This window comes from Aythya ferina (genome assembly GCF_964211825.1).
Source record: "Aythya ferina genome assembly, chromosome: Z".
In the NCBI taxonomy this organism is placed as follows: domain Eukaryota; kingdom Metazoa; phylum Chordata; class Aves; order Anseriformes; family Anatidae; genus Aythya; species Aythya ferina.
Genome location: NC_140299.1, coordinates 40,167,078 through 40,311,256, shown reverse-complemented (window position 1 = coordinate 40,311,256; position 144,179 = coordinate 40,167,078). Strand labels below are relative to the sequence as shown.

The 144,179-nt window shown below is 41.5% G+C and overlaps 3 protein-coding genes across 4 annotated transcripts in view; 2 read left to right on the top strand and 1 right to left on the bottom strand.

The window, feature by feature from the left end:
• Positions 1 to 42,401, top strand: part of MAMDC2 (MAM domain containing 2) — a 64,039-nt gene extending 21,638 nt beyond the window's left edge. The window contains exons 3-14 of one of the 2 annotated variants that reach the window (XM_084504748.1): positions 10,872 to 11,137; positions 12,007 to 12,091; positions 13,029 to 13,166; positions 16,939 to 17,195; positions 20,637 to 20,730; positions 22,250 to 22,396; positions 23,712 to 23,977; positions 35,169 to 35,262; positions 36,770 to 36,922; positions 40,506 to 40,765; positions 41,897 to 41,981; positions 42,329 to 42,401. In XM_084504748.1, coding sequence (XP_084360874.1) covers positions 10,872 to 11,137; positions 12,007 to 12,091; positions 13,029 to 13,166; positions 16,939 to 17,195; positions 20,637 to 20,730; positions 22,250 to 22,396; positions 23,712 to 23,977; positions 35,169 to 35,262; positions 36,770 to 36,922; positions 40,506 to 40,765; positions 41,897 to 41,981; positions 42,329 to 42,390 — 1,907 coding nt within the window. In that variant the 3' untranslated portion in view covers positions 42,391 to 42,401. Of the gene's footprint in view, positions 1 to 10,871; positions 11,138 to 12,006; positions 12,092 to 13,028; positions 13,167 to 16,938; positions 17,196 to 20,636; positions 20,731 to 22,249; positions 22,397 to 23,711; positions 23,978 to 35,168; positions 35,263 to 36,769; positions 36,923 to 40,505; positions 40,766 to 41,896; positions 41,982 to 42,328 lie in introns of those variants that run through there. The other variant, XM_084504749.1, reaches the window with a different exon arrangement.
• Positions 42,402 to 48,578: 6,177 nt separating this feature from the next.
• Positions 48,579 to 90,289, top strand: SMC5 (structural maintenance of chromosomes 5). Its single transcript, XM_084504318.1, has 24 exons — positions 48,579 to 48,762; positions 49,906 to 50,047; positions 51,004 to 51,056; positions 52,568 to 52,730; positions 54,005 to 54,139; positions 55,137 to 55,277; positions 57,012 to 57,173; positions 61,165 to 61,236; positions 62,146 to 62,401; positions 63,360 to 63,514; positions 64,655 to 64,768; positions 66,190 to 66,284; positions 66,487 to 66,619; positions 68,738 to 68,911; positions 69,022 to 69,191; positions 71,603 to 71,726; positions 74,738 to 74,860; positions 80,503 to 80,628; positions 81,305 to 81,400; positions 81,791 to 81,895; positions 82,100 to 82,219; positions 85,923 to 86,102; positions 86,189 to 86,284; positions 89,123 to 90,289. The coding sequence occupies exons 1-24, from the start codon at positions 48,623 to 48,625 to the stop codon at positions 89,261 to 89,263; spliced, it is 3,216 nt and encodes a 1,071-aa protein (XP_084360444.1). The 5' UTR covers positions 48,579 to 48,622; the 3' UTR covers positions 89,264 to 90,289.
• KLF9 (KLF transcription factor 9) lies at positions 89,161 to 113,692 on the bottom strand. The gene is made up of 2 exons (XM_084504319.1): positions 112,730 to 113,692; positions 89,161 to 101,366 (listed from the first exon to the last, which is right to left on the bottom strand). Exons 1-2 carry the CDS (start codon positions 113,316 to 113,318, stop codon positions 101,137 to 101,139), a joined length of 819 nt encoding a protein of 272 aa, XP_084360445.1. The 5' UTR covers positions 113,319 to 113,692; the 3' UTR covers positions 89,161 to 101,136.
• Between the last annotated feature and the right edge of the window lie 30,487 nt (positions 113,693 to 144,179).

Here is a 144,179-nt window from a genome sequence, read left to right as displayed (position 1 = left end):
CTGCTAAGTTGAGCACGGGCTCATCTGTTGATACAGTTGATACCATAACCAGCTCAGCAAGTCTTCCAAACTAAAAAGTGGCTGAGACTGTGAGGGTACAGGCAGAAGTATCTAAATAAGCTCGTTTTGCACTTAATTCTTTATCAAGTGTCCATCTGTGACCACAGTCAGGTTCCACCAGGGTGGGTGGATGCAGGGTTGGATCTGTGGGAGCCAGTCACAGTTCTTTTATTATATTTTGAGCAATAAATCAGGTGCACACTTGCAAGAGAACTGTTCCCTGTGACTGGTGCTCAGTGTCTGGTGAGGTTTGGCAGCCTAGGTGCACCAAGGTAGGGTCACCTGAAAGGTGTTTTATGGATCACCTCAACTTCACTAATCTGTGTGACCACCCTAGGATACTTAAGGTGTCATGTAGGTAGAATGAGGCCAATTAGCTTTAATTGTCTGCTAGGGGAAAATAAAACTCTAACAAGGACCCATAAACTCCAATACTTTGGAAAGTTTTGCCAAACTTTTTTGTTGTGAAATAAGATTCAGTGAGGATATCCTGAAGGAAATGGTGTTGTGAACTGGCAGGACCAGCATGATATTTTTTTTTCTAATGACCAGTATATCTCTCATGTGTTATTTCTGTGTTACAGCTCAGATGACATATGCTAAATACCCTTGTAAACAATTGCCTCGGAATAATTAATACTGGCTATTCATGGAATGAAGTTGCAGTAAGAGTGTGCTAAAATTCACCAAAAGTTTCAGCATTTCATTTCCAAAGTCATCTCTACAGAAAGAAAGGGAAATATTTGGGGCCTCTGTCAAGAATAAAGCCTGAAAGCCTGAGCATCTGTGATGACAGGTGCCCCTGGGCAGCTGGAGGAGCGTGAGAAGGGACTGGTGGAAAGAATTCACACTTGGTCATCACCAAGACAGAGGAAGCACAGGGGCCACCATGACATGACAAATGTGTGAGTGGAGGGGGTCAGACAGATGGCAGAGTCCTCTGCGTGTTTTGGGTGATGACTGGTGGCCTGAGTGGACTTCAGATATCAAGGGATTCACTCAGTTGGATGCTGTCCCAATGAAGAATTTGATTAACTGTTTTAATTAAAATAGAAACCCCAAGAAACAACAAATGTAGCAGACCTTTTTTGGCTAGGGTCAGTAATTAGATACCTTGTGGAAAGCAAAACACTGGCTCTGTTCCTAAATCTCCTAAATTTCTGAACATTCATTGGCATACATTTCTTCCTGTTCCCTCAGACTGGAGTTTGCACAAGGAAGTGTCTTTTGATTTTGGTACCAAGTGATGCTTATGAATGTGTTTCTGGAAAATCCAAATGTCTCACTGGGAGCCAAAGTTCTCTGACTGAGTCTCCTTCTAGTGGCACTGGAGACTGAAACCACAGAGGCAAAAGGGATGTAGTCATAGGGCACCAGCCCCTGCCACAGAGGACCGCACCATCCTGCAAAATGTTCTGGGGTCTTCTGAATTTTGAGACCAGCAGGGAATTTATAAATGTACAATTGTTTACAATCCCTGTAAAATTTGGAAAGTCATCCTAGGGTTCATAAATACATCCGAGTTTCGCGAAAAAAAAAACATGGCAAGCTTTCAGTCATGCATTTTGATGTGCAGTGTTTCATATTTTTAAAGCTATTCCCTTAACAAAAAGGAATAGAGAGTAATAATTGAGGAGGAAAAAAACAGACATGCAAACAAACAAACGAACAAAAACCAAAACAAGCAAACAAACAAACAAAAACAAACAAACAAAACAAAAAAAACAACAAACCAAACCAACCAAACAAAACAAACAAACAAACAAAAAACAACAAAAACAACAACAACAACAACAACAACAACAACAACAAAAACAACAAAAAAACAAACACACAACCAAAACCAACCAAAGATTGCAGCAGCACTGACAGGTTGAATTCCAGTCTTCCTGGGCTGTTAAATCCAACTTTAGCTTAATTTTCCCAGTTTTAACAGTTTCAGGGTACTCAGCCAGAAAACATTACTCGAGTTCTTGGAAAGGAGCTCCCTTGCAGGAGCAGGATTGTGACCAGAACCCCCATGCTCTATATTTGAATGAAAAATACATTGTTAAACATCTCTGAACATAGGGGATTTGATACCCAAAGAACGTAATTGTACAGCAGGTTATATTTAAAGTTCAAATGGCAAATATGCGTTTCAGGATTAACTGTGCAACTACTTTCCATTTATGTAAAATGTGCGTGTGCTCTAGGGATCACAGTTATCTAACCTGAAGCTATTTTGATAATCCCTTGAAAACTCTCGTTCTCTGATTTTGTGGATTTTGGCTCAGTCAGTCTGTACACATTCACAAACATCCTCAATTGCAACCAGCTGACTGCCAGACAAGATTCGTGTACAGGACTGTAGGAGTAGAGGCATCCCTGGTAAACTGAAGCCACAGATATTGATCTTTGAAGTGGATAACTGTTGGATGCAGTTTTGCAGAGCTTCAGGAAGTATTAGCAGTGGTCCTGGTGTTTGTTATGTTCAAGATCAATAGATATGTTCCTTGGCTGCAGGTTTTGTGGTTGCAGATGCTGAATCTTCACTGTTACATGCTCCTGGTCCAGGATGAGTCTTGCTGAGACAGAAAATGAGTCACTGTGGCTGCTTTCTCACTTAGAGTGGATTACTCGAGAGTAGCCATTGAGTAAACATGGCAGCAACTAAGGGACTGCCAACAATAAACAAGTCAGGAGCCAGTGACTGTCAGCAGCTTTTCAAAAGTGATGGTGTAGCGAGGCTGGCTTGATTGGGCACCCTTCTTCCGGGTTACTGTTAGCACCCATCAGGATCTGATTAGCATACCTTTAGGCAGTTCGTGTAGCCAGCTATTTCAAGGCCTGGATCTAGACACAAACCTGGTCTGTTAGTAGTACCGTTTGTGTTTTTTGATGTGAGAGCAGTGATCACTCCACCAGGAGTCTGCCAATTGTCCTAATGATCCTGGAATACACAAGAACTATAAAAACACTAAGCTTGCAAAAAGCAGGAAACTGAACTCACAGGAGTTCAACTTTTGAAGCCAGTGAAACCAAACAAATATCTCAAATATTTCAACACTAAATAATATTTCAGTCTTTGCAAAAGCAAGGGCCTGGGTGAACATCAGAGTAAATGTAATTTGTCTAGGCCAAGCACATTTACAACTTTTACTGGAGGGACAATGCTGTGGGCAAAGGTTACATTTTATTAGTTGATCTGATGTAGCTGGGAGAAACAGACAAGTACTTAGGCAGATGAGCAATTTTTTGGGGTAATGTAGTAGGCCAAGTGATTTGGCAGATGCTGAGAGAGCAGATCCGTGCAGTAGAAAAGCTTTGCTTTTATAATCTCTTACTGAGCGCACCCCTGTGGTTTGCAGACGCACTCCAGGAGGCTGCCGGATGGTTTTTTTCTTTCCCTAGGGGTGGTGATGTGATGTGGCCTGGCCCAGGACCCCACTGCTCGCCCTGACCCCACAATATCCAAGCCAGCCTGCTCTGCTCTCTGACAGGCCCCAGCCCCGAGGCTTGCTTGTCCTCTCTCTTCCTGGGCCACGGCTGTCATCCCATTGCTTGCTCTGTGGCCTATGAGCCAACAGCTTGGTCAGGGGTGCAAATCTGATGGCTTTTCCTTCAAAAAAGAGCCACTGCAGCGTGGACTGGGGGTCAGTCAGCTGGCTGTAGGCACGCCGAGGTGTAATGTGGCCAGTGCAGAACAGAGGGGGCAGAGCTAGTGACACGCCTTGGGCACACCCCAGTGCATCCATGGCACACATCAACAATGTAAATAAGCAGCATAACTCAAGGGAATACTGTAGGAGCAAGATTTCATTCCTCTTTTTCTGAGGAAAGGCAGCCCTGCGCTACACTCTGCCAGAAGAAACAGCTGGGCTGAAGGAGCAGTTGCAGCACTTTCCTCTGTGTTTGATCCTGGGGAAACATGATGGATGAAAGGGGCAGAACTCATAGCGAGGGAGGTGAGCGCTGTCAGCAAATACATGCCTGATGATTTCTGCTTTACCTGGTTCTTGTCTTTGATATTCCCTATGGAACAATGGAAACTGATTTAGGGTGCCAAAGAATAAAAGAAAGGCTTTTCTAAAATAATTCTTTACAGTTCAGAAATTCACAGCGGAGTATCTTGTACCTAAATCTTACTTGTGTTCTGCTCAAGTGTACCGGCTAATAAGAATCACACAGCATTTTTGAAAGAGCTCTTGCAAGTAAAAGCAGAGATAATAGACTACAATCTGGGACCCTTTATGTCAGCAGTTAAAGAAGTGTCAAAATGATATAATGAACAGTGTGAAAGGGAGATGTGAGTGGTTTGAACAATTGCTCATTGGAATTGGTGGATTGTTCACAAGCCTACAAGGCTGTGTTTGGAACAAGCAGAAAGAATACTTGAAAAGTGCATAAGCATCTGTGAGGTCACTGTGAGAGAAAACAAGCCCACATGGTTGTGCTTGGAACAAACAGAAAATCTGGTGTAATTGGTACATGATGTCAGGATCTTGGGACTCAAAGAGGGAGGGTGAGGAGACAACCCATCTGTGGCCAAAAACTCTTGCAGTTAAAGCATCCCCAGTGAGACTACTGTAGTGGAGCAACTGCTCTAAATTAAAAACAGAAAACAGCAGCACAAGCTGAACCCCTGCCAGGAGCTTGTAGCCATGCTGATGGATCAAGATGAGAAGGCATTGCCAGTATGGTAGTAGTTGTGACCAGATGCCAAACGCACAGAGGGCTTCAGGGCTATTGTACTACTCTGACCTTTATTGACAGGCTCACTAACAGCTGCCTTTGTGCACTTTCTGGAGAAGCAAAGGACAGTGCAGGAGAAGGGGCTGGTAGTCATGCCCTTTCTCCCTTTCCAAGCTCTCTGCATGGAAACAGTATCAGTAACAAGCCTTTGGAAACTTCTTTCCCCTGGTTTGAAAACCCATTGCTCTGACTGCTTTGGCATCCTTGACCACCAAAGATTCCAATAATCAGTTTCTCTTCTCAGAGACAGATTCAGTCTATAAAGCAGAGTGAGCTTGTGTGTGAAGAGAGCTGCTGGGGGCAGCTCCTGCTGCCAGGGCTCCTGCTGTCAGGGTTGTTGGTGCAGTGGAGGAAGGTGTGTGGCTGCTGGGAAGAGCTACCTGTCTGCTTATCATCCAGGGCTGTGGTTTCCTACAAAATGATCTTGTTTTGTGTAAATGTTACTTGCTTTTGCAAAAGTTGCCTGGAAACCCCATTGTTCCTCCTGAAGTGGAATAGTACAGAGGTAAATTTAAGGGGGTCCTCCTCAGGTGCCCTCCCTGATGGGCAACAAGAGGGATGCCAGTGGCCAGGCAGGACCACAAGCTTTTGCTGCAGGAAAGTGGCAGCCTTAGGCCTAAGGTGCCCCTATGGACACACAAGAGGGAAACCCTGTGACAGCAGCTGTGCATGAGTACAGCCAATGTTGTCCAGTTTTGTGGTGAGTGCTGGACATCAGTCCCTGCAGACAGCAAACACAGACCACCTCCTGCATCTCTTTCCCTCAGCTGTTTTCACAGAGCTGCTTTTAAGAAACCACAGATGAGACAAGGAGGTTTAAAGACCAAAAAGTTTTTTCCTACAGCAATAGGTCCCAGTGGAACAGTGCATTTCTTCTGATGCGAATCTAACAGCTTACCAGAAATGAACTCCACTGTGGCTTAGCAAGAATGGAAATAATGATTATGTTCTGCTTTGTCAAGTAACTTTAATCATAGATGTTTCAGACATTTTGGGACTGAACCTATACCTTTGTGAACATGGGCTGGCCTTTGCTGCTCAGCCCAGTGCACACTGTGTGAGCTTTTGTCCACCTGTGCCAGAAACTGCTGCTGCGAATCCTCTGGGGACCAAGAAGAATTGGTCAAACACTGTCCCTGCCGCTGCTAGGGACATGAGGCAGATGGACAGACCTCCTCTTCTTTCTTTACCTTCTCCTCCTCCTCCCCTGGCCAGGCATCGATGGTGAGCAGTGCTGCTTTCTGCAGCAGCCTGTGTTGAACTGATGCTGACACTGCCCAGAGATGCTGGTCACACGTGAGGCCTTGCTCACAGGAGACTGCCATAGGGTAACACCCTGACCAAGGCTTTTGTGTGGTTGATCAGTCTGAAAGTTTCTTTGACTTTTTTTTTCATAGGATTGTAGCAAGAAAAGTTTTTCCTCCTATTGAAAGGTGACTTTATCATGCCATTTTTTGCTTTCCCAAGACACTACCTAAAAAAACTTGAAAAGCTCCTCTCTTCCACTTTTCTCCAAAGAGCCTTACCAAAATGCATGGTAACTCTTCCTGGGAAGAGGAAAGGTTTTCTCCAGAAAATCTCAGCTTTTCATGGGTTAAACAAATTAAACAGTGATCCACATGCTTCTGTTTTTCAAAACAACTGCCAGGTCAGCAAAAAATGCCCATGTTAGTTGAAAAGTTTCCTTTATATTGACAAGGAATTGACCCAAAAGCAGTGTGTTGAGTCTGAGGCTTTTGTATCCAATATCCACAACCCTTCTCCTTTTCAGCCAAAATTTCATTCAAATATATGGGAGAATTTATGTGTTCTTACCTCAAAGTCTCATCTAAACACAATCTGCACCCAAGGATAGCCTCCAATTAAAAACTTAATTTGCAAAATGATCATTAATATGTTTTTATGATTAATATTTTAAACCAATTTTTCCTGGTGATATAGTAAGGAATAATAGGTCATAAAAACCTGTCTGTTTTCCTTTTTTTTTTTTTTTTTTTTTTTTTTTTCTTGGAGTAGAATATAAAAAAAACAGCAACAATAAACAAACAAACAAAACACCCTAAAGGCACTCCCCAAAATCCAGACACTGGTATTCCAAAGAAGTATCAGTTTTTGTTGTAAGAATCCCTGGTAATATTCTTTTCTGTTTCCATAGGGAAAGTACAGAGGAAATCCAAACATAACTGGCATTTCTTGCAAATTTTGTCTATAAATAAATGTCTAATCAAATGTAAATTTCCAGACTTTTTCTGCTTCATATTTCCTTAATAATGTTTCTCTTGGAACTTGCTGTTTATATACATTTTTCTTGTAAAGCTTCACTGTTGCTGAACTGAGCAAACAGCTGTGTCAGACATAAGCCCCATGAAGGGTGTAAAATTTCTGTGGTTATGCTTCTAAATGTGAAAAGCTAGTTGGTAATTTTAGCTCCGCCCCTTCCTTTTTTTTTTTTTTAGGTTTCTTAACGGGATTTGGTTTAGTTTATTAGCCAGTTTCTGGCTTTGTGCCTTGTTTGTGTTATTTACAGGGAGAGCAATCACTGTCATTTCCTTACTGAACTGGGGGAAAAAGTAGTATTGCTGGTCTCACACCAAACCCCCACAAACCATTGATATAATTGCTGCTGACTGATGTAGAGATGGCCATTTAGTAAGTAAATTAAAAAAAAAAAAAAAAAAAAAGGTTAAATATAGATTAGGAAAATCTGAGTGAATGATTCATAGAGTTACAATATAACCAACTGTAATTGAGAGACTTTGTAAGGAACTACTTATTACAGCATCAAGATCAGAGACTTGCACACAGAAGGATTTTAAAGGTCTCATTTTGCAAGTCTTACAGATGCGATGCGTAGTCACACTGATTTGCAGTATTGGGTCCTAAGCCCCCCTGGAGCTCAATATTTTGATTGGACAAGCAGAAATGTAAAATGAGCACATTCTTGGTCCTGTACAGAGTTTGATACAGCTGTCAGGCAGAAAGCAGACAAGTTACACAGTAGGTAAGCAGTCATTACAGAAACCTGGGTTGGAAAGTGCACTACTTGCCAGCTGGAACAGTGAGTGCATCACCAGAGAAATACATCCAAGAGTCCCCTTTCTCCCAACTCTTCTCTTAGCTGTACATGTTTGCCATCACCAGGTAATTGCTAACTGCCAGTAGTTAAATGTAGGTAGCCATCCCTGTCTGTTGTCACCTGTAAAATAGCTTGTAAGTTCTCTTCACCATAACAACAACAACAACAACAACAACAACAACAAAAGGCCATTCCATAAACTAGGAAAGCAAGAGCAGCTTGCCTGTATTTACAAAACTAATTATACTGATTAGGGCTGTATCTACCCCCTAAGCAAGTCATTGCCAGAAATTGCAAGAAATAATATGTTTGTGTTTCTGCGTCATCAGACTTTTCCCAGCATTTTGTGACTTTCTGTGGTTTGGAAAAGTAGCCCTCTTCTGACAACTCCTGAGTGAATTCTATAAATTAGGTGACTGTAGGTGATTGGAGGGAGGAGGATTTTGAGGGAAAACAAAAACAAATCCATTATGACATGCTGCAAATGAAGCTGCATGTTGCATTTTTAATGAGAGATTTCTGGGTACATCAGTGTGCATTCATCCAGTTCTCCATAGACTGCTAAATATCCTTCTGTTACTCCCACAGACAAGTGTGGAAAGTTATCTGCTTCTTTACTCCAAGGAGCCCTCTCTTTGCATTGATTTGCTCTCACAATCGCTCTGTGTCAGTTCTTGAGGTCTGCATTGTGGGACCTTCCCTTCTGCAGCAGCAGCACATCGTAGCTATTATTGAAACACAATTTAGTTTAAAGGGCACTTAGTCAATGGCAGCATTCATTTGTACGAAGTTTACCATTAGCATTTTCTGTGCTTGATTCTGCAAAGTGCCAGGCTCTCTGATCCTCATTAGCAAAGCATTTTAACATACAGATAAAACTCTCTATCAGTGGTCCCATTGATTTCAGTGGAGCCAATCACACTCTGATCCTTCCAGAACAGGCTAAAAGGATTAGTAAATTGGGGGTGAGAGCACTTTTTCTGGAGACTTTGATGAATAAGTCAAATTAATCTTAAAAACGAAAAGAACCAAGAGATTCTGATTAAAAAGAGTTCATGATCTTTACTTTCGTATCAGTGGGGATTCAGACCAATCCTGACTGGAAAGTTTAAGAGGTTTTCTTTCTTTTTTAAATGAGTACTTCTGTAGAAGAACATTAGTCTACTTATAATTAAGCCTTAAAGCCAGGCAGCCATTTGAACCTCACAGCTGGTAATTTGAGGTATTCATGGGAATATTTTTCTATGTCAACATTAATTTATTTCTGAAAAAGAAAGAAGAAAAAAAAAAAAAGGTGAATATTATAAGAATGTTCTGTTTCCTGTGGGTTTTCTCATGATGTCTAGAAAAAAATAGGGTTGAATTCTAAACTGAAATTGCCAGGCATGGATTCTGAATTACAGGTTTCTTTGCAGGCAAAATGATCCAAATTCATGCTAGCTTAAAAACACAGATTTTGTGTCTGAACTGGATAATTCCACTTAAATCAATGTAAAACAAGTGTCGTGTGAGAAGCATTTGACTTCTGGTAGAGCCTTAGTAATCTCCCTGTATCACCCACCCTCATGAAAAAACATGCACGCCCTGGACTAGATCATGCCAGCAAATAAATACAAATAAATCTCTTGTGGACTAAGTTGGTAGCTGTGTGCAGGTGGATGTTTTATACACTCGCATTGCAGTTAGTGGCAGATGAAGTATATGGAAGGCACATTAGGTGCCTATTTCTAAATATGTACTTTATTTTTTTTTCTTTGATGTGCTGTTGCAATAATGGGTTACTTGCACTTGACCAGTGATTTTGTGTTTTCCTTCAAGAGACTAAAACCAGGCACAGCAGATATAAGAAGAAATTCTGGTAAGAGGCAAAAATAAACATTCCATTCCCTAAAAAGGGAAAGAAAATGCAGCTTTTCTGTGTCCACACAGCCCCTTATACTGCTTAGGGCTACATTTATCCCATAAGTAAGTAGCAATCATTTATCTTACATCTGCTAAACAAAAATGCACAGTACAAATGTGTTAGATTGTTTCCTATGCAGTGTCCCCAAGTAAGAGAGGGAGCAGATAAAGTGGGATATTGTAGCATACACTGCTTAAGGAACCAGGGATCATCAGAGCTCCTGCCATCATCATGCACTGGGCAGAGGATTTTGGGAACTGCATAGACCAAATCTGTGCTTGTTGTTTGTTTTGTGGGGTGGTGACTGTCCATGCTTATGATTTTTTTTCACAATAGAGAAAATACTTGTGAATCTGAGAGGCAATAGCAGAGCTTCTAGTAAGAAACCTCAAGGTAGTTTTGTTGAGCTGAAGAGTTCAGGTGGGAATTCAGAGAGGAGAGTGTGCCTTAAAGGCAAACAATGTATACAACATCACTCTAATTCCTGCTGTGTCCAAGTTAAGCAAATGCTTACACATGTGTAGGACCTAAGAATGGGCTCTGTGGTCAAGTAGAATAAAATTGAAGAAATATATGCCTTGAGGAGAGAAAAGAGTGTAGGGTGATGCCCTGCTGTGTGAAGGACTGATGTGACAGTCCTCAAGAGCTCTTGCAACTCCAGCTTTCTATGACTACTGTATGCCATTGCACACTCTCGATCTTGGTTTTGATGTGTTAATGAACTCTCTAAGAACAGGCATCCATTCTACTGTGATTTATTTATCATTGTCAACTTTTCCTACATAATGTTTCTTTGGTATGTTTTTGCATCTTCATGTCTTTTTAGCCTTTCATCACTTCCTTTCATTTGTTTTTATAGAGGAGCTGATGTTTTAGTCCCTGCTCTTAAAATATCCATCTGGAAATTAATTTTGAAATAGTTCCATTGACATCGCTGATACATTTAAATATAACTTTACATTGAGCACTATTTCTGAATCAGTATAGTTGTACCTGCTGGTATTGCTGCTTAAGAGAGTCTAATCAAATGATTTGTCTACAGCTACCTGTTTTGGAGGGCAATTCTTAAATAAAAATTCTGATGTGTTTTGTTCCTAGGACATTACATTTCCGTGGACACATCTTATGAGGGTGAGAAAGCAGTACTTTTCAGTCCTGACCTATATTCTGAAGAGTGGAGCTGCATCAGACTGATTTATCAGATAGCAACTACTTCAGGGACTTCATCTGATCACGCCAGGCTCAACCTGTATCTGAGGCAAGAAGGAGAGAGCTTTGATCGTTTGATGTGGTCAGCCAAGGAGCCTTCAGATAGCTGGCTCATAGCTAGTTTAGATTTAACAAACAGCACAAAGAAGTACAAGGTAAGCCCAATTTTGGAAGACACCACAAGCTTTCATTATGGTATCGTATAATCAGTATGCATTATGGTGTATGGACTAATTTACAAGCATTTCCACTCTTGGCCTTACTCTTCCTATTCTGACTCCATGGAATATGTGGTCTTCGGTATGCACTTCCTGGACAGAAGAGAAATGCACTCCATACTGATGGGATGCTGAGTGCTTGTTCTAAAATCTCTGGGTTAAAACTGATGCAGGCTAGCAGCATGTGAATCACTTGTCCCCTTCTATCCATAAAGTCGGTGAGTAATGCTGTTTTGAGTCAGGCAGTTAATACTCTTCGAAGCAAAGGCATCTGTCTCACTGGAAATCACAGCGGACTGAAACCAAGCAGCAAAGATACCTCACTTCTTGGCAGGCTGACATAGCTGCAGTTGTCTCATGGGAGATACATGACCTGCCAGGTCTTAGTTCTGCAGATGTGCTCTCATTGCTGTCCTCTGCACCCTTCTGGAAGAAACAAGGATCAAAAGGTTAGGGCAGAGTATTTCTACCCAAATCCTCTTATGATGCATTTCTCACAGTAACTTCCTGTATAGCCAAAGATGAGGAATATAAAGCTATCTATTTGCAGTGAATGATATGAAGTGCAAGCTATTTTGACCTTGTCTCATTGTCCTTCAGTGTGCCTTTTTTTCCTCAGAGAAGGGCATTAACTGTCTTTAATACATTCTGCCAAGCCTTTCATCAAAAGTACTTCTGCTGACTGTAAGGGTGTTGAGGTCCCTACATATGTTCTGTTAGTTCACCTGTTTAGCCAGTTTAAGTGTTTAGGTTGATAATGGCCATTCTGACACCCTAAAATCTACAATTTGATTTATATTGTGCAGATTGTACTAGAAGGTGAAATGGGACAAGATAAATCTGCCAGTATAGCCATCTTTGAAATTAAAATAACTCCTGGGTATTGCATTGGTAAGTAATGTCTGCTCAGCTCTCATATTCTCTGCATAGCACAAAATGCCTCATTGGCTGCTTTAAAACCAAGTTAAAGATTCTGTTTTATGAAAAAGGCAAGGGGTATTCTCTTAATGAAAACTTGACGGTTGCATTTGATACAGATATTTCATTGTTTTTAATTTAAGACAGTGCACATTAAAATGCGTATGTATGTACCTACCTCTCTAGTATATATAGACATTTCATATAAATTCATGTGGAATTTCAGTAACCCGTTCTGTTCTTAAGCTACTTATTGTTTGAACAGGACCAAGTGTTATATTTTCACAAAAATAGATGTCTGCAAACATTAAGCATAAGAGCTGCAACATTATGTCTGCTGTCTGCTGCCTCATGTTTCCTTACAGAGGCACCTTTAAGGCTACAGAGTGTCAATATTTACACTGATTTTATTTCCTCATGACATTTGCCAAAAACTGCTAAGTCAGTGGCTCAGATGCTGGGACACCTTCCCATTTCTGGGAAGCTCTGGTGGAGTCCAACCAAACAGTTAAAATTCTTTGGCTCTGCAAAAGAAACAAAATAGCTTTATCACCACTAGGAAATCCTGTTGTACTTCCAGGCATCCCTGTCTTGCAAGTGGGTGTTCTGCTCTTCTATATAGAAGGTGTTATCTTGTAAATCTATTGTATTTGGTTCTAAATTACAGCAGATGTATATTACCAAATAATGAACAGAGAGATTGGACTAATCAGGACAGAAATGAGGATAGCAGTGATCAGGAACTGTGTCTTAGCTTGCTTTTGTTTGTTATGAGCTGTTAAGCAATGTGTCCATTTTTATAAATGTAGTGTTCTTTGTGCTACTGTATGTAAAACAAGCCCACTGCTTGGCCTTTCTTTTAGTTTCCGTAATGAAAATGTGTGCATTGAACTGGTGTTTGCAATTGCAGAATGTGACTTTGAAGAAAATCATCTTTGTGGCTTTGTGAACCGCTGGAACCCCAATGTGAACTGGTTTGTTGGTGGAGGAAACATTCGCAATTCCCAGTCCATCCTTCCCAAAGACCACACACTTAACAGTGAATTGGGTAAGCAGAAAATATAAAACAGAAATATAGTGGATTCATATAAGACTCTTATATTGTTTATGTATACTTATATGCTATTTCTTTTATCCTGGCATTAGGTGGGGGAAGAATGACTCATGTGTAAATAGAGATCAGAAAGAGATGGGGAGAACTTGCAGAAGGCCACACAAAATTTCCCATACGCATTATAATAAGGTTGCTATGCCTTTCTCTCTGCTTCAAAATAAGGAGAAGGAGCTGGATGCTGAATGCCCTGAAGTCTATAGGACTCTATTCATCCCAGGATACTGAGAGATCTGCCTGAGGTCATTGTGAGACCTCTCCCAATTATTTTTGTAATGGTCTTGGGAGTCTAGAGAGATCCCAGTCTGCTGAAAGCTGGCAGTTGTGCCAGTTTTCAAGAAGGGTAAGAAAGAAGACCTGATAATTACTGGTCTGTCAGTGTCACTTCAGTGCCTGTTAAAATGATGGAGAAGATTATTCAGGGAGTTACTGAAAATCACTTGAAAGACAGTATAGTCATTGCACAATATGGATTCATGAGGGGAAAGTGCTTTTTAGCAAACATAATTTTCTTTTATGATGAGGTTACCCATCTAGCTGACCAGGGGAAGCCAGTAAGTGTCATATTTTGGATTTCAGCAAAGATTTCAGTACTGTTTCTCACACTAAGCTTCTGGACCAAATGTCCAGCATACAGCTAGACAAATACATAATGTGATGGGTGAAAAATTGGCTGACGGGTCAGGCTGAAAGGGTTATAGTGAATGGGGCTACACCAGGCTGGCAACTAATCACTAGTGGGGTTCCCCGGGGCTCCATTTTAGGGCCAGTTCTCTTCAATGTTTTCATAAATAATCTGGATGCATAACTCAAATGCATACTAGGTAAGTTTACAGATGACACTAAACTAGGAGGAGCTGTTGATTCCTTCTAGGGTAGTAAGGAATTGCAGAGAGATCTTGACAGACCAGTGGTAATCAACAACTGTATGTAGATTAACAAGACCAAGTGCTGAATTGTACACCTGGGATGAGGCAACCCTGGCTATACATATGGACTGAGACTGACTGGGGAATGGGAGGATGGAGAGCAGCCCCACGGAAAGGGATCTGGGAGTTCTGGTTGGGAGCAGTGTGCCCTGGCAGCCAAAAGGGCCAGCCATTGCATCGGGCATGGCACTGCCAGCTGGGTGAGGGAAGGGATTGTCCTGCTCTGCTCTGAGCTGGTGCAGCCTCACCTCAAGGGCTGTGTACAGTTTTAGGTGACACAATATGAGAAGAACATAAAGCTATTAGAGAGTGTCCAAAGGAGGGCTACAAAGATGTTGAATCTTTGTTTAGAGGGGAAGACGTATGAGGCACAGCTGAGGCTCCTTGGTTTGTTCAGAGCAGGCTGAGGGGAGGCCTCATGGCGGCCTGCAGCTCCCTCATGAGGGGAGCGGAGGGGCAGGCGCTGAGCTCTGCTCTCTGGGGACAGCGACAGGACCCGAGGGAATGGCATGGAGCTGGGACAGGGGAGGGTCAGGCTGGGGGTTAGGGAAAGGGTCTGCACCCAGAGGGGGTTCGGGCACTGGGACAGGCTGCCCAGGGCAGTGGTCATGTCACTGAGCCTGCTGGAGTTCAAGAAGTGTTTGGACAACACTCTTTGACATATGGTCTGATTTTTGCATGGCTCTCTGTGGAGACAGCAGTTGGACTTGATGAACCTCGTGGGTCCCTTCCCACTTAGGATGTTTTGTGATAAAATTTTGTATGGTGCAGGGAAGGTGGCTTCTAAAAGTATGGCCCACAGTGTGTCAAAAACTTGTACCACTGGCCTGTGCATCTGGCAGGGATTTTCTTCTCAGTGGCCATTGGAAGTGAGTAGGAAAGCTAAGGGATTGAAACATGTTTGGGGAATTTCATGTTAAATTGCACGGGATTTAGGAGTGGTGTTTCTTTCGGTCAAATGGGGTGCTGTTAATGCTGTCCAGCACTCTGTAAAGGCTTAAAGTTTTTTTTAGCACTGTCCCTATGTGAAATACTTGCTCTGGCCACCTTACTGACACAACACTTAAAATCATCATGGAGAAAGTCTGGTGGATATCTTAGTCTTTGATGTAGTGTTTGTTGTATGAAATGCCACAGCAGATGACACTTGGGAGATCTGGCTTTCTGCAACACAATGTGCATCTCAGACAATGTGGAGTTTTTGATGGTGCAAGGAACTGCATCATGAAAAGTGGGGTTGGTACTCTTTCCTTAACTCATGCCGCTGTGCCTTTTAATTTTATTTCACAATTGTGTGAGTTGAGTACAGAGTGTCAGCCTAGCCCTGCATAACCCCAAGTCACTTAAATACTGGTAAAATTTTGATGGAAGTTGAACTTGCCACAGCTTCGAGCTCTGTAGACAATGGTTCTACACATTAGAAAGTGCTAAATGAGAGCAAAAGCTGGCAGCTGGCAGTGATTTTTTTTCTTGTAGCCACACTATTTCTTGTTCACACCAAGGCCTCACTGATGACCATTGTCTGAGAAGACTCCAAGAAACAAAAATTCACAGGAGAGCTTTCATTTTGCAAGAAGTGTGTTATGAAGATACAGCAACCATTTGTAAGGAAAACTTTAACTGATATATGAAAACTGCAGAAGAAAATGAAGCCCAGAACTTCTCAGGCCAGTTTCACTGAAGTGTCACCAGTCCCTTACAGTGGCCAAGCTGGAGAAGACCCACAGCCACAGCAACCCTTTTCCCTTTTTCCACTGGAGTGAAGTGAGAAGTGACAACTCCAGGACTGGGAACACTATTAGATAATTGGCTGTAGTTGTGTAGATAGAAGCAGATACAAACCTAAGAGCAGAGTTTGCAGTGTCCCAGCTGATGCATCCTGCCGATTTAGCATTTCACTCTCCTATGAGTTTTCTTCTTGTGAAGAACCATTTTTCCATTGATCAACAGGCACTGTTTGATCCTGTATTCTTGACAGTAGAAAAGGAAAAACTACAGATGCACAGCTTATTCATGAACACGCACATATCCTTACATCAAGATAGCTCTCCCAAAATCACAGTCTCTTCCCTTTGAAAATCCTGCCTAGTACATCATATTGGCTGTTCAGGGGAAGGGTTTTTACCCATCTGTATTGCGTGTTTCTGTTAATGAATTTCTCTTAAAAGTATTTTTAGTGATTTTGAGAAAAAACAAACAAACAAACAAACAAACAAACAAAAAAAGAAAACACAACAATCTATACAGTAAATATAAAAGATTTTGAAACCAAATTTTAGGTAGATCAAACAGCTTTATACAGGTAGTGAAATGTACAGAATTACAAGATGTTTTCCAACTCATTTGTTACATTAAATAAATGATGTGCTGTATAAAATATGTGAGGAAACACATAGTGCATATTCTTGTTCATTTACTTAGTTTACCTCAACACTTGGATAAACTAAACCCCATACCAAGCTGTTGAGGGGCAGAGAATTTGCTCAGTTGTAACATTTTTTATCCATTTATGAATGAATCTCAAAATTCAGAGAGTTTATTACTTTCTTTGTTGTAAAGGTTTTGATTAAAGACTTAAGAAAGAGATGAGCTGTTTTGCCTGTGGTATCAGCTGAACAACTTTGGGCTGTACGTAGAAGGAAAGGAGAAAAGAATTATTTGAACTACTTGTTTTCCAAGTCACAGAAATACATAACTTGTCCCTGCCCACCTCTTGCAACTTGTTTTAAGTGGTGTCCATTAAAGGGTGTCCTCATGCCACGTTTCTTTTACACTTTTAGGTCACTACATGTATGTGGACTCTGTTTATGTCAAACATTTTCAGGAAGTGGCGCAGCTAATCTCACCAAAGACCACAGCCCCAATGTCTGGTTGCTTATCGTTTTATTATCAACTTAAGCAGGAGAGCAGCATTGTTTTTACCCTTTACTTGAGAGATACGAATGGCTTTTATGAAGAGATCTGGAAAACAGACAGTGCCTTGTCTGCAGGCTGGGAGTTAGCGGAGGTTGACTTTAGCGCACCGTACCCAATGGAGGTAAAACAATCATTCCTATCCAGTCCAGCTATGAATTACAGGTTTCATCAGACATCACTGCTGACTCAGGCCAAGTTGGGAACATTCCAGTGGCCTTCCAATATCTGAAAGATGTTAATAATGATGCTCCTGATCTGTCTCTTCCTTTGTTGTTTCTTTTGTCCACTGTATAAAGGTCAAGGAAAAATCACTTTTCATGCTGCTTTTTGTTTTTCAGTAAAGATGAAGTCAGGTGGTGAATTGCTTGAAGCGACTGTCATGGGAGGTTGTAGAGTCCTACTAACGTGAAATCTTTTTGTTCCTAGCAACTAATGTCATTGCCCTTTCAGTCCCATATTTCTGTGAATTGATAATTCATTTTTTAAGATGCTGACTATAATAAAATTATGCATGCCTCACGCCGTAGAAGAAAAACTTTAAAAAATGTTCTAAATATCTGTCTTATATAATCTGTTTTTGCTTTTATGAGACGGAGTCCAAACTTGGGTCTAAATAGTACAGCAGCCCTTAGATGTGAAAGCTATCTCTCTATGGTAGCTATAATTAACGACCAAATTACAGAAAAAAGTAGATTTTTTTATTCCCTAATGTTTACTGAAAAACAAATACCTTAGAAGACTGGAATAAACAGTTTGTATGTGTGTGTATACATATTATATATAGTATATATACATATATAAATATCTAAGATGTTTGGAATAAACAGTGGGCTATATATGCATATATGTACTTACAAATAATATATATACATATTATACACATTATACATATGTATCTATATATATAGCACAGATATTCCTATATCTGTATATGCTATAGATATATAGATATATAATACTAAGATTACAGAGAAACCAGATTTAAATGTATTTGCGTTAACTCTACATAGTTTATTCACCATTCAGTGTAAACCTACAGATTTTCAGAAAATATTAGGAGTAAAACTAATTTTCATTAAATGTTACATACTTGGTTCATACACAGTAATGTCAGTGACCAAGTCATCTGTTGAAACTGTCAGACTTCAAATGGTAAGGGAAACCAGATGAGATCTGATAGCAAAGTACACGTCAACCCAGGACAATAGGAACAGAAGATGTATAACATTTGCTGATATCATGGTCATAATTTTAAAACACTATATTTGAAACTAAGTACAAGTTATAAAAAAAAAAAAAAAAGGTCAGAAAAGATTAAAAGGGTCAGAAAATTGGAATGATTAAACAATGAAGTGAAGAGAGTTAGAAAATTAAAAAAATAAAAAACATTCCACAAAAAACAGGAGTTGTGTGCAAATGGGAAAAACAGAAGAGACCACATGATCTGGCGGGTAGAAAAGAATGTGTGGGAATGTCATTCTGCATCAGTGACATTAATTACAAAGCCTTTAGCAACATTGGAATTTGAAGATATGTTTAAGTCTCTGGCGGTCCAATCAAGGTGAAATAGAGGAAGTGTATGAATACTTAACCACAGCAGAAAAAACAAATGCATCTTTTGCATGTGTGTCCTGTGAAGGAATTCCCACACTGCAGTCTTCCTTTAGAATCTTAATGTGTCAGTGCATGTGTATGTAAAAAAACAAACAAACAAACAAACAAACAAAAAAAGGCAGAGCAGCTTTCCTGGGCTCATTTGCCCTTCAGAGCTGCCTCCCTGCCTCCCATGGCATCCCACCTATCAGTACCTGAATGAGCCAAAATCTGCTCTGCTGAAGCCCAGGGCCTGGCCCTGCTACTTGCCTTCCTCTCTCCCTGCCTCCTCTCACATACCTGACTCCACTATTTTGTGGCCACTACAGCATCACTGGCCGTAAATTGGTTAATGATCACTTAGACCTTGGAGTTACTGTGGTTAGTTTTATGAAAACATTACCTCAGTTCTTACTGGCCACCTGGAATGCTGGAAATTGTTTAACAGGAATATACAGCAAACCATGGGATGTCATACCACTAAATGAATGAATGCTCATGGTATCCCTGCCTTCAGGAGAATTCACAACTCCAGTCCTTTCAGTTAGCAATGAATATCCTCAAAATTACAAGAGGGAGATGGGGATAATCAATTTACATTAATAAAGTAAGAGTTCTTAGCCTCCAAAAAACATGACTAAAGTAGAATATGTTAGAAATTTATAAAAATCATGACACAGGAAAGTTTGACTGTTCACTGTTTCTCATAATTCGGATTAGTTTCAAAAATAAACCAAAAGGGAGATTTTTCATACGTAGCATATCTAAACTGTAGAAATCAATGCCACAACATACTATAGATACCATTCCTGTGACCTGTTCAAAAGCTGATTAGACAAATATGTGGAAGAAAAGAAACCATTGGGAATGCAGTGTGACAGAAGAAGTGGAAGCTTGTCATCATAAACAGTTGTTCTGTAGGTGACCTCTGCTCAAAACAAGATAGTGGGAAAACTGTGTGTTTATTCTGTTCCAGGAATTTTTATGTAATCCATCATTCTCATTATTTTAGATATAATTTTACAGAAATAAGATTAAACTTTGCATATAATTTTTTCAGTTGCTTCATGAGGATCCTTCTCTTTTTTCATCTGGTTCAAGGAAATGTTTCAGGTTTCTCACACAGCTCTTCTAGTTTGGCTCCCATCTGTAGGCAACACATCACAGACATTGCTATCACTAGAGAAGATCTCAATCTGGAAGCATTTGTCCATATATCCTTGTTTTGTCCCTGGGGTTGTCTTGTGATTCAGGCTTTTTCTCAAAGTTTTCCTGTATCTCAGTGCTTTGATACTTCAGATAATTTTTAGCACACTTCCTGAAGAGTTATGGACTGTCCTCCACTTACTAGAGGAAATAATTTCCTTTGGGAGTGGCAAAGTACACACAGTGTTTGATTTTCTCGTAAACAAAATACAGGGATAGCTTTTCTGGTTCTTAACTGATTTTTTAAAAAGGAAAACTTCCTTTCCTGCTGATTCCAAGGCATGGGTTTCAATGTCTGAGGATGTTTAGTGAAAAGTTAACGTGACAACAACAATTCATGCAGGATAATCCATGCAGTTTTGTTCTAGCTCTTGATTAAGATAGATGCTAGATACAGTCATAATGAGGCAGCATTGGAGTTATGGCCAATAAAAGGTGATAACCCTGAGTATTATCTTGGTATGGTATAATTGGAGGAGCCTGACTGCATCTTTAAAATTGATGGTTCATAAAGCAGCAGAAAAGCTCTGTTCTCCTTGATTTTTCCTTGACCTTAAATGGACAAAGATCTGGTTCAAGGGTCAGACTTGGACTTATATCATGAATCAGTGATACAATTCAATTTGTCCCAACACCTGTAATGCTATCTGAGGTACATGAAGTCTGTCTGGGAGATCTGGTCAGAATTCTGTAATAAGAAGGTGTGTAACAAAATTATTGTTGTGTAGATGGTAAATGAATAACAAATGATTATTATTTCCAGGTAGTATTTGAAGTTGCTTTCAATAGTGCCAAGGGAGGTTATGTTGCCCTTGATGACATTTCCTTCTCTCCGTCTTACTGCAGCAATCAGACAGGTATGAGTTCTTATTGCTATTTACCATCCTTATTTTCTCCCTTTGCTCTGTCCCTTTGACCTGCCTGTGTCAGTACGTGCAATATTTTGTAGTGATGTGAAGATGCTGCCTTCTTAGCTGAGCAACACCATTGGGCTTCTTGTCCTACTAGTGACAAAATAGCAGTGTAAGGCAGATAAAGACTAAAGCCATTCACTTGATCAGTTGATCTAGAAACCAATCCCTAGTGCTTCCTTTCCAGTTACCTTGCCTCAGGGATCTGCATCCACTGTGCTGGACTGAATGCTCCAATTGCATCTCCCCAGTGCTAAAACAAATTACCATATGCAGACCTGCACCAGAAAGAGAGAGGGATTTCCCAAGGTATGAGGAAGCAGATGTCCTGGGCTTTCCACATTTGCCAATGTAGGGAATATCTTCCACCATGCCACATGTCCCGAGGTGTTCTTGAGAACCAAAGCAGGAGCCTTGCCTTCCTGTCTCCATTGTTCCAGGTGGTATTATTTGTCTCAGATAGAGACAATACCTGCCACTTATTTCTCTGTAGGCAGAGAAAAATACCAGTGCATAGATCTGGCTTATTTGAGGACAAAAGAGAAAACTAAAAAAGAGGCATTTCTCAAAATTTTTCTTGTCCTGAAGCCTCTATCCCTGTCCTTGCATGAAAATCCTGCTTAGCCTCTGTGCACAAGGGTCATTTGTGCTGTTGTAAACTGATGCTGACTCCTGGCCTAGCCAAAAATCACATGGTCACTTTGGGTTGTCCCTTCCTTCACACAGTGTCTGCAGCAAGTGACTGATGAAGTTTTTAAAGTCAAGATATTTTACTTAAAAAACACCCTTTCACCACAGGTCAGGAGAGAGCTGTCAGTAGGATTGAAGGTTAGATAAACTTTTAATAAACTGTGCTATAAATGATGCAGTTTTCCTTGTTGCAGTGCTAAAATGAGTCTATAGCCATAAGGCGGTACACAAAAGCTATTTGACTTACAGACTCAGAGTATGTATATGCACACACATAATCCATTACTGCAAAAGGCTTTTGAGAGGTGCTGTTTTTTAAAAAAATACTGAATTCTTATACTAGAAAGCTATCCCCTTGGAAACTGAAATGAAAATATGACAGCCACACGCACACACACACTCATTTAGTCCAAATATATTCTGAGTGAAGGAGAAGGATCAAAAGAATTACTTCAATGTCTTCATGCATTATGTCCTGAAGGAGGAATCTTCTTTTAAAGTTTGTAGCTTATTTGTTTTTTATAGGGACAGAGAGGGAAGTTTTTTTTTCCCCTCCAGTAGCAATATAAGAAAATAACATCCACTTGTGATAGAAAAATGATAGCTTGATGTTAGTGTGACTTTGCATCATGTATGTGTAACATCTTTATATGTTCTTGTCTTCTGTAATGCAAAGAAATATGAAACAGAGTATACTTTGGCACACTTGTGCTTCAAATGCCTGTACTTGTCATACTGCACTTTTCCTAACAGAACATATGCATTTATCTTTTAGGAATATCCTTCAATCCTGCAGAGGCAAGCTGCAATTTTGAAGAAGATCTGTGTAATTTTTACCAGGATCACAAGGATGGCCCAGGATGGAGCAGAGTGAAAGTGAAGCGTAATGTGTATAGAGTAGGAGATCACACTACTGGGTTCGGTAAATCAAATTTTTTCCCTAGAAGAACCAATCTGCATAAAGCTTAACCTGTTGCATAAATTTTTACTCAGTTAAATAACATCATTGTCATGCTGGTTAGATTGCCTCACTATAAAACCCTGCAGTGAGAAATCAGGGCAGGCTGCTGATCCCTAGCTGGGACTCAGACTGTACCTGCATGTGCAGGGGCAGTGTCACATGTGGAATGGCCACACAGGGACATAAATAGTGTCACCAGGCGGCACTGATCTGCAGTCACTAAGGACATGACTCCATGTCCTGGTTTCAGTTAGGACAGAGTTAATTTTCCTCCTAGTAGCTGGTAGGGTGCTCTGTTTTGGATTAGGATGAGAAGATAACTGCTGATAACATGCTGATGTTTTAATTGTTGCGGAGCAGTGCTTACACCAAGCCAAGGACGTTTCAGCTTCTCACTCTGTCTTGCCAACAGGCAGGCTGGGGGTACAGCAAGAGCTGGGAGGGGACAGACCCAGAGCAGCTGACCCAAACTGGCCAAAGGGGTATTCCATACCATCTGGGGTCATGCTGAACAATATATAGGGGTGGCTAGCTGGAGTGGGAGGGCCGGACTGCTCAGGATTAGGCTGGGCATCGGTCAGCGTGTGGTGAGCAATTGCATTGTGCATCATTTGTTTGTACACATTATTATTATTATTATTATTATTATTATTATTATTATTATTACACTCCACAAAAAACATGCAAGCAAATATGATAGTGGCTCAATGAATTGCTTTTCATATAGAGGAGAGCTGGGGCTCCTAACTCTTCCAGGCATAGGACTGTTGGCATTTTAAGGGAAAACTGTCAAATTTTGCGTAGTGAAACCACATAGTAAAAGGCCTGCTAATAAGCTCTGAAAATCTCTTTTGCACTGACGTAGTGCTTCTCACACATCCCCTTATGTAGAGTATTTGTGGTTATTAATCGTGTGTGTTAAAGCCTGATCTCTTTCATACTCGTTGCAGGGAATAATGTGCTTGGTGCCCCATTCTTCATTCTTTGTTCTCAGAGCAGTACCTTTGAAATAGTGAGGGATCCAGCAGGCCAGAGAATATTTCCACGTGTATTTGAAAAGTACTTATTTCTAGTAACTTAGCTGTGTGCCAGTTTAATTTGAAATAACAGGGATGTTTTTAGAAAAAAAAATCTTACTTCCTTTCAGTATCTGTTTCCTGCCAGTAGGATTTGCTTTTACAACCAAAGTCTGCTGCAGTAATGGAAGCTGCTTTAATAGCAAATAAGCTGTGCTAATTGTCTATTAGAAATACTCAATAACTGCAATGTCTTGCAGGTTATTACTTGCTGGCAAACACGAAGTTTACATCACAGCCTGGGTACATTGGACGTCTGTACGGCCCAACCCTGCCAGGAAACCTGCAGTTTTGCCTACGTTTTTATTATGCCTTGTATGGTTTTTTCAAAATGAGCGGCACCCTCACTGTTTATATTTTTGAGGAGAATCACGTGGTTCAAGAGAAAATCTGGTCTGTGCTGGACTCTCCAAAGGGAGTTTGGACTCAAGCTGAAATCTCCTTCAAAAAGCCTATGCCTTGCAAGGTAAGAGCCAGCTCTTCACATCTGCAGAGTTACAGATGGAGGTTTTCCTTGCCTCTTCCTTTCAGGGAGCTCTCTTATCCAGTGAATAATCCTGTGAATCATACCTCCAAAGTGAAATAAAGGTCCCTGGGCAGTAGAGCAGGTAGGTGCCTTCTTTGCAGTCTAGCTCCCAAGTGAGCCCCAGTAAAGCGGCTTTGCATGGGGCACAGGGCGGTGCCCTGAAGCACAGGCACAGTATTCAGAGACTTCATTGGAGGACATGGAACAACAGCTGGTTGTATGTTGGTTTCTCAGTGCTATGTTTATATATTTCTGTGTTTATTTCCTGTGTGATTCCAATTACCTTAGTGAATTTCAGATTGTAATTATTTAAAAAATTCAGTGACAGTCAAAGTTCTGGTCAAAATGGGGAGTTGGTCCTACAGTAAGCTACTAGGTTAACATATAAAAACAGAAGTCAGTCTAATTTAGAGCAGTAGACTTGAAACATTTGCAGAGTCTGGTTGGAGAGGTCATTTTAATAGCTCACCAAGTTAGTAATGATATATTTTATATCAGCTCCTGAATAAGTCTTCAAACTACTGTTGTTCCACATCTCCACTCTTCTTACAAAGACTTGCTTTTCTCAGGTGACTTGCTCAAATTTGCATAGGAGCTACTTTGGCAGTTATCCCAATATCTGTAATGTTTTTTTACTATCTTTGAGTCATCAGAAGAGGACCAGATAGATCGCTACCTGAGAACACTGAGATAAATACAGCTTTATTATTATTATTATTATTGTTGTTGTTATTATTATTATTATTATTATTATTATTATTATTATTATTATTATTATTATTATCTGCTTGAAGCACAGGAAGTTCTGGCTCAATATGAGGGGGCACTTCTTTACTGTGAGGGTGACAGAGCACTGGAACAGGTTGCCCAGAGAGGTTGTGGAGTCTCCTTCACTGGAGATATTCAAAACCCACCTGGATGTCATCCTATGCGATGTACTCCAGGTGATCCTGCTCAGCAGGGCATTTGGACTAGGTGATTTTCAGAGGTCCTTTCCAACCCTGCCCATTCTGTGATTAGTACCTCTTCAAATAAAAGTATTTCTAAATTATAGATAAGAATCTTAAGCATTTTTCCTCACAATAAAGTAATTTTTGAAACAACAGGAATTACTTAGTTTAACTCCTTGGGAAAAACAAACAAACAAACAAACAACTTTTTGTCTGGAAGTAAATGCCCTGTAAAAAAGAAAACTTGCTAGAATGTGTTAAAAAGGAAGTTTACACTGAAAGTTTCAATCCTAATTGTTGGATAGTTTTCTCTAGACATCTGTTAAATAATAATAAAAAATTCTTATGTCTATATTTTTTACACATAAAACTTAAATTCATTTCTAATGCCCTTTCAACTCATACAGAAAGAAGCGATTTCTGAATTTTATTACTGCCAAGAAAGTGAGCAATAGAAAACTCTCTTAGTATCAACCCAAAATATTTGCAGAAAAATACATTTTTCTTTTCCTTAAAACATGAAACGATACTGGTCAAAAAGGTGAGTTTATAATATACTTTCGCCATCTCCTGTTTCCATATATTTTTATTACTTCTAAAAAGGCTCAGTAGCTTGAGCAGTGTAACACTGTGTGAGTAGTGATGACAGCTCAACATAACTGCTTACAAATGGTTTATAGCCGCGGAGGTGGCAGGTTTTTTTTTTAGTATCTGACATTTGCATGGAAAAGTTCTTTCAGTGTGGATTTATGAAGAACTATTTTTATGTTTTCCTAGAAATTAGTGTATCTAAAAAACTTGCAAAGAAGCTTGCCTAGGATGGAAAGCTTGTAAAACTTTTCTTGAAATTCAGCTTTCATGTCTGTAGCCACTAGCCTGCCTGTGGGCAGTAATAGATGGGGAGAGTGGTACAGGAGAGAAGAAGTCAAAGGAATATACTCTCTGCTTCTGAGCCTAAAGGTCTGCTGGAGGGGCTTTACGAACCCCATGCTCTGCAGAAGGGGGTTAAGTTGGCATCTGACAATTCTCAAAAACCTTCAGTGGTTTCATAGAATCACAGAATGGCTTGGGTAGGAAGGGACCTTAAATTCATCCAGTTCCAAGTCCCCTGCCATGGGCAGGGACACTTCCCACCGGACCAGGTTCCTCAAAGCCCCAGCTTGGCTTTGAACACCTCCAGGGATGGGGCACCCCCTACTTCTCTGGGTAACCTGCTCCAGTGCCTAACCAACTTTTGAGTGAAAAGTTTCCTCCTAACCTCTAATCAAAATCTCCCCTCTTTTAGTTTAAAACCATTCCCCTTTGTCCTATTATTTATCTGCCTGAGGAAGAAGTTACCTTCCTTTTTTTTATAAGCCCCCTTTAAGTAGTGAACAGCTGCAATGAGGTCTCCCTGGAGTCTGCTCTTCTTCAGGCTGAGCATCCCCAGCTCTCTCAGCCTTTCTTCACAGGAGAGGTGCTCCAGCCTTCTGATCAACTTTGTGGCCCTCCTCTGGGCCCACTCTAACAGCCCCATATCTTTCTGTGAAGGAGCATGCTGTGGCATTATATAAACATTCACTTAGTTATCTGTAAGGATATCTGCCAAGGACCTAATGAAATAGCTGGCAAGGGATAGTCATTTGCCATCTTCAGTGTAGGCAGCTGGTGGAAGTGCATTTGCCTGACTGTAAGGAGTGGTGTGAGACAGCAGCTCAGGGATTACACTGCAGGTTCTGGGGGGAGAGATTGTGAATCCAAGACCCTTATCTGCTCAGTGAAACTTGGTATCTCTTGTCTTGTCTCCTCTAACCTGTACTCGTGTCTCTTGGTGCCTTGTGGGGGCATCTTTGTCTTTTCTGTCCTGCCCTGTAGGCACCAACACCCCACTCATATTCCCCATTTTACTTCTGGCTCCGCAGCTCCAGTCGGTCCCTCAGATCCTGTCCATGTCCCACTCTCCACTGTCCCTGCCTGTACAAGTTCTTACAAATTTTAGGTTTTCTAAAAGTAATGAATTGACAAAAAGCACAATTCTGGTACAAAGACCAAACCCAGAAACATCTCATTGTCCTACTCCAGTCTCAGAGTGACCAAGCTTTTCAAAGAATTTTTAAAATAGGGGCAAAATAATGCCTTTTTTCCTAGCCCTGTTCTTGGAAACGATGGAACTGTTTTGGCTTAAATCTTCCAAAACAAGCTTAAAGCAAGCACCCAGAATGGAAAGTCTGAGCTAAAATAATTGCAACTTGGCAATGTTATAAACAAGTGAAAATGCAGTCTTTTAATGGAGCGAGGTGTTCCTAAAATAAGGTGGAGCTACAACTTTTTCTCTGGGAGGCTGATGTGACTATCACATTGTTTTCTGAGGTGCATCACATCTGGATGTAAATGATACGAAGCTGTAGGCGTGCACAGTAGTTTGGCTGATCAAGTTCTTGGTTACTGGTGACTTGTAGGTTGGCTCAGTGTCTGTGGAAAGAGCAAACAGTCTCCTGGCTGCTCCTTAATGGTCCGCTAGGTCAGCGAGGCAGACGTTATGTTCCTTTGGCTGGAGAGTCCTGGAGGTCATAAAGATTTTGCAGCCAGAAGACAATTTTTCTAAAATACCTGAATATGTATGTCTTTCATCATTCTTCTCACTATGAATATTACACTCAGAGCTTTGAAAACAATACTTTAAAATCCATCTGATAAGTTTTAATTTTGATATATATTTTTTTTGTGTGTGTGTGTCAGGCTAGTAAAAAGTCTCAGACTTTCACCCTTTGGTTCATGTAATAGTTTTTGCAAGTTCTTTTGGAATTAGCTAACTTCAGTCTGGCACAGAGTTTTGGCTTGAGTTCTTTGAGCAGGAAATTTGAAGCTGGCCAACAGGCTTTTATTTTACACTTTCAAAATACCACATTGAAAAGGTTAGGTGGGTATGATCCAACTAAGTAAGTCATAAACATTTATATTTATATATACTTTTATATAATTATACATATATGTTTGCATATGTATATATGTAAATAATGCAAATATATGTTTTATATGAAGCTAGTGAAAAGGCAGGAAATTTAAATTCCAATTTTTCCCTTTGCATTTGAGACACTCTGTTTATACAGCTATAGTCCTTTGCATAAAAAGTATTTTATACTCTCTATACCCAGCAAATAAATGTGAGACAATTAATATAAAATAAGATTTTCCTATCATTTATTAAAATAAATGAAACCCTCCATGTCTTATTGTATAAATATCTTGAAGTGCAGTATAAAAATCTGACTCTGAAATATGTAGATTCTTTCCATCTCACTGAATGAACTGAATCTAATCTTCCAGGTTAATACCTGGCAGGGAAAGGTCAGTGCTAACTGAAAGACCAATTTGCTTATGCCATGTGTAGCTTGGAGATGCTCACGTGCACCATAGAGCATGAATTTTATTTTTAATATTGTGTGTGTGTGTGCTTGTGTGCATAAGCAACCATGGAAAGATTTTGCTTCTATGAAACTACAGAATAAATCTCTAATGCCTAGATTAAAATAAAGATTTGAGTGCAGTTTGGTCTGCTCACATCAGTTCTGTTTATTTCTGTTGGATTGATTCACCATTCTCATCCCCTGATTTTACAAAGCAAAAATCTCATGTTGTTTATCCTCCATTCATACAGATTTGTATGATGCCACTGTAGTGTCTGAATACCACCCAAAGAGTTAAGATAGAAATCCTCAAGAGGGTAGCTGGCATCATAACCCATCTACCTTACTTTCCTCAGACCAGTTGTGGCAGCATTTCCTGGGGTTTTATTCTTTCTATTTTTCCTCCTCTTTAGTGTGTTTTTCTTTAATGTCATTTTTTTTTCTCATCCTCTTTCTATGAGTTCATCTGTTTGTTTTCACCCCTTTCCAATAACTAATTTTAGTTACAGTTGTGAGAAAGTGAAATTGACTGAGTGTTACACTTCAATATTTATTTATTTTTTTAAACAAACAAAAGGAAGGACTTTTTCAGGAACAGCTAGACAATGAAGTCTCTTGCCACAGGATGCTATAGAGGCTAATAGTATACATGCATTTCAGAAGGGATTGGGCAAATTCATGGAAAATAGACATTGCAGTGACCAGTAAACACATTGGTATATGTGTGACCTCCAGTTCAGCAAATTCTTCAGATCTCTAGGAGGTGAACATGTTACAGTAGGAGACAAATTCCTTTATGGTTGATTTGTTTCTTGTACTGTTTTCCCTAAACATCCATTATCAACCCACTCTCCACCATCCTTGGGCTTGACATGAGTGTTTTTGGACCTTGTTCTCACTTTTTCCCTGTGAAAATGCTCAGTGAAATGAGTAGTCTTTTAAAATCTGTAGTAATTAAATTAATTAATTCTGAGATTTATTTTTACTACTGATAAAAGCATGCCTCCTACTTGTCCACAGAAGTCACTGGTAAATGACTAATGTTGTCTTGAATACCATAAAAACCTGTATCACCATAGCCAAGTCAACAGTATGGGAGGATACAGTTTTCCAGCTAGGTACCAGGTGAAGGAGGGCTGACATCCTAGTCCTCACCTGCTCCTCTTAAAATCTCTCACTTGTGTCAAATAACGGTTGATTATTTTGTTTGAATCAGCTGCATTTTATATTTTGACCCTTCTCTGTCACCTTCTCTTGTTTTAGACATACCTTCTGTGATGTCTAAAACAAGAAACGTCTTAAAGAACAGTCACTGGAAATAACAATATTAGGGTCTGTAAACAGTAGCATTAGTACTTACAAAATATGTACCCCGCTGTCTGTGGTGTTTGATATACAGTTACGGAAATGGTATATTGGAAAGAACTGTAAAACTTACTCAGAAAATATTAGAAAGTTCTTCTTCAGTGGCGTGCAACTTCACAGTAGCTAAGCAAGGGAATACGTTGCATTAAATATTACACAATTAAGTTTGGTACTTAATTGATATTCTTTTTTTTTTTTTTCTTTTCTATTTTTGTTCTGGGTAATTAATATTGTGATATTACTGTGCCACGCTATCAGAAAAGACTCTTCAGCCTAAAAGCAAGAACCTTTGCCTCTAACAGAAAGAGCCAAGGAACCAATTTCATTGAAATAGAGCAATAATAGGACATTACTGGAAATCTAGGAAGGATCTGGAGGACAGTGCATGATATCAGTGTCCTGTATACATCACCATGCAGGCAGTATTCTCTACTAGGCAATGCAATCCATTGAATATACATGTAGCAATAACTACGATAAATATTGAAGCCTGTGGCATCACCTTGTTCTCTTAGTATGTTTCTCTTTCATTGTTTGTTTCTGTAACCCATTTGGCCTTGGACAGGAAAGGTTTTCAAAAAAGTTTGTCTTAAATATGTATCTAACTGCCAGAATGAGTTTTGAGTCTAGGCAGATATACAGTGCATAGATTAAACATAATACTCAGTAGGATAAAATCGGGTAAACTAATTTGCTGCAGAGGCATAGCCTGCTGTTCAGACACCAGATTTGGCTGTTGTCCCTATTTCTTTCTTTTTTCTTTCTTTTTTTTTTTTTTAATTATTATTATTATTAGATGTTCCTCCTCTTTAATTGAGCAACAGCTATACTTTCTGGGATAGACAAGCAGGAAAGAAAATGCACTGGACCCATAGGGATGTAGGGACATCTTCTATCCTTTTCTCCTGTTTTCTGTTTTCAATCCAAATACCCTCAAGCTGCTGTTTACAAACTTCCCTATTCCTCTCTCTGTACTCCTTATGTCCTACTCCTCTCTCCTTCAAAAGCAGATGCACACTGATACACACTTCATATGCATACCTTCAACTCACATCAACTCGTAGAGATGCAGAGGTAAGGATGAGAAGTCCATTCCACTTGACTTGATGTCTGAGCCACAACCCAAAAGCAGCTCATAGGAGAAGTGAAATCTACCAGTTCTCATTTGGTGCTACTCATTACTGGTATATATAATCTTGGATAAATGATAAGACCTGCTCATTGTTATTTTTGAGGCTGCAGGTCAGGAACATTGATTAAGCACTGGAAAATAAACAAATCAGCCTCCAGAAATCAGGGTAATGATATGGAAGGAGACTAATGCCCTGGCAATATCTGTTTGTTGAAAAAGAGACATGAGAGAAAAATACATTTATTTTTCAGTATTCAGGCAGTCTCAGTAGAACTGCCTGCATTTGACAATGTTTTTAATTTAGCCTCCAAGATAGCATGCTAGTCCAGAAAGATTTGTTACCTAGTTTGAAACAATTAGCATATTGTTCGTTTGGCATGGTTTGTGAAAAAAAGTGTGAGCTGAGAACAAAGATCCTGCTGTTTTCTTCTCCAAGGCATGAGATAACTTCATAAAAATTTCTTTTGGAACAATTGACCCAGGAAATATTTTCATTCAAAACAAGAGCAAATGTAAAGCACCATGAGACACTAGGGCTGTTGAGAATGTAGGAAGGATTGAGTTCTGACATAGGGTGAAAAAGACTGGCTGAGTGCAATCCAAACTGATGGAATTTTGGTAGGTAAAGTTCAAGTACCCCAAAATAGTCATTTAAGACAAAAAATGGGACATTCAGGACAAAAGAAGAGTGAATAGATGACCTGTGAAGAAAAATATCTTCTACCCCATTGCTTAAAAATAAATCAAGAACATAACAAAATAAGCCAAGAGGAAAATGAACAATTATAGTATATAATGCTATAGCTCATATTGGAAATTCTGCATACTCGAGCACTGCCTCCCGCACCCTGTGCAATTATAAAGTCTGCTCATGGCAATATGTCACCCAGTACCACAAAAAGCAGGCAGAGAATCAGTAATGCTAAAGCTGCAGATGACAAGACTGAACGAGTTTACAAATGTCACAGAAACAGGTCGATCCTTTGTACAAAGCATACTTGTTCAGTGGCCTTTGTCAGACCATCTTATATGGTTGTGATGCTTTTAAAATGGTGTGCTTTCTGCAGGATCCAATGGGTAGTTGCATACCTTGTATGGAACAAATTATTGCAATTTAAGAATAAAGAACTTGATTCTGGTCCCAGTGATGTCAATTGGAAAACATTGCTTAGAACATGATTCCACAGTGCGGAAATGTTGTTTCGCAAACGAGAACTGACCTCACCCTTGCATGTGTGGTTTTCTGAATATTCTTGGTTTTAGAACTGTAATATGTCTTTAGTTTATTACAAATGTTCACCAGAATGCATTTATTAAAAATATAGTGAATGACGTCCACTCAACGTCAGTATTTATTGTATTCTTTATTCAAAGAAATGCTACCACTTTTTTAAAAAAGTGCATCTGTTTCTTGAGAATGGCCTTACAAATTAGGAAAAAATTTTTGCCCTGTTAAACCTTACGACTGAGAGAGCAGCTCTACAGACAAAACATCTAAGACCACTCTTAGGCTACTATACACTGAGCACCTCTGTGTGTTATGAAGAGGCAACTGACAAGTCCATACCTCTAACATTTTGCAAGATTGATAATCCCTGCTACCAGGATTGGTATGTAAAATGGTTTGGAATGAATGGTTTGGATGATTGGAATGTAAAATGGCTTTGAAAAGTGCTCCATGCTGGGCAGTATAACCCACACATTCTTAAAAGGCTGTTATATAAGCAGATAGATAAATAAATATAACTAAGCAAAACAGTCTAGAAAATTACTGTATGATGACTACATTGAAGATGTTACTTACACTGGTAATAGAGGATATAACAGATAATGCATTAAGTACTCTTAAAAATCTTTTTCTATCAGCATGAAACTGTCAATCAGCATTCAACCTCAAATATGTACCCAAGATATTTACAGTTGTTCCAAAATATTAAATTTTAGAAGTGACATTTACCTGTCACTAGTCACTAGCTCAGACCTCATCACAAAAGAATTGTTTTCAAAAGCTCCACACAAATTATGGTCATAACCTGAATGGATTGACAGTTGTTTGCAGTAGTTAGGCAGAGAAAACTGTCAGCAGTATTTTCACAAAATAGACCTTATTGTGTCTTGTGTAATTCGAACAGCTCTGTGTCAACCTTGGGAGAACAGCAGCTAGGAATCTTACGGTTTCAGTGGTTTCTTTGTATTTTATTTTGCCATCCTGGGAGTGACTTGGATTTTCCATGGCAGAATTAATGTGTAGTCAAATAAAACATCTTGGGATCTGTTCTTAATGTTCTTAAAAGCTAGATAAACACTGTGAATGATGCTTAGCATTTTCAGTCTCCTGCCTTATGACATTGTGGTCTTGTGTCAATTCTGAAGAATCAGTAGTTTCACCTTTGCCTTGTTGTTCTTTGCTTGCACTTTGCCTGGGCCATTCCTGTTGGCCATCACGCTGCACTACTCCATGAAATTTATGTTTTCATAGATAAAACTTCCTGGTTGTAAGGATGGGTTGGCTGAGGATGCTTAACTTTTAATGGTGTTTCATTGGGGAGGTAAAAAAATATAAAATTAAATTTAAAAAATCCTTTAGAAGCTGGCAAACGTTGTGCCGATTTTCAAGAAGGGTTAGAAAGAAGACCCTAGCAATTACAGGCCTGTCAGTCTCACTTCAGTGCCTGGTAAAATCATGGAGAAGATGGTTCTCGAACTTATTGAGGTGCACCTGGGGGACAAAGCAGTCATTGGTCCCAGCCAGCATGGGTTTGTGAAGGGTAGGTCCTGCCTAACTAACCTGATTTGCTTTTATGATAAGATCACCCATTTGGTGGACCAAGGGAAACCAGCTGATGTGATTTTTTTTGGACTTCAGCAAGGCTTTTGACACGGTTTCCCATAGGATCCTACTGGACAAAATGTCCACCATACAGCTAAATAAAAACATCATACGATGGGTGAGCAATTGGCTAACGGGCAGGGCCCAAAGGGTTATGGTAAATGGGGCTGTGTCAGGCTGGCGGGCGGTCACCAGTGGGGTCTCTCAAGGCTCCATTTTAGGGCCGGTACTTTTCAATATTTTTATAAACGATCTGGATGTAGGAATAGAAGGTATTTTGAGCAAGTTTGCTGATGACACCAAACTTGGAGGAGTTGTGGACTCGAATGAGGGTGTAAAGGCCTTGCAGAGGGATCTGGACAGGTTGGAGAGCTGGGCGATCACCAACCGCATGAAGTTCAATAAGAGCAAGTGCCAGGTCCTGCACCTGGGACGGGGAAACCCTGGCTGCACGTACAGACTGGGCGATGAGACGCTGGAGAGCAGCCTAGAAGAGAGGGATCTGGGGGTCGTGATAGACAGCAAGTTGAATATGAGCCAGCAGTGTGCCCTGGCAGCCAGGAGGGCCAACCGTGTCCTGGGGTGCATCAAGCACAACATCGCTAGTAGGTCAAGGGAGGTGATTGTCCCGCTCTCCTCTGCGCTGGTGCGGCCTCACCTCGAGTACTGTGTGCAGTTCTGGGCACCACAGTATAAAAAGGACATGAAACTGTTGGAAAGTGTCCAGAGGAGGGCTATGAAGATGGTGAAAGGCCTTGAGGGGAAGACGTACGAGGAACGGCTGAGGTCACTGGGCCTGTTCAGCCTGGAGAAGAGGAGGCTGAGGGGAGACCTCATCACAGTCTACAACTTCCTCGTAAGGGGTTGTCAAGAGGCAGGAGACCTTTTCTCCATTAACACTAGTGACAGGACCCGCGGGAACGGGGTTAAGCTGAGGCAGGGGAAATTTAGGCTTGACATCAGGAGGGGGTTCTTCACAGAGAGGGTGGTTGCACACTGGAACAGGCTCCCCAGGGAAGTGGTCACTGCACCGAGCCTGTCTGAATTTAAGAAGAGATTGGACTGTGCAGTTAGTCACATGGTCTGAACTTTTGGGTAGACCTGTGCGGTGTCAAGAGTTGGACTTGATGATCCTTAAGGGTCCCTTCCAACTCAGGATATTCTATGATTCTATGATCCTTTGACATGCACTAAAAATGCACTCTCCTAGTAAAATGGCAGCTACATACAGATACATCATTTGCCTATAAAAATGAGAAAACACTTTCTATTTAATGAAAACATCTAAACCCACTGGATTTAAATGCCAGTCATTGGCAGTATTAGTATGTGCTGAATCAAAGTTAGTTCATCATTTCTGTATTGTAGATGTTAAATCAGTAGCATAGTGGGAAAAATCTAAAATTTCAGGCCCTTAGCAATGCCAGCTTTTGTTGGAGATACATGAAACTTCCTTCATATATTGCAGGTTGTCTTTGTGAGTTGGTGCAAAAGCTTCTGGGACTGTGGACTTGTGGCACTGGATGATATAACTCTGAGTCTGGGAAGCTGCCAGTCTGCTGGTAAGACCATGTGTATTTGTTGTTCAGCAGCTGCTACCCCCCTGTTCCCTTTTCAATAAGGGCACATCTTATACCTTCATTTTCCAAGCATTTCCAGTAGCTGACTTCATTCCACTGGGGTGTCTTTTCTTTTTCCAATATGTATTGCATTAATCCTATTTTTGGAGTATTTTACATAGAGTGAGAACCAGGTTTTGTTCACAGGGGTACCGGCTAACTCCTAATTAACTTCACTGACTTCAGTGCAGTTGTGTATCAGGGCTCTTTACTTTTGGGGCACACCCATTTATAAAAGAAGTCAGACTGACAGTAAAGTGGCTTTAGGAGACCGGGGATAGACTCAAAAGCAACATTTTCAAAACACAGCATTGTTCTTTTTGTCCAGAAGCACAGTTGTGTGAAGCCAAGATACAGTCCCTTATCTGAGCTGCAGCTCTGAAATGTACACAGATAAGACAAGCCTAACTTCCATAGTGGGAGGAATTCAGTGTTTCTGAGACTTTACACTCTGACATGCACAGGCTAACCTCGCTGAACTCACACAAACTCTCTCTTCTGGGGCTTTTGGAGGTTTGACAATGCAACGATTGTATCTTAATTTGGAAGCCATTCTCATAAGACAGGCACGATCTATAATCCCATTATTTTTTGGAACAAAACCATGCCTTTGAAATGGTGATGAGGCAGATTTACCATGCCATTTATATTGCCATGTAATAATAAGTATTTTATGACCTCTTCAGACTGGATTTCGTGCATTCAGGCAGCTAACCATTACTGAACAGAGAGAGAGAAGTCACACATATAAAGCAACATGCTATTTTTCTAAAGTATTTCCAGAAGTTGCTGATTTTGCCTCTTTGTAGTTCCTAAGGGGTTTGTAAATGAATGAAGGGTGAAGAACTGGTATTTGAATTTATAGTCATACTAGGGCTATGACTTTGACTTTTTTATAATTATACAGTGACTGTTGTCACTGATGGCAGCAAAAACTCAGCTCCTGAGTGAGAGATGCTCAAAGGCTTCCTCCTTTTCAAAAGGGGAACACATTTTATGGTGGCAACTCCTGTAGTACAAGCTAAAATTGTAGCAGTCTGTTGTATATGACAGTGGAATCAGATGCCAAGGCATATCTATTAATATGCATGTTACACAAGCTGGGGCTCGTTAAACTGCCTTGGGTGCTACAGTAGTGAAGAAGACAAGGCTGGTAGAGCCCTTTACAGAGTCAGAGCTACAATAAACTATACAAGATGTTTTAAAGAATGTTAATAGATGTTAGTGAGCTAGACTAAGGCACAGATTTGCCCAAAGCTGTGAAGAAAATGAAACAAAATCTTGTACTTCAGTTTTAAGCTAATTTTTACAGGCTTGTGACAGCCCTAAGTATTGCTAGGCAGATGTAAATGATCTCAGCAGGTGAACAGATGCAATGTATTGTTTGTGTAATCTCTCTATATGTCTATCTAATATATTTACAGTTTTAAACAATGACATCTCATTATAGATCTATTGCCACCCTCTCCTGGAAAGTGTACGTTTGAAAAAGATGAGTGTATGTTTACCCAGAAGAAGAGAGGTCGTGGAATTTGGCACAGGAGAAGGGGCCCAACTCCCACCTCTTACACTGGACCAAAAGGAGACCACACTACTGGGGTAGGTGAGTTAAGCTTCATATTGAACTTTCAGAACAGATATTAGAGTTAATCAAAATACTTTGACATGATAACCTGGAACACAGAAACATTTTTTACTCTTCTGTTCAGAACAATTATTAACCAAACGAAGTAAGTAAGTTTCTTAGGGAACCACCAATATTTTGAGAATGTGGTGTTTAATCAGAATTATCTGCAGGCCAAGTGAAGAATCCAAACTTCACATCTCAGAGTAGCCCTTTCCCTTGGGAGAAAAAGGACAGGGTGACTCCCTGGGTCCTACAAAAAAGCCCTCTCCCAAACCCTTAGATTCTGCAAATATTCCCTAAAACAAAAATGCAAACAGTTGGGTGGGAGCTCATCTCTTCCACATAAACAACTTCCTATTTGAACTTAGAACAAAACATGGGTAATACAAAAGCAGTCCTGCAGAGCTTTTATCTTGAAAATCTGTTCCATCACCACACTTATGCCATTTTATTCTTTGAATGATGTAGGAGAGTAGGGCCCCCATTATCATGAGTGAGTTCACACAAAACTGCATCCAAATTCCCCCCCACCCCCAACTCTCCCAACCATAGTACCTGCTGACTTTTGGAAATGAATTACTGTGTTGGGCACTTGGGTTCCTGCAGAAGACCTCCACATCAATTCCACTGATGCCAGTATAACAAATGAAACTGCCCTAAGGGTTGTGAACTTTAAATGCTTACATGGGTTTAAAATTATTTTTGCTGCCTTTAGATTTGCCCTTATTCACAAGGGACAGTATTCATTCAACAAGCCATTCAACAAGATCATTGCAGACAAGCTAGCATACATACTGTAGCAATCTAATGCGGTCTGCTAAAATTTTTATCTGGGTCATTAAAGCAGTTGACCTGTTTAAAAGTCTCACCAAAAACTATTATTATTATTCACTATTATTGTATATCAACTGTGATTGAGTGTAAACTACATTATTATTACAAGATACATATTATGGAAAAGGATTTTCTTCTAGCTAAGGAAATACATGTTTTGCCCTGTTTCTGATCACTTTATCTAAAAGCATGGCTTTGTGCACATTCAGCAAAAAGTCCCTTCCTATTCCCTAGTAAAATTTATGGAATATTTGCATCCAGACCAGGGCATGGAGATTAATTGCAGAGACAAATCTGTGGTTTGTGGGACTGTACAGCCAAAATCCTGCACATGAAATTGAGAATACAGATTGAAATGTTTCATTTAGGAACAAAATACCAGGCTGCAAAGAAATTACATTCTTCCACTGTTGGTTCTAAAAGGTGCAGATTCTAGGTAGAAATATGAATAGCCTTCAGAGATAAGGGAGTTTTAAAGCTTGAAATTCCTCTTACATGTTCTGAAATAAAAAACAAGAAGCATTTCTTACAAACCTGAGCAAATTCTGACCAGCTCTATCAGCTAAGTTATGCAAATAAAAAAATCAGTCTATGTACAAATCAAGAACATTTTCCCAGTAATGATACCTTTGTGCTGTGGAATGATTTTCAAAAGGGATAATTTAAATTCTTGTCCATTTTCTATTTAGAAGCAGAGAAGAGGTGTAAATGTAATATCTGAAAAACTTATATTTAGGTAGTTAACTAGATGACAAATTGTCTCTAAGTCTTCGCTACCCTTATTGTCCAGTTTTTCTGCATCAACCAGCCTTAAAATAGGCGAGGATTTTTCCTAATGTTTTTTAAAGTTTATTTGGGAGGGGTTTTTTGAAATGTGGGTAACAATGTTGGAGAGGCGTCTGTAGGCTAGCTCTATACTATCTGCCAGACTCTTCTCCATAATAAAATCTAAAAGGAGTACATCATATTAAAAATGCAGGTTATTTTGGTAAGAAACTAGGCTCAAATCTGTCATAAGATTCAACATTCAGGTTCATTTGCTGCTTTTTTTTTTTTTCCCCTTTTTTTTTTTTTTTTCCCTATGAACATTCCTGAGATAATACCATTTTTTCTCTTTCAAATACTCAGTTTTTTGATTCTCATGTTTCCAAGGACAATATCCCTCTACTCATAGAAAGACTTAAAGAGTTTCTTGCCAATGAAAAAGAATGGGATTTTAGCATGTGTTTCTGACTTCAGATCCATTTTCAGTTTATGTACTTTGCTAAGTATTCTGAGATCTGAGACTGACAGTTTGTGTTTCTGGTGAAGCAAGAGAATCCTTTAAGCCTGGCCTGTGACAGGAAAATATGTTTACAGCAATGTAAACATTTATTCCTGGTAACACACATCTGTTTGCAGCAAAGTGTGTTGAGAAGTAATGTGGGTTTGAATTCACAAAATCAAGAGATAATCTAGTCTTTCCAATACATTTATAATATGATTCAGGCCTAAAAACTAAAGGCAAGTTACTTTATGCTGCAGTGTAAGCTGCAGGTTTTGATGTCTAACTGAAGTAACTTTTAAGCATAGTGAATAACAAAATTCTTGCAGTCACTTGCACTAGATTTGGAATAAACAGCCTCAGGAATTCTCCAACAGACTGCACCAAATGATCTTTCCTTTACAGATCTGCAGCTGTAGATAATCATCCTTATCACCCTTTCTCTTTAGTGCTGCAGACTGCCAAATTGCAATCCTGGCTAGAGAGGATGACTTCAGCATGTGTTTGTTTAGGTAATAGGGCTTTGAGTATCCTGAGAGACACATCTACCAGCTGCTCTGGCCACTCTCAGTCTGTCTGCTGCCTCACTGATCCCCAGAAATCCCCTCACCCTCTTGGGGACCATCCCACCTCCTGTACTCACAGTGGCAGAAGGGCAGCTTTCCCACTCCAACATGACAAATAGGGAGTGATGGTACTGTATCAGGGGCTGCAGCAAAATCTGGATCCACCACCTGCTGCAAAACAGCGCAAAACAGCTGACACATGCAGCAGATGGGATGTGGGGGTGTTTCTCAGTCTTCTGATTGAGCTTACTCCAGTTGGAAATCTCTAAATGATGGATCTCAGGGAGGTGGGGGGAATAATTTTTCCGCCACCACTTAATGACTGATTTTTCCACAGATCTGAGTTCATGACAATCTCTCGTTCATTGATGGATTCTAGATAATCTAGTTTTCCTCACTTATGTCACAGAACAGAAATGTCAATGATGTCATATGTGATTTAAAAGAGGCACTTTAGTTCATTTGCTTTGTTAATAGCATTGGCTCTAAACATAGCCTAAGCTGTACCCTCAGATGTATGTGCAACTATCCTTCCAGATCTGCAAATAGACCACTGTCAGAGTGCATTCCTGATTTAAGAATAAATGTAATTCTTTTTTCTTACTTTGCATTGCTTTCTATTATGTATTTCATCAGATATACATGTACATAGCTTTTTTTTGTTTCTGTGTTCCTATATTAGCATTCACAAACTTACAATAACTACAATACACAGCTATTATAGTATCACTAATACTGCAATTTACAAACATAAAAAACCAAATATGTCACTTACAAGGAAATATTCCTTATCAAGAGTTTCAGTCATAGCTTTGTATATGGTGAGTATGTTGAGCATAATGAACAGATTGAGAGAATGTATTTTACTTTGCTAATAATTTTATGTCTTTTTAAGGATACTACATGTACATAGAGGCATCCGACATGGTCTATGGACAGAGAGCGTACCTAATTTCAAGATCACTAAGAGGGGTCTCTGGAAAACAGTGCCTGACATTTTTCTACCACATGTACGGAGCTGGGACTGGATTATTAAGTGTTTATCTAAAAAAAGAAGGTGATGATGAAGAGATTCCTTTGTGGAGAAGGACAGGGGAACAAAGTATCTCATGGCTAAGGGCACTAATAGAATATGAAAGTGATAGAACCTACCAGGTAAGAAAAAACAAACGCAATGCAGTCAAAGTGGTGATTAAGCTGCATATGTGCTAGAAGCTAAGTTCTGGGTTGCATAAAAAAAACACAGACAGCACTAAATGGACATCTGAACAAGCTGAAGTAATGCATAATTTATTACAAATGGAATGGAATGGGATAGAATAGATTAGAACAGAACAGAATAGAATAGTTCAGTTGGAACGGACCTTCAGAGATCATCTAGACCACTTCATGAGCATAGTTCATGAATTCATTAATTCAAAATTATTATTTTTTAAATTACTTAAATGCCATTTTCTCATACTTCTTGTCAGTAGCAGTAGTTTTTATTTAGGCCACTTGTGCATTTTTTTCCTTCTGCCGTCTAAAGCCTTGTCTAATTTTGATATTATCAATAAGCTGTGATAAAAAAACCTTTGTCTTGCAGGCTGATCTTTCTGAGGTGGCACCAAATGCAAGGAACGATGCAAATTTAGAGCTCTGCCTTTGATTTCAACAGTGTGGGAATCTCAGTATTGCCAGAGCCAAAGTCTGCGTCTGTTTCTGTCAAAGAGAAAGCTAAACTGCTATTGACTGAAACAGCACTGGGTAGAATACTGCAATGATCGCTAACCAAAGATGTATTTGTATTTATTTTTTTCACTTTGCCTTATGACCCTGGAAAGTAATTAAAAAACAAACAAAAAAACTTTTTCAGTAAAAGCAAGTTTAGCTTCATCAGTAAGACCACAACAGAATACTGTAACTTTATTTTTTTTTTCTCCTCAAGTCTTGCTTCACTTGGGCAACACCTGACTATTTAGGCCAAAAAGCACGACAGACATACTAAATCATTGGAGTAAACTTATCAATGGTCTATAACACTGTCTTATGTCTTATCAAATTGTGAAAGCAAATCTGTTCCCTTCATCAGAATATATCTCCAAATTCTCTGACCAAATAAATCAGTCCAGTGATGGAATCAGTCCAGTGATGGAGTATAAAACTTTTTTTTTTTTTTTTTTTTTCCCCCAAGAAGTAGGCTTTCAGGACACACTAGATCCTTGAATAGACTGCATGGTTGGTTTTCTTTTTCAGCCCTTCTTTTGAGGCATGGGATCCATGAAAAGCTATATCTTATCTTTACAGATTATTTTTGAAGCAATCCGTGGGGTGTCGATAAGAAGTGACATGGCTATTGATGATATTCTGTTCCAAGCAGGACCCTGTTTAGGTAAGTTTAGCTTTACTTTTCCTAGGAGACATCTAGCAAGTCACATAGTATTTTTTGTACTTACGCAGGTGATATGTCGTCCCTTGAATCCCCACTGGATGATCTGCTTTTAATACCATGCTGCTGTGTTAGTGCAGAATTTCTAGTTTTTACTAAGATGTGAGACCATCCTTCAGAATTCATACTAGTAAAAATCTTACAGCACTTTTAGCTGTATGGCAGTTCCATTTACATCCAACAAGATAATTATACTCTGTTATGTCTTTTTATGTGTGATAAAAATGAAAGAAATTACAGTATTTTTCTCTCTCTCCTCCTCCCCCCCCCTTTTTTTTTTTTAATTCTAGAAGTGGAAGAAATTCAATTCTCATCAGGCTATCCCGACAGCTTAAATGAAATTGAGTATTAAATACAATACAGTCTGCTGAAAGGAATGGAGTGCATAGAAGGTTTTTACATGAGAAACTGCATGAACTGCCTATTTTAAAATGTGTTTTAAGTAAATACTGGACTTGTTTGGATATACAACAATGTATAGGAAGAACTCAGAGCACTCATGTTCCTCGCCTTTGCAATGAAATTATTGACTCAGGGCTTCTTAGACTGTTTTTTGTTGTTGTTGTTGTTATTTTTTTCTCTTTTGCATGAGGTATCAATTATTATATAAAGGCTTCTCATTTTGCACAGATTGTTCAACACAGTATTTTAGTGCTTTATTTTTGTGTGTAAATCTTTCTGGTATATAGGTAAAAAGGGGAAAGTAAAGGTACACAATTAAAACCCAATATTGTGTTATCTTAAATCTGCATTCAGTGAATGTTTTGCGTTGGGTACAGAATGGATTTTTGTTAAGGAAATCATAAATATTTTTAAATAATAAAGAAAATTGTATTAGATACTACTAATATCCTACAGGTTAAGTGCAATTATTAATGAGACAATTCCCTCTGGGAAACTCTAACACTTTGCAGGCAATTTTTTGTGTTTTTGTATTCTTTTACTATAACAAATATCTTTGTCATCCTTACCAATAATAAGCTCACCTTTAGTACTCCAGTATAATTCAGTGTAATCTATTGCCATTTTGAGCTATATGAAACAAAACCCTTTGAAACCATGTGTTTTCTGGCATACAAATCTTCTTTTCTAAATAAATTTATTTGTACACGCACAGAGAATGTACTTACACGTTACCCAACCACAAATGTCTTGCAATTATATTGATAAGATACTGAATTCACACAACTTGTTAATTTTTAAGATTTTTTAATGTATTTGTGTTTAAGGTTTTGTTTTGAAACTATTAAAACTTCCTAATAAAATATAACTTTGAAAATTATCTGCTTTGGACTTTAGTTATTGGTAAAACGAAAAACAACTGAACCTCATGTAACAGCCTGCATTCATTATTTTGAATATGAAGAAAATGGGTCACTTCATGTAAGACATCTGACAGAAAGCAGAAGGAAGCACCAGTATCGACTCATACAGGTGGTGCTTGCAGCCACAACATTTAAGCAGTTTCTGCAAGATGTGAGCCCTGAAAAATAGGAACAGCCTTTGATACTTTGAGAATGAAGGATGCAGCATTTCTAATGGGCTCTAAGAATCAACAGCACCTGGGACATGCTGGATCAGGTTTCACATTGTCCTCAGGGTACTCAGCCTCCTGACTTGTAAGTCTGGGATGGGGAGCAGGATAAATCCCCCATGATTCAGGTGAAAACAGTTCGAGTCCTACTGCTCCACATGCAGTGTCACAAGTCCATGGGGCCAGATGGGATCCACCCAAGGGTGCTGAGGGAGCTGGCTGATGTGGTTGCCAGCTGGCTGGATAGCTGGGCTCAGAGAGCTGTGGTGAATGAGGCTTTATTCAGCTGGTAACTGGTCACAGGTGGTGTTCCTCAGGGGTCAGTGTTGGGACCCATCCTCTTTAATATCTTTATTGATGATTTGGATGAGGGAATTGAGTGTTCCCTCAGTAAGTTTGTAGACGACACCAAGCTGGGGGGAAGTTTTGATCTACTGGAGGGCAGGAAGGCCCTGCAGAGGGACCTGGACAGGACGGGGCGATGGGCAGAGGCCAATGGGATGAGGTTCAACATTGCTAAGTGCTGGGTCCTGCACTTTGGCCACAAAAACCCCATGCAGCGCTACAGGCGTGGGGCAGTGTGGCTGGAAAGCTATGTAGAGGAAAAGGATCTGGGGTGCTGGTTGCTGGCAGTGTGCTCAGGTGGCCAAGAAGGCCAAAGGCTTCCTGGCTTTTATAAGAAATAGTGTGGCCAGCAGGGCTAGGAAGGTGATCGTCCCCCTGTACTCGGCTCTAGTCAGGCTGCACTTTGAGTACTGTGCTCAGCTTTGGGCCCCTCACTACAAGAAGGACATTGAGGCCCTGGAGCGTGTCCAGAGAAGGGCTACAAAGCTGGAGAAGGGCCTGGAGCACAAGTCCCATGAGGAGCAGCTGAGGGAACTGGGGGTGTTTAGTCTGGAGAAGAGAAGGCTCAGGGGCAACCTTAGTGCTCTCTACAACTACCTGAAAGGAAGGTGTGAGGAGCTGGGGGTCAGCCTCTTCTCACAGGTAACTAGTGATGGAACTAGAGGGAATGGCCTCATGTTGCACCAGGGGAGGCTTAGTTTGGAAATTAGGAGACATTTCCTCTCAGAAGGAGTAGTTGGGCATTGGGATGGGTTGCTCGGAGAGGTGCTGGAGTGACTGTCCGTGGGGGTGTTTAAGGAAAAGTTGGACATGGTGCTTAGAGACATGGTTTAGTGGGTGATAGTGGTGGTAGGGGGACAGTAGGACCAGGTGATCTTGGAGGTCTTTTCCAACCTTAATGATTCTCTGAATGCTTTATATTGGCTTCACCCTGTACTTTCACCCTGTACATTCAGCTGTACATTTAGAAGGAAAAATAAAAAAAGATCCAACCCTTTGCATCACTGTTAGGTTTTTCATTTTGTTGACACAAACAATTAAAGAGGTTGTTCCATTAAATACATTCAGTAATAACATCTACGTTTGCTTATTGACTGACATAGGTGGTTTATTACTTCCTAGAGACTGAGAGAGAGCCCAAAGGAACTGACGTTTTAACTGCCTATCCTAGCTACCTGCTGGTTACCAATCATTCTTCATATTATAGTTTGAAAATAAAATCAATCAGAATCAATGGGCTCTTTCCTTAGAGTTAACACAGTTTTACGGTTGTTCTGTAAAGCTTATGTTTTGGTATCAACAAAATTCAGATCAAATTATTTAAATAGAAAACAGGTGAAAATTAAGTGGTTGAAACCACCATGCTTGGTGCTTCTCCATACATCTGGTGGAACTTCTCTATAACTGAAATGAAGCACAAGACATAACCATCGTACTCCTATCTCTAACACCTTTATGCAGTGTGGCTTCATTCCACCAAAGTAATCAGATTTCAACTGATATGGACAAGAACATAAGCAAATTACTCTGTTCTGCTCACAGCAATTCTTTAGGAACCTCACTGGTATGATGATTTTGTTGGTATCACTGAGGGTAACATTTATCCCTGATGTGTGAAGCACTATCCTGGCTGCAAATAAAAACTCTAGGTTCTTCCCTCACTAGGGAACAACAGCACCTTTCCACCCACCTCTGCTTCTGCAAGAACAGAAGAACAAAGGGAGGATTTGAAAGGTGGCTTTGAATTACTTTAGTGCCTAGTGAATATCAGTCCATAGAATAGCAAATTCTCAGACTAGTCCCTTGAAAAGAAGGGTTTTAAAGCACCTGACAAACAGAAAAGATTCACTAAAATATCTCTACTGGCAAACTTCATTTTTTAGGTTATATAAAAAACATTCCATCAGCTCTGCTCAATTAGGAAATACCCCATCCACCTAATTTCTGCCCTGGATCCATTTTTTGTGGGCTGTTTGTTCCCCTCTCACTGTGGCAGTAGCTATACAGGGATCACAGCACGGCAAAGAGCAGTTCTGAGTCTGTTCTGTCTGTTCTGCAGTAGGCCTATTCACTGTCTGAAAATTTCTTCAAGAGTGATTGGAGAACCTACAAGTAATTGCTTTGAGCACAGTGGTGGCACAGTCCATAGAAGAACTATGAAGAGAAAGCCTTCAAAAGCAACTATAACACCTCAGACACTAAAAGGCTTATATTTGCCCTAAACTTAGCTTTGAGCTGCTGTGGAACCAAACTTGAGAGCAGAAGAAAATGCTTTTTAATGTCCTCTTGTTTAATACTCTTTTTATTCCTTAAATATTTTCCATTAGTTGACATTTTGTAATTATACTTCTGAAAAGAGAACCAAATTCTCATCTCAGTTGCACCAATAGAAATCCAGAATAACAACATAAAATATTGCTGTTATTATAGCTTTATACCAACGTACACAAAACTGTATTCTGGATGAATATTTTATCACATCAACATAAACCTAATGTAAATCCAAGCTTACAGTCTTGAAGCTTCAGTTGAACACCTCAAGCTAAGCACTAAAAGACCTGGCACTTTATCAGTCTAGATCTGAACACAGCTGAAAAGTGTGAGTACCAGCACATGAGAGACCCACTGCTCCAAAAGGACTACCATGTAAGGTAAAATGCTAAGGATAGCACACTTTTCATGCAGCATGGCACACTGTCAGAAGCTTCTACCCCTCACACTTTGAAACAGTCTCATCCTCCCTCAAATAAACACTAAACCTGAGATGTAAATTTTTCTTAATCTTAACATTTCCTTTGGAAAGACAAAGCAAGAGAAAACCAAAAATCATCAGTTTGTTATTTCAAGCTTCTTAGTTACTTAGGAAAGAATGAAGAAAGCTTAAATATTCCTTTATGTTACTCTGGTTTGTGTTCATCTCCTTGCTGTTTTTTCCCCCATTTCTCTGCATGTTTTCTCTGTCCTTTTCCTGTCCATCTCCTGTGCCACTCCCACCCACCCAATGCCCTTTCTCTTTTTCCATGTTGCACGTGGTCTTTGTGAATATCGCGAGCATTTTGCTCTCATTGCTAGCTAACTGCACATACTTGAGAGAGGGAGTTAGGAGAATCTTATCAAGTAGCGATAGAGAATATGCTGCGCAAACGCAGATGGGAGGAGATTATGGAAAAGACTCCTTGGAACTAATTTTAATACGAAGTGGGGACAGGTTATGAATACATATAGGCGTACTGGGAAACTTTATGCATATGTAAGTCTTTTCTGCATATAACCAAGGCAAGTTGCTGCGTCAGGTGTGCACGACTTTGGCGGGACTACCCCCTCTGCTGCCCAGTGCTGAATAAACACACCTACTGTACAATCTGACTGGCTGTGGAGTGCGTTTTCCGCAAGTCATACTTCTTACCACTGAGTACTGTGTCCCAACTCACCGCTCTTACATTTTGTATTGGCCCTTAAATCTTCCCTCTATTCTTTGAAGAACTCCTCTTAGCCCCGAGCACTGCCTACCTTGTGGCCTTCAGAAGCTCTTTTTTTCTAGCTCTTACTAGCAGCCACTCTCATCAGACCCTTGAAAATGCTCCATGACAAACTAGGAAAAGCAGATTTCTTCAGAAGAATCTGGCAGGAGGTTATGTTGAAATCATTCCTTATTCTAATGCCTCCTTCTCTTTCAGCCTTAACTGTTCATTCATGGGTCCAACTCTACCTCTCTAGACTGCGAGCTTGAGACATAACTAATTTAAGAGACACTTTTTATTATACAGAACATTACTAGGAATTAATAAATCAACAAGTAATATAATAAGGAAATATACTAGTGTTACAGGTTTACAACTCTGTCTTTCTGCACTGTTACACAGAATCACAAAGCTATGAATTACCACAAATCTTACGAATGGCACAGAAATACTCTCAATTTGGTTATCCTTCCCTAGATACGTCATATTACTAGTGTGTGCTGCTGCTGGTTGTGCGTGTACTCTTCTGGATATGAACCTGACGGAGAGTCCTGCCCCGCATCCTGGGGTAGGCAGGTCAGCTGCACTGACAGCCCGTGTATCGGTGCTCTGAGCAGTTCCACGTGAGCACAAGTGTATTTCATTTTACATTTTATTTTATTTTATTTTATTTTATTTTATTTTATTTTATTTTATTTTATTTTATTTTATTTTATTTCTAAAATGTATTTATTTTACTTTTTTCCATTTATTTTTTTTAATTTATTCATTTTATGTATTTTTTCCATTTTATTTTTTAATTATTTTATTTTTATTTATTTTATTTAATATTTATTTATTTTTTTATATTTATTTCGTTTTATTTCGTCTCCCTCCAGCAGCCTGCCTGCTGCCTGCCGACCCCCCTCTTATCCCCCCCAGGCGGTGCTGAGGGCAGCTCCTCGCGAAGCCTCCCCGCCACCGCCCGGCTGTGCCGCCATCTTGCGGGCGCACGAGGGGAGCCCGCGCGCCGCGCGGGTGGGCGGGGCCTATCTTCCGAAGCCGAAGGCACTCAGGGAACGGCCCCCCCTCCTTCGCACCGCCCCCTTCCCTCCCAGCCAATAGGAACCCTCCGAGCGCGCTGCGGACCAATGAGAGGCCCCGCGGCGGCTGAGCCCGCCGGTGAGCGCCCCCCTTGCCCCCGTGCCGGAGCCCCGCTGCCCGCGCCCCGCCCGCCCGCCCTCCGCGCGGAGCGGGGGCCCAAGATGGCGGCGGCGGAGGCGGCGTGGGAGGAGCGGAGCGCGGGCGCCTCGGAGCCGGGCGCCGCCGGGGCGCCGCGGGGCGCCCGGCAGCGGCCGCGCTTCATGGAAGGCTCCATCGTCAGGATCTTCATGAAGAACTTCCTGTGAGTGCGCGCCGCCCGCCCGCCTGTCGCGACAGAGCCGCGACAGAGGCTGCGGGGGGGGGCGGGGCGGTGTGGTGGCTGCGGGGGGCCGTTGGGGGGCGGCTGCGGAGCCGTGAGGGGATGGCGGCGGCGGCCTGATCCCGGCCGTTGGGCGCCCTCGCCCCTCGGTGAAAATATATATGCGTGTTTAAGTATCTATTTATGTATTTATTCGTTTATTTGGAGCTGTTGTGGCGGCCGGTGGAAGCCCGCGTTTCGTTTTCTGCTGATGGCTTCTCGCCGCCGCACCCAGACCGGCCCAGCCTAAAACACCTCCGTTGTAAGCCTCAGGGCTAGGCGCTCAGATGCGTCCTTTCCAGCAGGACTGTCGTGGTGTTGAGAGACTTGAGTTTGTTTGTTTGTTTTTTTTGGTGCTGGTGCCCGCCAACTTCCTCTCTGCCTGGTGCAGTGTGTGAAGAGAACAGCGAGCGGTGGGTTTTATTATAAACACATGGAGTTAAGGGTTGTGCCAGCAGTAGTAGTTTGCCGTGGCATTTTTTTCTGTGGTTACTATTACTAAGTATGCACGTGCAGAAAGCTAATGTCTGATACAAGGTTAAAAAGTGTAAATCACTGATTCTGGGCCAACGTTTCAGGTTCTTGTGAGTAACAGACACTAGTGCACACTGTCCAGCCTATCCGTGCGAGGTACCACAGAATCCACAGACCTTGCAGAGCTGAAAACCCATTTGCATCATATGGTTTAGGCTTGAATCTCCTGCGCCTGCAGTGCAGGTGGCAACTGGCATCAAATTCAACAGACTTGACTGACCGCCCTCTGTGTGGTTGGTTTTAACGTCAGATTATATCAAGTCCTAAAAAGTCAGTAGGAATTGTCTCTTTTCTTTTTGCGTGTGTGTTGAGGTTTCATTCTTTATTTGTTGTGAAGAATACTGCTGTAAATGCTCTGGCAGGTAGGAATTTTTTTCCCAAGTGTTATAATGGAGTTCCAGCTTTCACTCTTGAGGTTTAATTACAGTATAATGGTTGAGAAATGAGTCTAGATTTGATAAAACTCATAATCTTTCGTATTTAATATAGTCAAAAAGTGGTTTTGAGGTGATTTATTGTGTATAATGTTCAAGAAAATACTGTGTTTTCCAGAACTTATGACATCTGTGAAGTACGTCCGGGACCCAACTTGAACATGATTGTAGGTGCCAATGGAACAGGAAAGTCTAGCATTGTTTGTGCCATCTGTCTGGGACTGGCTGGAAAACCTTCTTTCATAGGACGAGCTGACAAGGTGACTATAAACTTTCTTAATTTTCATGTTTAATATAAATTTCATCGAGAGTCTTGCCCAAGGGGAGTGATGGATGGTACGTTTTCCTCGATTTACTTTGTTTTGTAAGAATATGAGGTGTGGGGATTGTAGAATGGCTTGCTCTAGTGACAAAGGCTTTTACCAAAGTGGTGGCCATACTTGCTGTTTTGTCTGAATTATCAAATGGAAACACCTGAATTGTACCTGAACCTAGAGTAGATTAGATGTTATTTCTGAAGATGGCTTCCACAGTAGCATAGGAAAATGCCACCAATAGAAATAACATATTCCTGATGTGACTGAGAGTTTTTATAGAGCCATGCTACCTTTATAAATTCATCTATGATTTAATGTAGCGACTTAAATGATTTGGGGGTTGAGCTATTAGTTTTTTTTCATTGCATCTATTGTTTTTTTGTTCCCAAAAGATTATATAGTGATATTGTAGGAGAAAGTTTATTTGTGTGGTCTCTTTTTTTTTTTTTTTTTTTTTCCTTTTGTTTCCATCGATATTGTGGTTAGGTGGAACATATTTTGGTAGTTCTTTGGAGCTCTAAGTCTGGTTACCTAAATGATTGTATGTATTCTGTGATTGCAGCTCTGTCTTGAGAAAATCTTAAGTATGGAAATTGCCTGGATGGTATTTTCATGTTTATATACTACTATCCAATGAGTATGAACCTTTTAGTTGAAATTGATAACAAACTGTTAATCTGTGGAGGAAACTCTAATGCTGCTAGTTAATGAGGAAGTTAATACCATCTTCCTTTATTCTGAGGTAGTAAACTGATAAAATAATTTTTTGTTGTTATTGTCAGTTTTCAGTAAAATACACCATTACTGCAACTCTATAATACAAATACGTGTTTTTGTAAGAGATTACAACTTAATACAGAGTTACTTTGCAATAATAACTTACATAATTCATTTTGTAGGTTGGTCTCTTTGTAAAGCAGGGGTGCCTGAAAGGTGTGGTAGAAATTGAACTGTAAGTAGTAAAATTATATTTTCTTATTAATTTTTAATTAGATTATTTCCCCACACAGTCGCTCGCAAAACTCTAGAACAAAATCTGTACAGAGTGTGCAGAGATCTTTATTTAAGCTGATGATTTGTTTTTTTTTATTGTTGTTTCCCCTGAACTTAAAATTGTAAAGCTTTTAAAAAATCACTCAAAAAAAAAAAAAAAAAGCAGTGATAGTTTGTTCTGATTTCACTTTCTGAAGCATTTTACCTTGTCTTGATGCAAAAACAATACAAGGACAAAGACTGATGCGTATGGTGTGTTTAGCTTTCGATGATACTCGAGGATCAGGTGATTTATGTGCAGTCTGTACTGCTGTCATGTCGTAGTGGTTGGAAGTGATTTAAAAAGGATAAAAAACAAGTCTGAATTCTAAAAATAAATAGACAATAATATTTAAAAAAAAATAAAAGTTCTGTCTTTGCTTTCTTGTACTGATACCCCTGATGTGAGGGGTTCCTCTGCATTCTTACTATAAATGTTACTGAAGCAAAGCGGAAGAAAAAAGTAGAGCTGACTAATTCCAGATAATGTAGAATTCCAGGTAGTGTAGTCTTCTAGGTAAGATTAATGAATAAGATTAATCTATTTTATACAAGATAGAGAAACTGAAATATCATTTGGAGTTAGCCTGTAAAATCAGGTTAGTAACTTGCATTTATTTTATGGTTACAGGGTAATACTACATGGTTCCAGTATTTAGTGCTAAACTGAACAGAAAAAGATAAAGAGAAACTATCCTAACAGAGTTTCTCAGTATCTGCTTTTGGGTAGAGATCTTAACTTGAAACTGCAATAGCAGTGCAATAGCGCAGGTTGCCTTGATAAGCCTTAACCTGCTATGTGGCTACACTAAATAGAATGTAGAGCTAATAAAATGACTTAGATCCTTAATTTGTATGAAAGTTGGCCACCTTGATCAAATTGTATATAAACTAAATTGTGGGCAATTGATGCTTTTTTACTCTTCTTTAAAAGCAGAAAAAGGAATTATTTTTCATTCAGTATGATATTGTTCGTATTTTCAGGTGGAATATGTATACACAGCTTATTGATTGAGTTCTGTACATTAATATTAAACTTTAAGAACTTGGTGCTGGTACAGTTCCTGCATACCAAGTTTAAAGCTTCCTCTTTCAAATTAAAAATACTTTTATATATAAAACTACTTCATATGTAACAACTTTTAAATGATTCATGCATTCATCAAGAATATGTTATATATGTAAATAGCCACCTCTGAGTTAAGATTTGCAGATATTTGTAATGTCATCAGTGTTGCACAGGAGACATGGTGGGATTCATTCATCATGAAAATATTGTATACTATGTGAAACAATATGAATCTGTCTCTGCTGTTCAGTTTTTAAATATTTAAGTATCAAATAAGTTTTTAACATGGTAACTAATGTATTCTGACATCTGGTGACCCTTGTATACTCTCAAAAAATGTAAATACTTTTTTTATTAATCAGGTCTAAGGCACCTGAGAATATCATTATCACACGGGAAATGCAAGTGGTGAACAACACATCAACATGGTTTATCAACAAAAAACCAACAACTCTGAAAACAGTAGAGGAACAGGTCGCAGCCTTAAACATCCAGATGGACAATTTGTGCCAGTTTCTTCCTCAGGTATGAAAGAATTTTGAGAGGCAATGCAGTTGCAGTGAGAGGGTTCTGTAGTTTATTTCCAAATCCTGTGTCATTTCAGCAATTTAATTGGACCACACAAAGGAGGAGCATGGGGACATAGCCATACTGGTGGGATGTTGAAAGAAGGAAGGAACTATGTGGCCTTTAGGGTTTCTTAACTGGACAGTTCTGTACCTGCTGTCTGTTGTCACTGAGAGGGAAGCTGCTGATGTTGTTTGGGTAGCAATGATACCAGTATTACCTCTCTGACCTGCCGCTAATGCGGCAACAAATCTGTGGGGAAATTTATTTAAATAAGGTCTTGAGATCTAGCACCATTTCTGTGCATTTATCTGCGTGGTTCCTGCATCCCTGCCTTCCACAGTCATTGTCTGCATGTGCTTTTCTTTAGTTATATCCAGACAGTTCCTCATGACTAGGTCCTCTACTTGGCAAGTGAAGGCAAAGAGTTGTCTGGATTTCTCTCTCCGAGATCCAGGAAGTAGCCCTATTAAATGACCTTGTAGTTGCAAGAGAGACTGCTGCTAGAGCCTTCCTATAAGCTCCTGTGGCTTAAACTGTTTTTTGAGCATAAGGTAGGACTTAATCGTATTCAGAATCAAACTTGGTAAAAAATAAAATTGTCCTGATGGAAAATAGCTCATGAAGGAAGGAGAAGACTAATGAATGCCAGGTGCTGCTTTGATAGCTGGATCCATGCATGGGAAGATTAGGGTTTCTGTGCAGATAGCTATGTTGGATCACAGTTATACCCTTAAAAAAAAAAAAAATAAAAAATTATGGTGGGTTGTTTCTAAAGACCTTTCTAGCTCATGGGGATCGTCAGAGATAGTAGTAAAAGGGAACCCTATCAGAGCCTAGCCAGTCATGACTTTTTTTCTCCTCTTCAAGGAGAAGTGCGTTCATGAAGAAAGGCTGAAAAAAGTGAATTCTCTGAACTGAGCTGTCTCATTTGGAAGAATGATAGCCAATTCAGAAACAATGAACCAACCTTTGTCCTCAACAGGTACCCTCAAGCTGCTGAAAAAGCCAGGAGCTAAGGTTTAAGCTCAAATCATGCCAGAACAGCTCCATACGTGGATATTTCCTTGTATGAAATTTTACAAATTCCAGAGGTGGTTGTCCTATGCTTAATTATGTCAGAACTATCAAAGAACTGTACATCAGGTGTTTGTGAACCTATTTAAATCCAGTATTGCTGTCCTACACTATTATAACTAAAACTGTATTGTTACAACTTCTTTATTTTATAGGACAGAGTTGGAGAATTTGCAAGACTGACTAAGGTTGAATTGCTTGAAGCCACTGAAAAATCCATTGGTCCTCCAGAAATGTACAAATATCACTGTGAACTGAAAAACTTCAGAGACAAAGAAAGAGAACTAGAGGTAAACATGCACATTGTACAGACAGAATTTACATAATAAAATTTTGTGAGTTCTTACAGGTATCTTTTTTGTCCTTTAAGAGTTGGCAGCTGTTAGGAGGTGTTCCTTTTGCTTTAATCTTGCTTTCCATAAATTATGGGTGAGATTGTTGCCTGTTTCTACTTTTTCCTGGTTAGTAGTAGTCACATATTAAAAGGAAAAAAGATAATTGTAAGCAGTATGGTGCAACCTTGTTGCTGTCCTTTTGTTAGTATGCAGGATCTTTCCCTGACACTCAGTTGTGCTGTGAATTTATCAGGCTTTGTAATCTGTACAGAGATGTTACTGCTGGGAATGGTGTCTTGGGAGCACTGTTCTGGGAACAGTGCCTGTCGTTATCAGTGCAGGCCATTTTAATTCTTTGTTCTGCTGTTCCTTGTATTTGTGCAAATGCATGTATTTCCATTTATACGTACTATATTCAAATACCAACCTTAATATTTCTGTTACAGGTCTGTACAAGAACTTTCAGAAGTATTTTTACAACTTATATTTAGCAAAATCAGTTATGGTTGTTTAGAAACTTCTAGATTAATCAGTCCATGAGCTGTAGGGATGATATCTTTTAAGTGTTTTAATCTTTCAGTGAAGAAATTTTTCCTAATATCCAACCTAGACCTCCCCTGGTGCAACTTAAGGCCATTTCCTCTTGTCTTACCACTTGGTGCTTAGGAGAAGAAGAGACCAATTCCTGCCTTGCTATAGCCTTCTGTAAGGTAGCTGTAGAGCGTGATAAGGTCTCCCCTGAGCCTCCTCTTCTCCAGGCTAAACAACCCCAACTCTCTCAGCTGCTCCTTGTAAAACTTGTTCTCTAGGCCCTTCTGCAGCTTTGTAGCCCTTTTTTGGACACACTCAAGTACCTTGATGCCCTTGTAGCGAGGGGTCCAGGTATGGATAATTTCTGAAAAGTGTTTTCATAGAGTAGATGCTGTAAATTATGAAATGCATATTCTTACAGAATTTGTGCAAAGAAAAAGCTTACTCATTGGAGAAAATGAAACAGAGGGTTGAACGATACAAACAAGATGTTGAGAGATACCATGAATGCAAGCGCCATCTAGACCTAATTGACATGCTTCAGAGAAAAAGACCTTGGGTGGTAAGATTTAATTTTATTTTCAGTGTTTCTCTTACCTGATGCATTTTTCTTACAACTGCAATACTAGAACTATGTCGTGTTGAAGGGATTTTTTAATCTTAAATTGGATTATCACATCTTTCTCCGAATGTTTTTCTGCTTTACAAGAAAAGATATAACAAAGAAAGAATTTTGACAGAGTAGTCTAAGTAGATATATTTGTGATTATTTTTTTTTATGTTTACAAGTGTGGTGATTAAATTACTAACTAGGAAAAAGTGGCTGTGTTGGTTTCACGCTGATGGGCAGCTAACTCAATCACACAGCTCTTCCCTTCTAAAAAGGAAAGGGGAATAAAATATGGTGAAAAAAAGGCTAATGGGTTGAGATAACAGGGAGATCACTCACTATCACAGGCAAAGCAAACTCAGCATAGAGAGATCAATGTAATTTATTGCCTGTTGCTAACAGACAAGAGCTGTAAGAAGCTATGAGCAAACTAAAAACACTTTTCCTCTCTCCTCCTGAGCAGCTCAGGGGAATGGGGGTTGTGGTCAGTACTTAACACTTTGTCTCTGCCATTCCATCCTCCTCACTGTCTTCCCTGCTCCAGCCTGATGTCCCTCCCACAGGATGCCATCCTTCCTAAATTGATTTTATGTGGGCTTCCCACAGGCTGCAGTTCTTCAAGAACCAATCCAATATGGGTCTGTACCGTCAGGTCAGTCCTTCAGGAATTGACTGCTCCAGTATGGGCGGCAGCTCCCCCCAGACCCCTGCTCCTGCGTGGGCTCCTCTCCATGGGCTGCCGGGGCCTGCTCTTGTGGGGGCTCTCCATGGGCCGCAGCCTCCTCCAGGCCACATCCACCTGCTCCACCGGGGGCTCCTCCACCCATGGGGGGGCTGCAGCGTGGAGATCTGCTCCATGTGGGACCCATGGGCTGCAGGGGGACAGCCTGCTCCACAGGGGCCTCTCCCTGCACAGGCGGCAGGGGAACTGCTGCTGCCTGCCTGGAGCACCTCCTGCTGCACTGGTTTTAGTGTCCGCAGTATTCTACAGCCCCCCACCTCCTGCTCCTATAGCTTTGTTATGTTAACCCAGTACAGTGGCAGATAGTGCAAAATGGACAGAGCTTGCAGGCAATCCCTTTTTTTTTGTGTGTGTTATTTTAAAAATCAGAATAATTCAGGGCTCCCTAGATAGTGACTTGTTATTGTAGTGTTTGGTGGAGGATTTGTATGCATGTGTTGTGTCTTCATGTTTTTTTCTCCTTGAAAGTTTTGTTCTTGCCTTCTCCCCTTCAGTTTACTTCAGTGTATGTTCCTAGCTCTGATCCATCTAACTTCTTCTTTTTCTTTCTCCTGAAATTTCCTGTGGTTACTTGCTCCTTCGCTTGAGGACTTCTGCCTAATTAATGCTCAAAGTATAGACAGAAGGGGCTAAATTAGTTTTTTGACGCTGATCCAAGATGGGTTTAAAGGCAAAGCTGTTGGTCGTATCTTCTGCTACTTCCATTGTCTGTTGAGAGCCACTAAAAGTGTGCCCTATTCAGTGGGGATTGAACGATCTCTGTATCTTCTGCTCATCGTCACTACTAACAGGCGGATTACTTAAGTAGTCATGCTAACACTGGTTTCTGTATGAGACTTTTCTCTTAAAACCTGTGTTCAATTACATAAAATGTTAAAGCAGTATAAATAATACTGGAAAGGAAGACAGAAGTCTTTAATTATTTTACTTGAAACTTTTCCAAGGAATATGAAACTGTTCGTCAGCAGCATGAGGAAGTAAAACAAATCCGAGACCAGGCCAGGGAAGAACTGAAGAATCTGAAGGAAATGCAGTCTCCACTTGTGAAAAAAATAGAAGAAACTGTAGAATCTTTTAAGAGTCTGGATAAGAAGATAAAATGTATGGTAGGTAATTTAAGTTCGGTTATAGTATTCAGGTGTTCTTTGTTCAGATTTGCGAAGAGTGACATCTGTCTTTCTAGTGTGCCCTAATATGTTCTAGAAGTTTTCCTGAAGTTCTCCTGCTATTGATTCTCAGTGAGTTCTGCATATTGGTGTTTCGCTAAAAGCAGTAAAACTTAAGGATTGTGTTTCTTAATAAACCTTAGGTAGCCACTCTAGTGTCTCCTCTCTTGGTATTACATGAACAGGAACTTTTCGTCTTTAAAGATACTTATGCATCTTTAAAGATACTTATGTACCTTTTAAAGAACCTTCACAGTCTTCAGGGTTATCATGTTACAGGTTCCTGAAGTTAGGTAACAGTATTAAATTAGTCCTGTGTTTTTGTCTGTTCTGTAGTATCTTTGCAAAACTTAGTCAGCTTGCAAATTCTCCAACTTGGTGTATCTTAGAAAAAATGTGGTCAGTTTGTGTGGCTAATTTAAGCAAATTTGCAACTTTTCTGGCATAAGGGTTTTTTTCTAATGTTTAATCTACTTTTGTAAGTAGGGTATTTATATGTTTATTTTTTAGTATACAGTAATCCTCCATCAGTTGTGAACATTGTTATGCATTGAAGAATTTAAATGGGTAGCCTGCCTGTGCTTTACAGCTTGGTATCTGGCTTTGAATAGCTGTTCTCTCTACAGCTGTGGAAGATGTCAATAAAAGTACTGCAGGAGAATGTACTGTTCAGGCTCCAGTAGTAATTGTAAAAAATTTTGGATGAATAATCAAAGTTAACTGATAACATGAGAATATTTACAGCAGTGAGTTCTACTTGAAGATAACTGTAATTCAAATCAGATAACTTGGTGTGAAGGCACCTGTGACACGGCTGTCATGATGCAGCTTGTAGAATCAGGCTGACACTTTACTTGAATGTAATTTAGTGCACTGTGAGTTACTACACTCTCCATGTGCTTTCTTTGAAAGACAAAACAAATCAAAAAACCCAAAATTGCAATCAAGCAAAAAAACAGATTGAAGAGCGGTACTGGTGTGAACAACAAAAATCTTACTAAGAACAGTTGTAGTCAGACTTTGGATTCAGAGCTCCACAGTGCTGCAAGAGTTTATTACACTGTTATATGACATACATATATATAAACTTCTTAAAAAGTTGGTTTTATTGAAGTGGGGTGTGGCTTTTTTGTTTATTTTTATTGTTACTGTTCTTTGTTTTTAAAAAGTAGGTGGTCTTCCTTAGAGGAAAGTTAATGGATGAAAGCTTCAATTGATTTTCATAATTTGGAAAGGGCCTTTGTGCTTTGTTTTCATGGCTTAGTGTTATCCTTCTGTGTTTTAGTCATATCTCATTTTTAACTAATGTTATACTAATGCTTATATCTATATCTCTATATATGTATATATTGTGAACAGGAAGGAGTTCTGCTGCTTCCACAGTTCCTCGAGGTATTGGTCTCTACTCATTTAGGAGTTACTCCCTGTTTGCATCAGAAGCCTATGGAAAAATAGTGAACACTTTAGTTTTTACTTGCAAAGAGTGTTCTTATATAGGCTGTTCACTATGGAACTGTAAAAGTGGAACTGGGGGAGTGTGCTACCTGATGGACTCATGCTCTTGATGGACTTACTCTTGAATCAACTTGTTTCTACTGAATCTAAACCTGTGAAGTGTTTTTTTTATATATATATATATATATAATATAAACAATGTACTACATATTCACAAGGTTAGCTTTATTCTGAAGTCATGCTTCTTTTGGGCTCAGAGAATGTATTAGGTGCATTTTGATCTATGAATTCCAGAAGCCAAAAAGCTGCAAAGAAGGAGAGATGTGACATTTGAAGTGAATTAACCATAGAAGACTTACCGAGATATTCTAATCTTGCTTTCTAGTTTCTTTTGAAGCAGGGTGTGTTCTGCCAGCACTGTCACTAGTTTTAACCCAAGGCAAAACCTCAATGGCTTTAAGTACCATACCTTCAAATTACTTTGACTGCTAGTTCTTCAGAAACTCTTCACTTCTTTAAAGACACAGCTTGAATTCATTATAGCTTAAAATTTAGTCCTTATAGATGCAAGGATTTGAGTATTTCAGGGATAATTATACTATCAGCCAGCATGAGTTGAGTGATTTTTACTATCAAAGCAGTGTAACTTTATTTGTGTAATTTTTTTTTTTTTAATTAAACATTTAGTTGGGCATTAAGGGAGAGCAGTGTAGCATTTCAAGCCAGTCATGGTGTTACAGATTTCCTATAGTATGAAAGTAAAGACAGTGTTAAATCTGGAAAGAAATTAAAGTACCCAGAGAGAGTGCATGACTATTTCTGTTGTTTGTGTTTAAACCCTTGTAAGTGTTTGGTTAGATTAAGAACTGTGAGTAAAGTTTTGTGCTTAGGGTGGGTGGGGTGTGCAGATTCTGAAGAAAATAAATCTGCCCATTGTGGAGGAGGAGGTTGATAAAATTGTGTGAGAGAATGCTGGAATAGTTTATGCTCCAGACTCTTGGACCTCTGAAAAGGGTGCAATGCAATTTGTGTAGTACTTCGTAGTATAAAGCAAGAGTTTTTTGGTTGTACTGCAAAAACTTTAAACAAGATTGTTGTCGTTAATCTATTCAGTAAGTTGGTACGTATAAATACATGATAACTGAAAATGTAATGATAATTGAAAAATTGGATTCCAGTTCTGTAATACTCTCCTGACTTTGAGATGCTTCAAATTTTTTCTGTGAACATTTAGCATCAATTTCCCAGGAAAGGCTTTCTTCTTCGTAGTGCCAGCCTGTGCACTTTTCAGACAGCGCTGTGGAGTCATTACTGTATCGCGGTCAACTGCAAGACCAAGGCATGCCATTCCATCTTGTCTCTGTACAAACAACTGCAGAGTCAAGGCCTTTAAGTTACGTTCACCTTTTAGGTTGCGAGATGAAGAAGAGTTGCACAATTTTATTTTCTGTTCTTCGCACATCTTAGCTTTTCAGTGTGACATATTTTGTAGGAAGAAATTCCTTCCAGCTGGAGCGCTGTTTTTATTTACCTGTCTGCACTGGAATTTACCCACAGGATTCCCATCCTTCAGCCTTTTTAGTTCAGGAGAGGAGTTGAATTTGTTCAGAAAGCACAGCACGCTTCCTCTGTGATCATAATTCTATTTGATTATGCAACTTGCAATTAGTAGCTTTTTCTAACTGCTTTTTCCAACTGAGAATCTTTTAAACCTGTTAATTTTAGCCACACCACAACTCAAGTCTTGTAATACCACGTTGAGATAATGTGAGGAGTCTGAAGGTTGCCAAGTTCACGTCTTTTCCTCTCATTGCACTTCCTAGGTAGCCTCCTTAGACAAATGGGCCTTCACTGCTCTTATTCCTATTGCTATGACAAGTAGCAGAGGCAATTTGGAATTTGGGAAGGTTTGGAGGGTTTGGAGATTCACAGACTCAGTTAATTAATTGGGCATTGGAGGCTTTCAGGACTCAACTGGACATGTGCCTTAGTAACATGCTTTAGTAAGACCTGCTTTGAGCAAGGGATTGCATAGGGTGACTTGACTTCCAGGAGTTCCTACCAACATGTATTGTTTTAAGTCAATTTGGAAAAAGAGGCAGTAACCCTTCTCAGTTTAAGGGTCTGAGTGTAACTTTTTTGTTTGTTTAAATCAAAGGTGGAATTATTTTAATTAAGATTAGGTTCGGATGCTTCCTCTGTGCCAGAGTTTGCAGATCCATAGCTGATCTTGCATGACTGTGAACAGATTATACGCCAATATTCAGTTTTGTACAAATTGCTGAAAATGTATGTGTTACAGATAGAAGTAAGAATAATAATAAGATGATGAGCTTGTCTTTGTCAGTCATAAAAATTCACTTACAGCTTTATCTGTAAGAATCAGTCACACTTGAAGGAATTTTCAGTATATACATAACTAAGCATTTATTCTGCATTTTATTACTATCTGATTTAAATATGTTGTTGTATGCAGGCTGGTGAAATCAAGGAGGTTTCCCAAAAATGTAAACAAAAGCAAGATGCTTTGGAGATGAAAGATAAGCAAGTAAGAGTCTTGATTTTTGACTTTTTGGTGCTTTTTTGTTTAATATATTAATTTGGTACTAGCTTTGGCACATCCTGCGTGCAGGTAGAATTCTTCTCCTTAAATTCTGCAGTAAAACTTTTTTTTGTCTACTCTTTAGTCAGATGTCAGAGATTTCTCTCCAAGCACTAGCAGCATTTTTATACTCCACTTCTAGTATACAATGAATCTTTGCACCTTCTGGGCAGAACAGAATCTCCTGAGAATCAAATGCCCATTACTCCAAACACCAATTGCTATTAGATAGTTATAGGCTACAAAAAATCAGTTACTTTGCAACAAACTTTTAGAATGGATGGTATGTATATGAGCAATATTTTGCAGGCTTTTCTTGAAAAGTTACAGCCTTGGTAGTACAGTAATACACACAACATTAAAAACTCCCTCAGATACTCTGTGCAAGAGACTTTGGTTTTTGCTTCTGTTAACTAAAAGCATTTTTAAAGAAGGTGCTGCAAAAATCTGTTGCAAAGAAGAATTGCTGTTCTTCACTTATGCACTCCATCAAGAAATTTCTAAGTTACACATCAAGGCGCAGAATTCAGGTTGCACGCTGTTTTGTGATGTAGGCTTTATGTAATCTAGACTGGCTTACAAATGTGTTAAAGATGTTTTAAACTTCTGCTTTTGTAGAAATAAAGGATCTTTGAAAATGATGTAAAAATTTGATTTTAGTTTAGATTAAATGTTCTTAAACCTTAACAAAATCTATTCAGCTTCTAATTTGTCATAGGGCTATTAGAACTAGAACATATGGTTTTAATGCATGGTTACATCTGTATTTAATACCTGTCTCAGTGATATACTAGTTATTTGTCATAATATTGCATACTAAACTCTCTCAATGTTGAAAATATTCAAAATTCTTAGATTGAAGAAATTAATCAAGCTTTCAGAATGAAAAAAGATGAAGAAATGGATAGAAGGAAGAAAATAATAAGTGCTCATAAGATGATAGAGGAATGGAACGATGAACTCAGTACAGCGAGCAACTGTGAGAATCTTCAGCCACAAATTGATGCTGTTAATAATGAACTGAAAGATTTACAAGGAGAAAGGGCAAACATTGAGAGTGATATTAGTGATGTAACAACAGAGAAAAATAACCAAGAACGGGAAAAGAGAAGTAAGTTACTTGTTTTTCTTTATTTTTTAAGACTGCTCCTACAGCATCTGCTTGTTGTCCTGCCATAGTAAAAATAATTTGAGACATTTACCTCAAGCCTCAGAGTTGCAGATTGTTACTTTAGTAGCCCTCTTGACTGTTTTATTAAAAGTAACAAAACCAGCTGTAGAGATAAGAACACTTAAATTCAAAAGAAGTAATTGACATTAAAACTACTCTTACAAGAAGTTAGTTTCCCTTGATCCCTGGGTAAAGAAACTGGTTTGCCAGTTTTGTTTGTACTTGCAGGATGAAGGTGGGGGAAAAAAGCTTGTTTTAAAGATGTGTTGCTTAAAATGATCTCTGTGGCAGTATATTAGCGATTGATGCTGATTCTTCCTTTTTGGAAGAACTTCAGCTAACATTAATTTCAGTAAATTACTTTAAAGTGTCCTGGGGAAAGATCAAGTGACCTAGAGGGAGAGAGGCTATGTACTTTATTTCAAGAGGCATAGAAGGTATTCAACCTCTGCTTCTCCTCAGTACCAAATGCTTTCTTACACAGTCTACGGTCATGTCTTCATTTTTCTGCAAACATGAAATATCACTCAAATTTCATGTTGCTAGTCCCCCAGTTTCTTTTCTCTTGGGGTATTACTGGTTCTAAATATAACAGTAGAACATGAATTGAAGAGATACTTCTAGGACTAAATTCTTATGTTCTTTAATATAAATAAATACTGTACACATTTCATTATGCTTTGGACAATTATAATTTTATTCTAAATTTTAAGTTTGAATAATTCTTTAAATCCCTTTCGAATAAGTGGGATTTTGAATGTGGGAATAGAAACTCTAAATTCTTATACTCTCCTGTCAGCCCTACTCCTGTGGTAACATAGTCAATAAATATTGAAAAATACTGAATATAATGTATTTTTACTATGGACTCTGTTTAAGAAACTGTCTTAAATCACAGGAATAATTGATCGCATTGAACAACTTAATAATATAATGAGTATGAAAGAAGAGACTCTTAGAGGGAAATATCAAGATACACACTCTGCTCTTATGTGGCTAAGAAAGAACAAAGACAAGTTTAAAAAAACAGTTTGTGAGCCCATAATGCTTGTGGTAAGAAAATTTACATCTATATCACTAATCAATTAATTTCTATTTATGCTTGCAAGACTTTGAGAATTAGTTCAGAACTTGCAAGACACCTTAAAGTTAGCTGCCAATTGCATGCAGTATGTATGTAATATGTATGGTATGGTGAACTCTGTATTTTTCGTTCCTTTTGAGTAAGATGAGATCATACCTTCTCTCTCCCTCCCCAGTAAGAAGTTCTTTCTTAAGGTTCATGCTGCAGATTTCCTCAAAAGTACATCTAATTACTTAGGTTTAAGTGGCTTCCTAAAAATACAGTGGTAGTTGCAACTGAGGGCCCACTCCTTAAAGCGCAATCTGCTCAGCAAATATTTCATCATATCACTGTGCTCCTCAGATGTTTTTGTGGTGTGCTCTGCATAACCAGCTACAAGCACAGGAAAAGCCTACTCCTAGAATTTCCTCTTATTACCAGATATTCCAATTCTTTTTGTAAGATCACATCAAATTAATTCTGTAGATACCTTGGTATGATGGCTTTTGCTTTTACTTTAAGGCCTCATTAATATCTATAAATGACTAATATCTATAAAATTCACTAATGTTTGAACTTTGTTCTGTGATAAATGTAAGTTAGTCTCACTTACTTAGATGCTTTAGTTTTCAAATTGATAGTAAGTTTATCCAGCCTTTGGCGGTCTTGGGGCTGTTAAATTGTGTGGTTCTGTGTAATTTCGTCTTCATTTATCATGGATATAATATCTTAAATACTGGTGAGTTACTGCAGAATTCTAATATTAACGTTTTATTCAGTTAGTAAAAGCTTCATTCATACTTTCTTTAAATTCTTAAATAAAAAAGTTTAATATAGTCTTTGTCTTTCTCGGGCTTCACAATTCTTTATTCATGTTTGTCAAAGAGAACTGCATTTGAATAATTCGTAAAGCATGGAGTTCTGTGTATTTGGTTTATTATCCCAGTTGCTTCTAAACAGTATGGTATCTTTACTAGCGTTGGAGCAGAGCCACCAGACATGAAATGGTGGTGAACTGTAGGCTTGGATATCAGCTGACTGCTGGCATGGAAGGGTTGTTAAGTTCAGTTGTATTAAAACAGTCTCTTATCATTACCTTTTCTTAACTTTTTTTTTTTGTATGCGAGCAGATCAATATGAAAGACAGTAGACACGCTAAATATATTGAAAATCACATTCCGGCCAATGACATGAAGGCTTTCGTTTTTGAGAGTCCAGAAGATATGGATACGTTTCTTGTGGAGGCAAGTAGGCAGTAATTTTAAAAGTTGATTGTACTAATATGCAGCTAACACAAAGGGTAGTAGACTCCAAAGTATGTTTCCTAATTATTATTCAATCTGTATTTATTGTACTTGAAGCATCCTTGAAGTATCTGGATGCTTCAGCTAGTTTGGCATATGTCCAGGATGAGAGGCATGAGGCTTTTTTCTGCTCTTCCAAGCATGGTAAAACTCAACATCTGGAACCTTTATTGGAAAAGGCATCCACTTGCTTGTGTGTTTGTCTACTAGCCAACATGGCACATCCATCCCCCTTTGCTGCTGGTTGCAGTAGCTCCTTTTATTAGGAGCACTGTCCTACAGACCTAAGTTGGGAAAGAAAGCATGATATACAGTTTGATTAGTTTTTCTTTTAAAATTAACAGAGGGGTTTAGGATTGCAGGAAGGTACTGAGTCTTAGTTACTAAACATTGATAAGATCACTGCAGTAGCTAATACAGAATATTCAAAGACTTTAATCTGATTACTAAGTAAGATTTTTTTTCAAAACTGGAGGAATGTGGAAATATTAGGAAAATATTTCTCTTTAGAAAAAGCTCTTGTCTTCCTTGGCAATGTAATAATCGCTGCAGAGGCAAAAAAAAGTGCTGATAGAAGGAAATGACAAGAGCAGGAAGCTGATAATTAAGTACCAAGTATTTCCAGTACCTCCTGACTAAAATGGCAAGAGGATATCTTTCTTGAAGATAATGGTCCAAGCAACAAATCAGGCTTATTATTTTTCTAATGTTGCTCTTTCCTGGAGCCATGGGGAAATTGTGCCCATTGAGAGCTAGACAGATGACGTAGGAGAAAAAAAAGTCACAAGACAGGACATTAACTGTCATAGTGCTTCCCAGCTACACTCCTTAGAGTAGTTTGATTGATGACAAACTACTCTGCAGTTTTTGAAGACTTATTGGCTCTTCTCAGAAGCTAGTCATTTTTATGTGAGCCATTTTTGTCTGAAGTTCTGGGCTGCTTTAGGTAGCTAAACCAATCTTTCATGTGTATATTCAATCTTTTCTGCCCAATTAAGATCAAAGCCTCTGTGGCTAGTGATCTGCCATTATCTGTGCAAAATGGCCATGCAGCCTGAAAGAAGGGTCTTCCGTAGTACATCCATACAGACTACCACCTAGCTTAGCTATTAAGATTCAGCACATGGCACTGGATTTGAATGCTTTTATTATAACTAATGTGTAGTATTTTTACATATAAAAATAAGCTTTTGTACATCATAGTCATTCTTGAGCAGGAGGAGTTTTTTGTAGGTTCTTCCATAGGTTTAAGTAGTTTAAAACAATTCTAAGTTAGTGAAATCCTTCTTAAGAACAATATATGGCCTTCACAAAGCAAGTTTTTCCATTCTTTTTAACCAAATACTGTAATCTATATTTAGACACGTGATCATCAGAAATTAAGAGTGAATGCTGTGTGTGCACCTGCTGTATCATGTGCTGGAAACTTACCTTCAAGACCTATTGAAGAATTACGGTATGTATCAGATTAAATCAGTGGGAAAGGGTTTTAAATGTAGTGTTTTTGCGTCATTGCTATGTATTATGGTTTTTCCATGCAAATAAAATTGTTACCAATTCAATTTGGGATTAGTGGGACTTCTGACCCTTTATTAAATTCAGCTTGCTTTTATGTCTTTTTTTTTTGGTGATGCTTGCTTTTTTTTCCTTCTCTTTAGCCAATACGGATTTTTTTCATATTTACGAGAGTTGTTTGATGCTCCACTTCTTGTGATGAGTTATCTTTGTTACCAGTATTCTATTCATGATGTCCCTGTGGGAACAGAGAAGACCAGAAACATGATCGAAAAGGTGAGATGTACTAAATAGCACAAACACACCTGTCAACTAAGTTTTACTTCAGGAATTATTTGGCAAGCTAAAGTGAATATAACAAAAAATGTTTTGCCCTTTTATTTGGAGTTCACAAGAGAGAACAGTTCATGATATACAAGCAGTTCATGATACTGCAAGACATTTTAACAAATCCAATAAGCTTACTGCATTACTTTGCAGAAAGCTCAATGTTTTCCACCCAGATGTTGTTCTGAGTCAGTTATATGAAGTTGTTCTTATTATAATAACTTCTACATTAAGTGTCTGAAATATTGTGGGCAAAGTTCTAATCAAACAGTTAATAGTACATAACAAAGCTGACCTAGAAAGAAAATGGGTGGGTGGGTGGAGAATTGAGGTTTGTCCTGACCTCTTCCCCTTCAATCCCTGAGATGGGATCTTAAAGCAATGATTAGGAAGGTGCTTCTTTCTTACTTTTTCTACATCTGATGTTCAGATTCTGGCTGCTACAGCTGTGCAACTTCATTTAGAATTGATATGATAAATAGGATAAAAAGGCTTCAGATTCAGAGTAAGTTTACTACCTTACTCTTACATAGTCTTCCAAGCTCATAATTGCTGGATTGTAATGAGTAACATGACTGGTTTCGGCATTAATCCTTATTAACTTATCTGTCCATGCTGATCTCCTGTTTTCTGTCTTGTATAAAGAATAAAGTCTTCAAGTGGAAAAGGAATTATTTGGGCTCTCTGAGAACAATGAAAGTTGTATTTTCAAGAATCTCAGGGAACAGTCTCTTTAAATAGAGAACAATTCCTACCTTTTTTGCTGGGATAGCTGTTGCTCCTTTCTGTCTTTTTCGTTTCTCAAGTGCTAAGAATGAGGAAGAAAATAAAAGTGGAGGGAGACCTAGATTAGAAAAAGCAGGAAGAGAAAGGGTGGTTTTTTTAAGCATTTCCTATTTAGAATGTCACTGTTTTCTGTTTATTACCTGATGAAGCAGATACCTATGTAATAGGTATGAGAGTTATATTATGTAGATCTTTCAGAATTACTTGGTTAGATACTCTGTCCTTTCCTGAGCTCTGTGAGCAAGTGTAAAATCACTGATAAAGCAGGAAAGATAAGCTAATATTACGAATGTTTTGCATGTGGCATTTTCTCAGTTAAGCTGTGTGAAGTTTTTTCTGCTTTTATTACTTTTGATTGAGAAATGCAGTGTTTCAACATTGTATTTCATACTTCTCAGAAAGTTCCAGTTTAAAAGGAGACCAATTTTTATAGAGCTGAACATGTGGAAAAGAACTATGATGGAAATGTCATCAACCATGGTATAAGCTGTAAAGCAAAATTAAAACAGTTTGCAATGTCCAGGAGCCAAGTGAACACAATATTGGAGGTGTTTTGTGTATAATCTGAAAGTAGCATTAGTCAAATTAACTTTTGTCTCATGGAGTCTCTTTTTGCTCTTCTTGGTTTACTGGGCACTCTACATTCTTCTGAAGTACTGCGTTACCTTGTGTTATGGTAAATGTTTGGTTATTTATAATACCCTGTTTGACACAAGTAATCTAAAAACAGTTATTCAAGTATTTTTATCTCCCATAGTTTTTTTCTATGAATATGCTTGCTTAACTGAAGTTCATGCTTTACAGGTCACCTTATGGTTTCCTCTATTCATTTAGTTGTGCCTTTAGTTGTTAGGTACACAGGCTATGTTTGCATGTATTTACACGTAGTACAATGCATTTGTTCATTGTACCATAAATAAGCACAAGTGCAGATGTTGATAGTTTTCACCAAAGCTCGTTCTTATAATATTGTTAGAGAAACCCATAAAAGCACGTAATAGGGTTAGAAGTAACTTATACATCAGAATAATTGGAAGCTGTTTGATTGTTTATAGTCGCATAGGCTGTGTGATGGTATCTTAAAAGTTCTTTGACTGTTCTGAATTACAAGTATAAAAATGCATTAAATGTTACATCATCTTTTTGCAAAAACTTGTTAACAAATCAGAATTTTGCATAAGCTGACATTCTTTACTGTGGATTTCATCTAGTTTATTCCTTGCTCTGAAAAGCATTGCCTTAATTAACATCTTTGTCAAAAGAGTATTTTTCATTTTTTAGGTCATTCAAGAAACCAAACTTAGGCAACTGTACACAGCAGAAGAAAGATACATTGTTAAAGTATCTGCTTATACAAACCTAACCTTCTGTAGTAATGTGTCTCTGAGAGCAGCCCAGTTTCTCACTAATTTGGTGGATACAGATGAAAGACAGCAGCTAGAAAAACAGCAGCAGGTAGGCATTTGTTTTCAGATATTTGTTTTCAATAAGCATAGCCTGCTTCCATGTATTAGTATGGTACGTTTAAAGCAAGAATGCTAATGTTGTGTTTTTTCTTATTTCAGGCTATCAATTGCACGTTACAGTCGTTAGATACGCAGTTGACAACATTGCTTGAGAGACATAAACATCTGGAACGGAGAGACAATGAGCTCAGGCAACAGAAGAAGGAACTCTTAGAGAGAGGAAACAAGAGGAGACAATTGGAATCAAAAATTGCTGTGAAGTATGATAGGTAGGAAACAAATTGTGTTATGTGTGAAATGAGAACAATTTTAATAACAAATGTATACTGTCTTCCACTTACTGAAGCGTGCTTTTAATATAAAAAAGTACTTAAGTGTCAGATACAGGTCATAATCAAGATCAAGAGGGTGCTTAGAAATAGGGATTAAGATAGTAGTTGAGAAGCCATATAACAATATCCTAAATAATTAATAAAATCATAGGATTCCAGTGAGAAATCATTGCATTCATTTGCTTAGAGATTGCCATAGCCCTCTCTCTTAGTAGCACACATCTTGGCACACCAGAAGGGACTTGCTGGTAGTATGAAAAGCAAAGGCAGCTTTAAGATCCTTGGGGCAGTGAGTAGGGCACACAGCGTAGATATATGGAGGTCAGTACTGAACCAGTGTATACCAGGGGAGGATTTTGCTGGCCAGCAGTGTGCCCTGGCCAAGAAGGTTAACAATATTCTTGGCTTCCTTAGGCAAGGTACTGCCAGCAGGTCAAAGGCCTTACTCAAGTCCAGGTAGACAATAACCACTGCTTTCCCTTCATCCATGAGGCTAGTCTTTTCATTGTAGACCTTATTAATTTGTTTAGAAGCATATCAACATTCCTGTCATCTCATCCTTAGATCTGCACATGTAAGTGTGGGTTTTACCCCTGGAGACACCTAACCCCATGGTCTCTCTGGCAGCTGGCCTGGATTCCCCTGTTCCCTCTGATATCCAGCTTCTGTGGTCTCAACCTTAGAGACAAACACATGCTTGACTCCCTGGCCACTTCACCTAGTTGCCAGCTAGTCTGGCTTGATCTTCACTAAGGAACAAAAGCTCACTTATATGCCAGGTGCTAGCACTGTGGACTCATGGGCCCCCAGTCTGTGGTGCTACACCTGTGCCTGGTATTTAAGTCCACGAACTCTGGTCTTTGTAGCTGCTGGTACCACAGATCATCTGGTCCTCTGACTTGTGATCCTGACTAGTTGCTTGCAGGTAGGCCCCCCATATGCACATGTGAATGCCAAACAAATAGTCCCTCAGCTGAGGAAAAGTGACAAATGGAATTTAATGACAAGAAAGAGCGGACTGTGCTGAGTGGGCATGGGACATGACTGTACAAATGTATCAACCTGCCAGCTGTTCATGTGTAACTGGCCCCTTGGTGTCCGTATCCCTCTATTTTTTCACACTTCATCCTTCCCACGTCACCTAGATTGCTTGCTTTCCTTGCCTTCAATTTCTCCCCTCAGTATCGCATAAGTCCTGTGCAATTGTGAAACGCTTTCTGCTGCACCATATAATGTGTGCCATAACCACAGGCATGAACTTGTCACAGTCTAGGGAGTGCTCAGACATTGACTCATCCTGATGGGTTTTCACACCTGGACGATGGGGTTGAGGTTGTCCTGGAACAGGATATCCTTTCCTCCTCATCTTTAATTTGGGTTAGTGCCAGCTGGGGTGTCCTTGGCTCCTCTGGGCTTGTGGAGATGGGCCTTCGATAGGTAGGAGACTTCTATGATGGGCCTGGGAGTAGACAAGATAGGGCATTATTTGAGCTTCCCCCATCTGTCAGCATCTCTGTACTCCTTTATGGGCGTGCAGGTGAGCTTTTATTATACAACCTAACAGGAAGCGTGCCTAGATTGAGGTAAATGACATTCCCTTCATCTCCTGTCATCCAAAATCTGGTCATTTTGTCATAGAAGACAATCAGAGTGGTCAGGTTAACCCTTGGTTAGTGCTTGCTGACTGTTCTTGACAGCCTTTTCATGCTGCTAGGAGTGTTTTTGAAAGGGACTTGCTCCAGCAGTTTCCCAGGGATCAAAGTGAGAAGACTGGTTTGTAGTTTTCTAGATTATTGTCTTGATGTATTTGGCCTTTTTTGAATGTCTCCATTTGGAGCCCTCTGCAGCTACCTAAACAGCATGATTATTTCATTTGAAGTTCTTCATAATTATGCAGTTTTGGTATTTAAAATGAGTGAAAATTCTAATTTTCTGCAGTACATGCGGGAAGCTGAAGGTGCAGACTTTACTTACTAGTATGTGTAGCAAGAATTAAGTAAGCCTTTAACTCTTGGATGCTGTATTGTTGTGAGCAAGTAGTAGCAGAGGAAGAATGTCATCCTTGCACTGACGCTTTAAGTCTGAAATTTATAGAAACCATATGGTTGCTGAGAGATGCCCTTAATAACCTAAATTCAGATTTCTCTAATTATGAAAGTTTTTGTGTTTTCAGTTTCTTAGGCATAAAGTTCATGTATGGGGAATGCATCTAATATGTTTGGAATGTTTAGAAACAAAAATACCTATTCTTCCTTACTGTTGGTTTATTACATACAAGATTTAAGAATTCTGGTATTTTCTGCAATTTATTTTAATTAGGATTAATCATGTATTGGTTCCTTCCATAGTATAAAACAGCTGGAACAGGATGCTATCAACCTAGAAGAGGAATCTCAAAAGGCAAATGTAAAGATCAAAGAAATAAATACGCAAAAAGCAAGACTTGTTTCTGAATTAATGCATCTCATAAAGGTACGTGTTTTTTCATGGTATATGTTCCACCAGTGTGAAGATTCTAATTCATGTGAGAAGGAGTTATGCAACATTTGGATGCATTACTGTAAATGTTTACAGGCTACCTTGCTTGATGATAAACTCCTTCTAAAGCTTTAATGAACTTGCACCTGTTTATTTGTTGGTGACAAAAGTCCTTTATGGACTGGTCCAGTAAATACAGAAATGAACTGCGTAATCATTTCAGTCTGTACTTTTTCAGAATACTGCTTGTTCGTGTGAACTGTTTCTTCCTCTTAGTTAATAATCTACTTTTTTTATATCGTTGTTTCTATTGAAAAAAGGAACAGTCATTAGTCTGCTAAAAGTCTGTCTTACTGCTAAAACTAAGGAAAATGTGAACTCTTCCTGTACCCACATGAAAAAACTGTCCTGAAACTGTAAGGACCCATGACTGTGAAGGAAGGCTAGAATCAGGAAAGTACTCTCAGGCTCTAGTGTCATGAGTTACTTGTTGTCTTTTGTTTTTTTTTTTTTTTTTAGAGTTCAATATTAAAAATAAAAGTAAGCCCTGTGTGTTTAATTGTTACATTAGTTTACCTTGTAAGCCTGAATAAGGGGAACTGCTAGAAGGTGAATTACATTAGTTTGTCTTCTGAATAAGTAAGGGGCAAGAAACAATTACTTCTAGTTCTAAGGGAATCTGCTTGTGGCTTCGCACTTGGCAAGAAACGGTGCCATTCTGACTACAACTTTGATCTTGTATGCTCTTCTTTTGCCATGTCTTAGCGACATTGAAATGTTTTCTTGCTTACTCCTGAAAAGAATTGAATATTCCCTCTGAAATAATGATGATTTCAGTACTCTTCAGTTGTTGGTATTTATTTAAAAAAAAAAAAAAAGCTTCCAAATGGATGAGCTGCTTGTTTGATAGCCCTGGACAGGAATGATTGGTGTGTCTGAGAGAGCATCTTTCAATCAGCTAGCCAGCAACTTTGAAAATGCAAAAGAATGGCAGAAAACATCTGCCATGTTAAAAAGGGTTTTGACACTTTTATGTTTAGTGACCGTTTCCCTGTATGTAAACTGTCCCAAGTGTTTTCCTGTTGTAAAGACAATTGAAGTAATTTATGGACTGTTGTAAAACCTGTCTGAAGGAGTGTTTTAAGTCTCTTTTCCCTGGTATAAGAAACTGTATTTGACACATACTGTATGATTTCTTAGTATACCAGGGTGTAGGGCAGAACGGATGGTATTTGCTTGAAGTAGTTATTGACCACAAAAGGTATTTTTGTATCATTTTGTGTATCAGCTTAATTTTTACAGCTTGTGTGCTCAAGGAAATATGTGCTAGTGCCTATAGAAGAGATTAAAATGATCTGTTTCAAGAAAAATGTTTTGGCATGTGATTTATTAAAATTACTGAAACCCAGGCATTTCTGTTCATTCCCAAACCAAACTTCATGCATGTTTCCAAGTTTATGGGAATCTTTTCAATTTTGTTCTGTAGTTTTTGTAGTTGTGCTAGCTGTAGGCTATTCAGGTGACAAGCTTTTTTTTTTTTTTTTTATTCTTATGTTCAGGGCATACTCACTTCTGCTACAGAAGGAAACTTAAAATGTTTATGGGATTCTTGTTTGCATGGTAGCAATGTGATCTGTTTTTTAAAGAGATTCTGTGGGTTATGTGGAACAGTCAACAAGAGTGATGGTCTGCATGTATATTTATAGGAATATACAAGGCAGAGTAGACCTGGTACGAGTCAATTCTTTACAACCACTTGACAGAAACAGAGTTGTTCCACTGTTTCAAATTCTGGTTTAAATTTTGCATATAGCTCTTTTGTGCTGTTATCTTAAATAGGCTTAACTTCTATTTTTCATCACCTTTAATTAAAACTCTCCTGAGTTGGCTTCTCTGATAATTTTAAGATTATTTAAGTGGATTGGAAACAAGGAAACTTATTCTGTGTCTACGTTCACACTGTAGGAACTTTGTGTTGAAATGACAAGTAGTAAAGAACTCATACATTTGGCTTACTACTAGGGTTGGAAGCTAACACTGAAATATTCATTCCCATAGGTCTACAGTGGGAACTTTGTGTTCCCTTACCTTAAGAGAAGGGGGGTCCTCTCTAATATGCTGATTATTTTAAAAAAAAAAAAAAAAAAAAAAGAGCCTGGGTTCTTAGTGCTTTATACTTGAAGCTATTCTTTACATAGGCAAGAAAATGTTGGTGATTTTGAAGTCTTCCAGACCATTCCCGAGGCTATCTCACTTACAGAAATTATCATTTTAATGTCAAAGTTGCCTAACCAGAGAATGAGGCTCACTAAAGTCTGTTATAAAACTTCCAAAGCAGAACCTCCATCTGTACTTGTGCATTTGTTCAAGGTAGGACACTCAAGGACCCCTTTTAAATGGTTACTGTACTAACTGAGGGGCATCCAGAGCTTTTATGATACTTAGTAGATTTTGATTGTGTTAAGACCATGCTCTTACATTCATGGGTAAAAGAACACAAAGGGAGAATGTCACAGCTCCTGCCATGTACTTCATGTTCACTCACTCTTGCGTTGCCAGTGAGAGGGGCATGTATTTTATGTGCTATTTCTTGATTGTTTTTCCATCTCTGGGTGTGATGTGTGAAATCCATCAAACTCCACCTGTTGGAATTTGTCTCTGAGAAAGAATTGAGATAGCTTTACCTTTTCTGGAACTTCATATGGGAATATGTGGTGTAGGGAGAGAATATATGCTTTTTTGGTATAACATTGTTTAGTTGCAAGTGATATCTGAATGCCTACAGATTAAAAATGTGGGTGGATTCCATGTCTTGAAGAGTTTGAGTCACCAAAAAGTCACTTTTCTTTTTTGTGTTAAGTCTTCCAAAAAGGTGAGCACAGTACGGGATTGTATGCTATCACTAAAGAGAAAATGCATGGTTTCTGAAGCTTGATGGTAATTATTTTTGAGTTTCTCCTGGGGATGTTAAAAAAAAAAAAGACATTTTCTTTTTTCCTATGCAGCATTGTGTATCACTGAACATGCTCAAAACAGATTTGGTTCTTCAGAGCACTGTGGTGGCTGCTGAGAAGAACAGACTAGAATTGGAGTATAAAGCAGCAAGTACGCAGCTAAGAGCTTCAGAGGTAACTGTTTCTATGAATGATTGTATATCTACTGTGAAAATATCTTCTGTGGAAACCTTTATAGTGTAGAAGAGCATGCTTCTGTGCCATTCTTTAGGAATGGACATTAATATTGTTAAATACGTAGCCTTAATTTCAGTGGTTTGATTCATTACTTCAGCATCTTAATTTAAAGCTGAAAAGGAGGTTCTCCTTCCTCAATTAAAATGTCTAAACTGCCATGAAAACATGATAGACAGTCATCATGTCCTCCTTCAAGCTTTTAATTCTAATGCTTAGGGTAAAAAAATCTAGCTATTTTTTTGGAACTGTACTCTTTCTTCTGAGCCTATCATAGACAACAGTACTCAATCCACATGGTAGATGCAGAGTCAAGATAGCTCTGCTGGACCCTAACACAGTACTTTCTTTCATAGCTGACTTTCTCATACTGTAATTATATGCCTTTGGTGGACAGAAGAGGTGATAACTAGTCTTTTGATTAATCATATAAGGCAGCTATGCAGTATTCTGGTTTAAAGAAAGTTTGAGTAATGGGTTTCACAGGAAAGTAATCTTACAGAGGATGTGGTTCTTTTTAGTGGATTAGCATTTAGAGGTCAATTTGCACATTTGTTTAGTAAGCACACAATTTTTCAATGTACCAGGGGAAAAAAGCTGTAAAACTGCAGTATGGTAGGTTTATTTCTTATCTTGAGAGACTCAGGTTAACAGTAGTTTAATGCTAATTCAGCTTGATAGACAAAGTAATTGCAGTTAAATTGGAAAGCAATTCAAAAGGTAAATGATTTTCATTTTTGTTTGATAAGCAGTTTCAGAAAAAATTACTATGGGAATTTTTTAGAAAATATTTAGAAAACCACTTGGAGGCATAGGTATCATCACTTGCAGGACAATTAGAAAAAAGAGAACTTGAGCAAAAAATGTCTGGAAAGTAGAGACAATCCAGTATGTTGCTTGGAAAGTCACAGGTTGCATCAGACCTCTCATGCAATGCATGTGTTACTCAGACTATGAAAATCCAATGCAAGGTGCTACATTAGTGGAGCTCAGTAACCAGTAAAAATGTATTACAAAGCCATGAACCATGTAGGAATAGTCTGTGTCATCAGTGGTAAATTTAATACTTTTTTTGTTCTGTCTGTCCAATCTTTTTCACCCTTTTAGAGATTAGCTTTGAGTTGGTGCATAGGTAGGTGTCTAGTCAGGTAAATACACAGGACATGTAAGATGAACATTCTGATAATTCTTAGTTAAACAAAAATTGCTTCCTTTCTTAGTGAAAAGCTAGTTGGGTCAGTTGAGGTTCCCTTAATAATTGTTACTGCATTATATTCAGCCACTTGCATAGAGGAAACACTGTATCGGAGCTAGTATTTTTGATGGGTGCTTTACTTGATGTTAGGAACATTAAAACAACAATAACAAAACCCTAAAATTATTAATTCCCGTATTAGAACTTGAAGAAATGTAACTGCTCTGGAGGAAAACTTTTTTGAGTTTTCAAATGCATCTTAGGTTTTCTCTTACACTGAAGTTCAAAGCCAAGCATCCCCATGAGTTTTCAATTAAGTCTTTGGCCCCTTTTTTAAAAAAGGTTCTCTTTCTTGTATTGCATTGAGCTACGTATGTTGTGCACACTGTTTTTTCTCATTTTGTCTGCTTCACTCTAATTCCTTAGTGGCTGACTGATATTTTTTTTCTGCATTAAAGTAGTCTTGCTCCAAGACTGTCCTTGAGGATGCCATCACAACACTGTGTAGAAGTCTTGCTAACAGTTGCTTTATGTTTTTATAAAATAAACCTGCAAAAAGTATGGAACCAAACAAAAATAGAAATAAGTATGATGAACAAAAGCTAGGAAGTGAAACTAAATTGAAATTTAAGTGTTATGGTTATGGGGCTAATAATTTTCTGTTTGATCATCAGACACTTTCTTAGGTCATGTGCTGATTATAATGCATTTATTAAAATTGAAATGGTGGGTATCAGCCAAAGAAACCGTGAAACTTAGCACTTATTCATGGTGTTTATCTCCCAAGCAATTTTGAGCCTCTGTAATATATAAGTAAATATCTGATTAAGATTTGAAGAAAGCACAACCTCCCCCCTTACATCTAGAAGATCACATATGTTCCTTTTGTGAGGGCTCGACACTGGGATACCGTGGAGAGAGCAGCATGTTTGTTGCTTTATGGGTGTTTTTTAACCACTTAGGTGTAAAGGCCAAAACAGTACATGTTTTTGAACAAGTCAAGTTAGCAGCAACAGATTTCTGGGGTATATATTTTGTTATTGCAGTTCAAATGGGAACCTTGGTGTTAGTTTAACAGCTTCTTGTATTTAATCTATTTAATGAGACTAAGAAGCAAATCTGTGTTTTGTGACCTATATTGAACGTTAGGGAGAATTGTTAGCCCCATCTGCTTATTAGATAATTGGCACAATTGCCTGCATGTTTATGGTGATTGTTTGAAAGAGTCTTGCTAATTGACTTGCTGCGATAGCTTGCTAATTTTTTAGGTTCATTTGGTGTAAATTTAAATAATCAGTATTAGTACTCAGTGTATACATTGCAGCACTTGTTCCTTAAGCCAAGTTTTAAGAAAATGCAAATTCTGTTTTACTGTGTATAAATTTGCAAACTTGAAATAACTAAGTACTGTCACCAGGCGTGTGTTCAAACACTAATTCATGAGAAAATATTGGGTGCTGGTGACTGTTTTCTTCAACCAGCTTCTCATTTTTCACAAAACCAACTGCACTACTGTTAAGTGCAACTCCATAAGAAACACAGAACGTAAGTAGGCTCTGCTGCTTGGTAAATGTTTCAGTAAGTTCTAATCACGGCCTTGTGCTAGCGTGGAATTATCCTGAAAGACCAGGATACAGTTCTTTCCAAGTTGGTATGCTGTTGGCAGAAGCAAATTTGAAGCTTTGTCTAGGCTACAGTGTCTTTCATGGTGTAGCCTCTCTGTTCAAAGTAGCAATTCTTTCTACTTAACATTTTTCCATGGGTTTTATTGAGGCACCTTCAGAAAGTGCACAAGAACCTTTACATTGCAGTGCACTTCTGAGTATCTAAGAGGATGCAGGATTCAATGCTTGTGGTTTTTCTTTATATTATTTAACTTATGTTTAGCATAGGCCTATGACAACAAACGGGAAAAACTGAACGAAAACTGAGGCTTGCCTTCCTGATGAGCTGTCAGTGCTTTTATTCTATCTTCATAACCACATCACGTCTATTGCTTTCCAGTGTTCCTGTTGAATGTTGAGTTTTTTTCTGCCTAAACGTGTTTTCCTTTTCACACCCTGAAAAAAATTACTTGCCTCAGACTTCAATTAGGCCTGTTCAATTTTAAGTATATTTAAGATTTTCAGTGCCTAGAGTTCAACTCAAAATCTTGTTTCGTGCAGCTCTGCAGGATTTCAAGTGTGAGCAATACGTGCAATTGAAACCGAGATTCCTCACTTCAGATTTTTTCAGAACTGACTTTGGCTCTGAATGATCAAATGCTTGAATACGAAATTGATGTTTCATGTGTAATAAAGCACGGCTTGTGGATCCTTTCACTGGATCCTTGGCTCTCATTATTAAGAGGTCAAACACAGTTTAAATTAAGTCAGTTGCCTTTTAAATTTCTAGGGCCAAAAGTACAGGCTAGTTTTAATTCAGAAACTTATGAAATGTTCCTAAAATATTTGAGTGTGTTACAGGTCACATGCCGGTATGTAATGGAACATAAGTGTTGTGGTGTACAGTTTTGCTTTTGTTAATTCAGAAAGACATAAAATACTGGCTGTGACCAAAACGAGGGCCATCCTCCGCTTACCCTTGTTTTATCAGTGTAGCTCCAATGCCAGCCCTTCTTGCCTGTAAGACATTTCCTTCATTCTCTAGCATGGACTTTACAGAAATTGAGGAAAGTAAATGGTGCTTTTTTAATCTTTTTGAAAGCATTAACACAGTGACCGTGTCCTGTGTTTGAAAAAACATTCAATATACAATTGAATAAATATTCAGTTTACTGAATATTTATTCAATTGTATAATCCTGAGATGAAAAGTCATTTTTTTTGCCACTGGAGCGCTCCCATATTTAGCTAAAACACAAAACAAACAAAAAAAAAAAATACAAACTGGGGAGATAAAGCACTCCAAAGTTTAGGAATAAAATTAAACGTACCAAACTGTTAGAAGTAAGTACTGAAGCAAAATATTGTACATATGGATTTTAAGTTAGGATTTTAGGTTGGATGTTAGGAAGAACTTCTTTACCAAAAGGGTTGTTAGACAGTGGAACAGGCTGCCCAGGGAAGTGGTGGAGTCACCATCCCTGGAAGTCTTTAAAAGACGTTTAGATGTAGAGCTTAGGGATATGGTTTAGTGGGGACTGTTAGTGTTAGGTCGGAGGTTGGACTCGATGATCTTGAGGTCTCTTTCAACCTAGAAATTCTGTGATTCTGTGATTTTGTGACTCTAAAAAAAAGTGAAAATGGTGCGTGCCCACAGTGTAACTGCCTATTAAAAGGTACACCGCATGTGTAGTCAGTCACTGAGTAAGGGCATGGTAAAATAACTCAGAGTAAAGTTCCAGTCTCTTGGTACTTACTCATTTTCACTTCTAAGTTGTTGGCAGCTCCCAGCTTTCTGCATCTGAGTGCTCACCTGAGCTGGGCATCAGTAACAAGCAGTTACTCCCAAGCCTGTTCTGCTCCATGTATTGAAGTGGCAGGCCTGAGGTCTGGGCTGCATGTGCAGAGAGAAGTCAGTGAAACTTTTCTCTCTCCAAGCTTTTTTGCCTGGATATTGATGTTGCAAGATAAAATACAATACAGAGAATACGACACGTTCATAAAGCACTGTCCTGAAAGAGAACTACTGTTGCGGGAGAACTGAATTACAAAAGTAATAGGACTTGGCTGTCCGTTTACCTGTGGTGAATTCCAAAAAGTTTAGTTTCAAGACAGCTGTTCAACAGCAGAACCTGTTTTTCACTTTTTTTTTCCAGTGTTGGTTTAAAAATTGTGGATGTTCCTGTTTTATATTTTGCAAACTGTATGACAGGAGGTAGAATACAAAACAGCAGAAGAGGACTTCTGATTTGTAATTAGTTTGCTCTGTACAATTTCAGATAATCTCCACCATGTAGATACATACAGTTAAATGGGAGCTAATAACAAATAAGGCTCACAGTATAGTTCTGCTATACCTTGTAGCAAATTTGCTGTAAAATTGTCTGATTTTAAATGTATGTTGAACCTACAAAAATCTACATATACGGGAAAAAAAAATATTATATTACTAAAGCATGCTTTTGATCAGTTTACCTTGACATCTGTTGACTTTGAACAGAGAAGCAGAAGGAGTTCTACGTGTTGAAATGATGAATTTTCTGTCGTTAAGCAGTATGATTTCACCTATATTCCTTGATTTGGAAGTCATTTGTTGCTTATATGCTCTTATCAACTCATGTTGGAACCGAAGTTCAACTGTGTGGATATGACTTGCAACATTTAGATGTTCAGCACATTTCTTAAGGAGTCAGTGAAGTGTAATGCAAAATCAGGGACCATAATGGAAAGCAATAGAAAATTTAAAGTAAAAAAGATGTGTATTTTTAATATCTTTTCTAATAGCAAACTTTTTGTGAGCTGGATGAGAAAAAGCGGGTTCTTACAGAAAACTGCAGGGCATTGCTGAAAAAGGCTCGACAGATGTGCAAACTGGGTCCGGATCAACATCTTCCAAAAGAATTTCAAACTGTATGTACAAAAATAAATCTCCATATTTCTTTTAAATTTTGGATGATCCTCATATCATTCTAATTTTTCTAGCAAAAAATATTTAAATTTAATATTGTAAGGGTACTAGCAAAGGATCATCTCTATTTCTGTTAGAATTGGCTTGCATCTTATCATTTAACCTTTAAAAGCACCTTTCAGTATTTAGATTATAAAAGATGGGATATCCCCTGACTGTGCATAGGGGAAGAAAATGTGATCTGAAATTTCAATTGAAATGCATATGTTTGTATTTGTAAAAAAATAATTCAAAGCTATATTCTTCTAATTTGTTGTTTTAATGGAGTAACACGGAAGTATTGAAATCTGGGCTATCTTCCTACCTACTTGGAAGTCTTCCAATAGTCTAGAAGTATTTGTATGGCTTAACTGGAATAGCCCTGGCGTACACCATGTCTGAGTATCTGTACCTACACAGAATAGGCAAGTATGGAGCAATTGCTTGTGTATCTGTAGTATCACTGTAGGCAGAACTCTCTGTCCTGGATAGCTTGTGAAGGAATGTTGCTGTGTTAAATTTTGAACATGTGACATCCTGAATAAAAGTAAGCATTTTCTGGCTTATGGGATTTCTTTTTAGCAAACTTGAGTTCTTCATTAGCATTGCTGTAAAACATATGCATCTTTGCTCTTGTAGGCTTTTCAGGATCTTCCAAACACACTGGAGGAAATAGATGCTCTTCTGAATGAAGAGAAATGCAGGGCCTCCTGTTTCACAGGCCTGAACGTTGTGGTATGTTCACTGCTTTCTCTACGCCCTCCCTTCCTCCCCCTCCACCCGTATTGTACTTGCTTCCCACTCTGTACTAGATCTCTTAGTATAACAAGCTAGACAGCAGGAACAATGTTCTGTAAATGCCAGATTCTGCATCTATTAGAATTTTAAGTAGGTTCTTCCAAAAGAACAGTGTGTTCTGTGTCTTTTAAAGAAAAAAAGTTGTAACCTGAAATAAAAAATACTTCAGTTTCTCTGCCTTAAAGCTTGGAACAAGTCTTGCTTCGTGTACAGTGCAATAATCATATAGTTGTGTTTGAACAGGATCAGTGTAGTGTGATATTTTCACAATCAAGGTTAGAATTGTGAAACATTGTGGTTAGTGACTGCTTTTTTTAATTCTGGCAGGTTGTTGAAGAGTACAATAAGCAAACTGAAGAAATACAACAACTGATTGAAGATCTAGAGGAAAAGAAAAAGGAACTGGATAACTATAAGCAAAACATTTCACAGGTAATAGCTGAAATTAGTTTTTCTGTTTGAGAATATCTTCATTAGAACAGAACACGTACAAAAACAAATGGTAACATTCAAAGTTCTCTTGAGTGTAAAGTGAAATCCTAGCTCCTGGAATTATATATTTTTAACACTAATTACTGTCTCTGAAGAAAAATTTGCTTACTAAAAATAGTTTTACATGGATGTTTCTACTTCTAGGTCAAAGAGAGGTGGCTAAACCCTTTGAAAAGCTTGATTGAGAAAATTAATGAGAAGTTCAGTAACTTCTTTAGCTCTATGCAGTGTGTTGGTGAAGTTGATCTTCATGTGGAAAATGAGGTATGACTTAGTTTTCATACATAATATTGCATTCATATTTTCATACATCTTATATGTTGGCAGAGATAAAATAACAAATTGTCATTTGGATTGTGGGGAAAATGTTCTTTAGAAGTTCTTCATTTTTGTAACTGTCGCACACACTTTGTGCTAGAGCTGCCTGATTGGTTTGACTAAAGGAAAATGAGCCTTTGTCCAGTTGCATAAGAGTTCAGCTCATTGACTTTTGGAAGTTTCTTGTAACTGAATTAACTACTCAACTCCTTCAAATGCTAAATTGCTGTTCTTCATCTTTTTATGAAAGATTGGTTTTAGGAATGCCCTTTTAGACTTCACATTTTTGGAAATGCTTACTCTTTCTGCCAGAGCAATACTCTCCAAGAGAAGCAGCAACTCTGAGTGATGCATGATCTGAAATTTCAAATCATTGTCTGTGTTTCCTTCTTTTTCTTGTAGTAGATGAAAGTGTGCATTTCAGTTCTGATTTTTCCCTCTGTTTTCCTGTTACAAGGCATAGTTAGAAGCTCTGCGTTCACTTCAGCTGTAATTCACATTTGTTATGTTAGTAATTTAATTTTACTTTTTTGACTAATTTGTGCTATTTTATTACCATATAGTGGCTAAAAGCTGCTATTAATATTGTAATAATTTGGTTTTACCTGTAGTTTCTAGTCAAGTCTGGTGTTTTGGCTTTTCTGGAGCAGTAGCAGTCACCTGGACCTGCCTGTTACACCATTAGTAATGGTTACAGAAAGAGTTTACCTCTGAGGGAATTACCAGTAGTAGCTTGAGGAATGATGCTCTACACAGTGGGCTGAAGAGAAATCAGCTATTTCGTTTTAAACTGATCTCTGTAATGATGATCTTAAAGACTTTTAAGTAATACATACATTCTATTACACTGATAGCTGACAGTTTTTTCTGTAAATTACTCAAGGTGCTTCTAAAATATTTAGTGGTAGTTATTACTGGGGACAGAATAGTAACAGGGAAAGCTTGGTATGTGAACAGTGCATTAAAATGTTAGTATAGAAACTAGTAGTAAGAAACAATAGGACATTAAAACATGGCCTTTTGATTTCAGAGTCAAATCTATTACACAAATACTGTCTTCTGTGTAAAACTAAGTTGGGAGGGAGAGAGTACACAGAAAAACAGTAAATAAGTGGAGGGCTGATCTTACAGGCTAGCAAAGCCTCCAGGATGAACCTTGTACACTTCTCCCACCCTACTTTCAGCCTGTGCCAGTGCATCTGAAAATACAGTGGGCCTTGGAGACCTTAGGTCTTGTTTTTTATTTCTCCTTACTTCAAATGGTTGTGTTCTTCATGTTCTACAGGAAGCTCAGTTACTTTCCAGAGAGTACAGCAAAAGCTCTCTAAGTATCTCTTAGAGAACAAACAGGAACTAAATTGTGCACTTAAGCATATTTTTCCCTCCACTGTGATAACAGTTCCTGATCATAAGCAAGTCAGACTGTGGGTCTGTTGAGATGGCTCCTGATAGTCAAGTATGAAATCCTTCTGAGATGGAGCAAGACTATCTAAGCAATAGTGCTGTTACCTCCACTGATTAGGAGAGCCTTGTATTAGCTCTCCTTAGCAAAAGACCACCTTCAGGAAGGTCAGTGCAGCTGCATTTGAGTGTTCTGAAAGTATGTCCCTTGATTTACCTGCTTAGGTTCCTGACTGTCAGGCATAGCTATTGAAGTACAATCTGAAAATCTGAGAAGCTAATTATTCTTCTGCTAAGCTGCATTAAATGCTAAATTAAATACTTCTTGCATAGTGGGAGAGATTGGAATGGTAACCAAAAAGAATTTGTAAATGGTTTGAGTTGCAGTAAGTATTGCTTTGTTCCAGCATGTCTGTCAGTCACATAGCACTCCTCCTCAAGGCAGGGCTTCAATTTGTCTTTGAAGTGCCAACTGATTGCCAGCAGGGGAGAAAACACTGAGGGTAAGAAAGGTGATCTGTCTTCAAAAATCGGAAAAAGCTTGCACTGTTGCAGTTGTGGGTATGCAGCTATGCCAGGTCACCTTCAGTCTCTCCCAAAGTACATACGGGTTGACCTCAGCCTCACAGTTCCATGTTTCTACAGTTTCAGTATGCCAGTAGCACCAGGGATTTGTAGTATGTGAAAGTAAATACCAGTATAACTTACACATCTCAGTCTTGAAGATGCTTGTCTGTCTGCAGATAGAGTAAAACACCAGGAGCACCAAAAGGTGTTTTGTTGTTCAGATTTAGCAGATTAGCATGTAAACAATAAATCCTCTCAAATGTTAGATGCAATATCTCATCTATGCATTATATATGCAAAACCTGGAGGTATCAAAGAAGCCAACCATTGTTCCTACAGTCTTCAAGTTCATTAAGACAGTTCTAAGATTGAGTTTTAAGAGTGTCTTGTTTCCTTCCTAGCAGTTTTTAGACCTTGCGCTTCACAGAAGCCAGCCCTACGCTGTCACTCCTCTCTGCTGGGTCACTTAGGTTCTGTATGCCTTTTGATAGCTGTGGTACGTGGTCTTCTAAACCAATCTGGTGTGTGCTGGCTTCTGTGGGAAGGGCTCCTCATTGTCTTTTTGTGTCACCTGTCTTTTCTAATACTAGATGTATTTTGCAAGTAACCATCAGTGCGTCACCTCCACTCCTTTTTTTCTACCTTAAGCATCACTGCTGTGTACTATTACAAGAACAGCAGTTGGTGACCTCCAGGCACAGAACTTATGCTTCCATAGTGAATACAGCTAGACCTCTTAGAACTCAAATTCCTGAAACTTTTGAATGTTCCCTGTAGGATTTGTTAATATAATAAATACAGATAAGGAACATGTGTAGACTGAACAGTCTACATAAGTAGATTTCATAAGCAGTCAGTATAGACTTTCTGCAGTGTGAGGATCTCTGAGGATTAGCAGGTGAAAACTGCTCTCAGCTGCTTTTCACTTCTGAAAGATTAGCAGGTACTCCCAAAGATGTTTTTTTTCATCAAATAATGAATAGATTTCATTGGATGGGCCTTCTTTGAACCAATTTATTCCCCACACTTGTGTCTCATTAACTCAAACTGTTGACGGGTCAATTTTCTCTTGAAGATGCCAGTGGGAAGCCTCATGTGTTGTTTTCTGGACTGTGAATGAAAGGGAAGTTTCTGTCATGGTGCATTTGGTTGGGGGATTTGTATCTCATTCTGCTAGTGGAGGAAAAGTAGCTTCTGTTTTTACTTTGGAGCACAGAGATTTGGATGGATATACTTACACTGCTTGCACTTGGAGAACATTAGGTGGGGTCAGAGCCAAATGTGTGGCTGTAGGTTTTCACCTCACTGTTTAAGTAGGTAACATCATGCACCTGATGTTTTATTTTTTTCGGAAAAAAATGAATTTTTAGGGTCATTGATTTCTCCTGTTTCAAGCAAAGACTATTTTTTTTCTTGTCTGTGTCCTTATTGTGCACAAAGTCTTTCTTACAAGCAATTTGGAAATGAACAAATCAATATTTAGCGACAGTAGTATAGAGGAACTCTCTAACAAGAATAAATAAGAATTAAAGAAACTGTATGAAGCAGAAAGAATATTAAGTTGAATCTGTGCTGTTTGTTAACTCTTGTAGAATATTTCACATTTCCTTTCATTTGCATGTCATTGTCAAATAAACTGTAATACAGAGCAACTGAATTTAACAGATACTGACTTTTATAGGATGAGTATGACAAGTATGGGATTCGCATAAGAGTAAAATTCCACAGCAGCACTGAACTTCATGAATTGACTCCCTATCATCAGAGTGGAGGTGAGAAAAGCGTTTCAACTATGTTGTACCTGCTGGCTCTACAGGAACTCAACAAATGTCCTTTTAGGGTTGTAGATGAAATAAATCAGGTGAGGATCTAGTGCAGTAAATAATCACATGTTATATAGAAGCTTATGAAACTGTGGAGAGAATAGCCTTTTTTTTTTCCTCTTAGGGAATGGATCCTGTGAATGAGAGAAGAGTTTTTGAAATGGTTGTGAAAACTGCTTGTAAAGAAAGCACATCTCAGTACTTCCTTGTTACACCAAAGGTATGTGGCTGAAAAATGAAAGTTTCTGTGAATGGCAGTTGTTTTCTGTGGTGGAATCCCTATAAGCACAGTATAGCTTGAGTCTGATTTGTTTTATGCCAGACCATAAAATTAAATGGGTAACTGTAACATAATTTGCCTATTGTAAGGATGGTCCTGCCACAAATTAATACAACCTATACCAAGGCTTATGCTGTTTTAAATGCATTCTGGAATTGTGGCTTGTGTGGAAGAATTGCAAGTTAAGGACCAGTGGATAGGGATATAATTTAACAAGACTATCAAATGTAATGCCTCTACCCCACAAAGAATTGTAGGTGTAGCAGAGACAATTTCCAAACATGTCAGGTAACCCTAGTGGGCTACCTGGCTAGTTTTGCTGGCATATGAAGAACCAGAGGAGTTTCAAGGGAACGGAGGAAAATTGTCAAGAAGCTGATTGATAGAAGCTTATAAGCTTAGAAAGGATCAGTGCTGTGTTCCATGGAGAATGGTTTCATGAGGATTTTTCAGTCAGGAGTTGCCAGTGCATAATCATGCATGTAGTATGTAAAAACAACAACAGAAAATATTTAGATGACTTAATGAGTTTGGATGATGTAGCTTTAGGGGACTAGTGAGTTGGATGGTAGTTCGGCTGCACCTTTAATGGAGGTGAATGTTACATTCAACCTGATGCAAGACAGCTAGAACAACAAAAAAATATTTGTACACCAAGGAGGCAAATGATAAGTACTTGTATACTTTGTTAAGGTATCACTTTTCTTACATCTCCTACATTACTACTGCAATGTAGAAAATCTGGTGGTATGTACTATACTTTTATAGTATTAGCAGTTGAAAGACCTGTGAAAAGCCACCTACTGCATTTACCTGACTGAAAGTAGCAGGAAGGTAAGTTTACTTACCTCCACGCAGTTTGATTGTTTCTGCTTCGTTATTGTTCTGTCTTGTTTTGTATCTGTCTCCTTTTGTCTTTTTGTGATTCATCTCCTTATCACTGGCTCTGCTTTTCTTACCTCTTTCCTGCTTTAAGAAACAACAGAGTAATTTGGATATTGAAAATATCCAAAATGGGGCCTTAGAAGACGACTGTCAAGGGGTTCAGAGTTTCTTTTAAGGGTTGTGCATGCTGTCTAATCAGTGCTTTAATTGATAAGGAGGAAAATTGTGTGTGGAGAGCCAGACAAATAAATCAAAGCAAAAGCGAGAAACAAGTAGAAAGAAGCTTCACAGGCTTTTTTTTTTTTTAAATATATATCCATTTAATATTCTTGATAAGAGGAAGATCAAGGAACATGTTGGACCCCTATTCAGCGGCAAGAGATGGCTTTATGAAGAGATTACTTAAAATAATACCTTTTTTTTGCATAACCTAGTATTTTTTCCAGAAAGATCAACCACGAGTAGGAGTTAACCGTGCACACAGTTAACATGGTAAAGTTGTAGTGGCCCACTACAATGAATAGTACTGAAATAGTACTTCATGTATAGATCTTAGCAAACGAGATTGTTCAGATAGGCCTCATCCAAGGGTGTGCAGAACAGGCTGAGGAGAAAGCTGGAATCTGCACCAGTGCTTTCAGTGGCTTACTTGTAGTTCCTGAGCCTAAGCTATATATAATTACTTTATAGAAAGTAAGCACTTAATGTCATACTAAAAAAAAAAAATAATTGCCATATTAAGCTATGTTCCTTTATGTGTATCTGTTGTACACAGGAAAAAGTCTTGTTTTGTTTTTTTTTCAGTATGTTTCAGTTTGTTGACACCTTTCCCAGCTAATTTTTATGCGAACTATGGAAGAGAAGGGGCATAGATTAATATGCAGTAGAGTTGTTTATGGAAGTTTGTTTTCTGAATTGTTGTGATTCATTATCAGAATAAGTAGATGAACTGAATGCATTCTTCAGAAGTGAGTCCTGGGTTTGAAAAGCAGCATTTTTTGATACAAATAACCACTATACAGGGAGCGAATGTGTCTCTGCTGGAGAGCAAGATTAGAATTCTGAATAATCTTAGATTAGATAATTGTGTTTGAAAACAGGATGTATTTCAGCACACAAACCTAGGACATGGGATTTAAATGGCAATAATTAACAACCGTAACTGGTCTAAGGTATAAATTACAGCAGAGAGAGGAATTACTGTGGGTGATGAGTTGTAAGTTAATTGCTAGAAGTTATCCTTAGTGCTGAAGAAAGCCTTACGGCTTGTGAGATGTAGGAAATTTGTCAGTCTCCTGGGCTTGCCACTGACAAAACTTGTGAAAACTTGAACCGTGGTAGGTGTCCAGCTTTGGTTGCTACACATCAAAAAAACAGAACACTGGCTGGAGATATTTCAGAAGACATCAATGTAACTTGTAAAAAGTTCTTGAAAGTTTTGAGTTCCAAGTAATGGGAATTGCTTAGCTCAGAGGAGTGTGAGGTTGAAGAGAAGGATAATCCATAATAACTGTCTCCAAGTAATTCTCCCCTTCTGCTCTCCTTAGCCCTGGCAGGAGAAAAGCAAAAGCAGTCAGTATTCTCTGCATGTAGTGGATTGGGCAAAGAAGTTATGACCTCATTTGCAGCAAGAAGGTACAGATTAGGCAAGAAGAAACACTGTCATAGTGAGGATAGCAAAATATGGAAACTACCTGAAGGATGAATGCGTTCTCTCTGGGGGCATCTGGGAACAAATTACACATCATCTGCCTGAAAGGTTATAAAATTGATCCTGCAGGATTGACCTTTCAAGGTCTAAGGCTTGATGTTAACCTTCTTAACTTATTTTAGATAACGGGCAACATCATCTTTTATAGCAATTTTGACTTCAGATTTTGTGTTTTTCCCCAGCTCCTACAGAATCTCACTTACAATGACAAGATGACAGTGTTGTTTGTCTACAATGGACCTTGTATGTTGGAAACAAACAAATGGAACTTAAAGTCTTTCTGTAGGCAGCGGCGGCGACTTGGAAAGATGGATGAACAGTGATACGTATATATGTATATTTATGTGTATGTACATGTGTATATGAAATATATAATTTTTTTTAGAACATTTTGGAACATTAGGCTTTCAAGACTCACAAATTGTGAAAGATGAGAACCTGTAAAAAAAAAAAAAAAAAAAAAAAACAAAAACAATGATTGAGAGCTTTGTTTTTTTAAAAAGCTTATGTAAAAACAATGGATTTCAAGTATGTATTTTTTCAAGTCTTTTGTAATAGTCTATTTCTTCAAAGAATCTACTTTTTAAAAAAAATACGTTTAAATAAAAAGGGAGTTTCTTGTATTTTGCTGTTATACCGGTAACGCAACATCAAAAATACAGTTAATTCTTCTAGGTTATATTGGATTAAACCAAAGTATATTTTTTATCTAAACCTGGAGTTTGCTTTTGTTGAACTGTGTTCCCCTAACAGTTTAGGGTGTTCTCCAGACTTCTCGTATTGAAAGGGGGGGAAACCTTTTTTTGTAACGAATGAAGCAGAAGATGTATGGGAAGAGAGTGGTTCGTAAGTAGCTGTGTATTGTTTTTTGTTTTGTGAAAATACACCTGAAGTTGATACAAGGAATGTATTATAGTAATATACTTTATTATTGTGATTATTTTTAGCTAGCCTTCCATTTTGTTTTCCTGGAAGGATAAGATATGTATTTTTCTATGGCATGGAGGCAGTGACAGAGAGCCAGGTGTTTAATAATTAAACAATGAGATAGTTATCTTGCAGCGGTAAAGCTAAGCAATGTCTAACTTTTTAAAGTAAAACTGGATATATTTTTGGTAATAGGTGACCAGAAGGCTTTTTACACATCTTTAGCTGCATTGAAGTGATAGTACACAATAGTTTTTTAACAGGGTAGCTTTAAAATTCATTAGTAGAGTTTTCTCTATAGCTGTTAAATATTTCAAAGTAGATGTTACCGATAGAATGTTGAATACAGCTGTTTAATAGTTAAGGAGATATTATCAATAGACCATTAAATACCTAAAATAAAATCCTGGCTATTTAGTTAACTATTCAGTGTTAGGCTTGTTTTTTTTTTTTTAATTGTAAAGAGTATGATCTGTAAAGAAGTGGAAACTATGGTTGTTATCTAAAATGTATGTAAAAAATAAGAGTCCCAGGACAGCATCTGAAAATATACAGTATCCTCTTTTACAGCAGGACAGTAGCCCTCAATAGAATTTTAGACATAATTCAGTGTCTGCTTTATTTTGAATGGGAGTTTTTCCTACTGGCATCCTGCCCAGTGAACTTTGTCAGTGAAATCGATATGTCAGGCTTTTTACATGAGAGTGAGATGTTAGAAATACAGTTACACACTGCAAAACTTAAGCTAGAATATGAAGCGTTTCACATATTAAAAGTAAGTAATTCTTGTTTTTGAATTAATGAGTCTTTAAGGGAAGAACTGCATACTCCTACCTCATGGGCCAGAAGACTGGCTGCTGTTGATCAGTGAAGGTCCTTCTGTGAAATGAATTCCTGGAATTAGCTCCAGGAGGATTAGTGTCCTTACAAAAATACTTGACAGAAGAAATAAACGAGTGTGGAAACTCAGGCTCTAGTCCAGATACGGAGTGGGCTGGTGGGATATCCTTGACTTAATTGAGGCTACAAGGCCTATCTGTCCACTTTATTTTAAGATCTGTGTTTTAAATGTGTTCTTTGAACTTCAGAATGCTTCGTTTCTCCTAACCACAAACTTTTAAGGTTAATTTTGTAATTATTATTATTATTAAATGGAAGCATCTTCCATTTAGTCTCTGAGGATTGCTGTATGAAAAGTGCAATTTGTTTTCCAATGTTAAGCGGATGAAACTACTTACAGGCACACAAGTTGGGACGTCAGTTCATCTGTGTCTAGACAACACTGATTATCAATTCTTAATGTTGTCATCATAGAACTAGTTCATGGGTTTTCTTCCTAGAGTTGTGTTCCTTTCTCATGTTTCAGACTAAGTGAAGTATGAAAAGCAAATCTGACTTCCTTCAAGAGAATGTTAGTTCAGATCCTGTCTCAAAAATCCCACTTTCTGGGTATGTGCCTGTTGCACTGCAAAAGTGAAGAGAATGATGGGCTTGTGAGTGTTTGCTTCTTCCTTAGATATGTGTCACTACTGACCAGAGGTTCTGGTTTACAGTCCTAACATGACACTGTCATTCATACTGCTTTTGTCCAGACATTGTAACAAGTAGCAAAACCATACAATACTGTTATGTTACAGACCAATTGTTATCTAGGATCTTTGCTAGCTAAAGGCTTTAAAAAGGACCTATAACACATCTGTGTATATGTACAGTATAGCCAGTGCCATTTGCAAACAGGCTGTAGAGCCTGACTGTGTGCCTCCCATACACGTTCCCATTGGTGACCTGCTCCTTCGTGTGATGGCTGCATCCTTGTCCGTGAACAGAGCTCCTCTGGCTTATGGAAAAGTTTTTTGGACTGGATGCTTATCCACACTAAGTGACTTAGGGTAGCAATAGCCTTTCTTAGCATTCCTTACCTTATGTATTGGGTGTTTCATTGCTGTCAGCTTTTTTGCTGTTCTTGTTTTGCTGCTATTCAGCTCCTCAGGCCCTCTTGCTATAAAAATGGGTAAGATTTAATTTCAGTATAACTGAGGAAGAGGGGACGAGTGGAAGTGTATGTTAAATATACATGCAGTATCCAGCTTTTCCTGATGACTAGACAGTACCTCAGATAGAGAAGTGGAAAGTCACTAAATGGTCCTTCCAGCTGAAGTATAAATTGGGTGTTCTCAGAAAACAGGTATTCCTTTCTGTTATTTAGACCAACTGAAGACTACAGTAAAGATCCTTTTCCATAATCATCCACAGTTTGACACTTGTGTATCCTCAAGTATTGAGACAAAGAAGTGGCATGGAAGTTTTGACTTACTGGGAGAAATAAAGCAATTTTGAGAAACAAAATACCAAAAAGCTTGTATGAATCAGCTTTTAGTAGCGTATTTCCTGACTGAAAGTGTCATTTGTGCATGTATGCTGTTAACTAGGAACGGTTGTGTAGCTGGATGGAGTAGCAGGCTAGAACAAAGAGCATAACTTGCATAACTATAATGCTTTCTTGGTACTTGTGTTTTTATTGGAAGAAAAATTAAATGAAATATGTTAAGGCTCTTGCTATCAGAACTTCTATTCTATGGTCTCTGGAGTTAGTGAGAGGTGGTGAGACACACAACTGATCTGCGCTGCAGCATGCTTACTGACAAGTGTGGCAGGTGCCCACTAGAGGCCAGAATATGCATCTGCTCTAGGCCTGCTGGCAAACTTTATTCAGAATTAATACTACTTAGAATTAACTCTACATTGTTTTATTTTTACAAACATGTGCATGGCGTTAAAATGTCTGATAGTGTTGATGCATTCCCATGCTTAGTGTTTGATTAATGTTGAGGGGATGGAAATGGGGGAGGTAGATCTGTAGTGAAAGATACTCACTGTTCACTAAGCTGAGCAGGGATTCTCTCTCTGTTCCCAGGGAGTGGCTGATGCGATTCCCAGGCAAAGCAAATTCCCAGTCTTGTCACTGCATCCATCATGTTTAACAGTGCCTGTGTTGGGAAAGGAGCACCACACTGAACTGAAGGGCTGTATCGACTCAGCAGTATCCCAATAAATACATAAAATTATTTTGTAATTTTATGGAAGCTTTGTGGTTCTGTGCATCAGTTCCCCATCTCCTCCTCCGGCTTTAGTTGCCCTGATTCTTGAAAATCTCACTGTAGTTTCATCTGATTTGACTGGCGTAATACCTGATGGGAGGTGTCTAGGGAGAGCCTACATCACAGGCGGGGGGAACCTTGGCAGTCCAGCTTCACTGTAAATAACTCTGAGCCAAAATTACTCTCTTAGGTTTTGACTCACTGAAACACAATGTCCAAAATAAATTTTCCTAGAACTTTTTGTTACAGAAGCATTTTTCCCAGTGCCTTGCTGAATCAGAATAAAGCCAGGATTCAGTACATCATAATCCGGTGAGGAAGGAGATGGGGAAGAGAATTAAATCTATCTCTGTTCTTAAAAAAAAAAAAAAAAAAAAAAAAAAAATTCCTTGTCCCGGCCTGAACGTTGGGAAATAGCAGGAATATTTCTCTTCTGTAACTTTCATAGATTACGTGTGCTAAAAATCAGGTTTCTTCTGCATGGCTCATTTGTCCACTATAGCAGCCTGCTAGCCATCATCTCTTGTGGTTCAGCCATGATCCCATCAGCATGATCCACAGCAATTCCCATCTCCGGTTTCCACCAAATTCACCACCTTTTCTTCATTATTCTTCATTATTCTGCTACACAGTTGCTCCCAAAGTAATTCTCTAGTTATCTGGTATCGCTTCTGTTGATCACTTGTCTCTACTAAAGCCAATACTGTTGACAGTATGTTAGTCCCAAACAATGACATTATACATGTCACTGGCTAGATTTTAGTATCGCAAATGGTTTGCATCAACTGTTGCATCTGGAGCTACATCAAATCTTGGCATATATTTCCTGCACATACTTGGAGAAAAGCAAGACACCTGCTTGAGAACTGACAGTCTTTTGTGAAGCATGGAGATGAGAATATTGCAAGTAGGCCAAAAAAGAATTACAAAAGTATCTTTGAGAATAAGTAACTATGCATGGCAGTGGGCAAAGTTGTCTTTGGTAGAAGCAAGGAGGAAGGAACAGATGCTAACTGAGAAGATGGTTGCAGAAGATATCAAGGAACTCTGGAAAAGAACAGAGCAGATGACACAGGTAACATGCAGTATGGATGGCTCAAAGTAGATACATGCTTCAGAATAATCAGAACCAAGTAATTTAAAGAGGGAAGGTATATTATTAGACATCTGTGGAGAAATCCTCTAACAAAGAAAAGACTGGTGAAAATAAGGATATTAGTGAGGGAAAGGCAAGCAGAGGAAACAAGCTAGAGCAGGAGCAAATCTAAACTCAATATTATTTAGCAGATACTTCTGACATACAGCATTATGCAATAGGTAGCATAAAAGAGGCAGGTGTCTTTGGGAGAACTGGAGAACTAGTGTGTTGAACTGAAGAGCAGTTAGTGTCCTCTGGAGTCATACGAAGAGTCAAGGAACAAATGGGATTCCAGAAAGAAAGTCTATGAGAAGACCTTCCACTTGTCAGCTAGTTCCCTCCTTCACCAGTTGCTAAGTAAAGTTTTAGAAAGTTTTACTGCTTGATCTTGACTGCACTCTATTAGTAGCAGTTTGTGTATTATCTTCATGGATGACAAAATGTGTTTTTGTGTGTGTGTTTCTCCTTTTCCTACCCCCCTTGATTGCCAAGAATTACGAACTGTGAACATGGGCTAAATCCAAAGCAAATGATCGTAGAGAGCATGGAAAGGGACTTGCTCTTAAGTACCATAAACAGTATCAGCCCCACTCCATGCTGCTGCAGTGATACTTACAGGTCTGTTTAGGTAAAAAGCCAATGATGCTCTGGTTTCCTGTGGGCCCCTATCTGGATCCACTTTCTGTCTGCTTCTGAGCCTGATTGTGCTGTTCATGAAGGATTTCTGTGTTCAGAATTCTCCTTGTGTTTAAAATACGCTCTGCTGTACGTAATGCGCTGGTTTGATGTCAGCGTAATGAAAGTGGTACAGGTTCCAGAGTGCATACGGTTCCCCAAGCATAGGTATGCCTTAAATCACTGTTCTCATGAAAAATGATCATAGTATGTTACGTTGAGAGAATCTCCTTTTATTTCAGCTTGAAGGAGTTTACAGCAAGGCTTTCCCAGTTAAGTATAGCAGGTGAAAAATGATAGCCCTGTGAAAAACGATTCATTGAATGTAGAAGCTGAATGTAGCTTCGCTTCTAGGTAAGATTGTCGTTCTGTGGTTCAGTAAAATGGATGCAACAATTAACCATCAACATTGCATAGCCTAATAACATAATTGTGGTTTTCCCTGGCCTTGTGTTTCTTGACAGAGGAGTTATGCATGTCTTTTCTTGGGTTCTCTAAAGCGTTTTTTGCTTGGAAACACCGTCAGAAACCACCAAAGCAGTGGTTAACAGCAGAACACAAAATGTTGTATGTGGTTTCTGCAGGGAACTGGGTTAACTTACACCTCCCTCCTTATCTCTCCGGGAACTTCACCTGATGTCTTACCAACCTCTTGCCCATTAGCCAGAAGAAGAAAAGGCCACTTGGAAAGACTACGACAGTTCTTTGCAGCCTTTCAGCACAGTAGGCTCTGCCCACAGAGGGCTCTGTTACTGTCTGTGCGCTTTGCTTCCTTTTCCTGTGCCTTCTGAATTCCTGTGGTTTTTTTTTTTTTTTGGATGTTGGGATGGTAAGTTAATCTCATCTACTAGGTGCTTCTAGTCCTGTGGTGTATATACTCCATTACCTTTGTACCTTGTGTTCAGCAGTGCAGTTTTCCAGGCGTTGATTTCATTAACAGGGTTATCACCTAAAGGGCGACAGACAGTACTGAAAGAGGAATAGAGGAATGGATGGCTTTTGATATGGAAAGCAATAGGATGTTTGTCAGTTGTAAATTAGTTGTAAACTGAGGGCAGTGAGCTGGTTAGAAAAACTGAAACGTCAGAAATACAAGCTGAATGCAGCAGAGGCACTCTGCTCACTCTCACCCCAAAAGGAATACATGGGCTCCATATACAGATGTATAAAGTGGAAAAAGTGTATAATAATACAGAAATAAAAGTTTGTTATGGATTAGAACTGATGCCAGATCCCTGGTTGAAATAAGAAGTGTTCTGTACTACCTGTGGAAGTGCTTGGGGAGATAATTTAGGGGACGTGATGTCTCAGTTGAGGACAACATGACACAGAAAACACTAATTGGAAAATTCTTGTCATTGGGAAAGCTTCCCTTGCTTATTTAAGGCAGTCCATTAAAGAGGGTTTTGGTAAGTAAGTGCATTATTCTGACAATTGTGACTTTGCTTTGTTGTTGATGTAATTTGTCAGATGTGGCTGGCAGGTGTGAGGAGCTCAAGCTGGAAGAGATTTTGCTTCCAATGCAAAAGCCCTTGAGGAAGTAGCAGTTCTCACAGAGGTCTGATGCAGAAAGGAGTCAGGCAGGTTTCCTTAGCCCTGGCTGAGTGAGTGCTGAACAACATGGCTTTAGACTCCCACAGAAAAGAAAGTCAGCCTGGGCATCCTAGCAGGCAGGTTGCATGTGAACCTTTTCTGAACCACTCTGCAGACATTTAACTGGACTTCCATGGTATTAAATGGCATGTTTCCTTTCTTCTCTCTTCAGCAGAGAGTAGTAAAACTTCTCCTTGTAGAAATAATTGTACTCTCTGAATCAGCTGGGATGTGCTCAGGGTCGCATTTCCACATGTCAGTGCTGAAGTCTTAGTTAGCATCCATGGAGGCGCTTCCAGTCTGCATACCTTGCCTATTCCAGCCAAGATTTACATCACTCCTGGAAAGGCTATTCTGCATAGTGTACTAGATCTCAACGGTTGGAAACATCCTCAGGCTATGGCATTGTCTACACTTGGAAGATTTTGGTAGTTTTTCCAATTGGAGCACAAAGGGAAAATGTTAAATACTTTAAGGAGGAGTCTAAAAAACACTTGGAATGTCCTTTTATGATGGGAATGCAAGGGAATAAGCTCAGGGGAATGAGCCCTCTGTCCTTTATTCCTAGAAACAATGACAAACTAAAAAAAGAAAACTCTGCTGAGTTTGTTGTGTTTGTCCTTTGGCTGTCCAGCCAAGGACAGAAAACTCCAATGCAGTATCCAAGCCAAATATGCCTGCAAATTTAGTTCTAGATGCAGAGGGCACACGTCTACCCCTCTGTCTCTGCCCACAGTGCCACAGGGTTACATGTTCCTTGGGTCCAGGGAGTTACACCCTAGTGTGGTTCCCAGGTGCCAGGTTGAGTTCTCATGCACCAAGTTAAGATAGTTTGTGTAAGGAGTTGCTTCTTGCTAGTCCTGACTGTAAACATCAGTGAGCATTTTGGTGAAGGGCTCCTTGCCTTTCCGGCCTTTGGAGGCTGCACAGCTATGGTGTTCTTATTTCCTTACCTCAGTGAACTCCTCCAGACCTTTGGAAACCTCAAGGCGGTGGCACTGGGTGTACAGGCTGCGGTGGTGCAAGGGAGAGCACCAGGCTGAGGTCAAAAGCTGCTGAGCAGTGGGAAACCTCGTAGGTGGTGCAGCAAGTGCATGAAGGGACACTCTTGCTCCACTGCACGCTGTCTCTGCAGTAGTGGGAGAAGGAATCTCTGAAAATACTGTGGAAAAGTAGAGAAATAAGACCTAAGCTTAATAATGACAAGCAAGTCTGGGACCTTTGAAACTGGTCCATATGCCACTTAACTCAGGGATTTCACCGTGTGCAGCAGAATTTTTTTAATTATCTAAATTATTTAATTATTATTTTTTTAATTATCTAAACAGGATGATTACTTGGTTGGTTTATATTGATTGGTTTACATGATCACTCTTTGACTCCAATCACTCAAAACAGCCTTTGTTTTTTTAACTCATTTCTTTTTATTTTGACAATATATATATACATATGTACAAAAACATCTATGCCTACTTTTTTTTTCCTTTTCTTTTTTTTTACAATTTCATGTGATTTACAAAACAGGACAGCAAAATAACTTATAAAGGATACGAATACTGTACAAAAATAAAACTGATTAAACTGTTGGAAGTTTGTATCTTACAGTGTTACAGATCATGAATCTGTAAAACAGCATTTTGAAGAATGTGTCCAGTCTGGTGTATGTTGAACTAAGTCCGTCTGCAAACTGAAAACAGATCTGTAATAAAGGTTATGAGAAACTGTTTTGAAAAAGAAGTATGTTGAAATATGTATAGCTATACCTTTAAAGCCATGACTTCACTATAGTAATGGGCTTTCTGAACCAAGGAGAGGAGCTGTCCTAACTTCAGCACTATTAAGTATTTCCAAAATAGTACAACAAGTATGAACGGTATTAGAGAACCCGATTTTCCTTTTCTTTTCCAACATTTGCAGCACTCTTTGAAACTTAACTTGAAGATGCAGAAAACTAACTTGGAGTTTGTTTCATGTATTAGATCCGTTGTTTGCTTTTACTAGAAGAAAAACTAAAAGACCCAAATCATCAATACAATAAACTGAAATACCTAAACCTGATCATCCCCCATGTATTCTGTTAGTGGTTAAAAAATCACATTAGTCCCGTCTGTCCTATGCTGAAATACGGCATACATTAGAGTAAATTGGTTACGGCTTAGGAAGGTTTTTTTCAGAAACAGGATCTTGTCACCAGTGGTGATGACATGAGTTTATATGTCCCTTTGTTCTGTGGACCAAGGTAACCCCCTGCCTGTTAATTCTTTTAGAAATTGAAGAATTAATGATGATATTTCCTTAGATGCGCATTCTACCCCAAGTATCGAAGCTGGGATCTATGAATCTGGCCATTTGCTTCCACATGTAGGCTAATTCCGGTAGCTGTGACCAAGCCATTTATCTATTGATTTAGGAGCTGCTTATCAGCTGTGGCTTCCCGTTGTGGTTGACAGCACGTGGGGGTGCTTTGTACTTCACAGGACCAGGCCTTAATACTCCCAGTACTGCATTTGTCCTACAAAATGGCAACAATCCAGACTGTAGGACAGACTCAAAAGGTTATTGTGATCTTCACAGAGAAGAAGGAAAATGAATATGCATGCTCCATTGAATCTCACTGGGCTACACGTGGCCCTAACTCCGCTTAACAAGGCAGCATTAACAGTAATGGTAAGCGGAACCATTTCTGTATTTCTAGATCAGTAGAAATACTGAGGCTACCTATTTTTTGTTAGGAAGAACATATGTCCCTACAACTCAATTTGAACACCAGAAATTAAAGTTTGGTTTCTAAAATAAAAGTTTCACAAAGCTGAAACGGAGGTAGAAAGTGTGCTTGGTTTCCTGATGTCTTCACTGAAGAAAACACATCCCTTTTTACTCCACAGACTGCTCAATATCCCTAATGCCTTAAAAGCAGTTCTCTTCACATAGACAGAATTTATCAAGAACTACACAGGTAAAAACACTATAAGCAAACTGATTTCTAATGCTGAAAGCCTTATACAACTGTAGAAGAAAATACCCTACTCTCTGAGCTCATTTTTTTTTTTTTAACGTTTGTTTCTAGGAAGCAAGCTTTTTATCAATTAAAACAATAAGATACGGTAACTGCAGCTGTACTAACAGGATCTTTATGTACAGAATTTTACAGGATGACCTAAATTCATCTGCAGTGGAAACACTTCAGATTTCAGTGTGATTACTCCTGAGATGAATTGGGCCCTAAGTCTCTATAGTAGGGCTGCACCTCCCCTTCCTCTTCTGGAGGAAGGAGTAAAAACAGAACAGCAGAAGAATGCTTCTGGAAGAAATGTGTAAACATAATTATCCCCTTATAAGTAGCTGGGAAGGGAAAAAAAAAAATAATCACTGGTAACCTGGTATGGTGCGTGGTTTTAACATGAAAAAAGATGAAATACTCGCACAATGACCATGACTTGGAAGTTCAACTTCGGTGATCTTTTTGCTCCTTTTAGAGAGCAAAACATAGCTTTAAGTTAAACATAATATTGCCTTGATCGGTATTTGGCATGTCATGCATGACACAGGTATGACTGCAAGGTACTTAGGGAAGCTGATGCCAGAAGGAATATTGTGACACACCTTGGGCGTTTTATTTCCAATTAGCTCATGGTTTTCCCTCATACTCTACAGAAACAGTGATCAAGAGATACGGGAGCCCTTCTGAAGTGCTCTTTTACAATAAATTTAACTGTTTCCATTAGCAGAGTGCTCCTAAGGAAAGGTCTACTCTCTCCATAAGCACACGGAACTCCCATTGATGTGGCAGGAGTTAGGCACGTGTATGAAGAGAATAAATCTTTAAGGCAAGTGTATGAAGAGAAAAAACCTGTAAAAAAGCAGCAGTTTATAAAGATGGTAGCTGCTGTAATCCATCCAGTCAAACAAAACACAGCAGAATAACGAACTGTTACTGGCATTTCTATAGTACAGTACTGTATTTATTGACAAATGAAAATATAGATCAATTGAGAGACGTATGTTTCTGCCCTCATCCCCCCCGCCACGTTATGTAGGCTGACTTGTATTTTTCCAGGTAACTGAACAACAGAGCTAAATACACGTATGGTCAGAAAATGACTGAGTGGTTGTGTTGGTGTTTTTTGCTTTAAGTATCTGCTTGAATTTTACATGTTTTTACTGGAAAAGTGCAGCTTATATTCAAAAGTATAGTTAATACAAAGAAAAATTAAAAAGACCCCCTTACTTTAATGGGTCTTCTTGAGTATAAATTCACCTTATTTCAGTATATCAATCAGATGCTATTAGTAACATGTAATGTTTCTCTTAACAGTCTTTTTAAATGAAGGATCATTCTGAAATATAGAAGTAAACCCACTTCTACAATGTGCTATGGATTTTATATCTGAGAATTACTTATGTGACTCGGAAAGTGGTTTTACTCGACAGACTCTAAAACACAAGCAGCATTACATTGTTCAACAAAACATGTTCATGACACAGCAATCACAAAGACCTCAGAGTCACGCTACGGTGGTGTCACTGGCCGGACCATCCCGTGAGACGTACGTACGCCAGTCTCAATGCGCCGAATAGCAGAAGGCGGCGGTCCCGTCCTTCTGCCCGGAATCCCCTTCATCAAGACGGCTGCTCCCAGTGAGGGGGAGGGCGTGAGTGGGAAGCACAAGGTGCTTATGTTCTGAACACCGGCTACAAATGCTTGATCCCCAGTTGCCGGACGCACCTTGCACCCCCTGCTCCGCTCCCCGGGCCAGCCCTGCCTTCACAAGGAGCCAGAGCTGGATTTTTTGGATCGCTTGATCATGCTGGGGTGAAACTCAGTGTGGCGGCGGGCATGCTTCGTCAGGTGGTCGCTCCGCATGAAGCGCTTCTCGCAGAGAGGGCACCGAAACTGCTTCTCGCCGGTGTGGGTGCGGTAGTGCCGGGTCAGCTCGTCGGAGCGGGAGAACTTTTTAAGGCAGTCGGGCCACGTGCAGGGGAACGGACGCTCGCCTGCAGGGAGGAAAGGACAAGAAGGTGTTTAGAGAAGGGGGCAGCGTGCTGCCGAAGGGACACAGCTCTTGCTTTATGTCAGGTCTGCCGAGCTGCTGCCGATTCGCTTGGCAGGTTTCAGCCTCGCCACTCTCAAGCCGAAAAACCCTCCATCCACACTGACCCCAATGGATGAGCACTGCCCATGCACCCACGCTTCTTATATCAAATGCACTATGCTAGTTTGAGAGGAGCACACCATTATTATTCCTCTGGCACTTCCATTCGACTGGATAAAATCATCCACAACCACTAGAAAAGCAGCCAAAAAAACCCTCACCTACAAGACGTACTTACTACCTGCCTGGGAAGGGATGAGGGGGGAAGAGAGCTGGGAGAGCAGAGCAGCCTCAGAGCTGTAAATATGCAGAGCAGAAAGGCTGCGCCTGCTGGCAGAGGCCCTCTGCCCCCCTCTCCTCCCTTCCCCGGGGCTGTGCCAGCAGATGATGGTCTCCCCTCGATCTCCTACATGTCCAGTTTGAGGACAGGAAAACTGTGATGTTACTTGCAGCCCTATCAGTAGAAATGTTTGCTGTGGTGGCGAAGAACCAAACCAAATGCCTTAACCTAGAACACCTTTGTTTTAAAACCCAGGGTGTGAGGAGCAAGTGATACCAGCATCCTCCTGGCACCCCAGATCCCTGTGGCTCAGCCCTGCGGGCTGCCCGCACCCCGCGCACAGCCACAGGCCCAGCACCTCCCAACCTGCAAAGCTGACTACTCCATGTCACAGAAGGAAATCAAAAACGCTCAGGATACATCATGTACCAGAGCCATTTGATGCCTTAATTCCTTTTCTCAAGAGCCTCCTGAAGGGAATATAAATGACAGCTATGTGACAGCTATTTATAGTCGACCATGAAATATAGAAACTATCCCAGGAGATTTCCAGCTTGGAAGAGTTGGAAAGAAATTCAAGAGCTCCAGTACTTCTTGGTACGGTGCAATTTGGCACAACACGCAAGCTCACTTTACATTTGCAGATTGCAAGAAAAGGCGTTATTTACAAGGAAGTGTGCCTTGGAAAACTCCCCAGACACAACAGCCTGGACAAAAGACTGAAGACTGGGATGAACACCCCAGCAGCCAGGAGGACGACCACGAGCAGGAAGTACTGCAGAGCTCTTGGGAGGAGAATGGGGGTGTGGGGAGGGGGCTGGGGGGGCAGTCTGCTGGCATCCAAGAGATGCCACACCAAGGAGGATGACGGCAGGACAGATGTGCTGAGATTATGCCACACAACTGGCCCTGAAAGCCTAGTGAAAGTCTCTGAAATAAAGCAGACACTATACTGGCTTAAGTCTCCAATTACGTGGTGCTCCTTGCCAGGCAGACTGCTCTGTCCCAGACTGACATGCTTTTGGTTCAGTTTTAGGCAGATGATCAAGACCAAATGTGTCAAAGCAGCCTCTAGGGCCAGGCCAGCCATAGCACAGCTGCTTCCTGCATGTTTCCTCTCCTCACCTGGCAGCAGTGCTGGCCTCTGGTCAGGGAAGGGGAAAGCAGAAGTAGCACGACGCCAGCTGTGCCTGCATGTTAACCCGGAGGAGATAGGTCCTGACCCATGGGGCTTTATAATTGTTTTTAAGTACAGGCTCCCTGCTATATTCCTTTAAACATGGTTGGAAGCCCTTCTGAACAGCCACTGCCCTTGTGAATGAAATTAAAGCTGTGCATTCCCTCACACATGCTTGAAGGCCATGGCCATAGCTACAAGACCGCAGCACCAGGAGGTGCCATGCGATGGTCTCACAGATCTCATCTGCCTTTGTTCTGCCCAGCGCCCACATCTGGCCTCCCAGGCAAGCATTTTATGGGTACTACTCTTAGTATCCATCTTATGGTTTCTGTCATGGCTTTGCAAAACAGGCAGCAGTGGGCGGTGCAGAAAAGCTTTCCAGATCCAGAGGGGACGTGGGAGAAGTGCGGTACATCACGCGTGTGTGGAGGCATCTCATATATAGCTCTGTCCAGAGCACTGGGGGCAGCTCAGGCATCTTGACCCTTCCCCAGAAGCTGCATTCCCACCATCTACCTCAGGACAGCTCGTCGGCCTGCCAAAGTGCCTAACTCACAGAGACCAAGAGTGAGACCGAGTACCTAGGCTGGGTAACATGGACCTTTGGTGCTCAGTGTCTGCTTGTTAGGCGGTGGAGTATGCAAACTGGTTGCTTGAAAGCAGTGTTTTATTTTAAATACTTGCAGAAGGGAAGAAGAAACAGAGCCTGCTTTCTGGTTCCTCCCGAAACGCACGGGGAGCGGTGACCTCCGCCATTGTGGCCTGGCACCACCACTTCACCTGCCGGGGGAAATGGTTGAGCTGCGAGGCATCCACGAGGCCACGGGCTGAGGCAGCTCTCGCCCGGGATCCCTCACATCGGTTCACAGCACCGCAGTGATCACAAGATGACAAGATCACTGCCCCCAGGGAGCAGGGGGAAACAGCTTCCCTGTGGGAACCTCCCAGCCACGGAGGTCTGAAGGAAGCAGGGTGGAGGCATGCTTGGTGCTCAGGGTGGCGAGCATAGCGGCTGTCACCAAAGGACAGGGTCGGTCACGCGTCCTGAAGCATGCAAGAAGGGGAACCCACTGCAGGCCACCTTCTGCCACCGAGTACAGCGATGGAAAGTGATTTCATCACCTCAGTGGTACGAGCTCCAGGAGGCTGTCACAAACGCTTTGGAAACGCGCACATTAAAAAAAAAAAAAAGTAGGCCAGGCATAATCCGTGACACCAGGAAGTGTTAAAACTCAAAGAGCAGAGAGACGAGGGGGAAGAGAGAGACTTCTCCAGGCCCTGGGTGTTTGTCTCCAAGCCTGAAGATCTGTTCTCCTCGGTTACAAAGCCATAACCCGTTGCACAAGCCCAGAGAGATGGTGCTTCAGCGACCAACTGAACAGATGCAGCACAGTGGTGGAGCGTGAATTTGGAAGGGTTTTTATGCAACGCAGAGACGCCTGATGGCACGCGATGACTGTGTGCTCAGCAGAGCTGGACCTTGCAGTTGCTGGTGGTATTTGACATGCCATTCCTTAAAGCAGCAGAGGAGCACAGGAGCGCAGAGGCGAGCTGCCATGACACAAAGATGTGATGCCCATAGTGCTGCCTCCACCGGGGGACATCCCTGTCTGTGCCATGTCCAAGCCAGAGGTATTTTTTCCATATGATTCTTCCCCCTGGGTTTTGGGAGCAGTACCGCTAGGGCTTGAAAAGAACAAAACGAACCACTAAAACAGGGTGCTGTTATGCACTGCTGCCTTTGGTGGCAGTATGCTACTTCGATTTTAAGACATGCCTGAGAGCGAATTTCTATCAATCGATGAGGGAAAGGCCACTGATGGATCACAAGACATTAGAACTGTGTGCAACAGAATCTGACCGCAGAGATAAAAGGTGTAAATAATTCTCTTCACCAGACGTATCCGTGGCAGCTCACAGAAGTAACCACTGAAACAAACTGGTTTACAGGAATCGACTCATTGCAGAATTCCCCTTTGTCCTGTTTGACACCAGGGTGCAGCGGGAGGCACAGTTTACACTGAGATGGCACAACAGCACAAGCTGATGTTGGCTGCGCACAGCTCCTTCCCTGCTCCTGAGCCCTGACTTGCTTTAAATCCCACAGAAATATGAAGGCCATCGCAGATCCTTTTGAACTGTGCTCTCTCACTTCACCCAGTCTTCTCTCCCTGTTCATCCTCCCCACTCTTCGCTATACATGGTTCACTTCTTCTGGGGAGTTTAAGCTCTCTGTCTAGGCTGATTTGTAAAACCTGAGGCAACTCAACGTTATTCTTTTTCCATTTTATCCTGACTAGATTGAAAACTATTCAGCTTTTTGCCCTGCCCAGAGACATTCCAGATTTTCCCACATGGTAGTCTTGTGCAGGAAGCGTTTCTGAAAATAAGAATACGGAGTGGGCATTAACAGACTCATTAACAGGGCAGATAGTACTGGTATCCTGACTTGTTGTTTGCCTTCTCACTAAAAGTGCTGATTTAGATGTGGATGGATGACTGAGGTTAGGAGCTGCAGTTCGTGTTGGCTTTAGAAAAGATGACTTCATTCAGGCAAACAAGTGATAGAGAAGGTCTGGAGTGTCTTTTTTTGTCCCAGGGGAAAAAAAATGCTGTGTTTTTTGACAAAGCTGAAGACAAAGTTTATTATCATACACTTGAGCTATTCTCTTGGCTTTTAGCAGGGCACGTCCTAGGAGTGGAGCAAACTGAGTTTCTGTGATGAAGTACTAATTTTAAGAGAATTGCTAAATCGCTTTGAGCACTGACTTTATGGAAGACGCTCAGAGACTGCTGTTGGTGTGGATGGAAGTCTGGCCAAGATGAACGCTTTGCTAGCCTTGTATTGTTTTTCTGGCTGACAGAGACGAAGTTAGGTGCAGCCATGAGCAGAGCCTGGGATCTACGCTAGCTAACACAGAACAGTTTGCCATCAAATAATGATGATGATGATGCTTCACATATTAATTAGAAAGCCAAATGGACTGTATCTACAGCTGCAGGAATGGACCGCTAATTAGACACTGCTGACTGACCTGCATGTTAAAGAGGAGACCACCGGGAACACGGTAGGACAGGACTGCTCTGCCAGGTATTCATAGCAGCACCTACACTAAGGTACCAAAACTGAAGAACGGGGCCAAGTTTGACTTCTGGGATGCGGTGCCTGTGCTTGACTCCCACCCTCTCTCTGGCCACAGGACACGTCACAGCTAGCCAACATCTCCTGCCACAGCAACACCCACCTCTGCCCGTGGCACCTGCCCAAAAGCCCAGCCGTACTGCATGACAGCTGCACTGACCCGTCCCATCAGAGATGAGGGGGGAAAGGCTGAGAAGGGAAAGCACACAAATGAGGAAAGCTCAAAGAATTTGTCTTTTTTCCATCAGGCAAGAGCAAAATTACTTAGGAAAACAGGACTGCTGTTTGCAGGAAGGCTGAAGACAAAAATAGGGGGGAAAAAAGGCATTCCCAGAGCTTCAGTGGGCATGACCAACTCCTTATGGTTCAAATAAATAAAAAAAATGTAATCTCCACCTTCATCTTCTGAGATCCTCCTGAACCCTGTGGCTGCTGGAGCTTGAACTTTCCAAAGCAATCTTGGTACCCTGGGAAGATCTGGTCCTGAACAATGATCCTTGGCTTAGATACAACAAGGATAACGCTTCCCTCCACGACCCCCTTCTATGACCCCACTCAGCCACCACTCCCAAGCGTCACAGTGTCTCCTGAAGTATCACAGGTCCTGTAGATGGATAAGTGTCAAAAACCTGGCCAAGCATATTGCAAGAAAAAAAAAAAAAAAGGAATAAGGGCAGTCACTCCTTTTTGCCACAAGACAGCTGTATTTCAGGCCTCTTTTTCCCTCGAGTGTCATTGCTTTCCCCGCGTACCTGAAGGAGCAGATCCCTGTGAGACACTGGATGCTGACCCAGTGTCCTCTCGCAAGGTGTTCTGATGAAGATGGCTCTTACAGACATCTGTACTCCCAGTTCTGGGCTGACAGGCTTTCAAACTGCCTTTTTTACTCTTCCAAGACAGATACTCCAGAACTGGAGTGTTAAAACGCATGGCAATCACAGGGTAGAGATGCTGGTGAGAAACAGCACAGAGCAAGTCCAGCAGAGAGGAGACTCGGTACAGAACAAGGGTTCCCGGAACACGTCAACCATGGCCAGCCAGTCTGGCAAGAAGATCAGATGCTGCCTACAGGATGGACGATGGACAGAGGGGTTGCACCAAGGGGTTTATTCCACCAGCACCAGGACTGAACACCACAGGAAAACTCAGGTGTTAAAATGCTGCTTTCAGCATGTTCTTACGCTGCTGTGACATCCTCGAAGCCACCACCCAACAACTGCTTTTATCCATCTGCAGGTGCCTGAGTCTCTTTCAAAAGAGCAGATGCAAAACCACCTGCTACAACCCACCACTGCTGAGCGCCCCAGCTCGCGCCGACAGCCCAGCGAGACGCAGTCCTGCCACAGATACACCTGATAACAGCAGTAAGGGATGCACCCCTGCAGCCTCTCTACCAGCACCCCTTCCTACAACAGGCTTTCCTTCTGGGATTGTACCTTCTTGTATCTATCAGTCAGGCAGGGTACCTGGGCTGTGAGAGACCTTTTCAGGTCTCACCAGAGAGTTAAACACACGCTTCTCGTAGCTGAGAGGAGTGTCCTCAGCAGTAGACTCCTAGGTACTTGGAATAAGCTTCTACCTCTTACCCTTTTCTATCTTACCTCCATGTGAACTTCCTCTGCCTTGCAGTAATACTTAAACGTTAACTGAGCAATGCAGGGAGACCAACTCCTCATCTGGTGCACAGGGCACTTAGCTGGGATCGCAGAGCACTGGACGTGGGCTGCTGTCCTGTCTGAGTGACCGAGTACTTGCTAAGGGGGAACAGCTCTGACAGAAGGAGCAGAAACTTTCTGATTCAGAGTGGCCTCTCTCCGAACTCCAGCAGAGCGGGGACCTGGGAACACGTCTTCCAGTGACCACGGCCATTCCCTCAGATACCGAGCTGCTGGATACCACAGCACCCTGGACTTTCCCCACTCCTCCCCTCTAGCACAGAAAGGAAGAGCTTGGCACGGGCACTTTGCCTCAGGAGGAGGTTTATGTCCCGGAGGAGCCCCCCTCTCCAGCCAGGCACCAATTGCTGGCACGACGGCCCTGCACACAGCTGGGGCTCCCTGCCCCTGCCCGTGCCCTCAGGTGGCAGACGAAGGACTTTCTTTGGCCTCCACAGGGTGACCCGGCTCTTCAGAGACCAGCACTGCAACCATCTGTGGGGCTGGACCACAGACATGTGGGAGGGAAGGTTTTTGGTGGCTGCCTTTCCAAACTGCTTGTGTGTAGCTCAGGGTAGTGCTGGGGGCTGGCAGCGCAGGCGGCCGCTGTGCTTAATGCATTCCCACCGACCCTGAGTAAACCGAGCGTGTCACTGCTCTCGTCTTCACATGGATTCGGGGAGATAATTCTCATTAATCTAGTGTGAATTTATTAGCCAATAATTCAGCTGACTCTTCCCTCAGGTTGAGGCATTTACAGCCAGCGTTCCCAGGCTGTCCGCCCTCGCTCGATGCTGGATGATGAACTATGCACCACAAATACCCGGCATTGGAAGCTGCCTTGCCTCCAGCCCGGCCTTTTGGTCTGTGCCTGCCTCCTCCCTGCTCCTCCAGCCACCAGCCTGGGGGCTCGGCGAGGCGAGGAACGACAGCACAGTGCAGAAGCACGGCTGCCCATTGCGGGGAATGGTTGTTCCTGCTCGGATCCACGCTGCCAGGACTGCGAGACGTACAAGCTACCGGAAGCAGCTGACACCTACTATGGGGCCGTCGGTGCCACAGCGTGCACAGCCTGGCAGAGCTGCCTTCCCAGCACGTCCCTCCAGAAACGGGAGTCCCGTCCTGCCCACTGCTTCTGCCCTACACAGCTCTAAATCTTCATTTTTGGTTTAAAGTAACCCATAAACACCTTCCTGGGGTGCTTTCACACCGCGACACGCGCACTTGCTTAGTGTTTGTGTTTTTAAAACTGGGGGAATAAAAACAACTGAGCAAACACTGAACTTAATCTTGAGGATCTGCGCCTACCTTACTCGGCTGGCAGGGCTTCCAGTCAGCACAGTCATGTTTCCCCAAGGCCTGGAAGTGAGCCTAGCAGAGCTCTAGCAATTTACACATTTTGTGAACCCTTGAGAACGGGGGTTTCAGATGGAGGCCTGGTTTTGGCAAAAGTGTCCTGCTGGCTCCACTTCCTGCTCTTCAGTCTTATTTTAAAAGGAACTGGCAACGTGACATTGCATGAGCTGGGAAAGGGGGGCTTAAAATGCTAAATTTCAGATTATGCTCCCATAAAACACCCAAAAAAGCTCTCGGCAGGCAGAGGATTGTCAACTGATCATCATCCGTGCAGTCTGTCAAGCTAGCGATAACCTAGAACACAACTAACAAAGCAGCACAGTCGGAACCAAGCTGATACGGGGGCTGGATCGACACCATCGCATCCAGATCGCAGCACCAGGCAGCTGCAGCGCTCATCTCCCCTTTCTACCAGGATCGCTCCTGAGCTTCGCTGTGCCAGATGCTGACCCACAGCCCTACGCCTCTGCTCACAGCCTGCTGCTGAATCTCCACCAGAGCCAAGAGCCGGGGGAGCTCCGGGGTCTGCCGACTGCCCGATGTCACGAAACCCTTTGTCTGGCTCGGACCTGGTCTTCATGATGGGAAAGTTGGGTGAAAAGCCTGGTTGACAAGGCAGGACTTGAAGCACGACTGCTGGTTTTTGAGTGTCTAACCTCTTCACGAGGGGCACCTGATGTAAACGTGAATTTCTCTTCAAACCACGAAAACAAATTGTTGAGAAGCATTTGGGATTCGCCTCCCCAGGCAAGTGAACTCCTGTAGGTCCTGTAAGAGGCACCTCGTGAACCAGCTTCGTGGTACCTGCTCTGCTCCTAGCCAGGAGGGCCTGTTCCTGGCAGCCACAAGCCCTCTAGCTGGCTGTATTCACACTGTAAGCAGACGTACGTTCCTTAAATTAAGCTTCTCCTGACAGTTTTTCTGCTTCTGCCTTTCAGGATCTTGCTCTTTGCTCCGTGCTCCCTGCCCTGCCCTTCTGACCGAGGCGGCTTGTTTGCTCTCGCATGCCTCTCCCCATTGCCCCTGGAAACACTCCCTGCACATCCTTCTCTGCTAAGCTTCCCTCTCCCTCCCTACATTTCTGAGGCTCGTAATAACGCTGCACATTACCAACCATAACCAAACCTCCGAATCAAGCTGTTCAGAGAAGACCCTGAATTTTCAAGGCAACCTTCTGTCTATCTGTTGCTACTCATTGCTTTCCTGTGCGGCATGGACATCTGTTTTCTCCTGGCCTCTTGCACTGCTTCCAGGGCTCCGGTCTTGTTCACATCTCGAGAATGAGCCTGGGCCTTTTTCTCTGCTCCGGAGGCCCCCAGGGGAACATCTGCAAGGCGTGGTCATGCCCCCTCTCCTGCGGAGAGGACACTCCTGCAATCCCTGCCTCTGCATGCAAACTTCAGCTGAGCATGCACGTCCCGTGCTCCCACAGCACTGTCCCAGGAGGGACGGGATGGATACTTCAGAGACCAAGGTAAGGTCACTTTGTAGACCTGGGTCTTCTGGAAATTGAACTACACTCAGAGGCTCAAACTCCAAGAAGACAAAGATGGATACTTTTTGTTTCTGAAGTCAGGGGTGCCTTTGAACCAGCAAGTTTAAAGTGTGATTAATAAGATCCAGACCTGCAACCTCTGAGCATCAAGTCTTTGGTCTTCTACCTTCATTTGGTATTTCACGTCTCGCTTTCCATTAGCTCACCAACGTTATTCTAATGAGCTTTTAGGTTCCAATATATTACACTGCACAGAGCAGAGCTTTCCAACCAGCTCAGTGAGTGTCCACGAGTACAGACAGGCGTTGCCACAAGCACGCTCATGGGTGCGAACAGAAACAGTGAAGTCGTTTCCCAGGATCGAGAGATTGGGGGACAAGTACTGAAAACTGAAGACCAGGAAGCCTCCACCAGCGGCTGTGCACGTACTTCAACCAAGGGCTGCAAAGCAGCAAGAAGGCAGTTTGGTTGCCCGATGGAAGCGATTCAAAAGGCTCAGAAATGACAGAAATAACTTGATACAAAAAAGGGAAGAAAACGGTACTGAGGAAGGAGGGAGTATTAGTGCTCCGCAGAAACACCGCTATGAATAACTCTGGCGATCCAATCAAGCCCCACTGTTGCTAAGGAATTGTTCTGCCATCTATAAAGATAATTAGCATTAGCGGTATCATTCAGCATTTCGGTTGGCTCCAATTAACTGCTCGCATTAGGAAGCTCTGAAAGTTTATTACTGCTGCATGTTTGCAGTGTCCTTAATCACACGGGGCTGCCACGGCGGCGCGGCCGTGCGCCCACCTCGGGCGTCTCGTGCTTGGAGCTTGGCCCCCTGCTCCCAGGGGTGCACGGTGAGCCCCAAGGGTCCCTGTTGTAACGCTGCTGCTTGCAGCGAGCTGTTAGGGCTGTGCTGTGCATCAACCTGCCCGTCCTCACCCAGCACCATACCCCGGCTGGCGCCTGTGTCGGATCGGGGTGGGTACCCGAGCACCGGGCAGTAGGTGGAACCGGCACCCGTCCATTGCGTTTGCCACTCGCGAGCCAGATTTTTGGCAAGGCATCGCTTACATCCAGCCCCCAGATGAGCACCGGGGCTCGGGTCCCCGCGCTGATAAACCCAGCAGCCCCCGGCACGGCTCCTGCACCGCCCTGCGACCCCCTGCCAGCCCCCGCTCCCGTCCCACCGCGGCACAGCCGAGCCCTCGGAGCTCCCTCCCCTCGCAGGCAGCCTCGCTCCGTGCTCCACGCCGACAGACGGGGCCCGGGGAAGGCGCAGACCGGTGCCAAGCACCGCGGTGCGCCCCGCCGGGGGGGTCCTGGCCTCCCCCCTCTGCCTCCCTGCCGTCCACGGGGAGCGGCGGTGGGGCAGCCCGGCTGGGACGCGCGGTGCTGTTTGAACTCAGCCCCTCGCACCGAAGGGCTGAAGCACACCGAAAAATGATGATTAAAAAAATAATAATAAAAAAAAAGCCCACGACCGGGCACGGCCGCGGCAGATAACGCCTCACGGCCGGGCTGCCGCCCCGACACACCCTCCGCGGCACCCGGGGCGCCCGTCCCCGACGGCGGCGGGGGGGGGGACGAGCCGGGACGGGGCCGCTCCGCCGGGACAAGACCCTTGGACCCCTCCTGCCTGCCCCCCGGGACCCGGTGTCCCCGGTGCCCGCCCGCCCCCTCCCGCGTCCCCGGCGGGGGCGTGCCAAGGGCAGCGGCCGGGCGCGGGGCGCTGCGGGAGCGGGGCCGCCCCCCGACGGGGCTTGGCTGCGACCCCCGGGCACCCCATTTCCCCAAATGACCCGGACCCTCCCCATCTCCCCAAATCCCCCGGACCCTCCCCATTTCCCCGCAGCCCCGTTCCCGTCCCCCCGCTGCCGCAGACCGCCCCGGGGGAGGGGTGTGGGGGGGTGTCACGCCCTCCCCCCCCTCATCCCCCCGTTCTCCCCCGGGGGGGACCCCTGCCCTCGGTGCTGCCCGGGGAAGGGCCGGCGTGAGACAAACGACACGAAACGAGCGAAATGCGAGGAAGCCGAGGGAAGAAAGGAGCGGGCGGAAAGCGGCGGGCGGGGCGAGGGGGCGGGGCGGGGGGCGGCGCGGCGCTGCCGGCAGGGTTCACCCGAGGACACGCGGCTCCCCGCGGCCGCCCCGCCCGGCGCGGCTGACCTGTGTGCACCCGGTAGTGCGCCTTCAGGTGGGAGGACTTGCCGTACACCTTGCCGCAGCCGCTGTACGGGCACTTGTGCCGCTTCTCGCCCGACGGCTTCCCCTTGCCGCCGCCGCCGGCAGCGGCGGAGGAGGCGGCGGCGGCGGCGGCGCTGGTGGCGGTGCCGGCGGCGCTGGCGCTGTCGGGGGGCGCCCGCGGGGGCGGCCCGGGCGCGGGGCTGCGGGGCGGGCTGGAGCCCGGCTCGGTGGCCGCGTCGCTGTCGGAGCCGGCGTCGTCGTCGGGGCTCTCGAGGCTGTCGCTGCAGACCGAGGGGGCGGGCAGCGGCCGGTACTTGTTCAGCTCCAGCAGGCTCTTGGCGATGGCCAGCAGGGCGCAGTAGTCCTGCCAGGCGTCCCGCGGGTCCCGGGCGCCCGCCTCCCCCTCGCCCGCCGCCTTCAGCCGCGGGGCGGCCCCGCTGCCGCTGCCGCTGCCTCCCCCTGCGCCGCTGCCGCTGCCGGAGCCGGTGCCGCTGCCGGCGGCGGCGGCGCGGTTGGAGATGGACACGAGGCACTGCGCCGCCACGAAGTCCACGTAGGCCACGGCCGACATGCCGCGGCCGCGCCCCGCGGGGGGCCCGGGGCCCTCAGCCGCTGCTCCCGGCGCCGCTCCCCGCCGCTGCCCGCCGTCGGGCGCCGGGGGCGGGGCGTCCTGCGCCGAGCGGGACAGGGCGGCGGGGCGGGGGGCGGGCGGCGGCGGCGGCGGGGAGCGGCAGCGGCACCGCCGGCAGCACCAGCACCAGCAGCACCGGCAGCGCCGGCAGCGGCAGCGGCAGCGGCCCGGCGGGGCCGGCGGGGCCGGGGCTGCGCGGGGGGAGCCGAGAGCAGAGCGCCCGCCTGGCGCCGCCCGCCCCGCGCCCCGCGCGCTCGTGCCGGGGAACGGCCGCGCCGCGTCCCATCACGTCAGGTTCGGAGCCCCCCGCCCGCCCCCCCGATTGGTCAGCGGGCAGGGCCGGACGCCGTGTTTACCTTCTCCCCCCCCCCCCTCCAACCTCCCGCCCCCGCCCCTCCCCGCCCCAGCCGCTCGCTCGCGGGCGCCTTTTGGCAGGGGGGCGTGCCCGCCCGCCGGCCCGCCCGCCAATCGCCGCGCCGCCTGCGCCGGGCCGCGTGCGAGCCCGCGCGCCCCGCCGCGCCGCCCTTAAAGCGGCGATGCCGCCCCCCCGGCAGCGGCAGCGGCGCCGGGCGGGTTAAGTGGCCGGCTGGGAGCCCGGCCGTCCCAGCAACCGGGCGGCCAATGGGAAGTGGGCCGGCTGACGTCACTGCGCGGCCCTCCGCCAATCGCAGCGGGGCTGCCAGGCGGCGCGCGCCGCCCGGGGAAGCCGCCCGGCGGCCACGCCCCCCGGGCCCTCGTGCGCCCCGTCGGGGCCCGGCGCGGAGCGGGGACGGGGCCGACACAGCCCGGCCACGGCCCTGCCGCAGGGCTCGGGGGCCCCCCTGGGGCTCCCCCCATGGTGGCAGCGGGCACGGGCAGTGCTGGGGGGCAGCGCTGCGGGATGGGCAGGCCTCGGGCAGGGCGGTGGGGTGGGGTGGGGTGGGGTGGCGGAGAGGCGGGAGTGGTGGCGGTGGTGGTGGTGGCGGTGGTGACAGCGATAATGGTGGTGATGGTGGTACTGGTGGTGGCAGTGATGATGGTGATGCTGATGACAGTGGTGGTGATCATGGTGATGGTGGCGATGATGATGGCCGTGATGATGGTGGTGATGGTGATGACAGTAACGGTGGTGGTTGTGGTGTGGTGATGACAGCCGTAGTGATGGTGGCGGTGGTGGCGATGATGGCACTGGTGATGATGGTGATGCTGACGGTGTTGGTGGTGGCGACAGTGGTGGTAGTGGTGGTGGTGGTGATGGTGGTGGTGATGATAACAGTGATGATGTTGGTGATAGTGATGATGGCGGTAGTGATGATGGTGGTGATGATGGTGTTGGTGATGGTGGTGGTGATGATCGTGGTGGTGGCGATGTCAGTGGTAGTGATGGTGGTACTGGTGGTGACAGTAACGATGGTGGTTGTGCTGATGACAGCCGTAGTGGTGGTGATGCTGACAGTCGTGGTGGCGGTGATGGTTGTGATGGCGATGATGGCACTGGTGATGATGGCGATGATGGTGGTGGTGGTGATGGTTGTGATGATGGCACTGGTGATGATGGTGGTGCTGAGGGGGGCTGTGCACGCAGCCACCCGTGGCACAGCACACAGCACGTGGCGGGTACATCGCATCCCCTGCCGGCCCCCTCGCCCCTCCGCCCACCCCACCCGGCTCCCGGCGCGGCCGCCCTGCGCGGAGCCCCTCGGGTGCCGGCCCCGCTGCGCACTGCGGGCTGCAGGCGTACGTGCGGCGCGGCGGCGGCATCGCCGCTTTAAGGCTCGGCGGCGGGCGGGGGAGGCGGCGCGCCGGGTTCAGCCGAGGACACAGCCCCAGTTCTCAGAAATCCCCGCGCTGCGGGAACATCGCGCTCCGGCACCGCAGCCCCGCCGCCTGCCCTACATCGGGGCCGCCCCCGCCCCCAGCCCCCCGCCCCCCGCCCCCAGTCCCCAGTCCCCAGCCCCGACGGGGGCCCCAGCCCCGCGCCCCCAGCCCCAGCCCCAGCCCCGGCCCGGCGGCTTTTGGGGTGCGGGGCTGTGGGTTTGGGGCGTGTGCCGGGCGCGGGGCGTGCACGCGGGACACGCGCGTGTGTGCGTGTGACATGTGGCGGCCGGGGGCGCCCCCGCCAGCGCAGTCCTTTGTCATCGCCCCGCACACGGGGGGGGGCGGGGGGGGTTGGGGGACCTTTTCCGTAAATTTTACGCTTTTTTATTGCATACTTCTGCGAGTCAGTGTTCTATTTATATATATATATATATATAAATATATATATATTATTTCATTTCTTTTCTTATTTCTTTTTATTGATTTTTTATTTATTTCATTTTATTATATTTTATTATTATTTTATTTATTTTATCTATTTCATTTATTCCATTTTATTTATTTTTCATTTCATTTCATTTCACTTCATTTCATTCTACTTTTGTTTCGTTTTATTCCATTTTATTCCTTTTTTTCTTTTTAATTATTATTATTTTTTTTATTATTTTTTTTTTGCGTGGGGGCGCGCCCAGATCCCGGCACCATGCAGGCAGGCAGGCAGGGACCGCGGTGGGGGTGTGCTCCTGCTCAGCCCCCTCCCCTCCTTCCCATCCCCCCCCCCCACCGCCCCCGGGGGGAGGGGCGTCCCTTCGGCCCCTCCCCGCCTCACCTCAGATGCCCTCCGCCGCTCCCCCCCTCCCTTCCCCCCCTCGTCCCCCCGCCCGCCGCCTCCATCTTACGCCCTCCCCCGCGATGTCACAGGCAGCGCGGCCGCCTCCGCTAACATGTCCGCCCCCGCGCCCGCACGGCTCCGAGTGCGGGTGCCCGCTGGGAGCTGCCCCCCCGGGACCCTCTCCCGGGACCCCTCCCCGGGACCCCCGTGCCCCGGCTCCCCCCCTGCCCGCCCCGTCCCGGCCGCTCCGGGGGCCGCGGGTTCGGTTCCCGCTGCCCCGGCCTCGCCCAGCCCCAGGGCTGCCGCTGCCCCCCGATGGGGGAGAGCCCCCGCCGCTGGCCCTCCCCAAAACGCTGATTTTCGGGGACGCGGGGCTCTGCTGCATCTCCCCCGGCACCCAGGCACCAGCACGGGCTGGGTTTGGTGCTCGCCGGGCGCTGGGGCTGCAGGAGCGCTCGTAAATACATTTACAGTAACGCTGTAATTGCCGCTGCTGGTGGCATCGCGCGGCTCAGCGGCTGAGAGGTTTCCTTTGGACGTTTTAATTCATCCCCGGCGGAAATTCCTTCCAGAGAAAAGAAGGGCCCGGCAAGCAGCTCTGCAGAAGGGGCTCTGGTGGTGCTGCCGGGCACCGGGCTGGAGGTGAGCCAGCGGCACCCCTGGGCTGCGCCAGGAGGGACGGTGCCAGCAGGTCACCCTTGCAGGTGGCCCTTCCCCTCTGCACAGCCCTGGTGGGGCCTCACCTGCAGTGCTGTGTCCAGCTCCGGGCTCCCCGGCACAGGAGGGACGTGGGCACGCTGCAGAGAGCCCAGCAAAGGGCTGTGAAGGTTCTGCAGAGCCTGGAGCACCTCTCCTGTGAGGAGAAGCTGGGAGCTGGGACTGCACAGCCTAGACAAAAGAGGCTCAGAGGGATCCGAGTCAGTATAGATATCTGAAGGGAGGGTGTAGGGATGGAAGATGGATCCAGGCTCTTTCTGATAGTGCCCAGCGCCAGGACAAGCGGCAGTGGGCACAAACTGGACCATGAGAGGTTCTGCCTAAACGTCACTTTGCTGTGCAGCTGACAGGGCACTGCCACAGGCTGTGCAGGCTCCCTGCTTGGAGATCTTCAAGTGCCTCCTGGACATGGTCCTGGGCAGCCTGCCTGAGGAGGGCGTTGGAGCCGGTGGCCTCCAGAGGTCGCTTCCAGCCCTAACCATTCTGTGCTTCTGGGATCGGGTAGTAGTTGGGTAGGATCACAGAATGGCTTGGGCTGGAAGGACCCTGAAGGAACATCCAGTTCCAGCTCCCTGCCACGGGCAGGGACACCTCCCACCAGACCAGGCTGCCCAAAGCCCCATCCAGCCTGGCCTTGAGCACCATCCAGGGATGGGGCATCCACAGCTTCTCTGGACAATGTCACCAACAGTGAAGAGGTTCTTTCATATATCCAATTTAAATCTATTCCCTTTTAGTTTAAAGCTATTGTCACTACAGGTCCTGGTAAAAACAAAACAAAACAAAACAAAAAACAAAACAAAACAAAACAAAACAAAAACAAAAAAAAAACCACCACCAACAACAACAACAAAAAAAAACCAACCAACCAAACAAAAAAACCCCACCTTTCTACAGCTTTCCTGTAGGCCCCCTTTAGATACCAGAAGGCTGCTGTGAGGTCTCCCTGGAGCCTTTTCGTCTCCAGGCTGAACAACCCCAACTCCCTCAGCCTGCCCTCACAGGAGAGGTGCTCCAGACCTCTGATCATCCTCGTGGCCCACCTCTGGGCCTGCCTTCACAGGTCCACATCTCTCTTGTGCTGGGGCCTCAGCAGTGTACGGGCCAGTCTGTGCAGGTTTGGAGTTGGTGTCTGGGAACACATGACAGGTAAAGCAAAGGGTCTGAACACGTTAATTTTCTTTCATAATTTTGACTACTGCTGAGTAACATCCTAATACTGATTCCCATGTGTCCACTTGTACTGGTGAAGGGGTCTGGTGGGCCCTGCGGTATTCTACGGCTCACTCCCCTACTGCTTGGTCAGCTTTCAGGACTGACTTATGACACAGTCTTTCAGATACCAATTTACAATCTTCAAGAGAAATGCAAAATGAATGTGCCTGTGCTTGCACATATGTCCCGCATTATCAGAAATCATCTCTAATCACAAGGGAGAGACTTAAAAGGTTTCTGGTGCCCTAACCCCACCTCTTAGTCCCTTTGTTTTTCTAAAACAAGATCTCCCATTCCAGAAAGTTTTGTCTCAAAAAGATATATTCTAAAAAAAAACAACAAACAAACATATGCCAGAAGATCCTGTTTTGTGGTCTGGCTGTACCAACACAAGCTTTCTTTAGTAGTAATCAGCTAAGAACATTGTCGTATCCATTAAGGTTATCTCAACAAACAGTTACATTTTCCCCAGAATGTGAAAAATGCTATTATAGCCCTAAACTGGAGAAAATATTAGATTGTTAGCTTAGACTGACAAAATGCTTTTCTACATAAGTCACCCTTTTACTTTCATGGTCACACTCCTTTTTTTTTTTTTTTTTCTTCCTTATGCCAGTGTTTTACAGTTAACTTTGACTGAGTTCTAATCTCTGTTAGTCAGTTTTACTTTAAAATCAGCTTTACAGACTTGACTGAATTATTCTGAAGCGTGTGGAAAATCAGCATAGGTAATGTTATTTATTCATTTATTTATTTACAGAGTCAAACGAGGTATTAGGCACCTAGAGAAGAACACGGACACTTGGATTTTACTCAAATTCGAATTTGCAAAGGCCTGATGGTTCCTAGTGCCAAGAGAGCTTAAACTCTAACTTCTCTTGATTTTCCCTAATACTCTGCTCTTGTGCATGCCCTTGGACATAAACTTTTGGTTTGTATATCTGCCTAGATTTCAGGTCCTGCTAAGAACACCAGGGCAGCTGTATCAAACCGACCAGGCGAAACATGCTGTCTGTCGCGGTGGCCTGGGACAGACTTTAACATCCTTCTTCTAACATTCTCCAGGCCTCCGGCCATTTGCGGGTTAGAGGCGCTGTGATAACTTCACGTTTGATTGCAAAATGCCCAGCAGCCCTTAGAGCAGAGCCTGGAGTTCAGGCCTTGCCCAATCCCAAGTCAAGGTCCTGAGGATGAGGTTCACCCTCTCATTCACAGTCATGGGTTTTAAAAGGAAGGGCGGAGACTGTCTCACCCGGCCCAGCCCAGCCGCCTGAGCACTGGGTTTCAAGGTGGGAACTGCAGATGTGAATCCCCTCAGGAAACAGCAGCTCCCTTAGCTGCTGGGGTCAGCCACAGCCTCAGAGCACATCAGGGCAGGGGGCTGGCTATAAACTGCATGCTGGGCAAAGCCTGTCCCCAGCTTAGCTGGGTGAGATTCCTGATTTCTGGAGAAAACCGTGGCTAGAGGTTCATTTTCTCCTTGGTTGCTCTACTCAGTGCGCTCTTGTTGCTTTGAGAGCCTCTCCAAGGCTACTGTTGCAGGGCAGACAAAATCATGCCCTGCCCTTGATTCTGAGGTAGCTGATTGCAAGTCAGCTCCAGTGTGGGCAGTTATCACAGTGCTGAAAGTAAGCTGGTGAGTCCTGCTGGGTTAAAGGGGATATTAGGTCATGCTCACTCTGCTGACTTAGCTGCCTAATTTCTGCTCCGTAGCACAAGCAGCACTGGAGCAAGGCTTTGTAGCACAGCCTGAGATGTGCAGCTCCTCTCTCACATGATGTACAGAGCCTGAAGTGCCCACCTCAGAGCTCCAACCCCCACACGTCTATGAAAAGTGCATAGATATTGTCACATACATAGCATGATGCATCACCGCTGCCTCACTCAGTCACTCGCAAAGCAGGCTCTTGTCAAAGCAAAGGTTCAGGGCTGAGAAAGTTGTCACTGTGGTTACACTGATGCACACACCAGAGAGATGTCTTTTTTTTTTTTTTCCTCTCTCTCTCTCTCTCTCTCTTTTTTTTTTTTTTTTTTCCCCTTTCTTCTTTTTCTTATTTGTTTATTTATTTATTTTGCCAGAGCTGCCAAGTAATTTCCACCTAATTTTCTCAAATACAAGTGCCTGCAACACCAGAAGACTTCTGACTTCACAAATGTTACAAGCTCCATGCTCAAATACATATATATTTTTTTGGTGTGTCTGTGACTTCACCATTGTGGATTGTCGTGCATGGCAGCACTGCAGACTTGTGTAGTTCAGTGTGTAGAGAAAAAAAACAACAACTGTACAGATAAAGGAAAAGAGATGGGCAGAGATATCAGTTAGTTGGATTTAATTATAACTTGTAAGGAAAGCTAGTTGGCTGTGCTTGGATTAAAAGAGCTTGGAGAGACAGATGATCTAATAGGTCTTTGATTTTCTGAGGTGAGAAAGTGGGAAAGGACATGATTCTCTTATGAGCATGTGTTCCTCCTCTTTAACGTAGCTATTTTTATAGCTGTGCAACTATTTCTATGGATCTCACTTGTTTGAAATCTAGTAAGAACAGTAATTAGCACTCATAATGGAGCGTTAAGGTGAGTACTACTTTTTTCCTTTTTTTTTTTTTTTGGTACAAATAGCAATACTGAGTCAGAGAGATGACGTATCTTGCTGAGGACTCTGAGCTCCATGAGAAAGTCAGAGTGCAGGACTCCGAGTTTAGTTACACACTGTTCAGCATTTCAAGTAACTTTTGCTACTCTGAAGGGTAGCCAGGCCACCCTTAGGTCAATCTAGCTGACTCAACCATTTTTTTCTACTTCTTCTTCAGGATACAAAAGAGAACAAATCTTAGAATGAGTGTAGCAGTCAAAATGCCAATTTTGGGTGACTTTACGCTGTTCAGTTAATGCTGCTGACACTCAAAATCAAAGAGTGTAACAGCTGCAGAGGATTATTTTTCAGGTGAGGAAACAAGACAACAGTAAGGGAACTTTTTAAGACTAATCTTGCGGTGCTCCCAGTACCAAGGCCATCTGCTGGCTTTGTCTACTTAGCCAACCTTCGCTGTGAATAAGTTATTGTTTCCTCAATAATGCTGTTCGAGGAACATCTACTGCTGCTGCAAATGCAGAGCTAGTATGAAATAACCTTTCTTATTGTTTGAAGGAGTTGAGTAGAGAGAGAGAAGGAGTCTAATATTTAGGCTTTCTTAATTTTTGAAGCTCCCCTCACCTTTTTGTGCTTCAGCTTCAACCTGACCGAAAACCTCCTGTCACGAATGTACGTGAGTCAGAAGCCCATGTATTTTTAGCTAGTTACACTAGAAGTCACACCAGCCAGAACCAGTAACACTGAATTGAAAGTATCGAATGTTTGCTGATGGGTTATAATGAAAACATACATTTTGTCTGTCTCGTTTGACTTCCAGCACTGAAAGCCCAAAGACATTTAAGCACGTTTCCGCTGCTTGCAAGAAGAGAATTATAATAAAATTATCACTTAGCTGCTGCCAGCATTTCACATGAAGTTCTTTATAAATATTAATCTAAATGACCTAACTTACTAATTAAGTAGTCATCTGTGTACAGCAAGTGGTACTTGGTGGTATGCAGTGGGTGTTAAGCTACCCCCAGCAGTTGCATGTACAAGGAGCTTATTGCTCACAATGCTGGATCTGTCAGGAGCTTCGTCCAGATCCATAACTTGTCCTGCTTGGAACTCAGTGTAAGATCAAATGATGAAGGTTAACTTCAGTAAACATTTACCCATGCAAATGACATTAAATAACTATGACGTTCCTCTTAGTATCTGTCACACTGTGTTTTGCATGAGACGCTGGACTGAAAATCAATTTACCCATTGATGTTTACACCAGCATCTGTTTTGAGAATTTCAGCACACATTTCATCCTACAAACAAGCAAAATTTTCACTACCCTATTTCTCTCAAAGCAGCAATGGCTATTAAGTGACAACAAAAGAAGTTCTGGTATTTCTGCAGAAATGAATAAATCCTGATTTTTCCTCCCAGGAGTCAACTGACTATGCTAGGCAGGAGATTTACATGGACGTACAACTTTGAGAAGCCTACTCTCTGTGCTTGTTAAGAATCACAGCTGTTGATTTCAGTGCCTGTCTTCTTCTATTGCAGCCCCTATTTCCAACAACAAAAAAAAAGTGATTGGGACTTATAACTTTGAATTCCCATCAGTGTATGTAAAAAAGACCAACACTAAGACTTTTCTTCCTTTTTTATGTATTAGGGTTTGCTGAGTTTCAATCTGCTGTACCAGAGAAGGTCCACAGAGAACAATAATACTCAGCAGGTGCCAATAAGGACACAATCTGAGAGCTAATTTAATCTGCTACTCAAGTTGCTGAAGGTAGCAGCTGGAATTTCCCTAATTATCTTCTTCCCCGTTTAGCTTATAAAATAAATGCACTTTATGAAGTAAGTACTGGGGACAGAGTGGATATAGAAAGGATTAATTCTTTCCAACAGATTAAAACTGTGCTTTATCCTAAAGAATTCTTAGAGACCCTGAGTAGTTGCCATTGAGAAGTTTGTATATAGGAGGTAACAGAACATCCTCATTTTGTAGTACTTACTATGTTGAGATAAAAGCCTTGTTTTTTAGGGGATTCCAATCCACTGTTCTTGTAAAGATGTTTTAAAACAAAACAAACAAACAAAAAAGCATTTTGTTATTATAACGATCTTCCATCTCAGTCAGGTAGTTTCAAAGTGATTGCTACATTTAATAGATAATATTATTTCACAGTGGAGTAGTCTGTCCTGCAAGAATGGAAAAGATGTAGAAACACTCTGATAAAACATAACACCAAGCGTTCAAGCCAATATTTCTCTTCCTACGAGTGGAGAACACTGGAACAATGGCAAACACTATCTGTCTTATCTGGATTATCACGTATACAGTGCCCTCCGGCTCCTCTAGGTATGCAGCAATGCAGATTCTCTTAGTGATGGTTCATGTCCTCCCTTTGGGAACAGCTCTCTCAAGAGTTCTCTTAAAGCCTGCCACGTACATTCCTAGGCAGTTTTTCTGTAGTCACCATGTCTGCTGATCACTTGATATCTTCCCGTGTATTTAGGTTGTTTGTCCTACTGCACTGTGAGTGGCTGGTGTTTTCACTGCTGTCCAGGGTGATTTTGTACCATTGCAAAAATGTGGTACAATACTCTGAATTGACTTAACATGCCAAGTATCTCATGCTATCAGCCTTTTTTCAGCATTGCACAGTGGATTTGCAGTGCAACTTATTTTTAGGTGATGCAAATAATAAACATCACTATTTATTTGTTCATTTTCCCCAGAAAGAGCCTATAGTGAAAATAGTCTTCTAGGAAAATAGAAAAAGGGGTACATGTCCCCAGATTAAACTCCTGAGGGATTCTGTCAGCTACTAGGACATTACAACTGTAATCAATAAAGAAAATAAAAACTTACACTTCCTGAAAGAGACCAGTAGGCATGGAACTCCCCCAGGTTAACTTATTTATCACCAACATTTTGTTTCACTGACTGATTCTTCTCTACTCAGCCATGGTGAGACTACACATGGAGTACTTTGTCCACTTCTGGGTTTTCCAGTACAGGAGGGACATGGACATACTGGAGAGAGTCCGGTGGAGGGCTACGAAGATGATGAGGGGACTGGGACACCTGTGTTTTGACGAAAGTCTGAGAGAGATGGGACTGTTCAGCCTGTAGAAGAGGAGTCTGAGAGGGGATCTTATCAACGTTCACAAATATCTTAAGGGAGGGTGTCAAAGTGATGGGGCCAGACTCTTTTTGGTGGTTCTCAGCAACAGAACAAGAGGCAATGGGCACAAACTGAAGCACAGGAGGTTCTGGCTGAGTATGAGGGGGCACTTTACTGTGAGGGTGACAGAGCACTGGAACAATTTGCCCAGAGAGGTTGTGGAGTCTCCTTCTCTGTAGATATTAAAAACCTGCCTGGAGGCCGTCCTGCGCAATGTCCTGCTCAGCAAGGGGGGTTGGACCAGATGACCTCCAGAAGTTCCTTTCAACCTCACTGTTCTGTGATTCTGCGAAGTTAATTGACCTATTCCTAAAGGAACCTTCAGAAGTAATATGTCAATTTAATATCAATTTTATTATTTTTCTTTGAAACAATGCAGCAACTTACAATGTCAGCAGAAAGTGAACTCTTGAGTTACTTTATTCTAGTGTTCCAGAGATAGTCACTCAACGTGAAGTAACCCGTGATGTGATGAACTCCATTACATCCTGGGTTAGCAGTGCTGGTAGGGGGCTGACATATGGAATTAAAAGTGTCAGTTTTCTGCTGTTTGAAGCAGACATCTTTATTTGCTAACAAAATGCGTGATAGGAAAGAACTGTGAGATGATCATGATATTCATTCCGTATGGTGCCCTCCTGAGGAATCTCCTAATATTTCAAGAGACAGACAAGGAAATCTTCATTTCATCCCTTGCTGAAAGTCGTTACTTCTTCACAGCAATGAAGAAAAGTCAATTTTCAAGCAACACAGAAATGTAGGGCAAGAACTGAGGAATACCTTTCATGCAGTTGCAGTAATACATTCAGAGAATAACTGTTTATATAGGAATTTGAAGAGGAGATTTCAATTACCAATCTTTCTTTGATGATGGCAACTTTTTGGCTGCCTTGTATGGACAGTTCTTCTTCAATGACAGCTGAACAGCATTTCCTAAATCTACAGATTTCTAATTCCAAATGGTTTTATTCTGACCAATAAGGAACAATGCAACTTTTTGATTTTTTTTTTTAATGAATTTTTTATTATTTTTCTAAAGAGCGTGTGTATTCTCTGAAAGTATTTTGTTTGATTGCTGATCAGTCCCATTGAATTCATCAAACTGGTGTTGATAGAAGACACTTTTTACTGAAAAATTGCATACAATTTTGATGCTGAAATTGTTTTAACACTTCTCTTTCCTGATGTGTGCATATGGCTGGTTCTGCAGTGCTAACAGGCTGTCTTTGGCAGGAGAGAGAGCAACTTTTAACTCCCAACCTTCTGATGCTCATGCTCATTTTTATTTTATTTTTGCTGTTGTTTATTTATTTGTCTGTTTGTTTCTGGTGTGTGTGTGTGTTTGTGTGTTTGGTTGGTTCCCCCCTCTCCACCCCATGTGTTCTCTGCCTACGCCTACAGTGTGGTACATGTACATCCATCCTGCTTCATTTTGCCACTCCTTTTTAAGCCATCAAGCCCAATAATGAAGCTCTTGATGAAACTGTGAAACCAGTACCAGCAACAATGAGTCTTCATTATTCTTGGAGAAGACTGGGGTGTTTGATATGCGTGAAGCTTTGTGCAGATAGCTACCACTATGAACTGCCATTTGTTACTGTCAAACAAGTAAGTGTTACAACTATGTAAAAGTGTTGCTCTTCTCTAGCAAGGGATTTATACTTGGAAAAGAAAACAAAAAATAATTAGTACTTTATCTTTGTTTCATCCACACCTCAAGTGTATGGATGTTGGCTGATGGACAGAAACCCTGTTCTCTATTACTGCTTACAGTGGGGTTGGAAATGATAAAGAATTGGCTTGAGTATATTATAAATAGCTGAGATAAAATGCCTGTGACCTGATACCTGAGTCACCAAATATTTTAGCTATTTGCATACGGTTACTATGATTGTAAAATATATAACCTGTCCACATAACTGTGTATTTATAGAACTTTAATAAATATGTAACAGACACATACTGACAAAATCTGACATACTGATAGCCTATTTTGCTTTTGGTTGTGCAGGAAGTGCTGAGTTTGGGATTCACTTTGCAGAGAGCTGAGAGTAAAAAAAAAAAAAAAAAAGAAAAAGCTTAATTACAAGGTACCCCTCCCATAAACATCTCCCAGACAAAACCACAAAGTTTTATTGATAACAGTCTACTTATCTACAGGCAGTGTAGCTGATAAGCTTCCTGTCTGCTCAGGCAGACCAAGTATAGCATACCTTATGAAAAAATTTAGAGCTGTCTCTAATACTCAAATATTTCTACTTCAATTCTCACCTTTTATTTATTTATTTTTTCCATTTTATTTATTTGTTTATTTATTTAAATCTTCAATATGACCAGAGTTTTCCTTCTCCCAGGGCAGATGCAGTCCTAGTCTGTAGCAGAAGAGGTGATGATTATATATATGGTTGGGAATATGGATGGTGTTAACAGGAGGGTTGAACGCAGTTTAATGTTTCTGACCTGTATGTCGTATTTTTGCATATGTACACAGACATATGCACAAGCACACATGTGCAAATGTGTGCCTGTCTTCATACCCCTCTGCCATTCATAAAACTTTGACTGCAAGCTGTTCTGGCACAGTCATTGCAAAAGAGCAAGGGCAGTCTGTAGCTGTTGTGGCTGCATTCACATGCTTACTTCTATTCCTGTGGCTTACATGTGGATCTCTCTGAAACAGAAGAGAAGAAATCAAAGCTAACTCCTAACATATTTTTAATATGCAGCTGAACAAATTCCTGAAGCTTCTAAGGATCAAGGAAATTGTTGAGCAAGGCCAATCTAGCCCTGAAAACTTCGAGGGATGGGGCATCCACAGATTCTCTGGGCAACCTGTCCCAGTGCCTCACCACCCTCGGAGCAAATAGTTTCTTCCAAATATTTACTCTAAATCTACATTCTTTTAGTTTAAAGCCACTCTCCTTGTCCCCTCGCTACAGTCCCTGACAAGGAGTAAGCTCCCTTTAGGTATCGGAAGGCTCCTATAAGGTTTCCCCAGAGCCTTCTCTCCAGACTGAACAACCACAGCTCCCTCTACCTGTCTTCATCGGAAAGGTGGAGCCACATCAACCTCATGGCCCTCCTCTGGACTTATATATCCATACAGCTTGTGCTGGGAACCCCAGAACTGAATGCAGTGCTCCAGGTTGGGTCTCATGACAGCAGAGTAAAGAGGGAGAATCACCCCCCTCGACCTGCTGGCCACTCTGCTTTTGATGCAGCCCAGGATACACTTGGCTTTCCGGGCTGCAAGCTCACATTGCTGGGTCATGTTGAGCTTCTCATAAACCAGAAGAGAAGGGAAACTGAACTGTGTTTCTGAGCATGCGCTGTATTCTACGCCATATTCCTTTGTGTGGTGTAATGGGTGTTTTTGTCACTTCTTACTAGGATATAAGAAATGCAGTTTGCAGTGAAAATAAATCTGTGTGCACAGTTGAAATGCGGTCTATCACTCTCTCTTAATTTGAGATGACTCTAAGATAAACAGTTCTTTTCCTGGTGCTCTCATGTTTAGAACCTTTACTCCATAGTACAGAGAGAGAAAAGCCTGTAGACTCTTCTTCTGGTTTTAAATGAGGAACAGAATGATTTGTGTCTGTTTAATCATCTACAAGGAAATCAAAGCAAGGTTTCCTCTGTCACTCAGTGCTGAAGTAATGCCACCAAGGTCCTTGAGTATGGTGAGAGAAAGTAGTCTCACCTGTGTAGTAAGTCATTACCATGTTATCAGTGGTAGGACTGGAGTACACTAGAATCTGTGTATGTTTACCATCTCCAGATGATCGTAAAATATTTGTTTCCTGTCTACGGTATGAATATTGAAGTAAAAATAATCATAATAACTTACATAAATCACTCAAGACCTATTTCTCAGAGTTTTTATTCCAGGGGGAGAATGTCCTTGGAGTATAAAAACTGGAGGAAGAGAAGTAGTTGTCCTGAGGGAGCATTTGTTCATAATGGGGAAAGATCCTGAATAGTGGGTGTGAGGGCAGATTTACCGATAAAGGATCTCAGTAAACTGCGTATTAAAACAGTGCAGCTCTGCATGTATGTCATGAGAGAAAGAGCTGGCCAAGCCATTGGCTTTAAGGGGGCTTTAAGCCTAACTTGACCCCCTTATTAACACTGGCCAGTATAGCACATGCTCCTGGGTTACCAGATAGTACTTGTGCATCCCTGCAGTCTTCCCCACCATGTTGACTCTGATTGATTTCCACCTTTAAAGGCTGCACTGTGGCACAGCCTCCCCCTTCACCATCGCAGCTGCATCTATCCCTGTTGGAAAATGCAGATCAACAGAAGATGTTTGGAGTACCTGTTATGACAGCATGCATCTACACTGGGGAGAATAACAGCCATACCTTTCCTTTCTGCTGATGTTGGCAAGAGGTGTTCTCTAGCACTGTGACATGATAGATGCTTGTATATTTCTTTTGATTTGTCTCTATGGTAACAGACTGCCAAAAGAAGGGATCTGGTGTCTGGGAGCTCAGCCATGAGCATAGGGAAAATGGAGGATTATACCCCACCTGCGGGAAAGGCAAGCCCAAGAATGATTTATTTAAGCAGAGATTTATGGGTGGAAGATGGGAAATAATACACATACAACATAAGATGCTCGAGAAGAAGGTATTCTCCTAGTTCTTGTTTGTCAAATGAAAGGCAAGTTGCATCATCTGGCCTCACCTCATAGGGGAAAGGAATGGGCATTCTCCAGTCTCAACATTTGCTTTTGTTGCTAATGCTTTGACACAAGTCCTAATGTTGCTTTGTGGGTAACCACCACATTTTTCGCCTTTCTTCCACCTTTACCTTCTACTCCAGCCCATTCAGTGCAGGGCAGTGCAAGCATAATTCTGAAATATTCAGTTTGTTCATGAGTTTCTCCACTGATTTGCTGTTTCAAGCTACAACAAGTTCAAACACCCTTGCTCACTTTCAGCTTTCTCTGTGATTCAGCCTCCCTTTCATTTACTATGCCACACTATCATCGCCTTCCTGCTTTGCAATTGGGTTATTGAGCTACATGTATATTCACACCTTGCAGTTTCTAGGTTGGGAAATAGTTCCAGCTGCATTTCAGGGTGAGAGCCAAACGTGCAACAGCTTTGCCTGTGCCTTCAAAGCTCAACACGAGAATTGAAGGAAACAACAGTGGAGTATATAGCATATCAAATGTTTTAGGAACAAAAAATGTAAGCTAGAATTAGAAAATAAAAATAATGGAATTCAAAGACCTTATTTTTCTTCTGCAGGCCACAGATTTATTTTCTGTTTGCAGCACTGCTAAGGCTATCCCAGTCACTGTGCAGGTTCATGGAAAACACATGTGTGCATGTGTATTGTGCGCACACATACACAGTGAAGAGGTATGGTATCAGTCTCTTCGATTTATTTTATATGAAACTGACAATTTAAAGCATTTTAAGACTAGGTGCTTGTCTTTCACGTTCATTGCCTTTATTTTTTATTTTTTCCCCTACACATAATAAATGTTTAGAAAATCATTCTTGTATTTCACAAGCATCTGCAGAATTGGGGCAGCATATTAACTGTGAATAATAAAAGATACAGAAAAAAACACACTTGTGAAATCATTCCTTTGAAGCTGAAATAAAGACATGGTTACACCCGGAGATTAATTATGAAAAACTGGATACTAATGCAGTGGCAATATGCATAGAGACTTTAATCCATTCAGTTGAGGAGGGAAGCATGGATGAGTTGAGGGGGAATATTTTTCAGTCTTGAAATGATCAAAGAATTTTAGTATATTTGCAGAAATTGGTGGAGACAGATGACAGTCAGCACGGGGGAGAAAGGGCGACAGTTTAAAATAAATAATGATATCAGATGAAACATGGAATGAACATACAAAACATGGCAGGAATTTGCACTGGAGGTTATGCAAAAATTCTGCAGCTCTGCAGAAAATAGTAAACACTGTGTTTCCTTATAAACTTCTCTCTTGATTTGTGGGAATCCAGTTGTTATCAGCTTTCAGCATGACAGTTATAAAAATAGCACTATGTAAAAATAATGCACGTACAATAAAATGGTAAAAATGTCCAAGGCCTGTTCACTAAATGAGAATGCCAATGCTTGAGTTGGACTTTGCATATTTTCTTTTGGCTGTGAATTTCATGATTCGTTTCATAGTCTCTTCCCACCCTTTCTGAAACCCCTGCACCAACAAGCCAGAGGTTCAGTCCTGGAGGAGAGGAATGAAGAAATGATGGGTTTGGACCAGGCATGTATGTTTGTTAGGGAAGGAAATATTAAGAATGAGTAATACTTGCCTTTTGTTTTGTTTTGTTTTATATTATTACTGTTACTGTTACTGTTACTATTATTACTATTGCTATTGCTATTGCTATTGCTATTGCTATTGCTATTGCTATTGCTATTACTATTATTTATTTTAACCTACCAACAGCTCTGGTAAGCCTAATGTAAATCTGGAGCCAATCAATCATGTTTGGCAGATTGCTCTGTCCACCATCCAAGAGGAAGAACCCCTTGCACCACCTGGCTGACAGTAGGCACCCAGCACCACAGCCCCAGAGCCCCGTGCCCCAATGCTCTCAGCCCATAGTGTGGCACTGGGCCCCCAGAGGCACTGCAGACCCCTGGGGCTCCCCCTTGTCTGCCTTCCACTGCCAGGAAACCTTACAACTCTGGTCGTTATCTCCGTCCTAGGAAAGAACAAACGTTCCCTCTTCAGGGCCTTTCCTCCATCTCAGCCTTCACGAGTGACCTTGGGTTTCATTTCACTGCCGTGCCCTTGCACTAGGAACCAACTGTCAAAGAAAAGTGTATCTGGGATTTGTTAGTGCTTGCATTTTTTTTTTTTTTTTTTCAGACCCACGATTCATTACAGGTGATTATGCAAGAACAAGCCTCAAGGCTGTTATGTACATGGAATGCTTCTGGCCTTTGCAGTTTCTCCCACCTCTGTATTTCTTCAGAAAGAGGAGAAAAAGCCAGATTAGATGCTGAGGGTATAGTACAAATCTTACTTTTCTATATTTAAAGCATAACATGATCCAGTGACTGCTGAAGTAATGAATCACTGTGATTTACATATACAGGTCAGCGGAGGACATCAGCACACAGCTGAAAACATCCCCAAACCTACACTCTCCTTTACAACTCCTATTCCAGCCAGATATGTGTGCATTCCTGTTACGGATCCTGTTAACCAGCTGCAGGCTGGGAGATGAGGAGGCTGTGCTCCTCGTGGCCAGGAGGAGGCCTGACAGCGAGGACTCTGCTGCCCCAGCTCGCAGCCTGGCAGAGCAAGAGGTGCTCCCAGTTTATCCTCTGAGTTCCCTCGAAGCCAGCATTGAGGTGAAGCCAGGAGCAGATCCGGGCTGCCATCCAGGGGTCCGGGTGCTGGTGACACAGACAGACACTTTCTCCATTCCCCGGCCAAGTCATGTTTGAGGGAGCTGAGAAGTGGGACGGGCAGGCTGGTTTCCTTGGAAATGCTTTTGCTATAATTAAACCCAGCGAGGGTGGGGGGGGGGGGGGAGGGGAGGGGAAGAAGTGAAGGGTACCCCCCACCATTTCTGAGTGAGGGAAAAAAATAATCTATTTGCACTCTGGGCCGGAATATGGAGGAAACCACTGGGCTCGATCCCTGCTCCACATGCATGTGCCTGAGCGCGCGAGCATGTCTTTTCTGTACACAGAGCGATCTCTGGACGGCTCAGATATTGCCAGTGTCCCTCTTGTAGCGCCGCGGCTGAGATCATGTTGTTGATCTTGTTTTACAGCAGCCCTGACTGTTGTGCAGAGTACAGAATGTTCCCTCCCGTGAACTGAGGTTGAACTTCTCCAGCCCACTTTGTTTCAGGAACCGTGCAGATATAGAGCTTGGGGTGGGGGGGTGGGGGTGGGGGGGATTGGAGGGGGAGGAAGGGAGGGGGAGCCAGTTTTAAAAAAAGCAAGAGGGGTGGAAGGGAGGAAGTTCCCAAAGGGTTTGTTTCATCTTAAGTATTTAGTTTATTTTTTTTTTAATTAAAAAAAAAAAAGCACAACCACCGCCACCAAAACAAACAAACAAACAAAGCCAATCAGCATAAATAAATAAATCTACTTTGAGGAAAGATGTAAAAAAAAAAAGACAAGGCAAACCCACGTTTACAGAAATAGATTTATGGCACTATTGTTTCTTTGACTGTATGTCATTGTTAAATGAGCACATCTCTTTTGCTTTGCTGCACCTCTCCCCCTGCCCTGAAAGCCATGCTTCAGTTCCTTTCCCAGAGGAAACTGCAAGTGTGGCTGGCTCCACCTGAGAGAGAAGAGGCCAAAGGTTTGACGGACACCTCACCTCATCCCCACAGATGATTTTATTTTATTTATTTATTTATTTATTTATTTATTTATTTATTTATTTTTCCTGAGAGTACACCTTCAAAGCTGGAGCCTCTCAGAAGCTTTTTGTCATTGTGGTGCAGTTCTCAGGCCAGGCGGCGGGGGGGCTGCTGGGACCAAAGGAGCCTGTGAAAGGAAGGTGTAGAGGAATAAATAAGTCGAGGAGTTTCAGCCTGCAACAGGTGAACACGCCAGCACCCTGAGGAGCCGGAATGTCATTGGTGTGCTCCAGGGGCTGCACTGCCACGGGCTGTCTTTATAAAAGGATTGTTGAAAGGAGTGACTGGATTAGCAGCACACTTGGGCATTCTTCTTGTTTAGTGCAGCCAGCCCTGTGCCAATCTTGGATCAAAATGAATGAGGAACCTCAAGAGACGTTGTTAGCTCCTTTGTATAATCTCTTGTATTTCATGCAAATCTCACAAACTCATTGCTTTTGAGAGACTTTCTGCCTTTCTCTAATTTTCTTTCATATGGAGATCACAGAGTTAACCCACTCAATCAATGTCTGTGTTCCTCGCAGTAGCTAATCTCGCCACCTAGTCCAGTTTAACTAGCTTCTAATTTATTTCTCAGTACTGACTACATGCCATCTGCATATATTTTTTTGGCAGCAAACTGGGATTTATATCACTACAATGTGTTATACCCTTGGTGTGTTCCACTCCATTAAGCACCTCATCAAATCCTGTAAGAATATTTTTTGTAGCCTGCTCAATAGCTAGATGATGCACCCTTTTGTGGTTTGCTGTTCAACCCCAGTGAGCTATAACATTTTTTTTTTTTTCTTTTCCCCAAACATAAGGTAATCTTATCTCTCAGATGTGAAAGCATGCAAAAAAGCCCCTTCCACTCTCACTTTGAAGTTAATTCCCTGTGTATTGCAATGAAAGCTATACCATACCCCCTCTGAAAGTTGGGTAGGCTGCCTCCTGGAAGATGCCCCCTGACAGTACAAGAACAACCTTCCAGGTAGCACATGCTCAAAGCATAGCTCCAAAAACTGGTGAACCTGCAGCCCCATTTTGGTCTGCATGGTGCCCTTTGCCATCTGCTCCCCAGCTGTGCATTGGCAGCTGGTGCAGCCCATGGGTCAGAAGAAGGGTAGGCAGGGTGGAGGCACTCTGTCTTCCTTGTTCTCTTTCCTCCACAGGAAACAACATGTCCTTGTCCCGTGTCCCCATGATACTCTTTTCCCCCTCTTTCTTGTCTCTCATCTCAAAACAGCCCTTCCTTTTTGTTTTCTCAGGTGCTAGCACCTAGCACCACTCTGCACCTTAGCAGTTAATGTGGCTGCTTCACAGCCTGCTGCATTTTATCTTATCCGCAGCACTTCAGAGCTACTTTAGCCCACTCTCACTGTGCTTTGCCAGGCTGCTCTGCTGTAGCTATACAAGACCCATGCAAAAGTAATCCAAGGTCACTTCCTTTCTGTGAAATGGGGGTGAGCTGCTTTGCTCAGGCTGTGGACCAGGATGACGGACAGCTGTGGGCAGTTGTTACTGGGCAGAAGAGCAGAGTGGTTCCGTGGGGTGGGAGGTGGATGGGTGCACTTTGCAGGTACGGTGCTACAGGAGACCTCTTGAGCTTTTTGTGACAGTGGCCACCTGTAACCAATCCGTATTCTGGATGTTCCCCCAAAAAACAGCCTTGTTCGCCCTTCAGCCACAGCACTAGCATCTGTGCAGCTCAGCGGTGACTTGGATTGGGGAGTTGATCTGCCTGAGAAATGCTCTTTTCTGAGTTATTTTTTGTCCAGATCAGGTCAGTGACCTGACTGAGCCCACAGACCGTGGGGTGTGGGAAGGAGAGGAACTGGAGGTATGGCCTACAGAGGTAGGTCAACCTCTTTTTTTCCCCCAGCTGTCTCATGTATGTTTGAAGTGACCTACCTTAGACAAATCCGTAGGCTCTTTGATGAGACACATCAGGCTACAGGCTATAAATCAGGGTTCTCTTTACTACACAGTGTTGAATGCAAGCCCTGCACACAAAAATAGTATCATTTAAAACACATCTATATATTTATTGTTTGCTAATTCAGCTTACTTGCCTATCTCTTGATACTGCTCCCTGGCTCCTATGAAAGCTTCCTGGCTTTCCATATGTTACAGAGCAGGTCAGTGTGCATAACAGAGCTATGGTCTTTGGCACAAAGACTGAGAGACTACTTTTTTTTTTTTTTTTTTTTTTTGGTAGCTTTTTACACCACTTTGTGAAACAAGCTGGCTTTTATATTCTAACATTATGTGATGCGTGTCCTTGGTAATCTGGACTGTAGTTACATTGTGTTTGGAGACACTGCTCTTCAGGAAGTTCCACTTTAACTCTGTCTGCTGTAGAATTCATCAAGAACTATTATTATTATTTGAAACCACAACATTTTCCCGCTAGCTGCATCTTTTTAACTTTTATTTATTTATTTATTTATTATTGGCATCTCTTTGTAGTTTATGAAAACAGGGTCATGCCCTTGCAAAACAGTTGTTTCATTATGTTCTTTGTACTTCTATTACTTGCAATGAGGTCTTTTTTTTTTTTCTTTTCCTTTCTTTTTTTTTTTCTTTTTAGTTTTATGTATTTATTTATTTATTTTCATCAGAGAGACTGTGATCACCTCTGTACTGGGAGATGGCATGTTTCTTTACCCTTCTGGTCTGCCTTCATGAGCTTCTGTGCACACAGAAGCATGGACAATTACATGGACTTGGTGTTTCAATGCTTTCCTCTTAGAATCTCAGTTTCCACAAAACCTGCAAAGGCTTAATAATCTTCACAGAACCATGGCTATTTGTCACAATAATTTTGCTTTGACCTGGCCATTTGTGGCTACACCACAAACTAATTTAATCCCTAATTAATCCATTTGATTGCAGTTCAGATTCAGAGGACTTAGCCTTATTCATTGGGGTGACCCGACACCTGGCTGTTTCAAAGGAAATGTACCTTCTGTGCATGGGTGGCAGGAGTCACCACTATTTTTTGAATAATCCTTTCCAGCAGCTTGCAATTTTCTCTGTACACCCATGGGAACAGATTGTAGGTTTCCAAAAGCTCTGGGCTTGCATCATACAGCAGTGTGGAAGATTTAATTCCGAATCATTTTCTTTCAGTACCACCTTATCGGGCAATAATGGAAAGTGTTATGACCGTTTTCAGCAATTTTGTCATGCTCTTTTCCAGTTTGGAAGTTGCAGAAAACTTATTTTTCTCCATTTTCACTTGTTTTTGGCACTGTGCTTTACTGAGTTGACGCAAAAAGAGAATAGCTCCACTGTCAACTGTGGACTAATGTTACCATGCAAGATGAGGAGTGGAGGGCATTATTGTCAATTCAATTGGTAACGATGGCTCACGACAGCCTATTACTTTTTATACAGGTAGGACCTCCAGCCAGGTGGGATGAGCACTTCCTCAGTCATTGTGCTTCTGTCAGTCAGCACAAGGCAGACAGTCTGACAGAAGACTTGGAGTTAATCATTATGGTGATGAAAACTGATGCTCTCCAGAGCAGCCAGGGAGATGGAGAGTGATGCTGTGCTCCATATATTAGAGCATAGATAAAAAATAGCCAGACAGCAATGAAAACTGCAGAAAAGGCTGGATGAACATTGTTTGCTCTTGCTAACACTCAAGATTCCTCCCTCCCTCCTCAGGAGGCCAAGCACCATTACAGTTCTCTCTGAGGACGAATGATGCACAAATGTACCTGTGACCAAGTTACATCTGGAGAAGGGCAGTAAAAAATAGGGTTCAAGGTCTGAACCCCAAATACATTCAAACCTGGGTTTAGTGCCTAGGGTAGGAGATAAAGGCTAGACCACACATAGAAATTCTGGATTTTGCTGCACTCCAAGCTTCTGGACTGTGTTTTTAACTGTTGAGATCAAAGGTTTTACCTGTGAGATCTGAAACTTTTTGGCTCAAAGTGCTGTAAGAATACCTGTTGTGGTGGGTTTTTGCTGTCTATGAACTTAAAAGATAAATGTCTGATTTGAGATTCAGTTTGGTGGAAATCTGCAAGGCTAACTTTGATTTTGGCAGGATGGAATTCGGTTTCTCTGTGTAGTTAAGAGGCTTTCATTTAGTTGAATGAGAGTGGTAAGAGCTCATTGAAAAGGCAAATAAATTAAACAAAACATCTTTCTAGTCCAGAGTGGGAAGGCAAACAGACCCCATTTTCATCTCAGGATGTATTACAATTGTGTGTTGTGGAGAGGTTTTGAAGACCATCGCAGTAAAATGGGAATGCTTGCAGAAGTTTCTGGTAGAAGGGGAAAACCATTGGATGCTGAGGGCATCCCATCCCTGGATAATCTAGATGCCAAAAAGGAGTGCTTTGATTTTTGCTTGTTTAAAAGGAGTTGAGTTGGAGGTGGGCCTACTTTTAGGTAGCTTTTTCACATGCAGAGGATATGACTCATATTGGGAATGTAGTCTGTGATTTGAGTATAGATATATTTTAGGAATATATGTGTACTTAGTAATGAAGGTATCTGAGTATGTACCAGAGAAAAGGCTGTTTTTCTGAACTTTTGTGTTGAATTACCTGACATACATTTACTGCTTTTCAAACTGTTACACATATTTGCATTGACAAATCAATAACACTAAAGTATTGGAGGTTGTAACCCTTTATTTGTGTGGTTGTATTTGTATTTAAATGTTAAATTAGAACTTTTTTTTTTTTTTTTTTTTTTTTTTTTTTTGATAAAACAGCTAAGTAGGCTTCTGCTGGTATCATTGATGGCCTAAAAGTTCAAATTTTAGTGTAAAACACCTTAGTAAGTAACATTTTTGGCAGACGTTCTGACATAAATGTTTCCATATGAATACATGTATCATCATGATTTTTTTGAAACTCCTGGATACGAGTATAGGGACATTTTTCTTCTCTGCCAGGTTTGTTGAATATATAATGCATATTCTGTGAAATGTACATGAAACCAGACTTAACAAGTCTGGCAAAGCAGAATTTTCTTGTGACAAGTTCTTCATCCTGAGAAGAGGCTGCAACAACCAGTAGGAACTGATACTGGTGGTGGTGGTACGGGTGTTGAAATTCAGGGAACTCACTCAAATGTCTGAATATGAATTTAGATGCCTAATTTTGACATTCCTGGCTAAGAGTTAGTCAGCCTATGAATTTCTACAAGCCATACCATGTATCCGCAATGTTGAGTGAACTTTGAATTAAAGATGATTGGCTTAGGGTGGTTATAATGTTTGACTTGTTTAGCAGAGCCATATGTGTAAAATAATAATTTTCTAATCACCTGGAACTTTTTTCTTCTCTTTTGGCAGTAGATAACAAAGAAGTAGTTTTATTTATTTATTTATTTATTTTAGAATAAATTTGGCCAAGCCAGATGTTAAAGTAGTGATAGTTTACAAGTCTGGCTACTAGATTTGTGTCATGCTTTTTCAGTGATCATAGGTGGAAGAAGTTTCAAAGACATTTTTTCTGGCAACCTCACTGAAGTTTTGAATAGAAGTTAGAAGAGCGACTGTCCATTTTATTTTTTTTTCTGCTGAATTGTGCTGTTCAATAAGCTTATAATTATTTTCAGTTGCAGATAAAAGGAAGTTTGTCCTTGAAAATAAAGCTAATTTTGTATTTTTTTTTAAGAACAAAGAAAAGTCATTACAACCTCCTTAACAGTCTTGTCCCACGACAGAGAAAACTCTTCTATGAAACAGATATACTCAGTAAACTGAGTGACAAAAAATGTCTGAAAAAGAACAGATGGATCTATCCCAACTTTGATTTTTTTTTTTTTGCTTTTTTGTTTGTTTGTTTGTTTTGTTTAATTTTATTTATTTATTTATTTATTCCTGTTGCTGTTAAGGTTTCCCTTTGAAACTCCCAGGTTTCTGCCGTATCACTCAAACAGGACAGTCTCTACTACGCTCTTCTGAAGGCTGACAAATGGGGAGAATAGAAATCCTTACCTATTTAAATACCACATAAAGACAAAACCAAAATACAATGTCATTCACACAGCTAAGGATAATAAACACTGCAGGGGCTTACACTGATGGTAGAGCCCTCTCTGGGAGCAGTGCAGCTGTGTCCCCAGCTGCTTTTTGCTACCTTGCTGGATGCAGCTGCTGTGGTTGCTCCATGCTTGCACTAGCACAGCATCTGGGAGCCTGAGGTGGCTGGGACCTTATATTACAAGGGTGGGTAGTAAACAAGGTGACAAGTGCAGGGAAGCAACCTGCCAGCACCATACCAGCCCACCAGCAACCCAGCTGGCTGAGTTTTCTGTGGGCATTTAGCCTTTCACAGGGCTTTGTTAGATTTCTGGTAGAGTCCTTCCCAGGGATAAAAGGCAGAATGTGAGAGAGGCTGGCTTTTTGACTGACCGGAGAAACAGAGGACAGGCAGGAGCATTTCAGTTTTTATTGGTAAAGCCTTGGTCTTTATTAGTAAGGACAATTGTTCTCAGGGTACCCATCCCCCTGAGATGTACAGCAGTGACATGGAGCAGGATGAAACTCCTATAACCCAATGTAAAACTGTGAGTGACCAACTACATTGCTTGAACATTCGTAATCCTATGAGACCAGATGGGATCTATCCAAAGGTACTGAAGGAACTGGCAGAAGTGCTCACCAACCTACATTTATGACAAAGCAAACAAACAAACAAACAAGCAACCCTGGTTAGTAGATGAGGGAAAGGCTGTGGATGTTTCCTAACTCTATTTTAGTAAAGTGTTTGAAATCATTTCTTACACTGCTCTCCTGGAGAAACAGCCTCTTCATGGCTTGGGCAGGTGTACAGTTTGCTGGGTGAAGAAGTGGTGGGCTCAAACCGTCATAGTGAATGGAGTTCAATCTGTCTGGCAGCTGGCTTGGTACTGCGGCCATTTCTGTTCAACATTTTTATCAATGATCTGGATGGGGGGATCAAGCGCACCCTCAGTGAGGTTGCAGATGACACCAAGTTGGGCAGAAGTGTTGATCTGCTTGAAGGCAGGAAGGATTTGCAGAGGGATCTGGATGGGTTGGATTGATGGGCTGTGTCCAGCCACAGCTCACTCAATAGGGTTAAGTGCTGGGTCCCACACTTGGGTCATAACAACCCTGTGCAACAGTTTAATCTTGGGGAAGAGTGGCCCAAAAGCTGCCTGGTGGAAAAAGACCTGGGGGCAGTGGCTGAGAGCTGGCTGAATGTGAGCCAGCAGGGTGCCCTGGTGGCCAAGAAAACCAACAGCATTCTGACCTACATCAGGGATAGGGTGGCCAGCAGGACTAGGGAATTGCTTGTTCTCTTGTACCTGGCACTGGTGAGACTGCACCACAAATATTGTGCTCAGTTTTGGGCCCCTCACTGCAGGAAGGATATTGAGTTGCGTGAGTATGTGCAGAAAAGAACTGAAAACAAAACTCATGACGGGACTAGAAAATGGAACTTAAGAGTGACTGAAGGAAACGTTTTTTTGTTTGTTTGTTTGTTTGTTTGTTTGTTTGTTTGTTTGTTTTAGTCTGGAGAAGAGGGGCCTGAAGGGACATCTCATTGCTCTATACTACTACCTGAAAGGAGGTTCCACCGAGGACACTTGGTCTCTTTTCTCATGTGACAAGTGACAGGATGTGCAGTCTCAGGTTGCACTGGCAGAGGTTTAAGTTGGACATTAATGGAGAATGTGGTGAAGCATTGGAATGGGGTGCCCAGAGCAGTGGTGGATTCCTCATTCCTGGAGGTATTTTAGAGACACGTGGACATGGCATTAAGGGATATTGTTGACTGATAGAGTGTAGTGATAGGACAAGGGGTAATGGCTTTAAACTAAAAGAGTGTAGTTTTACATGAGATATTCACAAGAAATGCTTTATTCAGAGGGTGGAGAGGCACAGGCACAGGTTGCCCAGGGAAGCTGTGGATGCCCCATCCCTGAAAGTATTTCAGGCCAGGGGCTTTGAGCAACCTGGTCTGGTGGGAGGAGTCTGCCCATGGCAGGGGTTGGAACTGGATTATCTTTAAAGTCCCATTCAGCTCAAACCATTCTGTTGACCTGGTAGGTCAGGTGACTTCATGATATTGAAGGTCTTTTCCAACCTAAATGATTCTATGATTTTATGATTCTATGAAATCAAACCCAAATGCGTTATCTAGAGTAAAATGTATTAGCTACATCGACAACATATATTCCTGTCCTCTATTAGTCACTGTTAGTCACTACTGAGAGCTTGTGTTGACAGTGAGTCAAATTTGTCTCAGTTCAACAGATAGTTGCCCGCTGTGGGCATTTGGATTTTGGAGTCCATGAGGTTGTGGATTACTTGGAGGTTAGAGTTAAACTCTCTCCATACCCACTGTGGTGCTTTCTATTGAAGTTCATAATTCTGCAGAGCAGTAACTGGAGGAATGTGCAGCCCCCTGTTCTGCTGATGGAAAAGATCAGATGCTTTCAGTACAGGCTATTATTTTAAACCAGGTTATAAATTAAAGAGGTCACAATCAACTTGAAAGCCAGATTTTCCTTCTGACACACTTTTCCATATTTCTGCAGATGAAAGACAAGACTCTTTCAGCTGCTCAAGCAGCTGTGCTGCTTCGTTAACATTTCTGTGTTAGGTGTAGCATGTAGATTAATTTCCCTTTGACTTTTTCCTCAGGGTAGTGTGTTAGCTTTTATGTGGGTCTTTCACAGCAGTGCAAGGGTAAAGGGGCATTGAGGAGCTACTGAGTCTTAAAAATTAATTTCAATAGTTCAAAAACTAAATTTTGAGTTATCAACCTCCTTATAGAGTCTGTACATTTCATAAATTAAATGCTGGTCTAATTCTTGTCTTTTTTTTTACCTGGTAAGTCAGGATTAGTACCACTGAAGAGAAATGAAATATAACTCTTGTGAAGTTAAAGGTAGGCAAGAGACCTCTCAGGCATATTTCCTTTCATATTTTTGGCATCATGGAGAGCCTTCACTTTTTAGCAATTCATGTAAACTGCAAGAAGCTCAGAAACAGGATTTTTGCTGAGGGAACCATCTTTCAGCTGTCAGGCCATCTCTGGTATCTGAGAAGGAGGACACAGGGACAAGGATGTACAGTACGCAGGGGAGGGAAGTGGTAGGCTGGGAGCTGCCCTGGGGTAGGTACTGGGACACTGTTGGTGGGGAGCGGGCACCCCATCTGTTAGGGAATGGGAACGACCTAGTCCCTCTGCTTCTGGCTGCCAGCCCTGTGGGTGACACCAGCTGCCACCCCTCACTCCTTCAATTCAAGCACAGAGCTGTCACATTAGAAACTCCAGCTCCACCGTGGTCTAGTAAAAATGCACGAGGAGTACCTGGTGTGGCAGAATGGGTGGGTTGTTCTTTTCTTTTTGGAAAACTGAAAACAATATAAAGTCCCAAGCTGCTAATATTAATTTTTGGATGTTGCGCATTCAGAAGTTGAGAAAGGTTGCCTTTGCAGGTGCCCATTCAACCTCAATTAGACCCCTGAGGCTTGTGTGTTCAGCAGTCTGTAATTGTATGACTATGTACCATCCTATCCACAGAAGTTTTACTCAGTCAGTACACAGGATGGAATTCCTTTGGGGATGAATAATCAAAAAAAGGTGCAAAGGAATAAATATATATATTTTTTTTCTGTAGGAGTCAGATTTTGTTTCTTTCCAAAGTCTGTATAAAGACAATTAGTGTCTAACAACGCGTTATACATAGAAAAATGTAATTGTACTTTGGTGGGTTTTTTAATTATTATTATTATTATTTTTTGAAAAAAAAAAAATCTTCTCAAATGGGAATGAGACATATCAAAGTGGTTTTTTTTTTTTTTTTTTTTTTTTTTTTTTTTTAATAAATAATGTAGTTACCAAGGAACAGAAATAGTATTTTGGCTTCCTGGTTGCCTGAGCTTAATTTTGATTCTTCCTGCGGGCACACACTAATGATGACAAAGTCCTTTCAGCCTTGGTGCCATTAGGTAGGGGACCGTGAATCCTCCCTTCCTTTGCTTGCTCCACAAAGCAAAGGTGGAGGTGGCAGAGGGGGAGCTCAGCTTTGGCAACTGAGCAGGCAGATGTCAGTATGCTCAGACAGAGAGTAAAAATTTCTGGTTTTGGGTGGACTGTTGAAGAAGAACTGCTTCTGTAGTTTCTCTGCATCCTGAAATAAAACATATATATAAATATATATATATATATGTATATAATTTGTCTATGATGTCATTTTCTGTCACAAAATACTTCCCAGTGGAAAGCTTCAAGTCAATGGTCATTACAATGAGGTAATAGAAAAGAAAATATGAGGGAGAAATGTTCACTGAAGGACTGGGCTCTGTCGCCATTTTTGCCACAAAGTTCTGATGGATTTTGGTTAAGTCATTTCAACTAAACTTCTGACTGCCACCAAATGTCTCTAATTCTCCAGATACCTGACCTGAGGCTATTTTCAAAGGCAGCGTATGCTCACAGCTGTAAAAAGTCTATCAAGATTATCTCAAATGGATAACATTCAGTATAAAACGTTAGAAGTTTGGATGGCAAATTTTTCAAATTGAGTTTCCACAATTACAAACCATTTTGTAAACTGAGATTATCAACACTTAGTCATGTCAGAGTTATTGCAGAAATAAATTAATTCATAAATATGTAAAAACATTTGTTAATTTAGCAACAAGTATTACAGAACCCGCCCAAATGAAATTAAAACTTAAAAAAACCAATAAAATAAATTAAAATGTAGGAGCATAAGGCATGGATTGATGAGAAAACAACATAGATGTTCATCAATTTTAGACAATCCTGAGGAGGAAGAATACAATAGTATTTGAATATGTAAATAAACCCATCATTTTTTGCAGAAAGAGAATGCATAGGCGACCTTTATTTATTTATTTATTTATTTATTTAAAGATTTTAGGGCTTTGCAATATTAATCCTGCTTTTTATTATAGGATATAAAGAAACTGAGGATTGTTACTAGAGTTCCCCGTACCTTCAAAATATAAAGAAAGAAATTATAGTGTTCATTTTACCAGTTAGAATTTTAAGAGACCTGAGAGTTGTGCAGGAACCATTGAACTGCTTGTATTGAAAGAGGCTTGTTGTGCAGATCCCACAGTGAGCTAGACAGATAGCTGATGAATGTCAATAAATATCTGTTCACAATTTAAGTAACTTTGGTGAGTCCATGACCCTTTTGAATAACTTTGATAACTAAATTACAAAAATACTGGCTGAAGGAGCAAAGCTCAGCTCTTTAAGTATTCTGATATTAAAGTACCCATGAAGGTACTAAACATCTTTGTGCTAAACATACTTAGGTGCAAAACATCTTTGAATGTTTGATCCTGAGTCACAGACTGATTAAATAGAAGTAGAAATATTAACTTCTTATTGTCTAGACTTGAGTGGGGAGAAGACTGGCTTTTTCCTGCCACATAAATTCCTGTGTGTTTCAAGTGTGCTAAGAAGTGAATTTTCCTTGAAGCCTTAATTAAAGCAGTGGTTCAAGTGCTAATTGCAAACTCTTTACAAGTCATGCTTCAAATTCATGTGTACAAGAAATAATTTCCCCCCCCAAAAGAGGTTTAGATATACTCTAGTTTGTCAGAGTACCTAAAATGTCCTTGTCTCTTATTATCTGGTCAGAGAGGATGACCTGCTGGTGAATAACCAAAAACAAAGAAAACATTTTCTAAATATTTGACAGATAGTTCAAGCAGATAGTAGATCTGAGAAGACAAATACTACTTCTTGTATAGTTCACTAACAGATGTGAACTTCATCAAGATCATTTATTGTATTATTGAAAAATATGACCTCAAATGTTGCAATTATGTAAAGCTTATTTGAAATTTCTTTTTTCTTGTAAGACTATATAGGGCATTGCTCTTCCCATCTTTTAGTTATTTGCCCATTTCCAGTGCTTTTTTTGAAAAAATAAAGTGAAATTTTTCAAGATGTATGATCAGTTTTATGACATTACTCAAATCTTGTTTGATTGATTGTTTATATATATATTTTTTCTTCTACAAATGCAGTTAAGGTGCCTGCAGAAGTACATGGATGTGTCAATGCTCTTACAGGAGAAAGGGAGTGTCTGGGCTGGGGGCACTGCAGC

Excerpts from the sequence above, each read along its gene's own strand:
- SMC5 (XM_084504318.1), top strand. The coding sequence starts at position 48,623 with ATGGCGGCGGCGGAGGCGGCGTGGGAGGAGCGGAGCGCGGGCGCCTCG. Across the intron at positions 50,048-51,003 it reads TCATAGGACGAGCTGACAAG|GTTGGTCTCTTTGTAAAGCA; the intron begins GTGACTATAAAC and ends TTCATTTTGTAG. Across the intron at positions 74,861-80,502 it reads CGCAGCTAAGAGCTTCAGAG|CAAACTTTTTGTGAGCTGGA; the intron begins GTAACTGTTTCT and ends CTTTTCTAATAG.
- KLF9 (XM_084504319.1), bottom strand. The coding sequence starts at position 113,318 with ATGTCGGCCGTGGCCTACGTGGACTTCGTGGCGGCGCAGTGCCTCGTG. Across the intron at positions 101,367-112,729 it reads GCACTACCGGGTGCACACAG|GCGAGCGTCCGTTCCCCTGC; the intron begins GTCAGCCGCGCC and ends TCCTCCCTGCAG.